This window comes from Gorilla gorilla, chromosome 8 (genome assembly GCF_029281585.2).
Source record: "Gorilla gorilla gorilla isolate KB3781 chromosome 8, NHGRI_mGorGor1-v2.1_pri, whole genome shotgun sequence".
Lineage (NCBI taxonomy): Eukaryota > Metazoa > Chordata > Mammalia > Primates > Hominidae > Gorilla > Gorilla gorilla.
Genome location: NC_073232.2, coordinates 134847462 through 134949910, shown reverse-complemented (window position 1 = coordinate 134949910; position 102449 = coordinate 134847462). Strand labels below are relative to the sequence as shown.

The 102449-nt window shown below is 49.0% G+C and overlaps 1 protein-coding gene across 1 annotated transcript; it reads right to left on the bottom strand.

Annotated features, from left to right (window-relative positions):
• Window positions 1-25161: 25161 nt before the first annotated feature.
• On the bottom strand, window positions 25162-99919 carry DMBT1 (deleted in malignant brain tumors 1). Its single transcript, XM_063710555.1, has 52 exons — window positions 99859-99919; window positions 94700-94729; window positions 90507-90554; window positions 89778-89825; window positions 88354-88401; window positions 86951-86998; window positions 83982-84305; window positions 82865-82894; window positions 81943-81984; window positions 80801-81124; window positions 79804-79833; window positions 78875-78907; window positions 77777-78100; window positions 76783-76812; window positions 75854-75886; window positions 74756-75079; window positions 73763-73792; window positions 72832-72864; window positions 71735-72058; window positions 70302-70331; window positions 69344-69382; window positions 68268-68591; window positions 63959-63988; window positions 63135-63173; window positions 62056-62379; window positions 61051-61080; window positions 60122-60154; window positions 59025-59348; window positions 57585-57632; window positions 56637-56675; window positions 55561-55884; window positions 54564-54593; window positions 53635-53667; window positions 52537-52860; window positions 51532-51561; window positions 49580-49612; window positions 48500-48823; window positions 47503-47532; window positions 46549-46587; window positions 45456-45779; window positions 41533-41559; window positions 40870-40902; window positions 36835-36988; window positions 36338-36540; window positions 35547-35867; window positions 34953-34973; window positions 33937-33966; window positions 33486-33636; window positions 32699-32907; window positions 31586-31770; window positions 28440-28849; window positions 25162-25772 (listed from the first exon to the last, which is right to left on the bottom strand). The coding sequence occupies exons 1-52, from the start codon at window positions 99917-99919 to the stop codon at window positions 25496-25498; spliced, it is 6936 nt and encodes a 2311-aa protein (XP_063566625.1). The 3' UTR covers window positions 25162-25495.
• Window positions 99920-102449: the final 2530 nt, after the last annotated feature.

Genomic DNA, 102449 nt, shown 5'->3' with positions numbered 1-102449 from the left:
CTCCTTAATGACTAAAAGTTAAGGCTGATAACCAGCTGGTCTTAATTTCTCCTTACCATTAGAGCGTTCAGTGGGGCTGGTGGTGACACAGAAACCTTCAAGTTCCCTTTGACTAAATGCTGACTATGTCAACTTCTCAGAGGCCCTGAGGAACATGTACATATTGGCTCCTTCAGTTTACTTACTACCTCAACAAAATCTCCAAATAGCCATCCTCAGCCATCCAAAAAATACAACTATATGAATAAGAAGAATAAGCATATTGTTTGGCTTTTTGCTGTTTTTTTTTTCAGTCTTTCTCCCATTGGATTTGACCAACTGTACTGGACTTGGTCAAATCCAGATAAGAATTCCAAATTATGGAGGCCTCTGAATTGGCTAAAATCCCCCACAGCTGCAAAAAGAAAAACAAAAAGGTGCTTGGCTTCTCAGTTCACTTCCTTTCTTAAAAACTGTTGTTTCACTTACTTCCACCCTGTTGCCATCTTCAGTACCAAGTGAAAAAAATATCTAGAAAGGCTTCTAATAATTTGGGTCCCTTAAAGAGCTCAGGATAAAGGCACCGCTCACTCCTTTTAGGGGTGTTCTTTCTTTGTGGAGTTTCAACAGTCGTGGGCAGATTGTTCTCAGGTCTAAAGCTCTTCTGTCTTGTATTGCGTTACCTGGTTTCTTTGGCTTTGGGGGGTACCAGAGATTACCTTGTACTGTGAGAGGATCTGACTTTAGTGTGTGTAATGGCAGAAGATAGCTACAATTTTAGGGGTAGCTGAGGACAGTTGGCAGGAAATGGTCATTACTACAGGGAGATACTCTTTTCTTCACACATTTGGATAAGAACATTGTGGTTTAGTCCTTAAAAAATGCATGCATTCTTGGCCCCATTCCCCAAAGAGCTTTACCCTAAAGCCGATGATCTAATCAAGCTAAGTTAAAAGACCACCTATCATTAGCTGGGCGTGGTGGCGGGCCCCTGTACTCCCAGCTACTCAGGAGGCTGAGGCAGGAGAATGGCGTGAACCCAGGAGGCGGAGGTTGCAGTGAGCCGAGATTGCGCCACTGCACTCTAGCCTGGGCAACAGGGCGAGACTCTGTCTCAAAAACAAACAAACAAACAAATAAAAACACCTATCAAATTAAGTCACTTTAATAAAAACATTGTGTAAAGAAAACTTACATCATTAAAGGAAATCTCCGTTTTGTAAGAGCATCTCTGTCTCTGCATCTGTACCACCAGGAACCTTAACTAGGGGGAAGACAATGGCTTAAAGTTTACATAACAGACCTTGACTTTGTTTAGGTCTAAGTCTGTGCCTTTGAGATGTACATTTTCTACCCTGTTTCACCAAAGTCATGTCTTTGGAGTTGTACATTTAGAGTTGCTTAGTTAACAATTATTTTGGACATGGAACAGATCATCAGGAGACTAATAATCTGAAGTAGGGGACAGAAAAATTTTGAAAACACACAAATGAAAAATCTAAAGTGTTTAAGATCTGCCTCTGTCGGTGTCCATCTATAGAACTGTATGTGTCATGTGGAAGTGATATTTCACGACCAAGTTATATGAAACAGCGCTAATTAATTGTCTTAAAGAAAAGTCTGAAGAACTCTAATTAATTGTCTTAAAGAAAAGTCTAAGTGTTTATTGGACTAACAGAAACTAGTTCAGAGGCTTTTCAGTTCACATGACTTTGGTAATCTTTGGTAAGTTTAATTTGGTAAACTTAATTTTCTCTATTGATTTGAAATCTTAAAGTCATGTTATGTTAAATTAAGTAATCCTAGAATTTTCACTGGGAATTAGAGTTACTAAGAGTCAGAGAAGTAGGAGAATAAGATGTGTGTTTGGTGAAACAAAAACATAAGGATATGGTTTTTGCTTAAGAAAATGTATTTTTTCTAGTTTAGGGGACCATTCTACTGGTATTAAGATAAAAACTACTGCTCATATCCAACCATTTTTTAATAAGCTGGTGAGTTTGTGTTGATATCTCTTGGCTAGAGTTCCAAAGTTAAAGCTATAGGATCTTTGTATGAGTGTGTATGTGTGCTCAGATGTATTTATGTGTGGATACATCTGTTTTGTTATGTGTTGTGGCCAGAAGGTACTAAATTGGCTTAAAAATAAAGGAGTACTCATAAATTAAGGAAATATGCCCAAACGTGTGAGAAGGCCCCATGCACTGGAGCCCTTTCAGCACTTTCTTGAAGAAAACTACAAAACAAAATAGAGGACCAGTGACTTAGAAGCCCACCTGAGCAGATAACACCAACCCCTCACCCATGGCCACAGTTACGGGAGAGCAAGTTGTTGTTAGGGCAGCTCCACAGGAGCAGCCCTGTTCTGAGCAGAGCGTGTCCTCCAGGAAGAGGGCCTGCAGCCCTGGCCAGACCAGGCACTTTTCAAGGCCAACACTTCAGCCTGATCCACCACCCCTCGTCTTCACTTAGCCCCCAGTGTATCTCCTGCTCCCAGGCGGGAGCCCAGAGGCTCTGTAGGATAAGAAGATAAGAGGGGCACATCCCAGAACAGCAGAAATACGGGGACCTTCTGTACGAGTTTTCCTACTGGCTGAACCTTGAGCCTCTTGGTGACAGGGACAGTCAGAACCAAAAAACCTTTGAAAAAGGGAAGGGTCCTTAGGAAAATGTTCCAAACATCTCACTCTTCTGACCCCTGGAGAAATAGCCACACAAGAAATGCCTGGCTCATTCAGCCCTGTCCTCCCCTCAAGCTCCTTCTCTCTGTTCCCTGAATCATGACCTTCATGAACATACCATTATTTGCTGCCTTATGAAAACAAAGTTTTGTAGAGGGTTGTAGCACTGCTCGTGTAACAGCCATTTCCCAGGTGTCCTTCATCCTAGAAAGCCCCGAGAAACTTAGTGGGGGTCCTGACATCACTCCACCTCTGGAGGGGGAGGAGCCCTTAGTCACTCAGATTTCATCACGTGTCTCATCCATTACTGTGGCCTGCCCTTGGCTTTGTCTGGAGCTGATGGAAATGTGACTCCCACGTTAAAATCCATGATGATGGCCCTGGGATAGCAGGGCAGTAACTTACTGCTATGTTGCTAATGCCTTCCGTGATCTTATCACACTAGTCACAAATTCATTCATTTAGGAAATATGGCTTGAACCCAAAGTTAGAGTTTCCATAGTGGCAGACAAAAATAAAAATGCAAATAACATTTTATGCTAAAATCCACTATAGATTTTCATGGGGTGACTGATGAGGCAAAAGGAGAGAGAGACGTAGTCACCTGAGGAGTTAAAAAAGAAGTGGCGTGGAAGAGGTGTTCTAGGATCCAATATGTTCCTATTTTAAAAGGTTTGTTCTGTACCTGGCAAGTCCTCTGTCCTTGGTAAAAAATAAATTAATAAGCTGCCTGCATCACAAGGAAACTGCTCCTGCCCCCAGCCCGCATCCTCCATGCTGCGGTTCTTCCCTTTTCCTTCACAGCTCTCACTTTTGAATCTGAAGTTGGAGCAGCCCGTCTGCTCTCCAGACTCTGGGTGATTAGAGGAGGCTCCTGTCCCCCCTGGGACACAGGCTCTGTGGAGAGGCAGCTCCTTTCCCTGCCCAGTGAGGCTTCCCAGATGGGAGGGCAGAGGGGCCCCCCATGCTGGAGACGAGTTGACAGAGCTGGGGGGATGTTCCAGGAAGGAGACCCCTAAGAGGTCCAGCCTCATGTCTGAGCCTCTCAAATGCTCCCCCCAGCCGTCCTGCCCCAACCCACCCCAGTGCACACATCTCTGCACCAGCAATGCCCACAGGGCCCATGAGGAAGTGCCTCTCTCTCCTTGTCCTTCAGTTCGCCCCACTCAGGTGACTCCACTCCTGGTCATGGAACCTGCCCAGCACGTCCTTTGCAGTCTTCCCAGACCTCCCCATGCCAGAGGCCAGGCCTGAGCTCCACCTCACTGGGAAGCCTGGTGTGATCAGCGCAGGTGGGGCCGACCTCAGACCTCACAGTGTCTGCAGCTTCCACCCATTGCCTGGTGGACGTGTCGGGGGCCATTGCTTCTTGTGCTGCCACTTGACTCTGTGTGAGCTGGTTTCAGTCCTCAACTGAATACAAGCCTCTGGGGATACAGACTGGGCATTATTCTACTTGTGTGTCAACATGAGTTGCTCCAGGCTATAATCGTATGTCCCAATGCATGTTTTGTACTACCTGTACTCAATACTTGGCCACTGGAAGGCGGTCTCACCTTTTTTTCTGGCAGTCACAGAAACATCTGTATATGCAGCATGTCACTCAGCTGGCTTCCACAGAGAAGGGGAGAATCAGCAGGTTTTCCCCTTCCCCACCTACCTTCTGAGTCACTATGGTAATATGCATCTCACAAAGAATGTGGATGGTTGGCTGAAAGTTCTGTTATATGTGATGGTCATAATATTGGAAGAGGATTGGTAGGTCAGGGACATATCTTTACACATTTTGCTCAGGGATCTGGACCCCAGAGATCCATCCAAGACTTCTACCTGTTCACTCCCATAGGTGAGGCTGTGGGGCAGAGAACTGACAGGTGTCAGCATTTGGAATCACCCTAACTCCAGCAGGCAGCTTCCTCCCCAGCAAGTGGCACCAGCTCTCATTAGCTTCACTTCTCAGAAGTGCAAGGCCTGGGGCGAGCAAGGAATGGAAAGTCTAACAGCTCTTCTGCACACAGATTAGTCTCTTTCCATAACCTCTGAATAAAATAAATGTTTTCTTCACCAGGACTGCAGGCGTCTTCCGAGTCCCCTTGGAAGCCCTGCCTGTGGATGGGAATACCACTCAGGAATTTTAATTCCAGCCACCAGCTGTGTTTCAGGCCCCACAAGCTACAAAATCTGCATCTCAGGGACATGTGTTTTCAGCCACAGCCTCTGTGTCAGGATGAGATGCTCCAGACATGAGTGTGTGGATGCCACTCTGTGATTCCTGCCCTTGGCAAATAGAGGGGCAACAAGGGTCCCCAGCCCAAGCTTGGCTTCCCTGACTCAAGGCAGGGAGGGGCCTCCATTTCTTACCTACAGTGAGATATTGTGGACATGGAATGTCGCCCTCCTGAGGGGTCTCTCCACTCCTCTCACCCCCTTCAGTCTTCAAACCTGACCTCTCATCCTCAATTAGCCCCCAGCAAGCTGTATGTACACGGGAGAGTGTTTACAGCTTATTTGAAGTATGAGAAGACAGTTAAGACATATCCCATTAGGACACACACAGGGTTGACTTTATACTAGTTTTGCTTTTGGCCCAGCCTCAGTGCTTCCTTGATGCCAAGGACAGTGAGATCTAAAACCAATCTTTGAAAAGGGCAAAAGGACAATACAGGAAAATGTTCAGAGCTGCCAATCCTTCTGAGCCCGGAAAAATGGTGGCACAGGGAATTCCCAACTCCAACCTCCTTCTCTCCTTGTTTCTCCATCTTGGTCTCCTGTGCTGCAAGTCCTTTTTCAGAATCACTGGAGCCCGTGTTGGGCAAATGGTCTAAGTTCTGTATCTGAGTCAGCCATCCAAAAGATGTCCTTCATCACACAGAGCACCTGCATAACCTTGAGGTCCCAGCCCAAAAGCCAGTATGGAGGGAAAGGGGGACCTTAGTCACATATATTCCATCATCTTTCTCATCCACATCCTGGGTTGTGTTTGGCTTTGTCTGGAATTGATGGAAGTGTGGCTGCCATGCTCAATCAAAACAGACTGTCTTGGGTATAAGTGCTACAGGGTTTTCTGCCTTCTGGGATCTTATCACTGCTTTCATTCATTCAATCATTCATTCATGTATTCATTCATTAACAATTTTGCCTTGAACCCCAAAAGAGAGCTTTCATTGCAGTGGCGTCAAAGAATGAAACAAGTGTCAGTGTACATTGAAAAGACAACTCGGCCTTTTCTGAAGGTATCTAGTAGGGTGCAAAAGAAAGAGGTCTGCCCATCTGGGAAGGAGTCACGCAGACACTATGGAAGAGCTGGGCCTCCAGCTGAACCATGAAATCCTCGTAGAGGACCCTAAGGATAGGGCGGATGAGTCTGACAGGGGTAGAAGGAGGCGTTCTCATCAGAGCCCAGTGTGAGCAATGGCATGGAGCTGCTTCACAGGTGGTGCCAGGAACCCCAGTGTGGAGGGGGCCGAGGGCAGGAGTGGGTGGAGGGGAGGAGAGGTCCAGGAGCCACAATGGGAAGTATTTTGCAATGCAGGCTAAGGAGAGAGCACCTGACCTGGAAGACAGGGAGGCACTAAATGCATTTGCAGCAGGAGTGGAAGCCTCCAATTCTATTTAGAGGCCTCTGGGTTGGGTGGGGGTAAACTGGCAAGATGCCATGTGGATTTCATCCCAGCAAACTGCACCATCAACAAAGGAAATCACATCCTGAGCACTCACTTGAGGAGAGGAAATAACAGATAGATTTTTTTTAGTTTCACCTGGATGGCCCAGACAGATTCTGTTTTGTTCCTGAGTTGAAAACCTTCCCAGAGAATGCGTGAGGACACCCCCGACACTGAGGACACCCCCCACACTGAGGACACCCCCCACACCGAGGACACACCCCACACCGAGGACGCCCCATGCCGAGGACACCCCCACACCGAGGACACCCCCACACTGAGGACACCCCTACACTGAGGACACCCCTACACTAAGGACACTCCTACACTGAGCAGGTCCTACAACCAGAGAATCAGGAACCACTGTGGCTCCAGGGCATCTCCTGAGCTGAGGGACTTTGCTATTTCTGGGGCAAATGGTTGTTGATACTCACAACTTTCAGGTGTTCTCAGAAAAATTGGTGATCAGGCCAGGTGCGGTGGCTCATGCTTGCAATCCCAGAACTTTGAGAGGCCGAGGCGGGCAGATCACTTGAGATCAGAAGTTTGAGACCAGCGTAGCCAACATGGCGAAAACCCGTCTCTACTAAAAAGTACAAAAATTAGCTGGGTGTGGTTGTGTACGCCTGTAATCCCAGCTACTCAGGAGGCTGAGGCACAAGAATCACTTGAATCCAGGAGGTGGAGGTTGTAGTGAGCCAAGATAGCGCCACTGCCCTCCAGCCTGGGTGACAGAGCCAGACTTGGTCTCAAAAAAACAAACAACAATAACAAACAAAACAAAACAAAAACAAAAAAAGAAAATTGGTGACCAGATAGCCATTCCCCCAAAACTAATGTGGCTTCTGTTTCATACACTCAGAGATTTTGAGTTCTCACACCCATTTGTAGTATAATTTCTTTTAGATCACTGGGAAATAGAAGAAATTTAGCACCCCTCACCAAATTTTCTTTATCATCTACCCCACTGCCACAGTGGAAAACAGAAAGTCAGCACGAACACCTCCTTTCTACCACTCTGATTGTCCTTTCCTAAGGAGGCCAGAAAAAATAGCAAATAGGCAGTGTTCCTGCCCCCAGAGAGGCCTAACCCCCCATACATGAGAATCCATGTCACTGTAAGACCTGAGGGTGCGGTTCCAGAACACTGTTCAGTGAGGATGAAAGTAGCACCTCGCATAAGGGGGCAAATGTGTTCGGGTGTGTAAACTGCCCAGCAGGTACCCAGCAACTGGCTAAGCACTAAGTAAATGAATCCATCCATCAACAGGCTGCTTGCAGCAGGAGGAAACCTCTCCTCCCTCCGACCCACCCTCTCCACGCTGCAGTTCTTCCCTGTTCCTTCAAGGCTTTCATCTCTGACTCCAAGGATGGAGCAGCCCCTCAGCTCTCCAGGACTCCAGGTGTTTAGAAGAGGCTCCCATTCTCCTGGGACACAGCTCTGTGGAGAGGTGGCTCCTTTCTCTGCACAGTGAGGCTACAGAGAAGGCAGGAAAAGAGAGGGGCTCCATGGGGCTGGAAGGAGTTGAGGGACACACAGAGGAAGAGCATGTGTGGAGAGAGAAGTTTCAGGATTGAGCTGAAGTTGTATCAGTGCTGAAGCTGATATTCAGATACATGTACCACATTCTTTTGGCCCAGAAAAAGGCTCAGGTCCTACACTTCCTGTCAAGACATATGGTGTCCAACTCAGAAATACATAGTCCTTGTGTGAGGAGAGGGAAAGGGTGAATGTATATTGCTCATGTTTACTTCTTGTCATTGTTGGTAAATGGATTATTCCTGAATAATCATGAAAACAGAAAAGCAAAATGAAAAGCCGAAGTTACCAATGAGTCAAGGGAGAAGAATGGAAAATGACCACACTATGAAGAGGAGCTTGAGTGCAAAGGGACAGAGCTGGGCAGGGAGAGGAGGGGACATCGCTGTCCCCATCTCTGGAGCAGCCCTGTGTCCCAAGGAAAGAAGGAATGGCTCTCAGCACTCACGGCCCAGCTCACTCACTGCTTTCTCCTTGCTCGGTTCGACTCAAAGTCCACATTCTGACACCACAGTCTGAAAAACTGCTCTGATCAAGGGGACTGTCTTGTCCTAGTTTTGATGATTTTTGTTGCTTTAGCGTGGAAGATCACTTGTCCATGAAACCTTTCATCCTGGGCAAAACTGGAGAGTTTTCCACACTAAACCTTTTCTAAACATTTGTTATTGTAAATTTCATAATAAAATCAATAATCAACTTGAATAACATTGTTAAGTGAAGGGAAATGACACATTTATTTATGGAAGGCTCACCATTTCAGGGACGTGTCACGGACTTGGATGCAGGAGCTCTGGGCGCAGTCACAGGGCCTCCCTCAGGAGACATGGCTCTGTGGTTCACACTCGTGACAGACATGGTGGCAGGAGCCCAGCCTCTGCATCAGAACGGCCCTCATCACAGTCCTAGCTAGCATGACAGCATGTGCCTCTAGGGAAGCTGTTTGCAACTTATTTACTTTCTCAAACCCTAAAGATTTTGGGAAAATTATTACTATTCAAAAAGTTCCAATCATGGTGAAATTAGACAACCTGTATGAAATTATTGATGTAGTACCTACAGAATGTTGAGTGTTGAATAAGTGTTTAATGGTCTTCACCATTATTATTTCTTTGTTACCTGTTTCTATCTCCAATTCATAAATGAGAAAATCGTGGTTGACAGAGGTGAAAGGTCTGACCTGGAGCCGCATGTCAGTCAGCAGGAGAATGGACATAGGCACCTTGTTATTTTTATTTCTTTGGCTCCTTTTTGGCCAGGGTTTCCCTAGACCCTTTCCAGCCAAAGACATCAGTGTGCTAAGCAGAAGCTAGGACTCAGCTGGTCCCATCGTATTATTCTACTCCAGGGTGCTCTGGGATCATCAAAGACCTGGATCTGCTCTCACTAAATCCCAGGGGACCATGTGCTGCATGCCAGAGCTAGAGGACAAGGCCTGCCTGCAGCACCTCTGTATCTGTTAATTTAGAAAAACCAGAAAGGGCAAATAAAAGTAGGATTTGTTTTTCTTCTCCAAACGTGTCAGTGAGTTTCAGGCGATCCTTCAAGCTCCAGGACAAACATTCAGAACAACTTAGATGACACGACAGAGATGCTCGCTTCATGTGAGGTTTACAGGATCCAAACACTCCTTCCAGCTTCAGGAGTGGAGGGAAATTCTGCAAGGTCAGTTCTGGAAGGTCCGTGACCCTGTGTCCTCCTCTCCCCAAATCACATTCATGGAGGACTCTGGGCCTCCCCAAGGCCCACCAAGTGTCTTGGAAAAAGCCCAGACCTATCTAGAACCAAGACCAGGAGCCAAGCCCTCTTCTGTCCCCAGAGAGACCTCACGCATCGTGAAGCAAGAAGCGGCCACTTCAGCAATGTGCCTGAAATGCACTTGAACATGCTCAAATGTGCCTAACCCAGGCCCCAGGGTGAGCTTTGCCCTTCCTGAAACACTCGGACTAAGGAGGGAGCACCTTTCTCTGTGTTCTCTTTGTTCCTAAATTCACCCCACTCGGGTGACTCCACCTCTGCTCACGGCACCTGCTCAGCACATCCTACTCTGGTCTCATCAGACCTCCCCATGCTGGAGGCCAGGCCTGAGCTCCACCTCACTGGGAAGCCTGGTTTGATCAGCACAGCTGGGTGAACCCCAGACCTCACAGTGTCTGCAGCTGCCACTGCTGTCTGGTGGGGGTGTCGGAGGCCATTGCTTCTTGTGCTGCTATTTGACTGTGTGAGCTGGTTTCAGTCCTCAATTGAATACAAGCCTTTTAGGGATGGGGAATGTGTGCTGTGTGTTTCAATACAGAGAGTAATTCATAGGGCACCAACTATCATCACATTCCATGAGTTATGAGTTTCTTTATTTTATATATTTTTTCCAGGATTATATATCTTATATAGACATTGGGTATTATACATCCTTGATATTATAAAGTTCATATGCTACTCATTTCGCATAAATACATTGGGAAATGCCATAGGGCTTATAATAAGATCAACAAAGAGGAAGAAGATAGAGTCTAACAGACACATGCTCCAATATCAAAAGGACGGGAATGGTAGAATAGTTTTCACATCTGACCTACTGACCCCAAAGAAGTAGGTGTACAGAAATCCTGGAACAGAATCCATGTATGTTTCTGGAAGGGTTACTGGGTCATACTCCTTCTCCCTCACCCAAGGCTGATGCAGGAAAACTGTGGCTCAATCTTATTTCTGCAGTCACAGGTGCAGCCTCTGCCCAACATGTGCAGAGCCAGGCTTGCATGGGCCAGGGGAGCATTGGCAGATGCTCACACCACCTGGAACGCCTCCAGAGCAAGACCATGTCTCATTCTCTCAGCCACTTCTGGCTGGCCCCCCGTAGAATCTCAGCATAAGTTGCTTAAGGCAAGGAAGAGGCCCATAGATCCAAGAGCTGAGAAATGTTCAAAATCGTGCTGACATCAGCCTAGTGACCAGAACAATCCCTGTCTGTCCCTTCCTCCTCCAGTACTAAGGGGAAAGTGACACATTTTGTATGGAGGAGAGTATCTCACAGCCAATCAGCCACAAGCTTCTTCCTATGCAAAAAGCAAACTACAACACCCTCAGAGTGGAACAGGAAAGCAAAGAGAAGCCCAGGACAGAGGGCTCAGGGGCCACACATTACCTGTACTGCACAGCAGTGCCCAAGCGAAGGCTCTGGACAGCCTCATCCTGAGCAGAGCCTGGCACCAGCCTCAGGAGTGAGCACAGCTCTGGTGGCTTGGAGCTATATAGAGCCGCTCCTGAAATCTGATCTCCTCCCTCTCACCTGGAGCCAAGGCTGTCCAAGCTGCAGGATCTGAGTGTGCTGCAGGATCACCTGCAGCACTGGGTGGTCTAGAGAGGGAGGCGTGAGGTGTGGCTAGCTGCTAATGAACACTGTTCCTTCTCAGTCTGGTTCAGAGTCCTCCGTCACCTAGAATGAGATATAATGATCAGGTTCTCCTCTTTTCCTCTCTGGGTGGTCTCAGAGGAAGAATCACAAGTTGATCACAGACCATCATGACCTCCTGATTGGGCAGCCCACCTGCCTTAGGTTTAGCTCATAGCACTTTCACCTGTGTTACATTGAAAAAGCCTCATAACACCTGAGAGGTGAGGCAGGCCAGGAGTCCTTGGACAAGCAAGGAACCAAGACCCACAAAGAGCAGGAGACTTACCCAAAGTCACAGGGCATCAGGGGTGGCACTAGGGCGAGGTCCCAACCTCCTGACTGCCTGTGGCTCCCACGGCCCTTTCTGTGTCTGTGGAGGACAAAGGCACAGAATCAGGCCCTTGAGCTGCTCGAGGTGTGAGTGGGTCATGGTGGGGCCACTGCAGGGGCAGGTCCACTTGTGTGCGAATGTCCAGGTGGATGGCATGAGTACCTGCGTCTGTATTTATTATACACGGGTCATGCTAGGACCTACACGGCTCAGTCCCAGGGCAGAGTTGTGATTAAAATAACACAGCACAAGCCTCTGTGGAAACAGGTTGGCAGTTTTCCTTAAGGTTACACAGAGAGTTCCCTTATGGCCCATAAATTCCATCAGATATATACTTCAGAGAAATGAAAACATAAGCCCACACAAAAATTGGTACATGCATTTCCATAGCAGCATTGCTCATAATAGCCAGCATGTGGAAGCAACCCAAGCGTCCACCAGCTGATGAGTAAGCGAATAAAACGTGGTATGGACTTACGATGGACTCTTCCTCTACCATGAATAGGAATGTGAGCTGCAGTGCCTACCAAGGACTGTTGCCAATTTATACAACAACCAAGACAACAGGAGTATCCACTTTTCTGAACTATTTACCAAATCTTTTAATGTGTCTTGCTGATCAAATATGCTGGAAACAATACCTAACTTTATTAAATGTGTGTTTTCCCGAATTCCAGTGGGACTGGCATCTTTTCAGTGTCTCTGCTCCAGCTGAGGCCCTTTTGGAAATGCCAGTCCATGCCTTCAGAACAGTTTTCTCTTGCATTGCTCTTCTTCTTCTTATGAATCATAGAGGCCACACTTGTCCTTTCCTTCCCATAATTATTTGCACAGGCCCTGATGGGTTCACAGTGTGAAGGAGCTTTCCAACTCAAGTAGAACAGGACGACGCTTCTGGGCTAGGAGCCATCTAGCCACTCATAGCATCCCAACTGAGGAAGGGAGGCAGAAGCAAAGTTGGTAAGTTTCCTCTCTGCTCAGAATTCAGTGCTAAGGCCATTTTAGTGTTAAGCTCCCAGGTATTACCAAAGTAAACTGCAATGCTTCCTCACAATTCTCCTTCCTCCTTTTACTCCAGATACCCTGTCCCATTACCCCTCATTCATCTTTCTTCTGGCCCTGGGCTGGGGAAGGACAAAGCTCCTCACCACTGGATGTGAATACCCACATGGAACAAATGTGGGAGCCCATGGAGAGGATATGTCCTTCCTCTTGTAGTCCAGGCTGAGGATGCTACCATGGGCTCCAATGTGTCAGGGCAGCTGTGCTCCCCACCAGCAGCATCCCAGCAAGGCTGCGGCTGCCTGGGAAGAAGAAGCAGTTAATCTCTTACTATCTAACTTGTTTTCGGGGGGACCCCACATATCAATGTCTTAGGTACCCCAAGCAGTGTCCTCTTGGAGGAAAGATCTGGGTTCACACCAGCTTTTGAGGAGTTATGTCCCTTGGATCTTTGTTCCTTCAGGTAATTCCTAGTTTCCAAATGGTCCTAGGCAGACCGGCATTTCTCCCCTTTGTATGTTCCTTCCTCATGGCCTTCTGCACTGCAGTTTTTCTCTCTGCTTCTCCAGGAGAGTTTAGTAATTCTCCATGTCTTGTTCAAAGACCCCCTCTGACTGTCTGTCCCCCACAGATTCAGAACTGTCGCACTGGTCTCGCCACTGCCCCAGCGTCTGTCATCATTCACCTCCCTAGCACCGTTGCTTTTATTTTACCAGGAAGAGTTTAAGGATCTGGTGGGCATTTCATAAGTTTCTTCTCCAGCATAGTTTCTCTCCTTTTTTTATAGAACCCCAATTTTGTCTATGTATCTATTCTCACCCCATGCGCCCAATGTGCCCAGGGGGCAACTGACCTCATACTCAGGTCTGAGAACTGGCCTGAGTTGCCACTTCCCACCTGCCCATTATTCACTTAGAAGCCATCTGGGTTACCAGATTGAGTGTGTTGGATAGCAGTGCTTGCATCCAAATAACTTTTATTTTATTTAAAATTGGCCTTAGGGTGCAGGACATGGAATCACGGCAATCCGGATATGCCATAGGGAAGTCATGAAGTGGTTTCTTTAAGTGAAAATGTGAATCTTCTCGGCTTAATAAGGAAAAAAGATGTGTATGTGAAGTTGCTAAGATCTACAGTACAATAAGATGTTTTGAGAGACAAAGGCAGACCACACTTACATAACTTTTATTATAGCATATTTTTATAATTGTTCTATTTTATTATCATTGTTGTTCATTTCTTACCATCTAATTTATGAAATAAAGTTTGTCATAGGTATGTATGAATAGGAAAAAACACTATCTGCAATTTCAGATATTCATTAGGGTCTTGAAATGTATACTTTGTGGATAAGGGGGAACTACTGTATTTGTCCTTGTTGTTTAAGCCAACTTGAGTGGGTTTCTTTTATATGAAGCTGAAAATATCCTAACCCCTACAATGTCCCATGAATACCAGAAAATAAAACACTTGCCCCTTAAGAAAATCTTTCAACAATAAGAACAACACTCCATCACCTGTTAGTCACGCCCCTTCCAAAACTAACCAGACATGCTCTGCCTGTTCACTTTTAGAGACACCAAACTCCCTGGACAGATGGTTATAAAGAAATCTTCCAGGTCCCTCTGACAAATGTTAACTTCACCTTCTTAGAGGGATATGTGCATATCTGCGACTTTGGTTCAGTGCTTCACCCCAATCTCCAAAAGTCTGTCAAAGCTGTTCTAGAATACAACCAAATAAATATCAAAAATAATCAGATAGAAATATGAAAAATACTATGCTTGGAAAACACCTATCCTGACAGCTTACACAGAATGATTCTTAATGACTTTCCTAATCTTAAAATATATTGACAGGGCTTGCAAAAATTAAACCATGGAAAACCAGGACATAGCTAGAACCAGTGGACTATATATTGCTAACTACCACTACAATTCCATATTCACAATGCAACAGATAACCCCAGTACCCTTGTGAGCAATTATTGCTCATCTTTGGTACAGACTCAGAATACTTTAAATTAAACAGACCCAGAAATTTCAAAAGACTTCATTTCAATGAAAATATCCAAATTCCTATATAGATTAATTGATGCTTTCGTTTAACCTCTCTCTCTCTTTTTTTAATTCTGTGGTAATAGCCATCAGAGAGATGAAGCACTTAAGACTTAAAGTCTACAAAAATACCAAATGCATCTCTGAATTTCACTCCATTCCAAATTGGCCTATCACTTGTCATTCGGTAACTGCTCTTATTAAAGAGTTGTATAGCTTTTAGCTTTCAAGTCAGCCATTATCTTGAAATCCTTTTCATTCACTGCTTTTGACCATCCAATTCATCTCACATATCAGAGGTTGTTTCAGCCATTTTTGACATGGAGAGCATAAAATATTCTTTCCTGCTTATAGGGGAGTTTTTTCTATTTAAACATGAAATGCTTTCAAAGAGAAATACCATGGCTTTTGAAGAGTTAAAAAGCATTCCTGTCACAGTAGTATTTATTGCTTGTAAGGTGGGGGTTAAATGTTAGCCAGTTATATTTACATCCTAATGAGTAACTGGTTCATAGCTACCAAACGATAAACATTATGACCTTAGTAACTATGTCTCCAATAGAAAAAAGAAAGAAAGAAAGAAAGGAAAGAAAAGAAAAGAAAAGAAAAGAAAGAAAAGAAAGGAAGAAAGGAAGGAAAGAAGGAAGGATCAACATCAACCTACTTTCACCTTGCTCCTTATATCGAAGGTGATTGTGTGCACCCACAAATGTAGGCCTAAGAAACTTTTATTACAATTATACAGGCTTATACAGTTCAAGGCTATATGCCAACTGATGAATTTATTTGGTTAAAGAAAAAATGTCCAAGGCAGAGGGAAGGGTAATGTGAGCAAGATGGCAGAATAGGAATCCCCAGCTCTCACTTCTCCACAAAACAACAATTTGGCAACCATCCACAGACACATATACCTTTATGGAAGCTTCAGGACCCAGGTAGGAGGTTGTGACACACCACTGAAACATAAGAGCATAGAAATCTGCTTCTAGAAGGTATGCCTGTGTCCCAGGAACAGGTCAGCTACCATAGACTCAGCCCCAGACTGAAAACCAGCCTGCATAGCCAACTCTAGCCCTGCTTTCTGTAGTGTTAAAGGCAGTCTCTTTTCTCTGGGGACCCCACAGAAACTATACTCACCCACACCCAGGATAACAGGACTGCCAACCATGGACCCAACTGAAGACATGAAAGAAGCCCCATGACCAAGGGCCATCCCAGCTTGACTGCAGTCCCAGAGGCAGCATATCTGTCTTGAGACCCAGTAGATCTTTTCCTACCAAATCCAGTCTTTAAAGATCAGAAGAGACGACTGCTCCTTCAGATGCACAGACACCATTGCAAGATTACAAGAACCATGAAGAATCAGGCAAACATGATTCCATCAAAGGAAACTAATAAGGCTCCAGTAATCAGCTCTAAAGAAGTGGAAATCCATTAACTACTTGACAAATAATTCAAATAATTGTCTTGAAGTTCATTGAAAAGAACAGATTTAGTACTACATGAAATCTATGAAACAACAATGAAAAAAACTATAAGTTCATTTAAAAAATAGAAACCATAAAAAAGAAACAAGCAGAAATCCTACAGCTGAAGAATACAATGACTGAGCTGAAAAACTCAAGAGATCTTCAATAGTAAGCTTGATTAGCAGAAGAAAGAATCAGTGAACTCAAACAGGTTATTTGAAATCATCTGGTTAGATAAACAAAAAGAAGAAAGATGAAAAAGAGGGGGAAAAGACTGTGGGATTTATATGATACCATCAAGTAAACCAATGTACATATTATGAGAATTCCAGATGCAGAAAAGAGACAGAAAAGGGAGAAAAACATATTTAAGAAAATCATAATTGAAAATTTCTGATATCTAGGCAGAGAAATGGACATCCAGATTCATGAAGATCAAAGGTTCCCAATAGGTTGAATCCTAAAAGGTTTACAATGAGACACAATATAATTAAATTTTCAGTAGTCGAAGAGAGAATTTTGAGAGCAACAAGAAAAGCAACTTATCATATACAAAGGAGCTCCCCTTAAGTCTATGAGTTAACTTCTCAGCGGAAACTTTGCAGGCCAGGAGAGACTGGAATAATGATATATTCAAAATACTAAAAGACAAAAAGTCAGTCAACCAAGAATACTTTAGACAGGAAAACTGTCCTTTGTAAACGAAGGAAATATAAAGACTTTCCCAGACTAACCATAACCAAGGGAGTTCATCAGTTCATCACCACTAGACCTTCCCTACAAGAAATGCTAAAAGGAATTATTCAAATTGAATTGAAAAGAGACTAAAAAAGTGAAAGTCTAAATTTCATTGCTAAAGGTTTTCCAGTCTTCTGTGTCTGATGATTGTTATAGCATCTGGACCTCCTCTTCCCTATAGCCTTGTCCAGAAGCTCTAGAGTGACCAGCCATTCTGGCTTGTCTGGGATTGAAGGGTTCCAGAACTTGAGATTTTCAGTGCTAAAACTGGAAAAGTCCCAGGAAAATAGTACTGAATTGGTTCCCCTACCAAAGTTCTGGGTGTAATTTAAAGGAAAATCCAGTGATCAGAGGAAGGGAGAAGAGACAGAGATTTTATTAACCAAAGTCCCAGGAAAATAGTACTGAATTGTTTCCCCTACCAAAATTCTGCATGTAATTTAAAGGAAAATCTGGTGATCAGAGAAAGGAAGAAGAGACAGCAATTTTATTAACTAGGCAGCCATCCTGACACAATGGGAGCCAACCACATCCTGACCAAACTTAACCAGTGAGGCTTCCACAAAGATTTAAGAGTTCCAGTAGCTTCCTGATACCCCCTCCCCAACTCTTCTGCTCTCCTCACAGCACACAGAAGGCATCCCTCTGGGAGAAGGTGACAAGCTGGGACAGTCACTGTGGGTCTCTATCCTGAGAAGTTACTGATCCTGTGTTCCCTGTGAGTTTCTTCATAATCTTCCACCGCCACCCACCCCTCCAATACAAAAGTCTGCGCTTGGCACTATGCCTAGGCACCCCAGGCCAACACTCAACCCTCCAGTATTTACATACTTGGGAGAAGACAGGTATCAAGAAGCAGACACCCCATCTTTGCCACCTGTAGTCCCATATGTAGAAATCTGCAGTGGTGCATGGGGTGGAGGTGGGTTGGTTGAGGAGAGATTCTAACTCATCAGAACACAGGAAAGCCTGGGTGGCTGTGCACCCATTCCAAGCCTCCTTGACCATAGAGAGCTCCCCAGCAGGCTGTGAATGAGGATGGAGCAGATTTTGAAAGCGTTCACTCCTCTATGTTCCCTGCTAGCTCTGTACAAATCTTAGATCTCACTCAGATGAGTCATAACCCAGCATGGTGGCCTCACTCTGCCTTGGCTTCTCCTTTGTGCTGAGCAGTTGTCCCAGGCCAAGCCCTTGGAGTCATCAGTGCCCCCACATGGCTCCATCACTTAATCTTGGAGCTTAAGCCTCTTGGAAGATGCTGTTGCAGAAACAAATCTTTGTCTCTGATTCAGCAGGGATGCTGTTCCTCATTTCGAAGCTTGGACAAACCATATGAGCTCCCAGGCACTTATAGGTATAGAGTTCCAGGGAAAACAGAACTGTCACCTGAAGGTTGGCTCAGGCCAGATATCCGAAGATGGAGCTGAGGGATATCAGACTTCCTCATGGCTAAGAGGAGCAGGAGAGGGAATTTGGTGCTGGACTCAGGCAGAGGGAGATGAGGCAGGACTCTGACGTGTGCCATCCCATAGCCTCCATCACCTGGCTCCCCGTCTTTGGCCTGCCCCTAACCTGCAACCTGGACAGCTTTCCCTTCCCCAGGGGCCCAGAGTAGGCCAGGTGCCACAACCACTGCTTTCATCAGAGCCTGTGGGAGCTTCCCAAGGCATCTCCCTGCCGAGGTAGCTTTGGATTCCACACTTGCTAAAATACAGATGCTTTCCAAAAAAATGTAATGCCAATGAAGGAAACTTGAACATGGTGGCAGGCCAATGAAGCCTTTTTCCAAGCTCTCCTAGTGTATTTGCCCCTTTCTGGGTGAGCTGTAGGCAGTGGGGCGTTGTGAAATCTTTAACAACAGGCTCTGGGAAGGTGGAAGCTTCCTTTGTAGCGTGATTTCCATGGTGTGAATCCTCCCCCCATGGCCATTTTATGCCAGCAATAAGACGCCACTGCACGTGGAGCTGCGAGAGCTGGGCAGTCACTCCGCAGGGGACAGTATTTCCAGCAGACAGACACAATGTGATGTAAATATCCTTGGGCACAGGTAATAGTAAAATGGAGTCAACCAGAAAGTGCTGAGTTTTGGTATTTAATATTTTTGTTTTTAATATAATTTATTTAATTGTAAGACTCTACAATTTAATTTTTAATAATGGCCACATAACATCCAGCTTGTATGATTTCTGAAAATGCAGCATTTCACAGACACAGGTTTCCCAAGAGGACCTTCTCCCTCCAGTCAGTGCACACCTGAGTGGCCTTGCCAAGCACTCGGGACACTAAGTACTCCAGCCAACACAGGCAATGGGGAGAGATGCTGAGGTCAAAGTTTCATCCCCTACAGGAAACGACCGTTGGCTGGGGCTGTCCCTGATTCCCACACACCAGAAGCCATTCAGGTGCCATCAAACCTGCAGAGGATAGAGCCCCTGCCCAGGGCAGAACCCCTTACTAGCCACTGCAGGGATTTGGATGCCAGGAACAGGGCTGGAGGGGACAAGATCTCAAGGGGCTGCTGGATGCCACCTTCAGCCTGTGGTAGGGACCAGGCAGGAAGGGGAGCTACCATCCACTCTGTTGTCAGACAGTAGATCGGATTCTGTCCCCTTAAAGTAATGGAAAGGAGCCAGGACAGGCTTTCACAAGAGTCCTTTATTAGAGCTGAAAACTGTGGAACCCCTTCCTGTAATGGACAACCACTGGCTCTCACAGTAAACACAGTAACAAGTTCTTCAGGAATAGAATAGCTCCAAGGTTGTTCTGCAGCGCCCTCTGGCACTGGCAGGTGGGATAACAGAAGGGTGGTGAGATGCTGTGGTTCGAAGGGGCTGGAGGGCAGCCTCTGTCCCTACAAGGTCACAGGAGACAGCTTAAAACAGGTGCCATGTGGCCCGGCCTTGTGTTCTCTTGGCCCCTGGTTGTCAGTCACTCTGCTGAAGGTGGAGCCTGGAGCAGGATCACCGGGCTATGAGCAGGTACTGGAGGTGCGGAGAACTTGGGGGAGCCACCACAGGTCAAGTGAGTAGTCCCGTGGGGCCAGCTGGGGTGTGGGTGTGGTGTAGACACCACAACCCTCCTTTAAGCCCTCCTTTTGCACCTGGTACCACATCTTACACAGGAGCTGCAGACAGGAGTGTGTCTGATGCAGTTCTCTGTGCAAACTCAATGTGAGGCCAGGCCTCCTGGGCTCCTGGGATCCTGGTGCCTTGGGGATGATGGAACAGGGAGGAGGGAACCTAGGACCAGAAGTCAGTGACCCTGACTCAGACCCCAGCTCTGCCACTCGCTACCTGAATCCTGTGCAGTTCTGTGCTGACTTGCCTCTCTCAGACTCAGTTTCCATCCCTGCCAGGTGAGAATAATACCTGGCCACACAGAGGATTACAGGATTATGTCCAAGGTGCCAGGCTGGCAGGAGATGCTTAATCAGTGTTTCCTCCATGGCATGTTCTTATGGATGGCAGAGGCTGGGGCAAATATGAATCAGCAGAAATGAGGCACTTTAGGTCAGTGGGATTTTGATATGATCTTTTGGGACTTGGAAAGTAGATCTTTCAGGAACACTCAGGGCAAGCCTGCTGAGAACCCGGCACCAGGGTCCCCCTCATCCTCACAGCAGGGACCCATAGTCTCCACTGCTCCTTCTTAAGTCCAGGGCACAACCTGGACTCTCTCAGAGGGATTTAAGGAGTCCTAAACCAGCAGCTCTCAATCTTGGAACAACCTGAGTCTGGTGGGTCACCAATGTCCAGGCCTACCCTCTGATTAGATTCTGATCTAACTGGCTTTGGTGCAGCCTGGCAGCAGCAGGTTCAAAAGCCCCTGGGCCATTCTCACGTGCAGTAGAGTTGAGCACCCTTGCCTCAAACCACAGTCTCAGTTGCTGGAAATCACAACCACTTGGTGTCAGCCCAATCCTCCCTGAGTGTGGAGACGTGGTATGGATGGGGGTCCCTGCTCCCAAGCAAGCCCACTTCTCTGTGTCCCCTGTGACTGGACCCTCAGTCACACTCTGACAGCTTTAGTCCAGAGCCCCTGTCACCAGTGGCCCTGTCTTCTGCTCTACCTTTCACCTGGACCTCACTGCCTCTTGCTACCAAACTCATCTGTCCCTACTAGCCACTCTTCTGGCTGGGCCCTGCTGATAAAGGGGCCATTACCTCCTTCCTTGAGAGGCTGCCAAGTGGCTAACACTGTGGTGGTTATCTGTGAAGAAGCACTGGCTACTGGGGCTATTTTTAAGGAGAGGGGACACTTCAGGAGGTGGAAATGTTTCCTGTGGAAATAAATTTCCCCTTATAATGGTGACCCCTGCATGACCCCTCTTTGTATCCACAGGTTCAAGTACAGAGCCTGGCTTGGGGCTGGCACTCATGAGGACCACTCAGGGCAAGCCTGCTGAGCCCCCAGCCCCAGGGTCCCCCTCATCCTCACAGCAGGGACCCACAGCCTCCACTGCTCCTTCTCAAGCACAGGGTACAACTTAGACATTCATGAATGAGTGAATGAATGAATGAATGAATGAATGAATGGAGTTGGGATTCCATGTTGGGTTCCCAGCCTCTGAACTTTTTTGAATTCTCGGGTGTCTGACTTGCCACTTTGTTACTCTGATTGATGTGTACCTCAAACCCGCACACCACTCCAGCTTCCTGCTGCTTCTCCATCTGCTCAGATCCAGTCCTGGGCTGGTGCCTGCATTCCACTGCATTGACATTGCTTTTCAGGGCAGACTCATGGTCACAGGGGAACCCTTAAGGCTTTCCTTAACTGCACCAGCCTGGGAGGTTAAGGGTGAGTGTTGGGGGTGATGGCAAGGAGAATGAAAACCAACAAGAGACAGCCCCTGGGGCCCCCTAGCTCCTCTGACTCCTGGTAGGGCTCAGGACGCACTCTGCATCCCACGGAGGCTCACGGCCTCTCACCACAGCTGCCGGTGGTGGGCAGCTCTTGGGCAGCCCTAGTCAGAGCTGGCAGCTATGGTCAAGTCTCTGCTGGAATTCTCTGTCCCCTTGTCCTGGGGTTTCCCCTGTAGCCATTGCCCTGCTGGGGTCTCATGCAGCTCAACTCACACATCCAGAGTTAGGCTGTCTTAGCTGTCCCCTCTTGGGACAGGGGTCCTGAGATTGGCTTCATGGGGCAAACACTGGCATTGCCATTGTGCCAATGGGAGCACAAAAGCTCCCATTCCTGCCAAGCCTGACCTAGGAGCCCTGAGCCTGATTTCTCTCTGATTTTCTAGGCAAATTTACTGCTTCCTTGGAACCCAGCTTATCCCTTTGTTTCTTCTGAGCTCCTTGGGTCACCTGTCAATCTCCTTCTCTCTGGAGACCTCATGCAAACAGGACTCCCTTCCTAAGAGCCCTAAGGAGTTTGCTTCTTTCCCTGAACCGCCCCAGCCCACAGTTCTGGAGATGAAGTGTCAAAAACCAAAAGAGGCAGATCCCTAGAGAAATGGAGGCAATCATCTTTAATTTTCAATCACAGCCACTGAAACTTACAATGCATTTAGCATTCTTGTCTTTCTCCAGGCTGCATCCTGCATATCCTGCTTTGGGAAGAACCAACACTCCAAGGACACTGGGAAGACACACGAGCTGCCCCTTCTCATTCTGTATGACAACCACCCCACCTGTCTGCTTAATTTGAAGGGATCTAGTTCTTAGGGGAAACAAAGGAAACAGTGGCCAAACTGACACTTACTCTGAAAAAGGTTCTTTATTCAGCTGGTTTTACCCTAAGGAAAGGCTGAGATTTATGCTACAGGCCTAAGAAGCGAGCTTATAAAAGGTCAGAAAAGAGGCCGGGTGCAGTGGCTCACACCTGTAATCCCAGCACTTTGGGAGGCCTAGGCAGGCAGATCACTTTAAGTCAGGAGTTTGAGACCAGCCTGGCCAACATGATGAAACCCCGTCTCTACTAAAAATACAAAACTTAGCTGGGCATGGTCTAGCCTGCCTGTAATCCTAGCTACTAGGGAGGCTGAGGCAGAAGAATCGCTTGAACCCGGGAGACGGAGGTTGCAGTGAGTTGAGATTGTGCCACTGTACTCAAGCCTGGGCGACAAAGCAAGACTCTGTCTCAAAACAAAACAAAACAAAACAAAAAGGCTCAGAAATTCCACCTAGAGAAAGCTCTGCTGTTACTAATGTTTGACTTAGAGTTGCAGGTGAGGCTTTAGACGTTAGCACCTGTTTACCTTTGACATTCTGACCCAGCACTGAGCCTTTGGATCTGGGGAAAACCACACTCCACCTTTCTTCACCCCACCTCCACCCACCCCACCAAACACCTGTGCCAAGCCAAATGGAGTTCAGGTGCTGCTGGGCACCAAGCTCTGCACCCTTGTTTCTTCCATCCTTTCTCGGGTGCCTGGGCTGGCAGAGCCAATATCTAAACACCTTCTCTGGGCTTCATATCTTGGAGTTCAGAGGCCGGCCACTGGTGCTGTGTGCCTTCCTCCCCAGGGTGAAGGCTGCCACAGCCAGGACCACAGCCAGGAAGACCCCAGCAGAGATGGCAGTGCTGTGATACTTCCCCTGGGAGCTGGCTGTCTCCTCCACATCAGCCACCAACATGTCTGGGAAGGGGAGGAGACCACGATAACAGACAGGGCACCAGGACAGAGCCTGGCAGAGGAGGAGAGGAAGACAAGTAAAGGCCATGGCCCCCTGGGCATAGTAAAGGCAATCAGAACTGTTTGGTGGGAAAGGATAAAAAACTTGGAGAAGGAAGTGCTGAATGGGAAACTGAGGCCAGACCCCAATGGGCAGCTGACTGTCAGACTAGAGAGGTTTCATGTTTATCAGCCAAGGAGAGTCAGGGAAGTTTTTCTTAGCAGGAACTGGGAACTGGGCTTTGGGAGAACAAATCTGGCCTGAGGCTCCAGATGAATGGGAGGGGAGAGAGTTGGGCATTTTAGACCAGCTGGGAAATGATTACAAGAGTCTCAGGTAAGAGGCCCCCAGGACGTGAGCTACTATGGCAGCTGCAGGGAACAGGAGGGAGAGGAGGGAAGTGAGCCTGTGCCCGCAGGCACCTTCGCCCTGCCCTGATGTCCTTTGCTCCTCACTGTGACCCCATTGCATGCACCATTCATGAGACTTATTCTGAATTGCATCTTTTCCTCGAAGACTTTATCTGCCTCCTGGTGCATAACAGTCCTTCATTAAACATGCATTGAATGAATGAACAAGTGAGGAAAGAGTCTGGAATCAGCTGGACATAAAAACGGCCTGAATAGAAATCAAGAGGAGAGAGCTGTCAAAGATGCCCCATGGGCAGCGCCCTGACCAAGGAGAGGGCTTGTGACAACTACTGCTGCCCCACCCACCCCCAACACCACGGCCACCACATCTGTTGAGCTGGCCCCAGACTGAGCCAGAAATCCTGGGCATCACTCTGCAAACATTCATTCCCTCGTCCATGCCCACAACATAGCAACACAGCAGCACAGCAGCACAGCAGCACAGCAACACAGCAGCACAGCAGCACAGCAGCACAGCATCACAGCATCACAGCAACACAGCAGCACAGCAACACAGCATCACAGCAGCACAGCAGCACAGCATCACAGCATCACAGCAGCACAGCAACACAGCATCACAGCAACACAGCAGCACAGCAACACAGCAGCACAGCAACACAGCATCACAGCAGCACAGCAGCACAGCAGCACAGCAACACAGCAGCAGAGCAACACAGCAACACAGCAACACAGCAACACAGCATCACAGCAACACAGCATCACAGCAACACAGCAGCACAGCATCACAGCATCACAGCAACACGGCAACACGGCAGCACAGCAGCACAGCATCACAGCAGCACAGCAGCACAGCATCACAGCATCACAGCCGCACAGCCGCACAGCAACACAGCAACACAGCCGCACAGCCGCACAGCTGCACAGCAACATAGCAGCAGAGCAACACAGCAACACAGCAACACAGCATCACAGCAGCACAGCATCACAGCAGCACAGCCGCACAGCAACACAGCATCACAGCAGCAGACCAACACAGCAGCACAGCCGCACAGCAACACAGCAGCAGATGCACTCCCTGTTCTGGAGAAGAAAAGTGACATAGCTTGTGCCCAGTAGAGCCTGCCAGCGATCAGGACAAATCCATGCAGTTGGCGTCCCCATGGCCCTGTCTAGACCCTGATGTCAACACGTCTGCTGTTATAGTTCTTATCGTTGTGAGGAATACTGTCATCATTGGTGCTGTTAACATGGGTGACAACAACAGGAGTAACAAAAACTACCATTTACCAAGCACTCAATGACTTGCACCAGGAACAGGCTGAGGCAGTTTCACCAAAATTCCTTTATGTAACCCTCTCAACAGTGCTAAGAAGTAAGTATTGACATTTTCATTTTGCAGATGAGAAGCATGGATTCTGGGACGTCAGGTCTATGGGCCATCCAGGTCAGAACTCTCTTGACCTCGCCCTGCAACGGGTCCTCCAAGGACCATGAGCCTTGGGGGAGGCGGGAACCAGGTCTGATTCAACTCCGTATGACCAGGTGCAGCACAATGTAGGGCTCAATTTGAGTTGGAATATGACACCAAGAGGAACATCCCAAGTCCCCGAGTCAGGGGTCTGCGCCCCGGTGGGCAGTGGGGTCTGAGAGCGACCACCTACCGAGGCTCCTCTTCTCGGCGTGGGGGGGTCTGCAGCTGGATGGGACCCAGGACGACGTCCACCTTTTCCTGGTAGGAGCCCGCATCCCTCTTGGACCTCAACACACAGCCTCGGTAGCAGCGGGAAGAGGGGTCATACGCTCTGCACACCACCATTTTACAACGCAGGTACACGGAGGGGAAGCGGTTCAGGAAGTGAAAGGCCCTGAACCGGAAGCGGGCAATGCGAAGAGACGGCGAGGAGTAGGGTCCGTAGGTGTCATCCCTCACGCATCTGGAAGAGAACAGTAGCCCCTTAGCTCTCACCAAGGCCCGATTCTTCCTTCATGACTCAGTTGTACCAGGTGAGGAACTCCACAGCCTGTCCTCACTGCCCCTGCCTCCTGCACACCTCACCTTCCTTCTGTCAGAACGTGTGGATCAGACACTCACTGAGGGGCCTGCAGACAAATCCTGGCAGCTCCGGTACCTCACTGCCATCCTTAGGCAGCAAAGCCTGCGAGGGCTTTCCCGATAGACAAGCAGGTCCCATACTGCACAGTGGGTTGAGGCCTAATCCCACAATGACCACATGCTCCATGCACCCAGGTAAACCAGATGAGTCAGGGAAGTAGCTGGAGTTTGGAGCCCAGGAGCGGGACCCAGAGACAGGGCAGAAAAGTAAATGACCTTCCCTTCTCTCTCCTGGTGTCAGGGCCAGGCAAGGTCTCATTCGGCTGCACTCTGAGTACAGTGCCCTGGCCCTCCCTCTCCCAGGGCCTCTCTCTCCTGACCCTCCTCAGCCTGCCCTGAGCCCCATGCAGCTGTACGTTCCACACTGGCCTGCGAACACTCCAGGAGCCCCTATACCGATATAAACCCCCTCCTCATTCCCTGGGGCACCTCCTCTCAGCAGGGGTCAGAGGGAAAATAACCTAAGGATATGCTTACAGGAATTTTCCTAAGATGGAAGAAGCAGCTCACACTAACCCAGTTATTATAGATTGGTGGGATTTTGAAGGGCATGGCAAAGAGAAGAGCCAGGAAAACTGGCCCACTGGCCTAGGATGGGCATTTCTCATGGGTGGTGGATGTGGTCTCCAGGGCAGTCTGGCTCAGCCTGGGAACCTGGCCAGGATCTGCTCCCCTCCTTCTGTCTTCTAGAGCCTCCTTCCTTCCTCCATAGGCAACCCAGATTATCTCAAACACCAAGTTTTGTTTTTTGTTTTTTGTTTTCACTGTAGCTCCCTTAGTGGCAAAGGAGGAAGCAAAAATAGCCAGAGGCTTGTTCAGAGGTGGGACACTTGGGAAAAAGGTCAGGGTCACTTAGAAGCCCCCGGGCAGTCATTGCATTTGCCATAAAACCCTGCCATTCAGGGCTCCACGCAGACCAGAATGCCACAGCGAAGCCACAGCCATGACTCCACCTCAGAATCACTCAAGATTTTTTAAATGTAACATGCCCAAGCCCCACCAGGCCAAACAGAGAATGTATGGGTGGGGCCTGGGCAGGGTGTGTTTGGAGCCCCAGGTCATTCTAATGGACTTCCAGGTGGATGATCTTGTTGATGGCCAGGTGTAGCCAATAAGTCCCTGTGCTCCAGGTATAGCCAGGCTACATCTACCCCTGCACACACATCCCCGTCTTCCCAGCAAATTGCATTGTCATATAGAAATGGCAGGATTTGACCAGAAAGAATCCTTTGGCAAGGAAGAACTAAGGTCACCCACTCGTTTTCGTTAATGTCAATCAATTCACACAAATTCAAAAGTCACCTTATGACTATTTGTACAAAGGGAATCTGGTTAAGCTTTCTCCCCTCCTCTCAGCCACCAAGGGGGCTGCTGTGAATTGAGCAAGCTGCATAGACTGTAAACAAGGTGAGCCTCAACACCTGCCTACTGAACTGACATATGTTCACACTGTGCCTGGAAAGAGGTGCTATGTTTAGCATATCAAGAGGGTGTCGAATTGAATCTGCCCACCTCTAATTCCTAGTAGAACTCTTTATCCTATTGGTATAAATTCTCTTGGAAGGCAATGGCTACTGAAGTGTCCAGGTCTATATTGTAAGCCAAGAAGTGTGGTACACACTCATCAACAGAGACTTCAGAGGGGGCTGGAGTTGCACATCATGGTGTTGTCATAAGTGCAGAAGAGTCAAACCCCACTTCACCCACATGCAGTCATCCAGGGAAGCTGGGCTATGGTAGAGCAGCCCAGCCTGCACACCCTCTGGCCCCAGCCTGACATCTCTGGCCTGACCTCTGCACCTCCTGAGCTTGACTGGAACCCGTGGACTCCCAGAGCTTCTATTCCCAGGCTGAAGGAGGGCAGCAGGGCTCCTGCCATCTTCAGTGCACATTCCTGGTGGACCACCTGCCGCACACTGTCTGTGCTCAGTGCCACATCCACTCTCTCTCATCCCATCCTCCCAACAGCCTTACAATGTGCGTGTCATTATCCCCACTTGACAGGCGAGCAACTGGTCCATAGAGGTGCTTTCACTGGCCCAGAATCATGCAACTGGCACGTGGCAGAGCTGGCATTTCAACCTTGGTCTGCTCCAAATCAATGCTTTTCCCACTATACGCAGGTCTTTTTAACCGTATGGCTGGAGTTCAGTCACCTAGAGTCTGATCCCAGTTTACAGCTAACCTGCTGAGTGAACACTGCTGAGCTGTTCTATTCTCCAGACACCCATCTCCCCAGATGTTAACTGGAGATGACACACGGTCGTCCTACCTGATGAGAAATCAGGGATGTGATACAGAACACAGAGTAAAAGCACCTCAAAGGTAAAAGCTACAGGACATCACTACATGTAGAAAGGGATCCAGTTAAGCTGGAAGTACTGGGAACTGCAGTTCATCAAAATTTGCATTCTTCAAGCCTTTGGGGCTACTCATGTTTGAGTTATCAAGTAAAGGTTTAAGGCCATCGCATAAAGACACTCCTTACCCACTCCGGATTAGATCATAAGTCAAAGACGTGAAGTCATTGGAGTATGGTGATGCCACACAGGTGTCCACAAACAAGGTCAGTGCAGCATCAGAATGGAGGATTTCAGCCTGAACGTACAAGTCCTGGTTCAGGTCCACGTAGTAAGGGTGGCTGGTCACAGGATACAAGAAAGAGGAGGAAGTATAAAAGGAAATGTTCACGTCAAAATTGCCATACTGGACTTCCTCGACCTGGATGGTGTCATTAGCAATGTGGATGGTGTCATTAGCAATGTACATGGTGTCGACCCAGGTGTTCTGAAGCATCCTGCAGCTGACGTGAATACGGAGGTCTGTCCTCCTCTTGATGATGCCACCTGAGGCAGCTGCTGTGAGGAAGTTGGAATAGTCGATGGTGTCATTGTCTGCCTAGGAGAGGCAGGCAAGAGAGCAGAGTCAGGCACATGTCACCTGCTAAGGGAATCCCATAGCTGATTTGGGTGTGAATGAGAGGGACATGACTCAACAAGACTTCCACCCCTCCCAGAACCACTCAGAGATGGCCATGGCACGTGCCTATCCTTTGGCTATGAGCCAGCACAGGGTGCCAGAGCTTACACTCTGGGTCCAGGTCTGGGGAAGACCCACAGGACGGGGTTCTACCTTGTCCACCTGCTCTTAGCATACATTTTCTGACTTTAAACTGTCTTAAAAATTTTTTTTTGCCTTATATTTCAGTGCCAACAGTTGTCACAATAAACCATAGGACTTAAACCATATGATGCAATAAACCTTTTTGTCAGGCCTCTGAGCCCAAGCCTGCACATATACATCCAGATGGCCTGAAGTAACTGAAGAATCACAAAACAAGTAAAAATGGCTGGTTCCTGCCTTAACTGATGACGTTACCTTGTGAAATTCCTTCTCCTGGCTCAGAAGCTCCCCCACTGAGCACCTTGTGACCCCCGCCCCTGCCCGCCAGAGAACAACCCCCTTTGACTGTAATTTTCCACTACCTACCCAAATCCTATAAAACGGCCCCACCCCTATCTCTCTTCGCTGACTCTCTTTTCGGACTCAGCCCACCTGCATCCAGGTGATTAAAAAGCTTTATTGCTCACACAAAACTTGTTTGGTGGTCTTTTCACACGGACGCACATGACAGTATGACCCTTCTTACTCTTTCAAAGATGCTCTCAAGTGCTTTCCATTGAACCCTGTACATTAACATGATCATTTGCATGGATGTCACATTTGCCTGTGGTGCCTACGATGGAGGTAAATTCTGAATCCACTCCAAATAATGAACATGGAGTGCAGATTTATTTCTTGGTCAGAAGAAGCAGTTCTAATTTTAGATTAAAATTCACTATCACAGGCCAGCCTGGTGGAGCTGTGGGAAGCTCCAGCCACGGATGGCACAGCCCTGCTTCTGTGTCTTAGATCCGCAGCTCATGGCCATATGGTTCTGGGCAAGTGGCTTACCTTCTGCAAGCCTCCGTTGCCTCATAATTAAGTGGGAATAAAGTTGTCCTGAGAATTTTAAAAGTTATATAGCACACTGAGTTCAGTGTCTGATATCTGTATGAGCTGTTAATAATACTATATCAACTCTTAGGCTCAGGACCGGGGGCACTGGGGGTTGCAAAGATGAACAAAACATTGGCCCTGCCCCTGAGGCACTCAGTGTGATAGGCAATATGGTTATTTAAAGAAATAGAGGAGGCCAGGAGCAGTGGTTCATGCCCGTAATCCCAGCATTTGGGAGGCCAAGGCAGGAGGATCACTTGAGCTCAGGAGTTCGAGATCAGCCTGGGACACATAGCAAGATCCCACCTCTACAAAAAAAATTTTTTTAATTAGCTGGGTGTGGTGGTGCATGCCTATAGTCCCAGCTACTCTGGAGGCTGAGGCTGGAAGATCGCTTAAGCCCAGTAGTTCAAGTCTGCTGTGAGCTATGATGCACCCCTGCCTGGGCATCCAGCCTGGGCAACAGAATGAGAACCTGTCATTAAAAAATTAAAATAAAATAAAAATAAATAAATGAGTGGAGGAATAAGAATGTGGCATGTGCTGTGCGTGATCAGCCAAGTTAGAAGAAACAGGGCTGACAGAGTTGTCTGGCCACTCCAAACGGGTGTGAATGGGTGTGAACGAGTGTGAATGGGTGTGAACGGGTGTGAATGGGTGTGAAGGGCCCTCAGCAGGGCCGCTCAGGCAGTCTCCAGGCTGCGCACTTGGCATAGGAACAATGGTCACCTTCAGTGGACTGACTTCCACTGACCAAACTCACAGCAAGCCAGAACCCAACACAATTAAGGCCAGGCCTTCACTGGGGGAGTATGACAAGGACCAATCACAGCATCTGCCACTTGTAGGGTGACTAACCGTCCTCATTTGCCTGGGAGTGAGGGGTTTCCTGGAACGTGTGACTTTCTATGCTAAAATCTGCAAAGTCCCAGGCAAACCACAGAAATCTGTGGTAGGGGCTGTTGAAAACTTCAGTATAATCACAGTTGCAGCCACCTTCAAGCCTGTAGAGAAGGGACACACCATATTGGCTTCACTTTCACCCAAAATTGGATGCAGGGGGCCATCTTAGATGGTGATAGCTCAACAAATGGTAGCTGCAGAGGCCAGCTGACTGTGGAGCTAATGAAGCTGAAGCTTTTGGGCCCCCTCTTCCCCGCTTAGTGCAATGTGCAGGCCTCCTCCAAGGCCTAGCAATGTGTTTGCACAGCCATAAGTTTTTGCAAAGTTTATAAAAGTTCATAGATATTGCATTCTTTGACTTAATTAGACCCCTGCCCATCTCAACACCTGACCCTCACCCCCAACCCTAACTGTATAAGCTTCAGGCCCTGCAAAATCTGGAGCTGCTCCAGGAGCTGCTGTTGTTATTGCTGATGGGAGTGGCGGTCTGCCAGAAGCCCTCTTTGCTGGACACAGCTGGAGATACTCTGCCTGCTCAGCTTCCTTCTTCCTATTTGGAAGTAGCTGCAGCCATATCATAGCACCAAAGGTTTTTTATCTTCCTTTATTCCAATTATGTCCTGATTATGCCAAAATCATAATTTCTTCATCCCCAGAATTCAAGAAGCACAGGACATACCACTCTAAGAAAGCTTGTGCACTGGGAAATGGAATGGGAAGCCCCAGGCTTACCTGCTTGAAGGTGCCGCAGCCTGAGTAGGGAATTGTGAATATCACCAGGTTCGGCGTTATCTGGGGCCGACACTCGTAGTATCCATTCCAGGTGGAAATGACAAGGTCACTGGCAGAAAAGCCCAAGGATTGGAGATAGCTCCTGCTCACGCTGGCTTGCATGTGATTTGGCAGACAGAGCAGGTCTGATAGACAAGGACAGATAAGGCACTCAGTCACTGCCCCAGACTCCACAAGTCCTATGGGGCCAGAGGCTGTTTCCACTTAAAAAGTGCACAGACCAGGGTGGCTGACAGGGAGGGTCGGCACTTAGGATGTGGGCATAGACCTCACTGCAATCCCCCAAGGACCCGAGGGTCAAGTCAGCCCCATCCTTATGAAAGCCCAAGGAGAGCACGTGGACTCAGGATTTCTCTGATGGAGAATTGGAGGCAGGATTTTTAAATAAGTGGAATGTTTGGCCAAGTTACCATTTATCTATAAAGTAAAGTAACTGTATTATCAAATTGTGGGAATGTCATGAAACAAGGTCTTTTAGCCATGAAGCAAGTCAGTCTTTAATCCTGACTGCATGAGAGACCCTGGATGTCACCTTGCCTGGCCCTTGGCCAATCTACACAACAGTCCATACAGCAACTCAAATCATGGCCATACAGGCTCTGCTGGAAGTGTCTGAGTGACCTTATCTCAGCCACTTTCAGCCACCCAGCTCAGTCCATCTTCAGATAGAAACCAAATGTGTTAGGTCTCAGGCCATGGCCACAGTGTCCCACACTCTGAGAAGGTCACAAGGTTTCAAGCCAAGAGGTCACCTCTGCCTTTCGCACTGACTCATCACTCTCAACTAAGAGCATCATCTGGGACCCTCTACTTAGTCTCTGCTGACCACAGTAAGACCAATCATCACCCATCAGCCAGTTCTAGCCCTGACTTTATTTCTGGGCAGCCAGAGTCCCGAGGCCCACTGCTCCTGGTCCCTTTCAGCTGAAAATCAAGCCCTGGTGACCTGAAAGGGTTCCTTCATTTCTTATTTCACAACGACAAGACAGTTGAGCCACAGATGCTCTCAGGATGTCCCCAGTCCCAACAGAGCATTTCCACAAGAGGACTTACTGGTGCTGTCATTGGAGGGACTGGAGTAGTACTCAGCCCGGAACCCTCTCCTCGTGATGCTGTGGTCACTGATGAAGCGAATGGACATGAAGTTGGAGGAAGAAGTGAAGGAGCCTCTGGCCCCATCACAAACTCGAGCAATGAGAGGGGAACTGTGGTAGGGGCCATCGAAAACTTCAATATAATCATAGTTGCAGCCACCTTCAAGCCTGCAGAGAGAGGACACACCATTTGGCTTCATTTCCTCCCAGAATTTGACACAGGCTGGTCTTGAACTCCTGTGTTCAGGTGATCCTCCTGCCTCGGCCTCCTAAAGTGTTGGGATTACAAGCCTGAGGCAGCATACCTGGCCAGTGTGGTTGTTAATAGGATTATTTGTGCTATTATTGCCCCTAAGTCTATCATTACTACTTAACAACCATCTTTTCCACTGGACAACATTTTGTAAATATTTTCACATCTCTCTCCCTCTCTCTCCTCTCTGTTTCTCATGACCTTCCCAGTAACCAGTGAGGTGAGGAAAGCAGGTATTTTATTCCCCTCTTTTGACTGAGGCTCAGGAAAGTTGAGTGACTTCCTGTGGTCACACAGCAAATTGGTGGCAGACCTAGGACTTGAAACCAGAGCTTTTGTCCACTCTCGTGCCCCCTCCCCAACTCTCCACGGGATGCCTCGGGCTAGGTCAAAAATGTCTCTCAGCAAACTTCTCTCCTGACGTTCTAAGCACCATTTATTCCCTCTTGAAAGGTCTGTGGGGCCCCAAGGCAGTCTTCCGGCGCACACTTACTGGACATCTCTGAAGATCACAGTCACACGGTAGTTGTTTTGCACCTCAATGTCCCACACACACTTGGCATTGTTTGGATAGTTCCCGGGATAGAATGGGCTGGAAAAGTCCCCTGATGGTTGGGATAGGAAGCCTCCGCAGGAATAATCTGCTGTCAGGACAAAAAGTGGGAATGTCGGTGACCCCCAGAGCACACTGCACAGTCTACCTGCGGACTATTTTAAATTTAAATTACTTTAAAAGTTTAAAAAATAATTCCCAAGACAGAAACCAAGTAAGAGCAAGAGGTGGCCTAGATCTGGACCGTCCACTGAGGGCTGGCAGGGCATTCTTGCAGGGAGACCACTTTGGGGGAAGCCATCTCCTCCCCAGCCCCATTGTCACTGAGGAAATGGGAAGGGGAATTTCCAGGCCACTCTGCCACAGACTTGTCACGGAGCTCAGAACTTACTGTTTGGACGGGTGATGTTGAGAAAAGGAGCTGTTGACAAAAAGAAAAGATCAGGATCAGTTTTCTGGCATCCCTGACACAGCTGTTGACTGCTCGTGAGCTGTGCAGATGCTGTGCCAAGCCCGAGTCCACAGGGAGGAGCTGGACACAGGCCTTGCCCTTGGGGAGCTCACTTGCCCTTGCGGAGGTCTGGAGGAGAGCGAATCCCAGCACACTGGGAAAAGGATGAGATTGACCAAAGCCTGGGGAAGGAGAGGAGCCTGGAAGTCTGGCCCCTGCCCCAGATGGGGTGGGGAAAAAAGGGCAGTAATTAGAGGGCAGGCAAAGAGGTAGAAACGGGGTGTCCCAGGCAGAGGAACAGCAGGTGCAACTGCACCTGGGTGGAATAGATTTGGGAACCTCCGTGTAGATGGAGCAGGCAGAGGATGGGGAGAGGGCACCAAGCATAGGGAGCAGATCATGGGGAGCCCTGGCAGTCATGCTGTGCTGAGGAGAGGGGTCATCACCAGAAGACTCTGAGGAATCACTTGAAAGGGCTGCACAGTGGAGAATGGATGGGAGGGGACAGGCCTGAAGCTGCTGCTATGGGAGGCCAGGAGGGGATGACAAAGCAAGCAGGGGGTGGGGCGGGGGGGTGGTGTTGGAGAAGTGCCAGGGCCATGCTGGGAACACTCAGAGCAGCTCAGGGGCAGGCAGGGAGGAGCTCTGCGATGCAGTGGGCCCCATTTGGCCAACACTGGTCAGGGTCTGGTGTCTGTGAGGACAGTCAAATCTGACAGGTGGTGGGCCTCGCCTTGGAACTGACTGGAGATCCTAATCTTAGGTGGGTCAGGCCACTGAAGCACAGAGAGGGGCACACTATCCTGGCGGCCGGCAGGGGAGGGGACAGGGGCTGTAGAGGATGGCACCACAGATGAACTCCTTGTAGAGGGAGCAACATGCCCTGCACAGTCTAGGCATCAGTAATGGAGAGACCTGGAGACCAGGGAAGTGCAATGGAAATCGGGGAGACTTACCAGATGTCGATAGCTGGTTTCCTGAAAAAGGAATAGAAAAAAAGCATAGGTCACAGACATGTGGCTTGGAGGAGGGGCCGGAATGAGGCAGAGATACACTTACATGGCCCATAACCTGACCCCCCTCGGCGAGGGTCCCCAGGTCCACCCAGCAATTTCTATTGAGAAGCCTTCCCAGCTTCCCCAGATGCTCCCTAAGTCCCGTCATACTTGTGGTCATCAGGATTACAGCTGAGGTCATAACACCCATCACTCTCTCCTTGACCATGATTGTTCTAAAACCATCCCAATTGTCACCAGTAGCAAGTACTATCATAGCCACCCCGACTCAACAGTCAAGGAAACTGAAGCATAAAGAAGTAAAATCATTGCTGGAGGTCCTTTAGTCAGATGAGTGTTCAGCATAACGGCCCTGGGTCCAGAAACTGGCCAAAGATAAAGCAGCCCCCTGCATGCTCTTCTGGAGTGCGCAGGCCACGAGGACGCAATGACCAGCTCCTGCCTGGGCCACAGACACCATCAGCCACTGGCCTTAAGCTCTTGCTTTATAGCAAGTTACAGGTGAAATGGGCCTTCCATGGCATTGGGCCATACCTGAGCAGATGACACCAGCATCTTCACGGTGATTACAGTTGTGGGAGAACCAGCCTCGGTTCCGGCACTGCCAGAGAGTGGATTCCGTCCCTGAGCACTCTACATCGTCCAGGGTGATGGGGCCAGAGCCAGAGCCAAAATACGCATTTCCAAGGGCTGAAACTGCACGTCCACACCCTAGCTGTCTGCAGACCACCTCGGCTTCCTGAATGGTCCAGGAGTCATCACAAACTGTCCCCCAGGTGCCACCATGGTAAATTTCTACACGCCCGGCACATAGACCATAGGATGAATTTAAATTGACCAACCTCAAGGTGGCATCTGAAAGACACATTAACTGAGAGATCATGGCCATGTCCCACAACAAATGTCCCACAACAAACCTCAAAGGCCAAGCATCCCACAGGCCTTTTCCCACCTCCAAAGTCACCAAATAGAAATGTGGAAAAGCTGGGGTGGAGGTACTGGACCACTCCATGCAGAGCTGAAAGGCGCTCTAGACATCGCCAAGCTCAGATCCCCTCACCTCCAGACGGAGAGGGGTGGCTCTGAAGGAGAGTCACCAGGTCCCCCGGAGAGTTGGTGGCAGACCCAAGGCCAGGTGTGACCCCCAGTCTGCACCCTTTGCTGCCTTCCCAAGGGCCTGCCCACACAGTCAGTGCCAAGAGAAAGAGAATGGGCCGTGCATCGCTGAGGCCCTTCTTTGATTTCCTTGGGGAACCATGGTGCCCCCAAAGAGGCAGCTGGGTAAATCCACCAAGCCTCATAGGCATGGTCTAGTGTGCACTTACCGCTTGGGAAGGAGTTATACCAAGCCAAAAAGCCAGTGTTTTGGAAACTGATGTCACTTCGAAAGTGAACAGTCATTCGGTTGTAAGAAGATGTAAATATTTGCCTGGTATCATTACAGATTTTCCCCAGCAGGAGACTGCTATTCAATGATCCATCAAAGATTTCAACATAATCAAAACTGCAGTTATGGTGTGCCTCCAACCTGTATGGAGAAAATGTATTCAAGTCAACATTGAAATTCCTATTGCCCCTCCATTTTATAAATAGTTTGCACTTTACGAGGGATGCCATTGAATACAGATTTTTCTTCTAGCTCTTCCTCGATTAAGTCAAAGGACATCAGTGTTCCCTGACGCTTTATGATAGGAATCAAAGCCACCAAAAGCTTGTCCATGGCACATGAGAGTGAAAAGCATCCCAGCCCAGGACACAGTCTAAACCAGTGGGTGTGCTGCAGAGGAACTCACCCCTCACCAGATGACCAGGCATTACTTACTTCAGATTACTGAAGCCCAGGTTTATGCGATAACCAGAATTCACTTCTATTTCCCAAACACACTTCGCATTGTTGGGGTAGTATGCAGGGTAGGATGGGCTGGAGAATGTCCCACTGGCATAGAATAAAAAGCCACCACAATTTGAAGAGGGTCCTAGAGAGAAGAGAGGGGACATCTCCATTGTACCAGGTCTTCAGGTATTTTGTGACAAGCAATCATCTGTGTAAGTATCATCCAGTTTCATCTTCTGCATTTTATAACATGACTTAACTTTCCCTGTAAACAGATCCCCTCTCTTGGGCCTGGTTCTAGGTGGCCCAACATTAGAAGCTTTGATTCAAGTCCCTGCTTTCCCTGTTAGGCCTGGACAGCAACCCTCTGGGAGGAGGTGACCCAAGCTTCAGAGGGAGCATGTGTCACCTCTAGCAAAAATGCCAAGAAAGCAACAAAGTGACAGCTATCATTGTTCAATCAGCTACAGATATGGACGTGGGATAGTCCTGGCTGAACACAGTGCTGACCCGTGGAGAGCACTCCATAACACAGTGTGTTCCCTAGCGTCTTCCATGAGCACAGGAGTCTGCCAGTTCACAAGTAGCACAACGTTGGGTTAGGAGCAGGGTTTCTGCAACAAGAAGCCTGGGTTTGCATCTTGGCTCTGCCTCTATCAGCTCCATGATTTGGAGCCAGTTACTTAACCTCTCTGCCTTAGTTTCCTCATCAGAAAAATGAGAGTGGTAATGGCATCTGCCTCATCTGTCTGATGAGGGTATTAAATAAGATATGTATATATGAACATTTATACATAAACATAAGATAGGTTTCTATGTCTATATAAACTCTTAGAGAGTGCCAGGCACATAAGCACCCAGCGATATTAGCTATTGTTATTTATCAGAAAAGGATAAATACTAAGCGGTCAAACATTTTGTTGGTTGGTTTATAGTAATAAAAACTTTTTAAAAACATGTGCACACTCAGTGATAGAAATTAGAACGTCTTCTTTTTTTTTCTTTTTCATAACTCTTTGTTTACTTTTTCTAAGGGGATAAGTCCATGGTTTTTAGCATACTGAGAGCTCTGAAATCACCACAGTCAATTTTAGATTATTTTCATCACCCCAAAAAGAAACCCTGTACTCATTAGCAATCACTCCCCATTTCTTCTCAACACCCTCCATTCCTGGCACCCACTGATCTACTTTTCTGTCTCTATAGATTTGCCTGTTGTAGACATTTCATATAAAACAAATTGTACAATATGGTAGTCTTTTTTGACTGACTTCTCAATGTGTTTTCAAAGTTCATCATGTTGTAGCATAAATCAATATTAAATTCTTTTTTTTTGTTTTGTTTTGTTTTGAGATGGAGTTTCGCTCTTGTCACCCAGACTGGAGTGCAGTGGCACCATCTCAGCTTACTGCAACCTCCGCTTCCCGGGTTCAAGCGATTCTCCTGCCCCAGCTTCCCAAGTAGCTGGGATTACAGCCACCCACCACTACGCCCAGCTAATTTTTGTATTTTTAGTAGAGACAGGGTTTCACCATGTTGGCCAGGCTGGTCTTGAAGTCCTGACCTCAGCCGATCCGCCCATCTTGGCCTCCCAAAATGCTGGTATTACAGGTGTGAGCCACCGCGCCCGGCCACTATTAAATTCATTTTTATTGCCAAATAATACTCCACTGCATGGACATATCATATTTGTTTCTCGATTCACCATGATGGACATTTGCATTGCATTCACATTTGGCTACTATGAATAAAGCTGTCCTGAACATTCACATACAAGTTTCTCTATGGACATATGTTTTCATTTCTCCTGGGTATATGCCTAGGAATACAACTGGTGGGTCATATGGTGACTCCAGGTCTAATCTTTCGAGGAGCCACCAAACTGCTTCTCAAAGTGGCTGTACCATTTTATATTCCCTGCAGCCGTGCATAAGGTTTCCAATTTCTCCACATCCTCATCAACACTTGCTATTATTTGGCTTTTTGACTACAGCCCACCTACTGGGTGTTTCATTTGCATGTCCCTGACGGCTAATGACATTGAGCATCTTTCCAATGCCTTCTCTGCTATCTGTGAATCTTCTGTAGAGAAATATCTTTCAGGTCTTTTGCTCATTGTTCAGTTGGGTTACCTGACTTTTTATCATTGACTACAAGAGTCACTTATATATCCTAGGTACAAGTCCCTTATGAGATAGAAATACGTTCTCCCATTTGGTGGGAAGACAGTGTTTCTTGAAGATCATGTGGCCTGCCCTCCCTTTCTATTTCTACACTGGGAAATAATTAAGGATAAAGTCAAACTTTCAGAGACAAGGATACGAGTTACATATTTCTAATCATTAAATATAAATGGTTATAAAATATGCTATTGTATATAGTCACTTAACATTATAAAATATAATTGGAAACAATGTTTTTGCCCCACAATTAGTAACCGTTTAACTAAATGATGATATATCTATACAGTGGAAAATCATATAGTCATTAAACCTTCTTCTATACAAATAATTTCAATGCTATAAAAATGCTAATTTTAAGGTCATGAAAAAAGTATTATATACACTTAAATGAAAATGATGGGTTATCCAATGGGATATAAAGCATGCCATACTGTGTGTGTGTGTGTGTTTGTGTGTGTGTATATACAGTGTATGGAATGTATGCCAAAATGCCAACAGTAATTATGTATTTGTTCATTAATTTATCCATTCATTCATTCACTCATTTATTCCTTCAATAAACAGTTCTTGAAAGGCAGACACAATGCTAGATAATAAGGATACATTATGAAAAAGGCAGACGTGTCCCCTGCCTTCAGGAAATGCAGTTTGGCAGAAAAGATAAACATGATCTTTTGCAAATATATTTCCAATTAGCTAATTCTCAAGATTAAAATCTTTCTGCAGCCTCCCTACCTTTAGGATAAAGATGGGAGTCTTAACCCACCCGCAAGGCCCTGAATGATCTGGCCTCACCCGACAGATTTCCTGCAGTCCCTCCTTGCCCCCACCCCACCCTCCTTCAAAGAGCCAAGCTCCTTCCCACCCTAGGGCCTTCAAGGCATTCCTTCTGGTTAGAAGACACTTCAGCAAATGAACCTGCTCCTCTATTAACTCCCAGCTTAAATGTCACTTCCATAAGGAACTTCCCCTAACTCCCCAATCAAGGAAGATCTCTACTAATACTTCCTCTTTGCACACTGAACTTTTCCTTGGAAACAGTTGTCACAACTGTAATTTTCTAGTTGGTTGTGTATTAAATAATATTGTGAGCTCTGAGGAAGAAGATCAGTTTGTCTCTTACATCATTCCTTAATTTTACAACCATTCTTGATGGTAGTTTGACCATACACACAGCAAGATCTTAAAATACCGAACACAGTAAAAGTTAATATGCATGAAGTACATTCTATGTACCAGGCACTACAATGACATTGACTTTGGTCCAGTAAACCCATTTATATCCTAAACGAAAAATTAGTGAGGTATGCAAAAAAATTGTCTATAAAAATATTCTTCATCACAAAATCATTTATTGTAATGAAGAAATACAAACAAATATCTAGCATCTGAGCATTTGTCAAATAATTCATGGCATATGTGTATAATAGAATACAATACAGGGACTTAAAATGATTGTGAGAAAAGATTTAATAACACAGAAAAGTAGCCCCATTATTTTTTAAAAGCAATGAAAATCTATTGAAACATAGCCATATAGTGAAATAAAAATGACATGGAAAAGCATAATTTGTAGTAAAATTATCCATTTACTATTTATCTCCCTTCTTCCTCCTAAAGCTTTGGAGATACCCCCCAAAATAAAAGCCTTTAAGTCTATTATTTTAAGAATACTTATCTCATTGATTCAAATGAAGAGGTGAAGGGTGTCGTGGGACAGGCCAGGGCTATGTGCAGATTGAGGAAGGCTGGGGTGGGGCAGAGCATTCGCTCATGGATAGCCAAGCTTGGGGATAAGAAATGTATGACCTATGGTTCAGGTAGAAAATGTGATACCTACTTGCAGTGGTTGTAGTTGTTGGATGCCACCAATCTAGAAAAAAAATGAAGCTGTTTAGGATTTTAGTAGATAATTTTTCCATTCCATAGTCATTTGTTTGACTGACAAAGTTAAATCCTTTTCCTTAGTACAGGACTTCTCAGAGCCTTGACCATTCCAGTTTACACTGTTCATGGCCAGTAAGGTCTAGAGTATGTAGCACCTCCCAACATATTTGGCCCAGGATATTTTCACTGTGGCACAAAAACACTTTGCGGATGGCTCCCTCAAAGTGAAAGAATTCTTTATTTGACAAATACATGCAGAAGTATTACTTGGCTATGTTTCTAAAATGAAGGTCCTAATTTCCCATGGGTTAATTTAGACAGTTATTTTCATCTGAAATAATGGGAGGACCAAAGCCTCCTTCCACAGCAGCATCTCTGCCAGCACTTAGCACTATCAGCAGGGAATAGCAGGAGGCCACAGGGGCCCTCCACGGTGAACCAGACATGAGAGTGATGGCAGTGGGAACTCAGCTCGTCACCCTAACAAAGATCAGAGTCCTCAGAGAGAAATTACCCCCCCCCAGGGGGAGCCTACCCTACTCCTCCTACTTCTGGAAACAAGAGAGGGTGGAATTCCCAAGAGAAATATTGCTGGGCTGGGGTGGAGCAGACTCACCTGTCGTAGTAGAATTTATTTGGGTGGCTGCAAGGAAAAGAAGAAATCATGAGTCAGTCCCAGTGCCCAGGATGATGAGCGAGAGAAATGCTGAGTGCCTGTCCCCATCTTATCACTTAGAAATATTCCCCAAGAGTCATCCAGGAGAGTGGAATAGTAAATATAAACCTTAATGGTTAGTCTCAAAAAAAGATGTTGGAAGAATTTATTCTTACAGCCTGAAAGTAGATTGAACCCTTGTTTGCTATAGGAACCTACATAAGAAAGAAGCTAGTGCCTACCCATAAAATTCAAAGACACCAAAAACATTTGCTGAGGTTATTGCCCTGTTGAGGTATCAGAGAAACTGGCCATCTTGAAGACAAGCTCAGGCTGGGAGGAGGCCAGTGCAAAGAGAAGCCTTGTCATGGAGAAAACCACAACTAAAATAGAGGCCCAAGGTCTTGGAGGCCCATCTGAACAGATGACACAGCATCTTCACTGTGCTGACAGCTGTGGGAGAGCCAGCCATTGTGGGGGCAGCTCTACAGGTAGGACTCATTCCCTGAGCAGCACACATCATCCAGGACAACGGGTCCTGAGCCCTGATCAAATCAGGCATTTCATGGGGCTGCCATGGCCCAGCCACAGCCCAGCTGCCTGCAGACCACATTGGCGTCATTGGTGTCCCAGCTGTCATCACACACGGTGCCCCAGGAGACTTGGTACAGGACCTCCACCTGGCCCTGACACTGGTCACCTCCATTCACCAGCCTCAGGGCCAAACCAGAATTGGATTCTAGAAAAGACAGGAAAATTAACTCTCTCCTGTATCTCCTAAAGGAAGAGGATCTGAGGTCAAGTGAAGTTCAGAATTCTTCCAGAAGGCCAAGGTTTCTGGGTCTCCAGTTAATGTTCTCCAGCAGCATAGACATTGACGGAAGCCTGTTCTTCATCATGTTATCCTTAAGGGTTGTTTTCTAGAATCCTTGGGTGTGGACTGAGCTGTGCATGTTCTCTGATGGAGTTACCCCAGTGCCCAGCAATTCAAGTGCTGAGCCAGGCCTTCAGATTCAGAGGTTAAAGTGCAGGAGCCATCAGCACAGATCTACAGGGACCACTGGGCTCAAGCGCCCCTGCAGCAGGATGCAACCGAGACCAGCTCCCAGCTGCCTGGCAAGGTGCAGCCCTAGGACCTGGTTCTTGGGAGAGTCCACCTCTCCACCTCTGGCTGACTCACTCTGCTCACGGGGACCACCCCATCAGGCCCGAGGCTTGTTCCTGAGTCACTTTCAAACCCACAGCTTGCCTTCAATCTGAAACAAAACCTGGACCTACTGAATACCATGAGCTACAGGGACAGTGGGCAGAAGCAACTATGAGGACACTTAGTTGTGCATACCTAGCAGTGCCTATGCCTGAGAATGGAGAAAAAATGGCAGAGTTAGGCCTCCATGAAGGAATGTCACATGCTAGACACAACACTGGGCCAGGCATCCTGATCCCTCTGTGTACCTGAACCCTGTCCTGTGAGCCTGGGAGCTGGGCTAAGATACTGACATTAGTCTAGTTCCTCTGGCCTTCAGCTTAGTATCTATAAAATGAAGCCCCTGTTCTCCCAAGAATATATACAAAGGGCCCACCAACACATGAAAAGATGCTCAACATCATTAGTCATCAGGGAAATGCAAATCAAAACACCATGAAATACCACCTCACACCCACTAGGATGGCCATGATGAAAAAGACATCATAACAAGTGTTGGTGAGGATATGGAGGAATCAGAATTCTCAGGCATTGCTGGGGGGAATGCAAATTTGGTGCAGTGGCTGTGGCAACTGTTCAGTGTTTCCACAATAAATTAAACATAATTACCCTATTACCGAGCAATCCCACTCCTAGGTATATATCTCCCAAAATTGGAAACACAAGTGCAAACAAAAAACCGTACACTAATGCTCATAGCAGACTTATTCACAACAACCAAAAGATGGAAGCAACCCATATGTTCATAAGCTGATAAATGGATAGACAAAGATGGCGTAGCCATACAATGGAATATTAGTTGGCAGTTAAAAGTAGTGGAGTTCTGACACATGCTAAAATATGAATGAACCTTGAAAACATTATGTTAAGTGAATGAAGCCAGACAGAAAAGGCTATGATTCCATTCATAGAAAATGACCACAATTCTTAGTAAAATCTGTATACAGAGACAGAAAGCAGATTAGTGGTTGCCAGGGGCTGAGGGAAAGAGAAATGGATTATGAATGGTTAAGGGGTAAGAGCTTTCAGTTGGGGATAATGAAAAAGTCCTGGAACTAGATAGAGATGATGGTAATGAACATGGGCAACAGCCAGGGAGAGGGAAAGTTCCATCTCGGGATAGAGGGGTAACGTCAACCAGCAAAGAGCAGAGAGTATCAAAGGAAAGGAAGGGTCCAACTGAGGGACTGCTATCTCTGTCACAAACATCCTGCCTATTTTTTTATTCTAATAGAAACAGTCATTCCTATTTTAAAAAGTAGCATCCTACAAGATTCAAGTAGAGCCTAGTGCCCCCATCCTTCCCGTCGCCCCAAAGGAACACAAAGATGGGTATAGAACTCTGGCTGAGCCGTCAGAGCTAATAGAGATGGTTTGGAAGAAAGCACCTGTTTACAAGCAGGTCAATCAAAGTCCTCCCAGGCCTTGTCAGCCAGAGGTACTGGGACAGACTGACTCCTTCTCCTGGTGGGATATAGACTTGGGGCTGCCCATTGCTGTCTCTCAGCCATATGCAAAAAGCAAGTTGATAGTGAAGCCCACACAGATAAAAGAGTAGATGTAAGCAAAGCATGGGGAAAAAAGACTTGGAACTTCTGGAACCAGCTATACCTGAAGCTCCAGATCCACCACTAAACATTCTGGATACCTGAGCCAATGAATTCCTTTCTAGCTTAAGAGTGTTTGAGTTGAGTTCCTGCCATGTGCAAACAAAAGCATCCCTAATAATAGATCCTCTTTAAAGATCAATTGACAACTGGTAGATACCACATTGATTGAGGTAGGGAGCAGCCAGAGGCTTCAAGCAAGACCCAGGAGTTTCACCCAGACCTGCTGAATGCCAGTGCTTTGGCTAGACTCAAAGATGATCCTTATAAGGGATCCAAGCAGATTCTGTCCACCATTTCCAGCTCCAAGGCGATTAACTCTGTGTCTGGATGTGATGTCCAAGTTGAACCAAAACCAACCCTTTCCCTTGCAGGTTTTAGCAATTCACCAAGTCAGCAAGTCTCAGGATACCACTCCAGCAAAAATCACCTGTGTGATCTTCCATCCCAAGCCACAGGTAATAACAAGGCTTTGCCTGGCAGATCTCGTGGGAGCTGCCCTCCCAACACCATGCTTGCTAGACACACAATGCACTGCAGTTCTTTGGAAGGAGCTGAAACTGACCAAGACCCAGGTCACACATGCACAGATACCCGTTTGCACTCCTAGCCCATATGCCTCCAATCCAAATGCTCCTTATTGGGGCCTCAAGTGAGAATTCCCTACCCCAACATATGTCCTTTCCTTACCATGAGCTTCCTCCTAAGGAGAGGATCCCTCCTCTGCCCCGCTGTCTGTGCTGTGTCCACCATATCCTCACCCAGTGCTACTCAGTAAGGGAGAAACGGAGCCCTGGGGAGCCAGAACTTTTTTCTTCTGCCTCTTCCTTGCACTGCCTCAGGAAGGGGATAAAGTCTGGGTTGTTGTTTCAGTTTGGTCCCCTGTCCTAAGTGACCACAGGAACACTAGGCAGTGAATTCACATGGATTCTTAGCAGAGAGCTAACAAGTCTTCAAAAACACAGGAAACATAGGAGAAGCTTTGAGTGAGGAGATCAGAATGTAATTAGGAGTTTCTTCTGGAGCAAACTCCACCCCAAGAGAGGGAGCCCAAGGTCTTGAAGGCCCACCTGAGCAGATGACACCAGCGTCTTCACTATGGCCACAGTTGTGGGTGAGCCAGCCATTGTGGGGGCAGCTCCACAGGTAGGACTCGTGTCCTGAGCAGCGCACATCATCCAGGACAATGGGTCCTGAGCCCTGGCCAAACCGGGCATTTCCTGGGGCTGACATGGCCCAGCCACAGCCCAGCTGCCTGCAGACCACATTGGCATCATTGGTGTCCCAGCTGTCATCACACACGGTGCCCCAGGAGCCTCGGTATAGGACCTCCACTCGGCCCTGACACCTGTCGCCTCCATTCACCAGCCTCAGGGCCAGACTGGATTCAGATCCTACAGGGGAACACAAGAACCCTTCATCCATCCCTATCATGAGGTCAAGGATTTAAGGAATGTTCCACACTCAGGGCACTTCCTAATGGCCAAAGTCACATGTGCAGGTAATCACCTTTGAATACGAATACAGACAGAGGTTCAGCTTCATCACAGTGGAAGAAGCAGTGATGTGCTACTCCACCCAAGTCTATGGAAGCTCAAGTATTGGGGAAGCACCTGTGACCCCACTGGAGGTGACAGGAATGGACGCCTCACTCCTCATTCTGAGCTCCATTTTCACACAGGATGAAGCTGCACAGCTCCAGATAGGAGGCCAAGACCCGCCTCACGTTCAGGAGTTTGGTGGCACCCACATGATCCTCTCTGGCTTCTAGCAAAGTGCCAGGAATGGTAGGACATTGGCCAGACAGCTATGGGGACAGGCACTTTCCCCACTATTCGCAGGTCTGCAGCCTGTGTCCTGAGGGCCAGGAACAAGGTCCCAGTAGGATTAGGGAGCCCTCCAGGGCTTGTCCTGAGCACCTGGCTGAGGATCTTTCCTGACTACATAAAGCAGAATCCCAGGGGAGACAGGTCACCAGCACCCTCCAGCCTCCAACATCAGACCCAGGACTAGGTTCCCAGGGAGTCTACCTTCCTCCCCAGGCAACTCGTGGAAACGTGAAAAACAGAGGCGCCAGCTTGAGCCTCATTCTTTCATTTTCAAAAGAAACATTTGTCCAGAGGTAGAGAGTGAGCCCTAGGGAAGGGTGAGAGGATGATTTACCTATTGGCGGTGCCGGTAAGTTGGTGGTCAGCCAAGTATCTGTAAATTGCAACAAAGAGAAAGGACAAAATTAGACTTGAGGGAGAAAAGCTACAAAAAAAAATCTCTGGACCAGGCAAGCATCATGAAAACTATTCAATTTCTGGTTCCTGCCACTTGCTCCAAGTGCTACCCAAGTCTTCAGCTCAGTGAGCACAGCCAGGAACAAAGGCCTTGCTGGAGACCAGTTCGATCCCTCCTACCTCTGAAGTGTGAGATGTCCTCTTCTCGGCTACGAAGGGTTAGCCTGCCCCATCCAGTGACACATGTACTGATGGGCACATGTGACACCATTGCTGAGCCTCTGACAGTTCCAGCTAAAATGTTAGGGGAACCAAGGACCCGCCCAAAGGGGTATCAAGTTTCCTGGTAAGTGGAGGCACCAGAAATATTTATTATCCCTCTCCCTGCCCGAGCATGGCCTCTGCCTTTTCTGGATGCAGATATGGCCTTGCAAAATCTGGGGTGTTTGAAGGAGTGAGGGACGGAGGTATCAGGCCTGCACTGACATTGCTTGCCCATGGCAGAAGTCATGTTTAAGGCTTGAACTGACATTGCCTTCCCAGGTGACTTTGGCAGTCACTCTCAATTCTCAGAAAGGTTGTATCAGCTCTGAATATAAAGGAGCTAAAGCTCATTAAACATGAGGCCACTTCCTGAACCTGTAAGGCTTGTCCATTGTACAGTATGAAACTGCTTCATGAAACCTGAAATAAATTGAACAGAAGACAGAAGCCTCCTGAACCCTATGTCTGTTGAAGCACTATGCTGGGGTCTCAGTTACAGAGTGGTGGGAGGAAAAATAATATGCCCCACAGTATCCGCACAGAAAAGCAGGAGAGCTCTGTGGCGTGGGGAAGAGGTAACTGGGCAGAAAGAGAAGGGACATCCCGATGAAGGATGCTGGGGACTCACCTGGCCTGGGCGTTGACTGGGACTGAGCAGCTGTGAGAAAGAGAAGAGAAGGTCAGATCAGATGCACTATACAGAAAATGGCAAAACTGGAACAAAGATAGAAGGAACTGGGCAAGCCTGACACTCAGTCCATCCTAGTCCCTATCACAGAGGGAGGGGCATTGCCATGTAAATTCCCACAGAGATGCACCATATAAGGGGTGCAGGCAGATCCTGGCCACTATTGTCAGCTCCGAGGTGAGTAACTTTGTGTCTGCCCAGGGTGACCAGGTTGACCCAAAACCAACACTCTCCCTTGGATGTTTTGGCAGTTCCTGAGTCAGCAAGGCTGAGGAGGCCACTCCAGCCCAAATGCCTTGTGTGATCTTACAGCCCCGACCACAGGCAATAACAAGGCCATGCCTGGCCAGCCTCATGGGGGCTGCCCTCCCCACACCAGACCTGGGGCCCAGGCAGTGCTCTGCAGCATTCTGAGAGGACCTGAGGTCAAGGACTCCAAGCAGGCCTGACACAAACAGACATGCATTTGCACTCCTAACCCTTGAGCCTCTATTTCCAGACCTCCTCACTGGGTCTCAGCTGAGAACCCACTTCCAGACAAGCATCTTTAGTTCAGAGTTCCTTGTAGTGAGAGGATCCCTCCCTGCCCCTGCTATCTGTGCTGTGTCCACGATACCCTCACCCAGTGCTACTCAGCAGGGGAGAAATGGAGCCCTGGGGAGCCAGCACTTTTCTCTTCTGCCTCTTCCTTGCACTGCCTCAGGATGGGGATAAAGTCTGGGTTGTTGTTTCAGTTTGGAGCCCTGGCCTAAGTGGCCACAGCTGCACCAGGTACTGTAGCAAAATTCATAAAGATTCTTAGCAGAGAGCTAACAAGACTTCAGAAATATAGAAAACATAGAAAAAGCTTTGAGTGAGGAGATCAGAATGTAATTAGGATTTTCTTCCTGAGCAAACTTCAACTTGAGAGAGGGAGCCCAAGGTCTTGAAAGCCCACCTGAGCAGATGACACCAGCGTCTTCATGATGGCCACAGTTGTGGGAGAGCCAGCCATTGTGGGGGCAGCTCCACAGGTAGGACTCCTGTCCTGAGCAGCGCACATCATCCAGAACAATGGGTCCTGAGCCCTGGCCAAACCGGGCATTTCCTGGGGCTGACGTGGCCCAGCCACAGCCCAACTGCCTGCAGACCACGTTGGCATCATTGGTGTCCCAGTAGTCATCACACACGGTGCCCCAGGAGCCTCGGTATAGGACCTCCACTCGGCCCTGACACCTGTCACCTCCATTCACCAGTCTCAGGGCCAAACTGGATTCAGATCCTACAGGGGAACACAAGAACCCTTCATCCATCCCCACCAGGAGGTCAACAATCTAAGGCAAGTTCCACACTCAGGGTACTTCCTAATGGCCAGAGTCACCTGGGCAAGCAGTCACGATTGCATACAACTGCTACCAGAGGTTCAGCTTTATCATAGGGGAAGGAGAGGTGATACACTATGCTGCCTGGGTTTATGGAGGCTCAGATTTTGGGGAAGCACCTGTGACCCCACTGGAAGTGACAGGAATGAATGCCCCACTCCCTACTCTGGGCACACACAGGGTGGAGCTCCACAGCTCCAGAGGGCAGGCCCACACTGGCCCCATGTTTAAGAGTTTGGTGGCATCCACATGGTCCTCTCTGGTTTCTGGCAAATTTCCAGGGATGGCAAGGACTTGGCCAGACAGCTGCAGGGACAGAAATTTTCACCCACCCTTGCAGGTCTGCAGTGCATGGTCAGAGGGCCAGGAAAGAGGTCCCAGCAGGATTAGGGAGCCCTCCAGTGCTCGTCCTGAGCACCTGGATGAGGATCATTCCTGAACACTTGGAACAGGGTTCCATGAGAGACAGTCACCAGCACCCTCCGTCCTCAAACATCAAACCCAGGGCTGACTCCCTAGAAACTCCACCTTCCTCCCACACAACCCACAGGGACATGAAAAGAGAGGGGCCCACCTTGAGCCTCATCCTATCAGTTTCAAACACAAAATATGTCCAGAGATAGTGAGCCCTAGGGAGGGGTGAGAGGATTATTTACCTGCTGTTGATGCACGTGAGGTCGGCCAAGTGTCTGTAAATAGCAACAAAGAAAAAAGACAGAATTAGACTTGAAGGGAAAAGGCCTAGAACAAAAGGATCTCTGGGAGGGGGAATCAACCTGGCAACAATTCCACTTCCTGTTCCTGCCACTCGCTTCCCATGTGTCTTCCCAGGTCTCCTTTGCTGTAAACTCATCCATGGACAAAGGTCTTGCTGGAGACCAGACTGAGCCCTCCATTTCTCTAATCCTGGGGTATCTTTCTATCTCTTAGAGGATGCCCCCACCATGCCATCCCATATCTGCTGATGCATGGACTGACTAGGACATCAGATGCCATTGCTGAGGCTCAGACACTGGCAGCTAAAATGTTAGGGGAACCAGGGGCTGCCCAGGGGACAACCAGGAATCAGGTTTCTGGTTAAGCAGAGACACTACAAACCTTTATTATCCCTTTCCCTGCACAAGCACAAACCCTGCCTCTTCTGGATACAAATGTGGCCCATCATAATCTCAGAATTTTTCCAGCAGTGATGGATGGGGGTATCGAGCCTGCCCTGACAATGCCTTGAACAGGTCAGAGGGTGACACCCTCAATTTTCAAAACTATATGTGAGTCCTGAATATAAAAGGACCAAAGCTCATTAAACATGGGCCACTTCCTGAACCTGTAAGGGCTGTCCACTGGGACAGTATGAAACTGTTTCATGAAAGCTGAGAGGGGTTGAAAAGAAGACAGAGGCCTCCTGAATCCTATGTGTGTTTTAAAAGCACTGTGCTGTGTTGCGGGAAGTCAGGGACCCCAAACAGAGGGACCGGCTGAGGCCATGGCACAAGAACATAAATTTGAAGATTTCATGGACATGTATTAGTTCCCCAAATTAATATTTTTATAATTTCTTATGCCTGTCTTTACTGCAGTCTCTGAACATAAATTGTGAAGATTTCATGGACACTTATCACTTCCCCAATCAATACTCTTGTGATTTCCTATGCCTGTCTTTACTTTAATCTCTTAATCCCATCTTCTTCGTAAACTGAGGATGAATGTCACCTCAGGACCCTGTGATGATTGCGTTAACTGCAGAAATTGTTTAAACAATATGAAATCTGGGCACTGTGAAAAAAGAACAGGATAACAGCGATGTTCAGGGAACAAGGGAGATAACCTTCAAGGCTGGCTGCCTGTGGGCCAGGCAGAACAGAGCCATATTTCTCTTCTTTCAAAAGCAAATAGGAGAAATATCGCTGAATTCTTTTTCTCAGCAAGGAACATCCCTGAGAAAGAGAATGTGTTCCTAAGGGGAGGCCTCTGAAATGCCTGCTTTGGGAATGTCTGTCTTTTACGCTTACAGATAAGGGATGAAATAAGCCCTGGTCCCCTGTAGCGCTTCCAGGCTTATTAGGATGAGGAAATTGCCTCCTAATAAATTTTGGTCAGACCAGTTGTCTGCTCTCAAACCCTGTCTCTTGATAAAATGTTATCAATGACAATGCGTGCCCAAAACTTCATTAGCAATTTTAATTTCACCCCAGACCTGTGATCTTGCCCTGCCTCCATTTGCCTTGTGATATTTTATTACCTTGTGAAGCATGTGATCTCTGTGACCCACACCCTATTTGTGCACTCCCTCCCCTTTTGAAAATCACCAATAAAAACTTCCTGGTTTTGCTACTCAGGAGGGATCACGGAACCTGCTGACACGTGATGTCTCCCCCCAACACCAAGCTTTAAAATTTTGCTCTTTTGTATGCCTTCCCTTTATTTCTCAGACCGGCCGACATTTAGGGAAAATAGAAAAGGACCCATGTGAAATACAGCCGGTGGTGGCGTTAGAAATAATATGCCCCACAGTATCCACACAGAGAAACAGGAGAGCTCTGTGGAGTGGGGAAGGGGTGATTGGGCAGAAAGAGAAGGGACATTTTGAGGAAGGACACTGGGAACTTACCTGGGCTGGGTGTCGGCCAGGACTGGGAAGCTGTGAGAAAGAGAAGAGAAGGTCAGATCAGGAATGTTACACAGAAGTCAACAAAACTGGAATGAGGAGAGAAAGAAATGGGCGAGTCTGACACTCAGTCCATCCTAGTTCCTATCACACAGGGAGGGACATTGCCATGCACATCCTCACAGAGATGCACCATGTAAGGGGTTGAGGCAGATCCTGTCCACTATTGCCAGCTCTGAGGTGATCAAATTGTGTCTCCCCAGGGTAACCCGGTTGGCCTAAACCAACCCACACCCTTGCACATCTTAGGTGTTCCTGAGTCAGCAAGGCTGAGGAAGCCACTCCAGCCAAAATCCCTTGTGTGATCTTCAAGCCCTGACCACAGGCAATAACGAGGCCAAGGCTGGCCAGTCTCATGGGGGCTGCCCTCCCCACACCAGACCTAGGGCAAGGCAGTGCTCTGCAGCGTTCTAAGAGGACCTGAGGTCAAGGACTCCAACCTCACACAACCCAGGCCTGATAGAACCAGACACCCATTTGCACTCCTAACCCTTGAGCCTCTATTTCCAGACCTCCTCACTGGGTCTCAGCTGAGAACCCACTTCCAGACAAGCATCTTTGGTTCAGAGTTCCTCACAGTGAGAGGATCCCTCCTCTGCCCCACTGTCTGTCCTATGTCCATGATACCCTCAACCACTGCTACTCAGCAGGGAAGAAATGGAGCCCTGGGGAGCCAGCAGTTTTCTCTTCTGCCTCTTCCTTGCACTGCCTCAGGAAGGGGATAAAGTCTGGGTTGTTGTTTGACTTTGGTCCCCTGTCCTAAGTGACCACATGAACACCAACCACTGCAGCAAAATTCATACAGATTCTTAGCAGAGAGCTAACAAGACTGCATAAATACAAGAAACATAGAAGAATCTGTGAGTGAGGAGATCAGAATGTAATTAGGATTTTCTTCCTGAGCAAACTCCAACCTAGGAGAGGGAGCCCAAGGTCTTGGAGGCCCACCTGAGCAGATGACACCAGCGTCTTCATAATGGCCACAGTTGTGGGAGAGCCAGCCATTGTGGGGGCAGCTCCACAGGTAGGACTCGTGTCCTGAGCAGCGCACATCATCCAGAACAATGGGTCCTGAGCCCTGGCCAAACCAGGCATTTCCTGGGGCTGACGTGGCCCAGCCACAGCCCAGCTGCCTGCAGACCACATTGGCATCATTGGTGTCCCAGTAGTCATCACACACGGTGCCCCAGGAGCCTCGGTATAGGACCTCCACTCGGCCCTGACACCTGTCACCTCCATTCACCAGTCTCAGGGCCAAACTGGATTCAGATCCTACAGGGGAACACAAGAATCCTTCATCCATCTCAAATATGAGGTCAAGGATAAGGCATGGACAACAGTCAGGGCAGTGGGCAAAGTAGTCAAGTTTGAATACGAATGCAGAAGTCACCAGGGCATGCAGTCACGATGGAAGATGGCTGCACCCAGAGGTTAAGCTTTGTCATAGTGGAAAAAGTGATGCCCTATTCTACTCAAGTCTATAAAAGCTCAAGCTATGGGTAAGCATGTATGACCCCAGAGGAGGGGACAGGAATGGACACCCCACTCCCCACTCTGGGTGAACACAGGATGGAGATACACAGCTACAAATGACAAGCCCAGACCCCCTCCGTATTCAGGAGCTCATTGGCACCTGCATGGGCCTCTCTGCCTTCTGGCAAATTGCCAGTGATGGCAAGACCTTGGACACACAAGTGCAGGGACTGGCACTTTCACCCGCTCTTCAGAGATCTGGATCCCATGGCCTGAGGGCCAGGAACGAGGTCCCCGCAGCATTAAGGAGCCCTCCAGTGCTCGTCCTGAGCACCTGGATGAGGATCTTTCCTGACCACTTGGATCAGGATTCCATGGGAGACAGGTCACCAGCACCCTCCATCCTCAAACATCAGACCCAGCACTGGCTCCTCAGAGATTCCACCTTCCTCCCATGCAACCCACAGGGACATGAAAACAGAGAAGCCCACGTTGAGCCTCATCCTACCAGTTTCAAACACAAAATATGTCCAGAGACAGTGAGTCCTAGGGAGGGGTAAGAGGATTATTTACCTGCTGTTGGTGCATGTGAGGTTGGCCAAGTATCTGTAAATTGCAACAAAGGAAAAGACAGAATTAGACTTGAAGGGAAAAGGCACAGAACAAAAGGTTCTCTGGGAGGGGGAATCTACCTGGCAACAATTCCACTTCCTGTTCCTGCCACTCGCTTCCCATGTGTCTTCCCAGGTCTCCTCTGCTGTGAACTCATCCAGGGACAAAGGTCCTGCTGGAGACCAGACTAAGCCCTCCATTTCTCTAATCCTGGGGTATCTTTCTATCTCTTAGAGGATGCCCCCACCATGCCATCCCACATCTGCTGATGCATGGACTGACTAGGACATCAGACGCCATTGCTGAGGCTCGGACACTGGCAGCTAAAATGTTAGGGGAACCAGGGGCTGCCCAGGGGACAATCAGGAATCAGGTTTCTGGTTAAGCAGTGACACCACAAACCTTTATTATCCCTCTCCCTGCCCAAGCACAAACTGCCTTTTCTGGTTACAAATGTGGCCCATCATAATCTCGGAATGTTTCCAGCAGTGAAGGATGGGGGTATCGAGCCTGCCCTGATGATGCCTAGAACAGGTCAGAGGGTGACACCCACAATTTTGAGAAAATATATGTGAGTCCTGAATATAAAAGGACCAAAGCTCATTAAACATGGGGCCACTTCCTGAACCTGTAAGGGTTGTCCACTGGGACAGTATGAAACCGTTTCATGAAAGCTGAGAGGGGTTGAAAAGAAGACAGAGGCCTCCTGAATCCTGTGTGTGTTTAAAAAGCGCTGTGCTGGGGTCTCAGTTACACAGCCGGTGTTGGGGGTAGAAATAATATGCCCCACAATATCCACACAGAGAAACAGGAGAGCTCTGTGGAGTGGGGAAGGGGTGATTGGGCAGAAAGAGAAGGGACATTTTGAGGAAGGACACTGGGGGACCTACCTGGACTAGGTGTCGGCCGGGACTGGGAAGCTGTGAGAAAGAGAAGAGAAGGTCAGATCAGGAACATTACACAGAAGTCGGCAAAGTGGAACGAGGAGGGAAAGAAATGGGCGAGTCTGACACTCAGTCCATCCTAGTTCCTATCACACAGGGAGGGACATGGCCATGCACATCCCCACAGAGGTGCACCGTGTAAGGGGTCGAGGCAGATCCTGTCCACTATTGCCAGCTCTGAGGTGATCAACTTTGTGTCTGCCCAGGGTAACCTGGTTGGCCTAAACCAACCCTCTCCCTTGCACGTCTTAGGCATTCTTGAGTCAGCAAGGCTGAAGAAGCCACTCCAGCCAAAATCCCTTGTGCGATCTTCAAGCCCTGATCACTGGCAATGACAAGGCCATGCCTGGCCGGCCTCATGGGGGCTGCCCTCCCCACACCAGACCTAGGGCACAGGCAGTGCTCAGCAGTGATCTGAGAGGACCTGAGGTCAAGAACTCCAACCTCACACAACCCAGCCCTGATACAAACAGACACCCATTTACACTCCTAACTCTTGAGCCTCTATTTCCAGATCTCCTCATTGGGTCTCAGCTGAGAACCCACATTCAGACAAGCATCTTTAGTTCAGAGTTCCTCGCAGTGAGAGGATCCCTCCCCCGCCTTGCTCTCTATCCTGCGTCCATGATACCCTCACGCCGTGCTACTCAGCAGGGGAGAAATGGAGCCCTGGAGAGCCAGCAGTTTCCTCTTCTGCCTCTTCCTTGCCTTACCTCAGGAAGGGGAAAAACTCTGGGTTGTTTGAGTTTGCTCCCCTGTCCTAAGTGACCACAGGAACACCAGGCAGTGAGTACATATGGATTCTTAGCAGAGAGCTAACAAGTCTTCAGAAATATAGAAAACATAGAAGAAGCTTTCAGTGAGGAGATCAGAATGTAATCAGGAGTTTCTTTTGGAGCAAACTTCACCCCAAGAGAGTGAGCCCAAGTTCTTGAAGGCTCACCTGAGCAGATGACACCAGCGTCTTCACCATGGCCACAGTTGTGGGAGAGCCAGCCATTGTGGGGGCAGCTCCACAGGTAAGACTCATGTCCTGAGCAGCGCACATCATCCAGGACAATGGGTCCTGAGCCCTGACCAAACCGGGCATTTCCTGGGGCTGACATGGCCCAGCCACAGCCCAGCTGCCTGCAGACCACATTGGCATCATTGGTGTCCCAGCTGTCATCACACACGGTGCCCCAGGAGCCTCGGTATAGGACCTCCACTCGGCCCTGACACCTGTCACCTCCATTCACCAGCCTCAGGGCCAAACTGGATTCAGATCCTACAGGGGAACACAAGAACCCTTCATCCATCCCTATCATGAGGTCAAGAATCTAAGGAGTGTTCCACACTCAAGGCAAGTCCTAATGGCTAAAGTCACCTGGGCAGGCAGTCACCTTTCAATATGAATAAAACCAGAGATTCAGCTTCATCAAAGTCAAAGAAGCAGTTCTACCTGGGTTTATGAAGGCTCAAGTTTGGGGAAGCACCTGTGACCCTACTGGAGTTAACAGGAATGGAAACCCCATTCCCTAACCTGGGCACACACAGGACAGAGCTACACAGCTACAGTAGGCAGGCCAGACTCTCCCCATACTCAGGAGCTTGGTGGCAATCCTATGGTCTTGTCTGACTTCTGAAAATTTCACAGGTATGACAAGGCCTTGGCCAGACGGGTGTGGGGAGAGTCACTTCCACCAACTCTTCACACCTCTGCAGCCCATGGGCTGAGGGACAGGAATGAGGTCTTAGGAGGATTAGGGAAGCTTCCAGGGCTTTTCCTCGGCACCTGGATGAGGATGTTTCCTGACCACTTGGAACAGGATTCCACGGGAGACAAGTCACCAGCACCCTCCAGCCTCCAACATCAGACCCAGAGCTGGGTCCCCAGAGACGCTACCTTCCTCCCATGCAACCCACAGGGACATGAAAAACAGAGGGGCCCACCTTGACCCTCATCCTATCATTTTCAGAAAAAAACATTTGTCCAGAGGTAGAGAGTGAGCCCTAGAGAGGGGCGAGAGGATTATTTACCTACTGTCGATGCAGGTAAGGTGATGGTCGGCAACGTGTCTGTAATTAAAACAGAGACAAAGGCTAGAATTAAAGTTGATGGTGAAAATCTCCAAAAGGAAAGGTCTCCGGAGAAGGCGAGCATCATGAAAACTACCCCACTTCTGGTTCCTGCCACTTGCTCCCCATGTGTCTGCCCAAGTCTGCAGCTCAGCAAGCTCAGCAAGGGTCACAGGCCTTGCTGGAGACCAGTTCGATCCCTCCTGCCTCTGAAGTGTGGGATGTCCTCTTCTCAGTCACAAAGGGTTAGCCTGTTCCATGCACTGACACATGCACTGACGGGTACATCTCACACCATTGCTGACACTCTACTAGCTCGAGCTAAAACGTTAGGGAAACCAAGGATCTGACCAAAGGGGTGTCAAGTTTCCCAGTAACTGGAGGCACCAGAAATATTTATTATCCCTCTCCCTGCCCGAGCATGGCCTATGCCTCTTCTGGATGCAGATGTAGCCCTGCAGAATCTGGCGTGCTGGAAGGAGTGAGGAAGGGAGGTGTCAAGCCTGCACTGACATTGCTTGCCCATGGCGGCAGCCATGTTTAAGGCTTTAGCTGACATTGGCTACCCAGGAGACTTTGGCAATCACTCTCAATTCTCAGGAAGGTGATATCAGCTCTGAACAGAAAAGTGCCAAAGGTAATTAAATATGAGGTCACTTCCTAAACCTCTAAGGGTTGGCCATTGGGACAGTATGAAACTGCTTCATGAAAGCTGAGATAAATGGAACAGAAGACAGAAGCCTCCTGAACCCTATGTCAGGTTCAGAAGCGCCATTCCAGGGTCTCAGTTACAGAGCAGGGGAAAATTGTATGCCATGTAGTATTCACTCAGAGAAGAACGAGGGCTCTGTGGAGTGCAGAAAGGGTAATTGTGCAGAAAGAGAAGGGACATCCCAAGGAAGGACTCACCTGGCCTGGGCGTCTCACCTGGCCTGGGCGTCGACCAAGAGTGGGCAGCTGTGAGAAAGAGGAGGTCAGATCAGATGCACTATACAGAAGCTGGCAAAATCAGAACAAAGGTGGAAGGAACTAAACAGGTCACGCCTTCAGTCCACCCTAGGTCCCCCTCACAGAGGGAGGGCATTGCCATGCATGTCCCCACAGAGATGCTCCTTGGAGGGTGTCTGGGCAGATCCTGTCCACTATTGCCAACTCCAAAGTGATTAACCTTGTGTCTGCCCATAGTAATCAGGTTGACACAAAACCTACCCTCTCCCTTGCATGTCTTAGCAGTCCCTGAGTCAGCAAATGTGAGGAGGCTACTCCAGCCAAAGTCCTGCCTGTGACGTTCCAGTCCAGCCCACAGGTGTTCATAACAATGCTTTGCCTAGCAGACCTCATGGGGGCTGCATACTCCAGACCAGACCGGTGCACAGGCAAGACACTGCAGTGCTCTGGAGGGAGTTGTGGTCAAGGACTCACAGCCCCCAAATCTCAGGCCAGAGAGGGACAGACACAGATCTGCACTCCTAATCTTGTGTCTCTATTAAGACATGACCTTATTGGGCCTCAGCAGAAGACCGCGCTTCCTAGCAGGAGCCTGTGGTTCTGGGCTCCTCCCAGGGAGACAGTCCCTCCCCCATCTTCTATACATGCTTCATCCATGTAACCCTTATGCAAAATCTTTCAGTAGGGGAAAGATGGAACCCTGCAGAGCCAGGGTGCTGTACTTTGGAGGCTTGTCCCGTCCAAGTGTTACGTTGCAATTGAATCCCCAAGTTTAGAGGTGAGGCCTGATGCACCAGGTCTGGGTCATGGAGACCAACCCTGCATGAATAACTTAGTGCCCTCCCTGGTCAGGGGTGAGTTCTTCTATTAGTTCCCAGCAAGAGCTGGTGGTTGAAGAGTCTGAGCCCTCCCTCTTGCTCTCTCTTGCTTCCTCCCTCACCTTGTGACCTCTGCCCAGGCCACCTCCCCAACCCTTTCTGCCAGGAGTACAAGCAGCCCGAGGCCCTCATCAGAAGCTGAGCAGACGCCTGCATCATGCTCCTATGCAGCCTGCAGAGCCAAGACCCAAATCAGCCTCTTTCCTCATGAACAAACCAGCCCCAGCTATTCCTTTGCTATGCCAGGCAAAGACCTGGCACTTTCCTCTTCTCCCTCTGCTTGCGCTGCCTCGGTAGGAGAAAAAAGGCGTGACCCTTATTTCACTTTGGCCCATTGTCCTACCTGACCTCCTCAAAACCTGGCAATGAAGACTCATGCAGTTTCCTAGGAGAGAGCTAAGGAGATATCAGATATATGGGAAAGGTTGAAAAGCTCTGAGTGAGGAGATCAGAACATAATAAGACCTCGCTTCCTGAGCAAAATCTACCCCAAGAGAGGTAGCCCAAGGTCTTGGAGGCCCACCTGAGCAGATGACACCAGCGTCTTCACTGTGCTGACAGTTATGGGAGAGCCAGCCATTGTGGGGGCAGCTCCACAGGTAGGACTCATAGCCTGAGCAGCGCACGTCATCCAGGACAATGGGTCCTGAGCCCTGGCCAAACCGGGCATTTCCTGGGGCTGACGTGGCCCAGCCACAGCCCAGCTGCCTGCAGACCACATTGGCGTCACTGGTATCCCAGCTGTCATCACACACGGTGCCCCAGGAGCCTCGGTATAGGACCTCCACTCGGCCCTGACACCTGTCACCTCCATTCACCAGCCTCAGGGCCAAACTGGATTCAGATCCTACAGGGGAACACAAGAATCCTTCATCCATCTCCATTATGAGGTGAAGGAAAAGGCATGGACAACACTCAGGGCAATGGGAAAAGTAGTCAAGTTTGAATACAAATGCCAAAGTCACCAGGGCACACAGTCACAATGGCAGATGGCTGCACCCAGAGGTTAAGCTTTGTCATAGTGGAAAAAGTGATGCCCTATTCTACTCAAGTCTATAAAAGCTCAAGCTATGGGTAAGCATGTATGACCCCAGAGGAGGGGACAGGAATGGACACCCCACTCCCCACTCTGGGTGAACACAGGATGGAGATACACAGCTACAAATGGCAGGCCTAGACCCCCTCCATATTCAGGAGCTTATTGGCACCTGCATGGGCCTCTCTGCCTTCTGGCAAATTCCCAGTGATGGCAAGGCCTTGGCCACACAGGTGCAGGGACCAGCACTTTCACCCGCTCTTCAGAGGTCTGGATCCCATGGCCCGAGGGCCAGGAACGAGGTCCCCGCAGCATTAAGGAGCCCTCCAGTGCTCGTCCTGAGCACCTGGATGAGGATCTTTCCTGACCACTTGGAACAGGATTCCATGGGAGACAGTCACCAGCACCCTCCGTCCTCAAACATCAGACCCAGCACTGGCTCCTCAGAGATTCCACCTTCCTCCCATGCAACCCACAGGGACATGAAAACAGAGAAGCCCACGTTGAGCCTCATCCTATCAGTTTCAAACACAAAATATGTCCAGAGATAGTGAGTCCTAGGGAGGGGTGAGAGGGTTATTTACCTGCTGTTGGTGCATGTGAGGTCGGCCAAGTATCTGTAAATTGCAACAAAGGAAAAGACAGAATTAGACTTGAAGGGAAAAGGCGCAGAACAAAAGGATCTCTGGGAGGAGGAATCAACCTGGCAACAATTCCACTTCCTGTTCCTGCCACTCGCTTCCCATGTGTCTCCCCAGGTCTCCTCTGCTGTGAACTCATCCAGGGACAAAGGTCCTCCTGGAGACCAGACTGAGCCCTCCATTTCTCTAATCCTGGGGTATCTTTCTATCTCTTAGAGGATGCCCCCACCATGCCATCCCACATCTGCTGATGCATGGACTGACTAGGACATCAGACGCCATTGCTGAGGCTCGGACACTGGCAGCTAAAATGTTAGGGGAACCAGGGGCTGCCCAGGGGACAATCAGGAATCAGGTTTCTGGCTAAGCAGTGACACCACAAACCTTTATTATCCCTCTCCCTGCCTGAGCACAAACTCTGCCTCTTCCGGATACAAATCTCGGAATCATAATCTCGGAATGTTTCCAGCAGTGATGGATGGGGGTATCGAGCCTGCCCTGACAATGCCTTGAACGGGTCAGAGGGTGACACCCTCAATTTTCAGAAACTATATGTGAGTCCGGAATATAAAAGGACCAAAGCTCATTAAACATGGGGCCACTTCCTGAACCTGTAAGGGTTGTCCACTGGGACAGTATGAAACTGTTTCATGAAAACTGAGAGGGGTTGAAAAGAAGACAGAGGCCTCTTGAATCCTGTGTGTGTTTAAAAAGCGCTGTGCTGGGGTCTCAGTTACACAGCCGGTGTTGGGGGTAGAAATAATATGCCCCACAATATCCACACAGAGAAACAGGAGAGCTCTGTGGAGTGGGGAAGGGGTGATTGGGCAGAAAGAGAAGGGACATTTTGAGGAAGGACACTGGGGACCTACCTGGACTGGGTGTCGGCCGGGACTGGGAAACTGTGAGAAAGAGAAGAGAAGGTCAGATCAGGAACATTACACAGAAGTCAGCAAAACTGGAACGAGGAGGGAAAGAAATGAGCGAGTCTGACACTCAGTCCATCCTAGTTCCTATCACACAGGGAGGGACATTGCCATGCACATCCCCACAGATACGCACCGTGTAAGGGGTCGAGGCAGATCCTGTCCACTATTGCCAGCTCTGAGGTGATCAAATTGTGTCTCCCCAGGGTAACCCGGTTGACCTAAACCAACCCACTCCCTTGCACATCTTAGGTGTTCCTGAGTCAGCAAGGCTGAGGAAGCCACTCCAGCCAAAATCCCTTGTGTGATCTTCAAACCCCGAACACAGGCAATAACAAGGCCATGCCTGGCCGGTCTCATGGGGGCTGCCCTCCCCACACCAGATCTGGGGCACAGGCAACGCTCAGCAGTGTTCTGAGAGGTCCTGAGGTCAAGGACTCCAACCTCACACAACCCAGGCCTGACATGAATAGACACCCATTTGCACTCCTAACCCTTGAGCCTCTATTTCCAGACCTCCTCACTGGGTCTCAGCTGAGAACTCACTTTCAGACAAGCATCTGTAGTTCAGAGTTCCTCTCAGTGAGAGGATTCCTCCCCTACCTTGCTGTCTGTCCTATGTCCATGATACCCTCACCCAGTGCTACTCAGCTGAGGAGAAATGGAGCCCTGGGGAGCCAGCAGTTTTCTCTTCTGCCTCTTCCTTGCACTGCCTCAGGAAGGGGATAAAGTCTGGGTTGTTGTTTCAGTTTGGGGCCTGTCCTAAGTGACCACAGGAACACCAGGCCCTGTAGCAAAATTCATACAGATCCTTAGCAGAGAGCTAACAAGACTACATAAATATAGGAAACATAGAAGAATCTTTGAGCAAGGAGATCAGAATGTAATTAGGATTTTCTTCCTGAGCAAACTCCAACCTAGGAGAGGGAGCCCAAGGTCTTGGAGGCCCACCTGAGCAGATGACACCAGCGTCTTCATGATGGCCACAGTTGTGGGAGAGCCAGCCATTGTGGGGGCAGCTCCACAGGTAGGACTCCTGTCCTGAGCAGCGCACGTCATCCAGAACAATGGGTCCTGAGCCCTGGCCAAACCAGGCATTTCCTGGGGCTGACGTGGCCCGGCCACAGCCCAGCTGCCTGCAGACCACATTGGCGTCACTGGTGTCCCAGCTGTCATCACACACGGTGCCCCAGGAGCCTCGGTATAGGACCTCCACTCGGCCCTGACACCTGTCACTTCCATTCACCAGCCTCAGGGCCAAACTGGATTCAGATCCTACAGGGGAACACAAGAACCCTTTATCCATCCCTGCCATGAGGTCAAGGATCTAAGGCACGTTCCACACTCAGGGTACTTCCTAATGGCCAAGGTCACCTGGACAAGCAGTCACGATTGAATACGACTGCAACCAGAGGTGCAGCTTCATCATACTGGAAAGAGAGGTGATACCCTATTCTGCCTGGGTTTATGGAGGCTCAGATTTTGGGGAAGCGCCTGTGACCCCAGTGGAGGTGACAGGAATGGACACCCCACTCCCTACTCTGAGCACACACAGGATGGAGCTCCACAGCTCCAGAGGGCAGGCCCATGCTATCCCCATGTTGAAGAGTTTGGTGGCACCCACGTGGTCCTCTCTGGCTTCTGGCAAATTGCCAGGGATGGCAAGGCATTGGCCAGATAGCTGCAGGGACAGAAATTTTCACCTTCCCTTGCAGGTCTGCAATGCATGGCCAGAAGGCCAGGAATGAGGTCCCAGGAGTAGGGAGCCCTCCAGGGTTTGTCCAGCACCTGAATGAGGATCTTTACTGATACTTGGAACACGGTCCCACAGGAGATAGGTCACCAACACCCTCCACCCTTTAACACACGACCGAGGACTGGTTCCCCAGAGACTCAACTTCCTCCCACTCAGCGCACAGGGACATGAAAAACAGAGGGGCCCACCTTGACCCTCATCCTATCATTTTCAGAAAAAGCATTTGTCCAGAGGTGGAGAGTGAGCCCTAGGGAGGGGTGAGAGGATTATTTACCTACTGTCGATGGAGGTAAGGTGATGGTCGACAACGTGTCTGTAAATTGCAACAAAGACAAAGGCTAGAATTAAAGTTGAGGGAGAAAAGCTCCAAAAGGAAAGGTCTCTGGACAAGGCAAGCATCATGAACATTCCTCCATTTCTAGTTCCTGCCACTTGCTCGCCATGTGTCTGCCCAAGTCTGTAGCTCAGGGAGCACATCCAGGGACATAGGCCTTGCTGGAGACCAGTCCGATCCCTCCTGCCTCTGAAGTGTGGAATACCCTCTTCTCAGCTACGAAGGGTTTACCTGCCCCATCCACTGATACATGGACTGATGCGCACATCTGACACCAATGCTGAGCCTCTCACACTTGAAACTAAAATGTTAGAAGGATCAGGGAGCTGCCTAAAGGAGTATAAAGTCTCCTGGCAAGTGGAGGCAACAGAAATATCTAATATCGCTCTCCCTGCCTGAGCACGGCCTCTGCCTGTCTGGAGGTATATGGGGCCCTGCCGCATCTGGGGGTGTTTGAAGGAGTGAGGAATGGAGGTGTCAGGCCTGCACTGACATTGCTTGCCCATGGACAGGCATGTTTAAGGCTTTAGCTGAAATTGCCTTCCCAGGAGACTTTGGCAATCACTGTCAATTCTTAGAAAGATCATACCTTCTTAACCATGTCTGGTTAAGAAGCTCCATGCTAGGGTCTCAGTTACAGAGCAGGGAAAATAGTATGACCCACAGTATCCACACAGGTAAGAAGGAGGGCTCTGCGGAATGGGAAAAAGGATAATTGTGCAGAAAGAAAAGGGACATCCCAAGGAAGGACACTGGGGACTCACCTGGCCTGGGCGTCGACTGGGACTGGGCAGCTGTGAGAAAGAGGAGGTCAGATCAGATGCACTATACAGAAGCTGGCAAAACCAGAACAAAGGTAGAAGGAACTAAACAGGTAGCGCCTTCAGTCCACCCTAGGTCCCCATCACAGAGGGAGGGGCATTGCCATGCACGTCCCCACAAGGATGCTCCTTGAAAGGCATCTGGGCAGACCTTGTCCACTACTGCCAGCTCCAAAGTGATGAAGTTTGTGTCTACCCATAGTAATTAGGTTGACACAAAACCAGCCCTCTCCCTTGCACGTCTTAGCAGTCCCTGAGTCAGCAAGTATGAAGAAGCCACTCCAGCAAAAATCCAGCCTGTGATCTTCTAGCCCAGCCCACAGGCATTCATAACAAGGCTTTGCTCAGCAGCCCTAATGGGCACTGCCCGCCCCACACCTGACTGGTGTACAGGCAAGATGCTGCAGTGCTCTGCAGGGAATTGCAGTCAAGCACTCACACCCCCAAAACCCAGGCCAGACACAGACAGACACAGATCTGCACTCCCAGCCTTGTGTTTCCAGTCTGATGCCTCCTTACTGGGCCTCAGCAGAAGACCCTCCCTTCCCAGCATGAGCCTTTGGTTCTGGACTCCTCCCGGTGAGATCGTCCGTCCCCCAACACCTATATGTGCTGCATCCACCTCACCCTCACCTAAACTTTTCAGTGGGGGAAAGATGGAACCCTGGAGAGCCAGCATGCTATAGATTGGATGTTTGTCCCATCCAAGACTCATGTTGGGATTGGATCCCCAAGTATAGAGGTGAGGCCTGATGTGCCATGTCTGGGTCATGGAAGCCAACCCTTCATGAACAACTTAGTGCCCTTCCTGATCAGGGGTGAGTTCTTCTCTTAGTTTCTAGCAAGAACTGGTGGTTGAAAAGAGCCTGGGCCTTCCTTCTTGCCCTCTCTTGCTTCCTCCCTTGCCACATGACCTCTGCTCAGGCCACCTCCCCATCTCCTTCTGCCAGGAGCACAAGCAGCCTGAGGCTGTCAGCAGAAGCCAAGCAGATACCATGCTCCTATGCAGCCTGCAAAGCCAAGACCCAAATCTGCCTCTTTCTTCATGAATAACCTGGCCCCAGCCATTCCTTTCCAGGCACACTAAAATGCAAAGACCCAGCCCTTTCCTCTTTTCCCTCTGCTTGCGCTGCCTTGGTAGGGGAACAAAGGTGTGACCCTTATTTCACTTTGGCCCATTGTCCTCTCTGACCTCCTTAAAACCTGGCAATGTGGTGAAGACTCATGCAGTTTCCTAGAAGAGAGCTAAGGAGATATCAGAAATATAGGAAAGGTTGAAAAAGCTCTGAGTGAGGAGATTAGAACATAAGACCTCGCTTCCTGGGCAAAATCTACCACAAGAGAGGAAACTCAAATTGCTGGAGGCCCACGTGAGCAGACGACACCAGCGTCTTCATGATGGCCACAGTTGTGGGAGAGCCAGCCATTGTTGGGGCAGCTCCACAGGTAGGACTCGTGTCCTGAGCAGCGCACATCATCCAGGACAATGGGTCCTGAGCCCTGACCAAACCGGGCATTTCCTGGGGCTGACGTGGCCCAGCCACAGCCCAGCTGCCTGCAGACCACATTGGCATCATTGGTGTCCCAGCTGTCATCACACACGGTGCCCCAGGAGCCTCGGTATAGGACCTCCACTCGGCTCTGACACCTGTCACCTCCATTCACCAGCCTCAGGGCCAAACTGGATTCAGGTCCTACAGGGGAACACAAGAACTCTTCATGAATCCCTATCAGGAGGTCAAGGATCTAAGGCACATTCCACACTCAGGGCACTTCCTAATGGCCAAAGTCACCTGGGCAGGCAGTCACGATTAAAGATGACTGCAACCAGAGGTTCAGCTTCATCACAGTAGAAGGAGAGGTGATACACTATTCTGCTCGGGTTTATGAAGGCTCAAGTTTTGGGGAAGCACCTGTGACTCCAGTGCAGGTGATAGGAATAGACACCCGACTCCCTACTCTGGGCACACACAGGATGGAGCTCCACAGCTCCAGAGGGCAGGACCATGCTGTCCCCATGTTCAAGAGTTAGGTGGCACCCCCGTGGTCCTCCCTGGCTTCTGGCAAATTGCCAAGGATGGCAAGGCTTTGGCCAGACAGCTGCAGGGACAGAAACTGTCACCCACCCTTGCAGGTCTGCAGTGCATGGCTGGAGGGCCAGGAACGAGGTTGAGTAGGAGTACGGAGCCCTCCAGGGCTTGTTCTCAGCACCTGGATGAGGATCTTTTTTTTTTTTTCTTTATTATTTCCTGATACTTGGAAGAGGATCCCAAGGGAGATAGGTCACCAGCCCCCTCTACCCTCCAACACCAGAAGCAGGACTGGCTCCCCAGAGACTCCAACTTCCTCCCACTCAATGCACAGGGATATGAAAAAGACAGGGGCCCACCCTGACCCTCATCCTCTCATTTTCAGAAAAAAACATTTGTCCAGAGGTAAAGAGTGAGCCCTAGGGGGGGGGTGAGAAGATTATGTACCTACTGTTGATGCAGGTAAGTTGGTGGTGGGCAACGTGTCTTTAATTGCAACAAAGACAAAGGCTAGAATTAAACTTGAGGGTGAAAAGCTCCAAAAGGAAAAGTCCCCAGATAGGGCAAGCATCATGAAAACTACTCGATTTCTGGTTTTTGCCACTTGCTCCCCACGTGTCTGCCCAAGTCTTCAGCCCAGTAAGCTCAGGAAGGGCACAGGCCTTGCTGGAGACCAGTCCAATCCCTCCTACCTCTGAAGTGTGGGATATCCTCTTCTCAGCTACAGAGGGTTTGCCTGCCCCATCCACTGACACATGGACTAATGGACACATCTGACACCATTGCTGAGCCTCTGATTGTTACAGCTAAAATGTTAGAAGGATCAGGGAGCTGCCCAAAGGAGTATAAAGTCTCCTGGCAAGTGGAGGTACCAGAAATATCTAATATCTCTCTCCCTGCCTGAGCACGGCCTCTGCCTTTCTGCATGTAGATGGGGCCCTGCTGCATCTGGGGGTGTTTGAAGGACTTTGTGTCTGCCCATAGTAATCAGGTTGACACAAAACCAACCCTCTCCCTTGCACATCTTAGCAGTCCCTGAGTCAGCAAGTATGAAGAGGCCACTCCTGCAAAAAAAATATCCAGCCTGTGATCTTCTAAGCCCAGCCCACAGGCATTCATAACAAGGCTTTGCTCAGCAGGCCTCATGGGCATTGCCCGCCCCACAGCTGACCAGTGCACAGGCAAGACACTGCAGTGCTCTGGAGGCAACGGCAGTCAAGCACTCACACCCCCAAAACCCAGGTCAGACATGGACAGTCATAAATCTGCACTCCCAGCCTTGTGTTTCCGGTCTGATGCCTCCTTATTAGTCCTCAGCAGAAAACCCTCCCTTCCCAGCATGAGCCTTTGGTTCTGGGCTCCTCCCAGTCAGACCATCCCTCCTCCAATGCCTATATGTGCTGCATCCAACTCACCCTCACCTAAACCTTTCAGTAGGGGAAAGGTGGAACCCTAGAGGGCCAGCGTGCTATAGTTTGGATGTTTGTCCCATCCAAGACTCATGTTGGGATTGGATCCTCAAGTACAGAGGTGAGGCTTGATGTGCCATGTCCGGGTCATGGAGGCCAACCCTTCATGAATAACTTAGTGTCCTCCCTGGTCAGGGGCAAGTTCTTCTCTTAGTTCCTAGAAAGAGCTGGTGGTTGAAAAAAGTCTGGGCCCTCCCTCTTGCTCTTTCTTGCTTCCTCCCTCACCATGTGACCTCTGTCCAGGCCACCTCCCCATCTCCTTCTGCCATCTTGCTTCGTCCCTCGCCATGTGACCTCTGCCCAGGCCAGCTCCCCATCCCCTCTGCCAGGAGTACAAGCAGCCTGAGGTCCTCAGCAGAAGCCGAGCAGATGCCTGCACCATGCTCCTATGCAGCCTGCAAAGCCGCGACCCAAAACAACCTCTATCTTCATGAACAACCTGGCCCCAGCTATTCCTTTCCAGCCACATTAAAGGCAAAGACCTGGCGCTTTCATCTTCTCCCTCTGTTTGTGCAGCCTCGGTAGGGGAACAAAGGTGTGACCCTTATTTCACTTTGGCCCATTGTCCTCTCTGACCTCCTCAAAACCTGGCAATGTGGTGAAGACTCATGCAGTTTCCTAGGAGAGAGCTAAGGAGGTATCAGAAATATAGGAAAAGTTGAAAAAGCTCTAAGTGAGGAGATTAGAACATAATAAAACCTTCCTGAGCAAAATCTACCCCAAGAGAGGAAACCAAAAGTCTTGGAGACCCACCTGAGCAGATGACACCAGCGTCTTCACCATGGCCACAGTTGTGGGAGAGCCAGCCATTGTGGGGGCAGCTCCACAAGTAGGACTCATTCCCTGAGCAGCGCACGTCATCCAGGACAATGGGTCCTGAGCCCTGACCAAACCGGGCATTTCCTGGGGCTGACATGGCCCAGCCACAGCCCAGCTGCCTGCAGACCACATTGGCATCATTGGTGTCCCAGCTGTCATCACACACGGTGCCCCAGGAGCCTCGGTATAGGACCTCCACTCGGCCCTGACACCTGTCACCTCCATTCACCAGCCTCAGGGCCAAACTGGATTCAGATCCTACAGGGGAAAACAAGAACGCTTCATCCATCCCTATCATGAGGTCAAGAATCAAAGGAATGTTCCACACTCAAGGCACGTCCTAATGGCTAAAGTCACCTGGGCAGGCAGTCACCTTTCAATATGAATAAAACCAGAGATTCAGCTTCATCAAAGTCAAAGAAGCAGTTCTACCTGGGTTTATGAAGGCTCAAGTTTGGGGAAGCACCTATGACCCTACTGGAGTTAACAGGAATGGAAACCCCATTCCCTAACCTGGGCACACACAGGACGGAGCTACACAGCTACAGTAGGCAGGCCAGACTCTCCCCATACTCAGGGGCTTGGTGGCAATCCTATGGTCCTGTCTGGCTTCTGAAAATTTCACAGGTATGACAAGGCCTTGGCCAGACGGGTGTGGGGACAGTCACTTTCACCAACTCTTCACACCTCTGCAGCCCATGGGCTGAGGGACAGGAATGAGGTCTTAGGAGGATTAGGGAAGCTTCCAGGGCTTTTCCTCGGCACCTGGATGAGGATGTTTCCTGACCACTTGGAACAGGATTCCACGGGAGACAAGTCACCAGCACCCTCCAGCCTCTAACATCAGACCCAGAGCTGGGTCCCCAGAGACGCTACCTTCCTCCCATGCAACCCACAGGGACATGAAAAACAGAGGGGCCCACCTTGACCCTCATCCTATCATTTTCAGAAAAAAACATTTGTCCAGAGGTAGAGAGTGAGCCCTAGGGAGGGGTGAGAGGACTATTTACCTACTGTCGATGCAGGTAAGGTGATGGTCGGCAACGTGTCTGTAATTAAAACAGAGACAAAGGCTAGAATTAAAGTTGATGGTGACAATCTCCAAAAGGAAAGGTCTCTGGATAAGGCAAACATCATGAAAACTACCCCACTTCTGATTCCTGCCACTTTGCTCCCCATGTGTCTGCCCAAGTCTGCAGCTCAGCAAGCTCAGCAAGGGACATAAGCCTTGCTGGAGACCAGTTCGATCCCTCCTGCCTCTGAAGTGTGGGATGTCCTCTTCTCAGTCACAAAGGGTTAGCCTGTTCCATGCACTGACACATGCACTGACGGGTACATCTAACACCATTGCTGACACTCTACTAGCTCGAGCTAAAATGTTAGGGAAACCAAGGAGCTGACCAAAGGGGTATCAAGTTTCCCAGTAACTGGAGGCACCAGAAATATTTATTATCCCTCTCCCTGCCTGAGCATGGCCTATGCCTCTTCTGGATGCAGATGTAGCCCTGCAGAATCTGGGTGTTGGAAGGAGTGAGGAAGGGAGGTGTCAGGCCTGCACTGACATTGCTTGCCCATGGCGGCAGCCATGTTTAAGGCTTTAGCTGACATTGGCTTCCCAGGAGACTTTGGCAATCACTCTCAATTCTCAGGAAGGTCATATCAGCTCTGAACAGAAAAGGGCCAAAGCTATTTAAATATGAGGCCACTTCCTAAACCTCTAAGGGTTGGCCACTGGGACAGTATGAAACTGCTTCATGAAAGCTGAGATAAATGGAACAGAAGACAGAAGCCTCCTGAACTCTATGTCTGGTTCAGAAGCGCCATTCCAGGGTCTCAGTTACAGAGCAGGGGAAAATTTTAGGCCATGCATTATCCACTCTGAGGAGAACGAGGGCTCTGTGGAGTGCAGAAAGGGATAATTGTGCAGAAAGAGAAGGGACATCCCAAGGAAGGACACTGGTGACTCACCTGGCCCGGGCGTCGACCAGGAATGGGCAGCTGTGAGAAAGAGGAGGTCAGATCAGATACACTATACAGAAGCTGGCAAAATCGGAACAAAGGTGGAAGGAACTAAACAGGTCACGCCTTCAGTCCACCCTAGGTCCCCCTCACAGAGGGAGGGCATTGCCATGCATGTCCCCACAGAGATGCTCCTTGGAGGGTGTCTGGTCTGGGCAGATCCTGTCCACTATTGCCAACTCCAAGGTGATTAACTTCATGTCTGCCCATAGTAATCAGGCTGACACAAAACCTACCCTCTCCCTTGCATGTCTTAGCAGTCCCTGAGTCAGCAAATGTGAGGAGGCCACTCCAGCCAAAGTCCTGCCTGTGATGTTCCAGTCCAGCCCACAGGCGTTCATAACAATGCTTTTCCTAGCAGACCTCATGGGGGCTGCATACTCCACACCAGACCGGAGCACAGGCAAGACACTGCAGTGCTCTGGAGGGAGTTGTGGTCAAGGACTCACAGCCCCCAAATCTCAGGCCAGAGAGGGACAGACACACATCTGCACTCCTAGCCTTGGGTCTCTATTAAGACATCACCTTATTGGGCCTCAGCAGAAGACCGCGCTTCCTAGCAGGAGCCTTTGGTTCTGGGCTCCTCCCAGTGAGACAGTCCCTCCCCCATCCCCTATACATGCTTCATCCATGTAACCCTTATGCAAAATCTTTCAGTAGGGGAAAGATGGAACCCTGGAGAGCCAGGGTACTATACTTTAGAGGCTTGTCACATCCAAGTGTTATATTGCAACTGAATCCCCAAGTTTAGAGGTGAGGCCTGATGCACCAGGTCTGGGTCATGGAGACCAACCCTGCATGAATAACTTAGTGCCCTCCCTGGTCAGGGGTGAGTTCTTCTCTTAGTTCCTAGCAAGAGCTGGTGGTTGAAGAGTCTGAGCCCTCCCTCTTGCTCTCTCTTGCTTCCTCCCTCACCATGTGACCTCTGCCCAGGCCACCTCCCCATCCCTTTGTGCCAGGAGTACAAGCAGCCCGAGGCCCTCATCAGAAGCTGAGCAGACGCCTGCATCATGCTCCTATGCAGCCTGCAAAGCCAAGACCCAAATCAGCCTCTTTCTTCATGAACAAACCAACCCCAGCTATTCCTTTCCAGCCACACTAAAAGGCAAAGACCTGGCACTTTCCTCTTCTCCCTCTGCTTGCGCTGCCTCGGTAGGTGAACAAAGGTATAACCCTTATTTCCCTTTGGCCCGTTGTCCTACCTGACCTCTTCAAAACCTGGCAATGAAGACTCATGCAGTTTCCTAGGAGAGAGCTAAGGAGATATCAGATACATGGGAAAGGTTGAAAAGCTCTGAGTGAGGAGATCAGAACATAATGAGACCTCGCTTCCTGAGCAAAATCTACCCCAAGAGAGGTAGCCCAAGGTCTTGGAGGCCCACCTGAGCAGATGACACCAGCGTCTTCACTGTGCTGACAGTTATGGGAGAGCCAGCCATTGTGGGGGCAGCTCCACAGGTAGGACTCATAGCCTGAGCAGCGCACGTCATCCAGGACAATGGGTCCTGAGCCCTGGCCAAACCGGGCATTTCCTGGGGCTGACGTGGCCCAGCCACAGCCCAGCTGCCTGCAGACCACATTGGCGTCACTGGTATCCCAGCTGTCATCACACACGGTGCCCCAGGAGCCTCGGTATAGGACCTCCACTCGGCCCTGACACCTGTCACCTCCATTCACCAGCCTCAGGGCCAAACTGGATTCAGATCCTACAGGGGAACACAAGAATCCTTCATCCATCTCCATTATGAGGTGAAGGAAAAGGCATGGACAACACTCAGGGCAATGGGAAAAGTAGTCAAGTTTGAATACAAATGCCAAAGTCACCAGGGCACACAGTCACAATGGCAGATGGCTGCACCCAGAGGTTAAGCTTTGTCATAGTGGAAAAAGTGATGCCCTATTCTACTCAAGTCTATAAAAGCTCAAGCTATGGGTAAGCATGTATGACCCCAGAGGAGGGGACAGGAATGGACACCCCACTCCCCACTCTGGGTGAACACAGGATGGAGATACACAGCTACGAATGACAGGCCTAGACCCCCTCCATATTCAGGAGCTTACTGGCACCTGCATGGGCCTCTCTGCCTTCTGGCAAATTGCCAGTGATGGCAAGACCTTGGACACACAAGTGCAGGGACCGGCACTTTCACCCGCTCTTCAGAGATCTGGATCCCATGGCCTGAGGGCCAGGAACGAGGTCCCAGCAGCATTAAGGAGCCCTCCAGTGCTCGTCCTGAGCACCTGGATGAGGATCTTTCCTGACCACTTGGAACAGGATTCCATGGGAGACAGTCACCAGCACCCTCCGTCCTCAAACATCAGACCCAGCACTGGCTCCTCAGAGATTCCACCTTCCTCCCATGCAACCCACAGGGACATGAAAACAGAGAAGCCCACGTTGAGCCTCATCCTATCAGTTTCAAACACAAAATATGTCCAGAGATAGTGAGTCCTAGGGAGGGGTGAGAGGATTATTTACCTGCTGTTGGTGCATGTGAGGTCGGCCAAGTATCTGTAAATAGCAACAAAAGGAAAAGACAGAATTAGACTTGAAGGGAAAAGGCGCAGAACAAAAGGATCTCTGGGAGGAGGAATCCACCTGGCAACAATTCCACTTCCTGTTCCTGCCATTTGTTTCCCATGTGTCTCCCCAGGTCTCCTCTGCTGTGAACTCATCCAGCGACAAAGGTCCTCCTGGAGACCAGACTGAGCCCTCCATTTCTCTAATCCTGGGGTATCTTTCTATCTGTTAGAGGATGCCCCCACCATGCCATCCCACATCTGCTGATGCATGGACTGACTAGGACATCAGACGCCATTGCTGAGGCTCGGACACTGGCAGCTAAAATGTTAGGGGAACCAGGGGCTGCCCAGGGGACAATCAGGAATCAGGTTTCTGGCTAAGCAGTGACACCACAAACCTTTATTATCCCTCTCCCTGCCCGAGCACAAACTCTGCCTCTTCTGGATACAAATCTCGGAATCATAATCTCGGAATGTTTCCAGCAGTGATGGATGGGGGTATCGAGCCTGCCCTGACAATGCCTTGAATGGGTCAGAGGGTGACACCCTCAATTTTCAGAAACTATATGTGAGTCCGGAATATAAAAGGACCAAAGCTCATTAAACATGGGGCCACTTCCTGAACCTGTAAGGGTTGTCCACTGGGACAGTATGAAACTGTTTCATGAAAACTGAGAGGGGTTGAAAAGAAGACAGAGGCCTCTTGAATCCTGTGTGTGTTTAAAAAGCGCTGTGCTGGGGTCTCAGTTACACAGCCGGTGTTGGGGGTAGAAATAATATGCCCCACAATATCCACACAGAGAAACAGGAGAGCTCTGTGGAGTGGGGAAGGGGTGATTGGGCAGAAAGAGAAGGGACATTTTGAGGAAGGACACTGGGGGACCTACCTGGACTGGGTGTCGGCCGGGACTGGGAAACTGTGAGAAAGAGAAGAGAAGGTCAGATCAGGAACATTACACAGAAGTCAGCAAAACTGGAACGAGGAGGGAAAGAAATGAGCGAGTCTGACACTCAGTCCATCCTAGTTCCTATCACACAGGGAGGGACATGGCCATGCACATCCCCACAGAGGTGCACCGTGTAAGGGGTCGAGGCAGATCCTGTCCACTATTGCCAGCTCTGAGGTGATCAAATTGTGTCTGCCCAGAGTAACCTGGTTGACCTAAACCAACCCACTCCCTTGCATGTCTTAGGCATTCCTGAGTCAGCAAGGCTGAGGAAGCCACTCCAGCCAAAATCCCTTGTGCGATCTTCAAGCCCCGATCACAGGCAATGACAAGGCCATGTCTGGCTGGCTTCATGGGGGCTGCCCTCCCCTCACCGGACCTAGGACACAGGCAATGCTCAGCAGCGTTCTGAGAGGAGCTGAGGTCAAGAACTCCAACCCCACGCAACCCAGGCCTGATACAAACAGACACCCGTTTGCACTCCTAACCCTTGAACTTCTATTTCCAGACCTCCTCACTGGGTCTCAGCTGAGAACCCACTTTTAGACAAGCATCTTTAGTTCAGAGTTCTCGCAGTGACAGGATCCCTCCCCCGCCTTGCTGTCTGTCCTGCATCCATGATACCCTCACCCCGTGCTACTCATCAGGGGAGAAATGGAGCCCTGGGGAGCCAGCACTTTTCTCTTCTGCCTCTTCCTTGCATTACCTCAGGAAGGAGATAAAGTCTGGGTTGTTTGAGTTTGGTCCCCTGTCCTAAGTGACCACAGGAACACTAGGCAGTGAATACATATGGATTCTTAGCAGAGAGCTAACAAGTCTTCAGAAACATAGAAAACATAGAAGCTTTGAGTGAGGAGATCAGAATGTAATTAGGAGTTTCTTTTGGAGCAAACTCCACCCCAAGAGAGTGAGCCCAAGTTCTTGAAGGCCCACCTGAGCAGATGACACCAGCGTCTTCACTATGGCCACAGTTGTGGGTGAGCCAGCCATTGTGGGGGCAGCTCCACAGGTAGGACTCGTGTCCTGAGCAGCGCACATCATCCAGGACAATGGGTCCTGAGCCCTGGCCAAACTGGGCATTTCCTGGGGCTGACATGGCCCAGCCACAGCCCAGCTGCCTGCAGACCACATTGGCATCATTGGTGTCCCAGTAGTCATCGCACACGGTTCCCCAGGAGCCTCGGTATAGGACCTCCACTCGGCCCTGACACCTGTCACCTCCATTCACCAGCCTCAGGGCCAAACTGGATTCAGATCCTACAGGGGAACACAAGAATCCTTCATCCATCTCCATTCTGAGGTGAAGGAAAAGGCGTGGACAACACTCAGGGCAGTGGGAAAAGTAGTCAAGCTTGAATACAAATGCCAAAGTCACCAGGGCACACAGTCACGATTGAAGATGGCTGTACCCAGAGGTTAAGCTTTGTCAAAGTGGAAAAAGTGATGCCCTATTCTACTCAAGTCTATAAAAGCTCAAGCTATGGGTAAGCATGTATGACCCCCGAGGAGGGGACAGGAATGGACACCCCACTCCCCACTCTGGGTGAACACAGGATGGAGATACACAGCTACAAATGGCAGGCCTAGACCCCCTCCGTATTCAGCAGCTCATTGGCACCTGCATGGGTTTCTCTGCCTTCTGGCAAATTGCCAGTGATGGCAAGACCTTGGACACACAAGTGCAGGGACCAGCACTCTCACCCGCTCTTCAGAGATCTGGATCCCATGGCCTGAGGGCCAGGAACGAGGTCCCCGCAGCATTAAGGAGCCCTCCAGTGCTCGTCCTGAGCACCTGGATGAGGATCTTTCCTGACCACTTGGATCAGGATTCCATGGGAGACAGGTCACCAGCACCCTCCATCCTCAAACATCAGACCCAGCACTGGCTCCTCAGAGATTCCACCTTCCTCCCATGCAACCCACAGGGACATGAAAACAGAGAAGCCCACGTTGAGCCTCATCCTACCAGTTTCAAACACAAAATATGTCCAGAGACAGTGAGTCCTAGGGAGGGGTGAGAGGATTATTTACCTGCTGTTGATGCATGTGAGGTTGGCCAAGTATCTGTAAATTGCAACAAAGGAAAAGACAGAATTAGACTTGAAGGGAAAAGGCACAGAACAAAAGGTTCTCTGGGAGGGGGAATCCACCTGGCAACAATTCCACTTCCTGTTCCTGCCACTCGCTTCCCATGTGTCTTCCCAGGTCTCCTCTGCTGTGAACTCATCCAGGGACAAAGGTCCTGCTGGAGACCAGACTAAGCCCTCCATTTCTCTAATCCTGGGGTATCTTTCTATCTCTTAGAGGATGCCCCCACCATGCCATCCCACATCTGCTGATGCATGGACTGACTAGGACATCAGACGCCATTGCTGAGGCTCGGACACTGGCAGATAAAATGTTAGGGGAACCAGGGGCTGCCCAGGGGACAATCAGGAATCAGGTTTCTGGTTAAGCAGTGACACCACAAACCTTTATTATCCCTCTCCCTGCCCAAGCACAAACTGCCTTTTCTGGTTACAAATGTGGCCCATCATAATCTCGGAATGTTTCCAGCAGTGAAGGATGGGGGTATCAAGCCTGCCCTGATGATGCCTAGAACAGGTCAGAGGGTGACACCCACAATTTTCAGAAACTATATGTGAGTCCTGAATATAAAAGGACCAAAGCTCATTAAACATGGGGCCACTTCCTGAACCTGTAAGGGTTGTCCACTGGGACAGTATGAAACTGTTTCATGAAAGCTGAGAGGGGTTGAAAAGAAGACAGAGGCCTCTTGAATCCTGTGTGTGTTTAAAAAGCGCTGTGCTGGGGTCTCAGTTACACAGCCGGTGTTGGGGGTAGAAATAATATGCCCCAAAGTATCCACACAGAGAAACAGGAGAGCTCTGTGGAGTGTGGAAGGGGTGATTGGGCAGAAAGAGAAGGGACATTTTGAGGAAGGACACTGGGGGACCTACCTGGACTAGGTGTCGGCCGGGACTGGGAAGCTGTGAGAAAGAGAAGAGAAGGTCAGATCAGGAACATTACACAGAAGTCGGCAAAGTGGAACGAGGAGGGAAAGAAATGGGCGAGTCTGACACTCAGTCCATCCTAGTTCCTATCACACAGGGAGGGACATGGCCATGCACATCCCCACAGAGGTGCACCGTGTAAGGGGTCGAGGCAGATCCTGTCCACTATTGCCAGCTCTGAGGTGATCAACTTTGTGTCTGCCCAGGGTAACCCGGTTGGCCTAAACCAACCCTCTCCCTTGCACGTCTTAGGCATTCTTGAGTCAGCAAGGCTGAAGAAGCCACTCCAGCCAAAATCCCTTGTGCAATCTTCAAGCCCTGATCACAGGCAATGACAAGGCCATGCCTGGCCGCCCTCATGGGGGCTGCCCTCCCCACACCAGACCTAGGGCACAGGCAGTGCTCAGCAGTGATCTGAGAGGACCTGAGGTCAAGAACTCCAACCTCACACAACCCAGGCCTGATACAAATAGACACCCATTTACACTCCTAACTCTTGAGCCTCTATTTCCAGATCTCCTCACTGGGTCTCAGCTGAGAACCCACATTCAGACAAGCATCTTTAGCTCAGAGTTCCTCGCAGTGAGAGGATCCCTCCCCCGCCTTGCTCTCTGTCCTGCGTCCATGATACCCTCACGCCGTGCTACTCAGCAGGGGAGAAATGGAGCCCTGGAGAGCCAGCAGTTTCCTCTTCTGCCTCTTCCTTGCCTTACCTCAGGAAGGAGATAAAGTCTGGGTTGTTTGAGTTTGGTCCCCTGTCCTAAGTGACCACAGGAACACTAGGCAGTGAATACATATGGATTCTTAGCAGAGAGCTAACAAGTCTTCAGAAACATAGAAAACATAGAAGCTTTGAGTGAGGAGATCAGAATGTAATTAGGAGTTTCTTTTGGAGCAAACTCCACCCCAAGAGAGTGAGCCCAAGTTCTTGAAGGCCCACCTGAGCAGATGACACCAGCGTCTTCACTATGGCCACAGTTGTGGGTGAGCCAGCCATTGTGGGGGCAGCTCCACAGGTAGGACTCGTGTCCTGAGCAGCGCACATCATCCAGGACAATGGGTCCTGAGCCCTGGCCAAACTGGGCATTTCCTGGGGCTGACATGGCCCAGCCACAGCCCAGCTGCCTGCAGACCACATTGGCATCATTGGTGTCCCAGTAGTCATCGCACACGGTTCCCCAGGAGCCTCGGTATAGGACCTCCACTCGGCCCTGACACCTGTCACCTCCATTCACCAGCCTCAGGGCCAAACTGGATTCAGATCCTACAGGGGAACACAAGAATCCTTCATCCATCTCCATTCTGAGGTGAAGGAAAAGGCGTGGACAACACTCAGGGCAGTGGGAAAAGTAGTCAAGCTTGAATACAAATGCCAAAGTCACCAGGGCACACAGTCACGATTGAAGATGGCTGTACCCAGAGGTTAAGCTTTGTCAAAGTGGAAAAAGTGATGCCCTATTCTACTCAAGTCTATAAAAGCTCAAGCTATGGGTAAGCATGTATGACCCCCGAGGAGGGGACAGGAATGGACACCCCACTCCCCACTCTGGGTGAACACAGGATGGAGATACACAGCTACAAATGGCAGGCCTAGACCCCCTCCGTATTCAGCAGCTCATTGGCACCTGCATGGGTTTCTCTGCCTTCTGGCAAATTGCCAGTGATGGCAAGACCTTGGACACACAAGTGCAGGGACCAGCACTCTCACCCGCTCTTCAGAGATCTGGATCCCATGGCCTGAGGGCCAGGAACGAGGTCCCCGCAGCATTAAGGAGCCCTCCAGTGCTCGTCCTGAGCACCTGGATGAGGATCTTTCCTGACCACTTGGATCAGGATTCCATGGGAGACAGGTCACCAGCACCCTCCATCCTCAAACATCAGACCCAGCACTGGCTCCTCAGAGATTCCACCTTCCTCCCATGCAACCCACAGGGACATGAAAACAGAGAAGCCCACGTTGAGCCTCATCCTACCAGTTTCAAACACAAAATATGTCCAGAGACAGTGAGTCCTAGGGAGGGGTGAGAGGATTATTTACCTGCTGTTGATGCATGTGAGGTTGGCCAAGTATCTGTAAATTGCAACAAAGGAAAAGACAGAATTAGACTTGAAGGGAAAAGGCACAGAACAAAAGGTTCTCTGGGAGGGGGAATCCACCTGGCAACAATTCCACTTCCTGTTCCTGCCACTCGCTTCCCATGTGTCTTCCCAGGTCTCCTCTGCTGTGAACTCATCCAGGGACAAAGGTCCTGCTGGAGACCAGACTAAGCCCTCCATTTCTCTAATCCTGGGGTATCTTTCTATCTCTTAGAGGATGCCCCCACCATGCCATCCCACATCTGCTGATGCATGGACTGACTAGGACATCAGACGCCATTGCTGAGGCTCGGACACTGGCAGATAAAATGTTAGGGGAACCAGGGGCTGCCCAGGGGACAATCAGGAATCAGGTTTCTGGTTAAGCAGTGACACCACAAACCTTTATTATCCCTCTCCCTGCCCAAGCACAAACTGCCTTTTCTGGTTACAAATGTGGCCCATCATAATCTCGGAATGTTTCCAGCAGTGAAGGATGGGGGTATCAAGCCTGCCCTGATGATGCCTAGAACAGGTCAGAGGGTGACACCCACAATTTTCAGAAACTATATGTGAGTCCTGAATATAAAAGGACCAAAGCTCATTAAACATGGGGCCACTTCCTGAACCTGTAAGGGTTGTCCACTGGGACAGTATGAAACTGTTTCATGAAAGCTGAGAGGGGTTGAAAAGAAGACAGAGGCCTCTTGAATCCTGTGTGTGTTTAAAAAGCGCTGTGCTGGGGTCTCAGTTACACAGCCGGTGTTGGGGGTAGAAATAATATGCCCCAAAGTATCCACACAGAGAAACAGGAGAGCTCTGTGGAGTGTGGAAGGGGTGATTGGGCAGAAAGAGAAGGGACATTTTGAGGAAGGACACTGGGGGACCTACCTGGACTAGGTGTCGGCCGGGACTGGGAAGCTGTGAGAAAGAGAAGAGAAGGTCAGATCAGGAACATTACACAGAAGTCGGCAAAGTGGAACGAGGAGGGAAAGAAATGGGCGAGTCTGACACTCAGTCCATCCTAGTTCCTATCACACAGGGAGGGACATGGCCATGCACATCCCCACAGAGGTGCACCGTGTAAGGGGTCGAGGCAGATCCTGTCCACTATTGCCAGCTCTGAGGTGATCAACTTTGTGTCTGCCCAGGGTAACCCGGTTGGCCTAAACCAACCCTCTCCCTTGCACGTCTTAGGCATTCTTGAGTCAGCAAGGCTGAAGAAGCCACTCCAGCCAAAATCCCTTGTGCAATCTTCAAGCCCTGATCACAGGCAATGACAAGGCCATGCCTGGCCGCCCTCATGGGGGCTGCCCTCCCCACACCAGACCTAGGGCACAGGCAGTGCTCAGCAGTGATCTGAGAGGACCTGAGGTCAAGAACTCCAACCTCACACAACCCAGGCCTGATACAAATAGACACCCATTTACACTCCTAACTCTTGAGCCTCTATTTCCAGATCTCCTCACTGGGTCTCAGCTGAGAACCCACATTCAGACAAGCATCTTTAGCTCAGAGTTCCTCGCAGTGAGAGGATCCCTCCCCCGCCTTGCTCTCTGTCCTGCGTCCATGATACCCTCACGCCGTGCTACTCAGCAGGGGAGAAATGGAGCCCTGGAGAGCCAGCAGTTTCCTCTTCTGCCTCTTCCTTGCCTTACCTCAGGAAGGGGAAAAACTCTGGGTTGTTTGAGTTTGGTCCCCTGTCCTAAGTGACCACAGGAACACCAGGCAGTGAGTACATATGGATTCTTAGCAGAGAGCTAACAAGTCTTCAGAAATATAGAAAACATAGAAGAAGCTTTCAGTGAGGAGATCAGAATGTAATTAGGAGTTTCTTTTGGAGCAAACTTCACCCCAAGAGAGTGAGCCCAAGTTCTTGAAGGCCCACCTGAGCAGATGACACCAGCGTCTTCACCATGGCCACAGTTGTGGGAGAGCCAGCCATTGTGGGGGCAGCTCCACAGGTAAGACTCATGTCCTGAGCAGCGCACATCATCCAGGACAATGGGTCCTGAGCCCTGACCAAACCGGGCATTTCCTGGGGCTGACGTGGCCCAGCCACAGCCCAGCTGCCTGCAGACCACATTGGCATCATTGGTGTCCCAGTAGTCATCGCACACGGTTCCCCAGGAGCCTCGGTATAGGACCTCCACTCGGCCCTGACACCTGTCGCCTCCATTCACCAGCCTCAGGGCCAAACTGGATTCAGATCCTACAGGGGAACACAAGAACCCTTCATCCATCCCTATCATGAGGTCAAGAATCTAAGGTAAGTTCCACACTCAGGGTACTTCCTAATGAACTAAGTCACCTAGGCAGGCAGTCACCTTTGCATATGACCACAGACTAGGCTTCATCACAGTGAAAGTATCACTGATGACCTACTCTGCCCAGGTCTATGGATGCTCAACTTTTGGGGAAGCACCTGTGACCCCAGTGGATGTGATGGGAATGGATGCCCCACTCCCCAGTTGGGTACACAGAGGATGGAGCTGCTCAGCTCCAGATGGCAGGCCCAGACCCCTCCCTTATTCAGGAGCATGGTCCTATCTGGGATCTGACTGGCAGAGTACCAGAGATGGCAGGGATGAGGTCCCCATAGGATTAGGGAGACCCCCAGGGCTTGTTCTGAGCACATAGATAAGGATCTTTTCTGACCACTTGGAACAGGATCCCACAGGAGACAGGTCACCAGCACCCTCCACCCTCCAATATCACATCTCATTCTGGGTTTTCAGAGACTCCAGCTTCCTTCCTACCCAACCCACAGAAACATGAAAAAGCAAGGGGTGCACCTTGAGCCTCATCCTATCATGAGCCTCATGATTCCTAATGATCTTCTGGGAGGTCCTGCTCTTGTTCCCAGTGCCGAGCTGACTCTTGAGCCAACTGTTTATCACCTGCTGCCACCCTCCCATGCTTAGCCCACTTCCCCACCTCTCTTCATGGCAATCATAAGTGAACTATGAAATCCAAAGTGTATCCAGAGGTAGAAAGTGAGCCCCAGGGAGTGTTGAGAGGATTCTTTACCTTCTGTGGGTACAGGTGGTGATATCCTGACAGGCCAACTTTCTGTAAACAGCAACAAAGAGAAAGGATACAATTGGACTTGAAGGGAAAAAGGTAAAAAACAAGCGGTTCTCTGGACCAGGCAAGCACTGTGAAAACAATTCCACTCGAAGGTCTGGCCACTTGCTCCCCATGTGTCTGCCCCGGTCTCCTGCCCAGGAAACTCATTCAGGGACAAAGGACACCATGCAGGCCCTTCCATCTCTCTCTGAGACAGGGATGACCTATTCTCAGTTAGGAAACCTTCACCACCCCCATCCCCAACCATCCACTGACGCGTGGACTGACTGGCTCATCTGACACCACTGCCAAGACTTGACACTTGCAGCTAAAATGTTTGGGATACTAGGGGTCCGCCCTGGGGGAAATCAGGTTTCCTGGTAAGTGAAGGCACCAGAAACATTTCTTAGCCTCTCTCTCCCCTCAGCATGGCCTCTGCCTCTTCTGAATGCAGATGTGGCCCTGCAGAATCTGGGGGTCTTTCAAGTAGTGAGAGATGGGGGTATCAAGCCTGTACTGACCTTGCCTTCAGCAGAACATTAGAGGGTCTCACCCTCAATTCTCAGAAAGGTTGTGTCAGCCCTGAATATAAAGAGGCCAAAGTTCATTAAACAGCAGGCTTCTTTCTGAACTTCTAAGAGTTGTTCATTGGGACAGCATGGAACTGTGTGATGAAAGCTGAGATGGACTGAAGAGAAGGCAGAAGCTGAATCCCATGTGTGGTTAAGAAGCCCCATGCTAGGGTCTCAGTTACAGAGGTGGGGGGGGGGGGAATAATATGCCCCAGAGTATCTGCAGAGAAGCAGGAGGGCTCTGTGGAGTAGGGAAGGGGTAACTGAGCAGAAAGAGAAGGGTATCCCGAGGAAGGATTCTGGCGACTCACCTGGCCTGAGTGTTGACTGAGGCTGGGCAGCTGTGAGAAAAAAATAGCAACATTAGACACCAAACACTCAGTGACTCCAAGTAGAGTTAAGGCTGAAGTGACTTGGGGTATCTACACCCTGAGCTGATGCCCATCACACGCCCACCAAGTGGGCCCTGCCAGTGCCCACCGTGAAGCCCTCGGTCCCTCAGGGACCCCACAGCCCCTGGCATTGCCTTCTCTGTGCCTGTGGCTCACTCTCCAGGGATATGAAGGTCACTTCGGTGCCTGGGACCGGCCACAACAACCTCGGATCAACACCCAGGGAGCAGCAAACAGCCACCCTAAGCAATGAGTAGATGAAGACCCTAACTCTCCACCCTTGAGCTGCGATGAGTCTGAGGTTTGACGTGGATTCCTGGTGATACTCTAGGAGGTCCCCCTGCTCCCTATGCTGAGCTCACTCGTGAGCCCACCATTTGCGACTCACTGCCATCCTCCCACCCTTACCCCACTTCCCTGCCTCTCTTCACAGCAATCATAAGTGAACTATTTACAATTGCATCCTTCCCTTTGGGTCAGCGGCTGACAGCACTCATGGTAATACAGTGTTCAAGGGGAGGGGAGGCTTCACCAACCAGATCCCCAAAATGTGCTGTCCCTGAGAAGGAGCCTCGAGGAAAATGAGGGTATGAGTTATGCGGATGTTCCTGGAGCAGAATAAAAAGCTCATCGTTTCTGATGTCAGCATGCTGGACCCTGTGTCTGAACACTGGTGCCTCAGTCACCTCCAAACCAATGTTGCGGCACTGCTCGCAGCTTGGGGATTTGTGCTGACCGTGGCATTGTACCCACAGGCCAGGTGCCCTAACTGAACTCCAGAGCCACCAGATAACCAGGAAAGACTTGGGCGGGGACCCTGGAGTGAGAAACCTGTTACTATATTCTCTGAATACAGTCTGTCCCCAGAATGGGCCCAAGTGATTTTCTTTTTTTAATAGAGATGGGGTTTGCCATCTTGCCTAGAGCTGGTCTTGAACACCTGAGCTCAAGCAATCTGCCTACCTCATCCTCCCAAAGTGTGGGGATTAAAAGCATGAGCCACCACACCCAACCCTCCAGAGATTTGGATGCCTACCTGAGCAGATAACACCAGCATCTTCACCATGGCCACAGTTATGGGAGAGCCAGCCATTGTGGGGGCAGCTCCACAGGTAGGATTCGTGTCCTGAGCAGCGCACATCATCCAGAACAATGGGTCCTGAGCCCTGGCCAAACCAGGCATTTCCTGGAGCTGACATGGCCCAGCCACAACCCAGCTGCCTACAGACCACGTTGGCATCATTGGTGTCCCAGCTGTCATCACACACGGTGCCCCAGGAGCCTTGGTATAGGATCTCCACTCGGCCCTGACACCTGCCATCTCCATTCACCAGCCTCAGGGCCAAACCAGAATCAGATCCTAGAGGAAGGCACAGAATTTCTCTTGCACATTCCTACTGAGGCACAAGGTCTCAGGGCCTGCAGGGCATTCAGGGTCTTCCCCATAGGCAGATATCTTTGAGAGAATCTCTAATTGGGCTGGGCTCTAACAGGCCTTAAGGTTAGAGTTCTTCATGGGGAAGAGGACAGTGACTGCTTGGCCCAAACCCAAGCCTTAGAGCTTCAGCTGAAGCAGAATAAAAGGCTCCTCCTGATCTGCATCCTGGAGGGGACTTAGAGATACACATGACCCTTCTCTAAGCAGACCATGGGCTCTGCCTGATTCCCTCAGACAGGGGACACACAACACCCCACACTGAAGAGCAGCACGATAACATCAAGATGTCCCGGGAGGAGCTCTGATGTGTATCTGCAGCTCTAAGGTTGGTTTGGAGCACATTTGTCACGTGATATTCCTGGCCTTATAGCCTTCCTCAGGGCCAGGATTGTTGGGGTCAGCACAGAGCTGTGGAGATGGGGGAGCTGGGCTGTCACTCTGGACTGGAGACTGATCCCACTGGTCTCTGCTTCCAAAGCACACAGGCTCTTGGAGACACCATATTCTGACTGATTTCTCCCTACCTCCAGGAACATGGGCAATGAAGGAAGCTTCACTCTAGCTGACCTCTGGGATCCAGAAGGTCACTGTGTACTCACAACATTCCCTCCCATCCCATTCCCTAAAATTTTTCCTGAGTAACAGTAAACTATGATGCCCATGGATATATTTGGCATCATGACCTACAGAAAGGGATTCAAAGTTACTCATTACCTGTCACAACAGTAGACTCAGTATTTGTAGTGGTAGTCTCTGCTTTTGCCAATTGTAGAAGATGAAAAACAAACCCCACCCCACCCCACCCCCCAAAAAAAACAGAAAATATAAAGTTAGGTCTCCTCTGAAGACACTCATGGGCTGAAAGTAAACTAGGATCTGCTGAGGAGCCATCACTCCTGATCTGGATATTGTCTTGCTGTGTAAATTTGGGAAAGTCAAGAAACCTGTCTAGCATTGAGTTCTTTGATTCTAAAGGGCTGCTTGGGGAGGAAATATTTCTGTACCAACATACTCACTCTGATTCCGATGTGCCTACATGTAACCTATACAGAACTCCAGAAGAGGGATGCAAAAATAACTTTTCCCATTCTGAGGCCTCTAATTGATTTCTCTTCTCTCATTGCATTGGCTACTACCTCCAGTACAACATTGAACAGCAGTGGAGATGGAGGGCATACTTGCCTTGTTTTTCACATTAGCGGAAATGCTTCTAATATTCCCCTTTAAGTAAGATACTGGCTTGGAATCTCTGTTTTTGAATTGCTCCAGAGCCCTGGAATTTGTCCAGGGCACCTACAGGAGCTGGCTGAGTGCTGGGGCTTGGAGAGGAAGTGATCTGAGAGTTACCCTTAACCCACTGCAGCCACAGCACTCAGCTTCTGTCTGAGCTCTCCACTGGGCTGCTACATGATGTCTCCAGATCTAGAAGAAATGTGACTCCCAGCTGACACTAGAGTTCCTGATAAGAGCAACTCCAGGTAAGTCCTATCTGCAGTCCTGTGTGACAGGCAGATCAGCCAAATACCTCTGCCCCCTCACTCCCATCCCTGGCTGGACCAGTTATACCAAAGGGCTTGTCACACCAAGGTGTGGTCCTTAACATGTAACAGGGACCTCACGGGAAACCACTCAAGAGGAAGGAACAGATTCTCCTCTTACAGCTGCTGCAAATAAGAAAATGTGGGAATCTTGGGAAGGGACATGGCTAAGTCAGAATAAAACCAGTCTCACCCTCACTTCTAGTGTATTCTGTGTCCTTCATCACAGGAAAGAGGAAGAGGTTAAGTCAGACCTCACCCCATGGGCCAGAGGGAGAAGGGAGAAGAAAGAAGACGACCTGAGGAACAGGAGGGCCCGATGCATGTACCATCAGCATTCCCAACTGCATGCCAACCCTGGGCAGTGCAGAGGCCTTGGTGAGAATGTTGTCCTTGAGCTTCTCCTAGGGCCAAGATTTCCCATGGGAAATGGGAAGTGACTTCCCTTCCCAAAGCCCAGGCTGCCAGAATCCCAGGATGTATTGACTATGTCTCCCAGATTTCTCAATGGAGATACCCAAGGGGGAAGTACATGAGCTATGATGCCCATGAGCTAAAGGACTGTGACTTCTCTCTGTTAAGAAGAAACAAGGGTGGCATAATATAGGCTTAAAGAAAGGGCAAGGGCAAGGATGCTGTCCTAGCAATTTGGCTACGTTAGCAGGTAGGCACCTGACCCTCAAGGCCCTGTAGCCAGAGATCCAGAACCCTAGGCTGGCCACAGATGAGCACAGCTGGGTGAGGAACACAGGAGTGAGCAACAAGCAAAGATAACAGAATCTCTAGAGACAGAACAAAAGGCTCCACTGAGAACTCCTTGGAGATGCATTTTCAAGTTGATTCCTCCTCAGTCTCAGACATGATTAATGCAAGATATACCTGTTCAGACTTGAGGCCTTTTGTGGAAGGGCCCCTTGTGGGAGCTAAGCACCCTACTTTCTATGCCCTCTGCACCTCATCTGAATCAGAGATTAACCTAGGGGTGCAGGGGGTAATGAGCCTACAGGGATCCCCCACAGTAGACGTTACCTTCTGCTACAGTTGACTCCAGGGTTGACCCTGAGGGAATCAGAGAACCTGCAGGGTGGAGAAAGGAAGAGCTCATTGAGCGTAGCCCTCGCTTAGGGAGGGTTGGTCCAGGGCTTGCTCAGCTCTGAAGCAACGGCTGGAAGCACAGGTCCTAAGGGCACCATCCATTGCTAAAAGCCAACCACGTGCCAATCGCTTTGTCATTGTACTGGCCCCAGACTGGGCTAGGATGCCACATGAGCATCCTTTACTCTTATTACCCTACCCCCATCTCCTCTGCTGCCACAGCCTCTATTCAAAAAGTCACCCAGTCCATTCACAACCCCATGCTAGTCACAAGATTGAATGTCAAAAGACATCTGGCGGTTTCTATGGCTCAAACACACCCTCAAATGACAAATATTCACCATCACTGAAATATTTCTGAGAAGGTGGTTCAACCAGAAAAAAAGGTGGTTTCGAAAGAAAACCAACCTTTCCAGAATGCAAAACTAAACCACTCACAAAGTGGCTGCATGGAGGACGATGCCCCCTTGGGGAGCCCAGTCCCACTTGGTGGTTGGATTACCAAGGACACACCCCAGGCATGGTGGCATGGGCTCAGTCCAGCCCACACTCCAAATGACAGAGTTGCTCTAGAAGTAGACAGTTTAACCAGAAACTCGTCTTTGGGGATCACGCCATGGGACAGTGTCCTTGTAGGTTTCTTTGTGAATTAAAAAAACCTCCTGGTGTCTGCACACATCCTGGCACTATGTGAACAAAGGAAATCAGCACTGGGACTTGCTGGGTTAGGTCCAGGAGAAGTTCTCTTTTCCATTGAGCATGTTAAGTATCTTTTATTTGTCACTTAATTTCCAGTAAAGAGAATGCCTGGGTTCCCTCCTCAATTTGATGTTGATATACATTTATGTCTTAAGTCCCAAGAGTTCTCCCACCCTCCTCAAATTTTAAAAAGGGAGAAACTGCCACTTAGGAAGATATATATTTGGTATGCCAGGCCAGGTCGTGATGCTGCTGAAGTGATTGCATCAGCAGGCTCTGAGGGGCTGAGACTGAAGCCTACCTCCACCACATCCAACTTCAGAAGGATATGTAGATGATCCCTTGGCCTTCATTGTCTATGAAAAGGGGTGGTACCACTCACACTCCAACATCAATTAAGACATCACTTACAGCAAAGCAAGTAAACTACAGAGCACACACACGTGTACAAACGTGCTCATGTGTGGTGATATGGACTCAGAGTTGCACATACACAGCACAAGGTGATATCCACACTACCTGAGCACCTGACGCCAGCACACTACTTTCTATTCCTCTGCACCTCATCTGGATCAGAGATGGATCTAGGAGTACAGAGGGGTAATGAGCCCATAGAGCTCCCCCATAGTAGATGTTACCTTCTGCTACAGTTGACTCCAGGGTTGACTCCAAGGAAATCGGAGAACCTGCAGGGTGGAGAAAGGAAGAGCTCATTGATGGTAGCCCTTGCTTGAAGAGGGTTGGTCCATGGCTTCCTCAGGTCTGAAGCAAGGGCTGGAAACACAGGTCCTAAGGGCAACCTCCATTGCTAAAAGCCAACCATGTGCCAATCACTCTGTCACTGTACTGGTCCCACGCTGGGCCAAGGTGCCGCACAAGCATCCTTTGTTCTCCTTACCCTCCCCCAACCTCTTCTGCTGCCACAGCCTCTATTCAACAAGTCACACAGTCTATTCACAGCCCCATCCTAGTCACAAGAATGGACGTCAAATGACATCTGGCTGTTTCTATAGCTCAAACACACCCTCAAATGACAAATATTCACCATCACTGAAATATTCCTGAGAAGGTGGTACAACAAGAAAGGTGGTTTCCAAAGAAAACCAACCATTTCAGAATGCAAAACTAAACCACTCAAAAAGGTGGCTGCATGGAGGACGATGCCCCCTTGGGGAGCCCAGTTCCACTTGGTGATTGGATTATCAAGGGCACACCCCAGGCATGGTAGCCTGGGTTCAGTCCAGCCCAAACACTGAATGCCAGAGTTGCTCTAGAAGTAGACAGTTTCACCAGAAACTCCTCTTTGGGGAGCACACCATGGGACAGTGTCCTTGCAGGTTTCCTCATGAATTAAAGAAATCTCTTGGTGTCTGCACACATCCTGGCACTATGTGAACAAAGGAAATCAGAACTGGGATTTGCTGGGTTGGGTCCAGGAGAAGTTCTCTTTTCCATTGAGGATGTTAAGTATCTTATTTGTCATTTAATTCCCAGTAAAGAGAATGCCTTGGTTCGCTCCTCAATTTGATGTTGGGATACCTTTATGTCTTAAGAACCAGCAGTTCCCCCATCCTCCAAAGCCTTTAAAAAAGGAGAAACTGCCACTTAGGAAGATAAATATTTGGCACCCCAGGACAGGGGTTGTCGTGATGCTGCTCATCAGAACCAGTCCACAAGGTGATTCCATCAGCAGATTCTGAGGGGCTGAGACTGAAGCCTGCCTCCACCACGTCCAGCTTCAGAAGGACAGGAAGATAACCGCTTGACCTTCATTGTCTATGAAAAGGGGCAGTACTACTTACCCTCCAAACATCAATTCAGACATCACTTACAGCAAAGCAAGTAAAATGCAGAGCACACACACGTGTACAAACACGTGCTCATGTGTGGTGATATTGACTCTGAGTTGCACATACACAGAGCAAGGTGATATCCACACTACCTGAGAACATGACACCAGCACCCTACCTTCTACACCCTCTGCACCTTGTCTGAATCAGAGATGAACCTAGGGGTGCAGTGGGGTAATGAGCCCACAGGGATCCCCCATAGTAGACATTACCTTCTGCTACAGTTGACTCCAGGGTCAACTCCGAGGGAAATGGAGAACCTGCAGGGTGGAGAAAGGAAGAGCTCATTGATGGTAGCCCTTGTTTGGGGAGGGTTGGTCCATGGTTTCGTCAGCTCTGAAGCAAGGGCTGGAAACACAGATCCTAAGGGCAACCTCCATTGCTAAAAGCCAACCATGTACCAATCACTGTGTCACCGTACTGGCCCAAGGCTGGGCTAAGATGCCGCACAAGCATCCTTTGCTCTACTTACCCTCCCCCAACCTCTTCTGCTGCCACAGCCTCTATTCAACAAGTCACCCAGTCTATTCACAGCCCCATCCTAGTCACAAGATTGAATGTCAAAAGACATCTGGCTGTTTCTATAGCTCAAACACACCCTCAAATGACAAATATTCACCATCACTGAAATATTCCTGAGAAGGTGGTTCAACAAGAAAGAAAGATGGTTTTGAAAGAAAACCAACCATTCCAGAATGCAAAACTAAACCATCACAAAGTGGCTGCATGGACGACCGTGCCCCCTTGGGGAGCCCAGTCTCACTTGGTAGTTGGATTATCAAGGGCACACCCCAGGCATGGTAGCCTGGGTTCAGTCCAGCCCAAACACTGAATGCCAGAGTTGCTAGAAGTATGGCTTCTGCATCTCTTCTGGATCAGAGATGAACCTAGGGGTGCAGTGGGGTAATGAGCCCACAGGGATCTCCCATAATAGACCTTACCTTCTGCTACAGTTGTATCCAAGGGCACCTCCGAGGGAATCAGTGAAGCTGCAGGGTGGAAAAGGAAGAGCCCATTGATGGTAGCCCTTGCTTGGGGAGGGCTGGTCCCTGGCTTCCTCAGCTCTCAAGCAAGAACTGGAAGCCAGGGCCTAAGGGCACCCTCCATTGCTAAAAGCCAACTATGTGCCAATCGCTCCATCACTGAAATGGCCCCAGGCTGGGCTAGGATGCCACACCAGCATCCTTTGCTCCTGTTACCCTCCCCCCACCTCCTCTGCTGCCACGACCTGTATTCAAAAAATCACCAAGTCCACTCATAGCCCCATCCTAGTCACAAGATCCGATGTCAATGACAACTGGCTGTATCTATAGCTAAAACACACCCTCAAATGACAAACATTCACCATCACTGAAATACTCCTGATAAGATGGTTCAACTAGAAAGAAAGGTGGTTTCGAAAGAATACCAACCTTTTCAGAATGCCGAAATAAATCACTCACAAAGTGGCTGCATGGAGAACCATGTCCCCTTGGGGAGTCCAGTCCCACTTGCTGGTTGGATTATCAAGGGTACATCCCATGCATGGTGGCATGGGCTCAGTCCAGTCTATACGGCAAATGCCAGAGTTGCTCTAGAAGTGAACATTCTAACCACAAACTCCTCTTTGGGGAACACGCCATGGGACAGTGTCCTTGAAGGTTTCTTTGGGAACTAAAGGATCCCTTGGTGTCCACACACTTCCTGGCACTACGCGAACAAAGGAAATCAACACTGGGATTTGCTGGGTTGGGTCCAGGAGAAGTTCTCTTTTCCATTGAGGATATTAAGTAGCTTTTATTTGTCATTTAATTCCAAATAAAGAGAATGCTTTGGTTCACTCCTCAATTTGATGTTGGTATACATTTATGTTTTAAGGACCAGCAGTTCCTCCATCCTCATCGGCTTTTAAAGGAGGAGAAACTGCCACTTAGGAAGATATATATTTGGTATCCCAGGCCGGGGGTGGTCGTGATGCTGCTCATCAAAACCAGTCCATGAGGTGATTGCATCAGCAGGCTCTGGGGGGCTGAGACTGAAGCCTGCCTCCACTATGTCCAGCTTTAGAAGGACAGGCCGATGATCCCCTGATCTTCATTGTCTATGAAAAGGGCCAGTACCACCTGCCCTCCAATATCAATTAAGACATGACTTACTGCAAAGCAGGTAAGCTGTAGAGCACACACATATGTACACACAGATACTTATGTGTGGTAATATTGACTCAGAGTTGCAGATACACAGAGCAAGGTGATATCCACACTACCTGAGCACATGACACCAGCATCTTCCCTGTGGCCACATTCGTGGTTGTACCATCCGCTGTGGAGACAGCTTGACAGGTAGGACTCCCTTCCCAAGCAATGCAAGTCACCCAAGGGAATGTTTCCCAAGCCCTGACCAAAGTGGGCCCCGCCCAGGGCTGACATGGAATAGCCACAGCCGAGCTGCCTGCAGACAACATCTGCATCCTGGGCGTCCCAGCTGTCATCACACATAGTGCCCCATTAGCCTTGGTACAGGACCTCCACCCGGCCCTGACACCGGTCACCTCCATTCACCAGCCTCAGAGGCAGACCTGAAGTGACACAGCCAGAAGCTTTTATCTTGGTGCTCTCGGCCCCCTTGACTTGCATCCCTACCCTCCTCACTCCTCCTTCTTCCTCTCACCACCCTGCCTATTTACAATCTTTCTCCCAGCAGGATCTTAAGTATCCCTGTTCTTCCATGTTCTCTCTTTGCCCTCTTCTCATTCTGTATTTTCCCCCTGGAGAACCTCATGTACTCTGAGAACTTTCCAGAAGACCCCCAAATCCACCTCTCTGGTTCTGACTCAGCCCTGACAGCCCAGCCCTGAGCTCTAGACCAGCATTTTCAGTGGCCTCCTGGCCATCCTACCCCCCACATCATCCCAAACTCAACACAGCCTCTTCCCTCCATTTGAATTAAGGATGTCATCATGCTCCATATTAACCATGCTGGGAATAAGAGCATCATATTCGACTCCTCCTTCTCCTCACATCCTACATCTAACATCACCAAGGTCATTCCTTCCATGTCGTTCCCACTGCCATTTCACTGGGATAAGCCTTCATCCCCTTGAACCTGGCCTCCTCCCAGCTGAATCCTCAATGTCTGCTCTTCCTTTCTCTAGTCCATCCACATTCATTGATTCAATCAGCATTGATGGAGTGCTTACTCTGCACCCATTTCTACGCTAAGAGATTCATTGGTCTCCAGGTGGTTTTCAAGTTTTATCTTTAGAAAGTACAAATATTCCTTGCTCAAAATGCTTCAGTACACTCTCCAGTCCCATCAGGATCAAGTCCAAGAGCAAGCCTTGACCTACTTTTCCAGCCTCCTCTCCTGGGAGGGGCTGATTGAGCCTGCTTCCCACTGTGGAGCTGGCCATGCTGGGAAGTCAATAAGCACCATGTTCCTGCCCGACGTGATGCCACTAGACCACCCACTGGGGTAAGCTGTATTGATGGTGTGAGGAAAACAGGCACAGGTCCTGAGGGGTGCAGCCCACCGTCCTCACAGTAGGAGCCAGATCCTGGGTGTGGCTTTTCAATGGTGAGTTTGAGATTATGAGAAACTTGTGGTCACAGAGTGAGAGGCTGGAATGGGATGCAAAGGGAGGGGGCAGGTTGCTTTTCCTCCCAGAGGGAGGAAAGGCCAGCTGGACCATCTTCAGGGTATCCCCAAAGTACATTCTGGACTTCCCATGCTCTGTCCCTCCCCAGTCTCAGGGACATAATCCATGGAGATGCCTGTTCACCTGAGGCCTTATTCGGAAGGGCCCCTCTTACGAGCGAAACACCCTACCTTCTATGCCATCTGCACCTCTTCTGGATCAGAGATGAACCTAGAGGTGCGGCGGGGCAATGCGCCCCCTCCTGGTCACCCTGTGAATGGTCCCTCCAGGAGAGTGCTCGGTCTCCCTGCCTCAGCCTCTCTCTTGCTCTGTGTTGGTCAGAAAGCTGCCTTTCCCAGACCATTTCTGGATCTCTCAAGTCATGTCCTGGAAGGGGAGGGACTGACCTCAACAAGGCCAAGGGCCCAGGAGCAGATGAACACATAGAAGGCCCTGAAAAATCAAACTTGGGCACAAAGTTCTGCACATTCTCACTGGAGAGGCAGGGACATTTAGCCAAAGTCAAAGACCAGGGCAGGGGTAGGAAGAGGCGCCCATCCTAGGCTCAAATCTCTGCCCTGCTACTCACCAGACTCATGCTCTTAGACATAGAAATATTGACAAATTAGCTAACTGTGCCCTGGTTTTCCCATCTGCAAAATGGGTATAATGGTATTACTTACCTCAAAGTGTTCTTGGGAAGATTTCATGATAATAGCACTCACTATGTGCATTAGTTGAGCACTTATTATGTGCCAGGTGGTAATTTAAGTATTTTTTAAAATATGTCAATTCATTTCATACATGAAAATCATTTTATGCAGGGTATATAACAAGTGCTTGGTAGATGTTAGTTATCTTCAAGATACCTGTCATTATTAGTGAAAAGAAAAGGTAGGCCGGGCGCAGTGGCTCATGCCTGTAATCCCAGCACTTTGGGAGGCCGAGGTGGGTGGATCACGAGGTCAAGAGATCAAGACCATCCTGGCCAACACGGTGAAACCCCATCTCTACTGATAATACAAAAATTAGCTGGGCGTGGTGGCGCGCGCCTGTAGTCCCAGCTACTCTGGAGGCTGAGGCAACAGAATTGCTTGAACCCAGGAGGCGGAGGCTGCAGTGAGCTGAGATTGCACCACTGCACTCCAGTCTGGTGACAGAGCGAGACTCCGTCTCAAAAAAAAAAAGAAAAAAGAAAAAGAAAAAGAAAAAGAAAACGTACTGACCTTTATTTTCAACTATCTCTCCTCACACCAAACTGAAACTAACCTCATCTGATAAATGACTGAGAGTCAGAGAGCAAGAGGAAGGAGAATGACAGCTGGGATTGGTCGAGTGTGCACTTGAGACACGCCCCAGGTCTTGGCACCCACGTCTCCTGTCCCCCCCGCATTCCTGCGTTCGACAAGGCAGGCGTTTGCTCTGTGACCTCAGCTGTGCTCAGCCTCAACTAGCCAACAGCAGCAGAGGAGAACTGGCCAACCCCAGCAGGGAAGAGGAGTGAAGAAAAGGTCTTACCGTAGTCTGTAGTCCTTGGGATCCACCCACCTGGAAAGAACGCAAATTCGTCTTAGAAACACTGTTTAGAAATGATTTCCTACAAGTCACAGAAATTGGCTTTCGCTTCACCGTACAATCACACCAGAGGGCGCTGTGGCTCAATCTCGGGTTTGTGTGTCCCCGACGTTCTTGCTAAATGAATTCTGCAATAGCGGATTAAAGCAAGTGGATTGGATATGAGGAGCTCAGTCATTTTAGATGTAATGAAGCATATGTCTCTTTACTAGGCCCCTAACACTACAGCTTATGGTGACAGGAAGTAATCTATGCTTGGAAAGAAGGGCTGGACAAGAGAAGACAGCTTAAGCTGGTTGTCCAGTCTGAAATTTGAGTATAGCTGGCATTGACAACAGCCACTCAGATGACCCCTAAAGAAGAAAATATGTTAATGGCAGACATTCTGTTCCTTCTGACTCATAACCTGAAAACATTTTATTCCATCTTGAAGCAAATGGAAATCTAGAGACCCCTGGATCTTTATATTCAGTGAGGCCAGACAATGTCCATCAGACTCAACTGTAGCTTTTGAGTTTCTTTTTGAGCAGTTCTAACTATACTCGTGAGTGTTGATATTTCACAACTTTTATATATTTTAGAGGTCTTTCAAAGATCAGAGAGAGTATTTATTCATTTAAAAAAAAGGATAAAACTCATCCTATCTTGTAATCACCATATGGATCCATTAGATCCTTTTGTAAATCCAAGATTCGTTATTGGCTTCTGATTTTATTTTTCCTATGTCTTGAAGCATTTCACTATTTCATCATCCAAGAAAGTATTGCATCATTATTCATCAATTATTAAATAGTAAGAAAATGGTAGAATGGTGAAGTTGCCTAGAAGGAAGATGAACTAGTGAAATAAGTCATAATTCTTCCATGCCCAAAGTATTGTATTATCTTTCAAGAAGATTTTTTTTTAAGACTGGAGACACTTTCTTCATAGTCTGTTTTTAGCTTTCATTGAATGCAGTTAAGAATTCAATTTTTTTCATTTTCTACTTGTGATGGCAAAGAGAAGAAAACTGACAAGGGAAGATGTTTTTGCAATAATTAGATGAACCAGAAGAGGAATATAGAGACAAGATATAGCACTCCAGATACTAATAATGGTAGAATTGATTGTACAACAGAAATCTCAGACTATGAGTCTTCAGATGATGATATCCTAGATGAATTTCTCAAATTCAAGAATCCAGGGTCAATGATACAATTCTAAGGACAAAAATAAAATACGGTACTCTTACACACTTCGATAGGGATTTCATCACATGGTATTTTGCAACAAGAACTTCAACCATCTTACTTTGCTAAAAAACAAAAAATACCTGTGATAGTATTCTTTTGTCTTTTATGATGTTTATATACCAAAATGTATGTGATACAAAAAGGTCTGCTATGTTTAAATTCTTATTAACAATTCCAGCATACTTTCTTTCATTATTCCTTTTCTTTTTACTTCCTGGTAAAAGGAGGATTAAGGCATTTGACAAAATTATCAGATTATTATTTTATTTTTAGAGATAGAGTCTTGCTCTATTGCCCAGGCTAGATTCAAATTCCTGGGTTCAAGCGAGCCTCCTGCCTCCAGCCCTAGAGTAGCTGGAACTACAGGCATGTGCCACCATGCCCGGCTCTTCAGATTCTTTGTAAATGTGGGTCCTGAGAGCAGTGACAGTCACAGTTCAGAGATTTGAATTTCTTTAATGGAACCAACAGGCCAGTGACAGGACTTGCCATATGTCAGAGAACATCTTCACCTGCCTCAACAGCCTGAATATGAGCTCCACGATGGGCTCCCCCAGCTGCCCTGCTTCATATTGATGGCTTAGGAAGGGGGCCACTGAAACCATGTGGCTATGCATCCCTGAAAATGAAGAAGAAACTCGCAATAGAAACCACAACATTCTTTCAACAGAGATAGCAAACTAGGGAACTCTGTACCAGAACATCCCCACCTCTTTTCTGACATGCCATCCCTGCTCCCACACTCAAGAACGAGCTGATAGATGTGCCTAAGAGAGCCTTCCATTCAAAACTCGGCCATTTAAACACAGTCTACATGACACCATGCAATTCCCACTGCCAGGTCCCAGGTATCCTGCCTAATCCCATGGCAGTCGAACTCATCCAGCCAGAGCCTTGACAAGGCTCATCCACAGCATGGAACACAACATTGAAGTTGTTCCTTGTTCTGCTGTGTCCACACATTTTGAATAGACCCTTCTGCATATACTGAGACCAATTTGTAGTCTTCCAAGAATCAACCACATAGCTGTAGGTTACTCCAGCTGCCATTGTGGGAATGGTGGTAAATTGCCTGAAGGGAGAAGAATCACTTCTGGAAAATGATTTATTAATTTTTTTTTTTTTTGAGACAGAGTCTCACTCTGTCACCCAGGCTGGAGTGCAGTGGCACAATCTCGGCTCACGGCAACCTCTGCCTCCTGAGTTCAAGTGATTCTCATGCTAACAAACAAACACTGGTACCTTCCTACTAAGTTTACTCCAGGCTTTATCTGGATTTCACCAGTTTTTCATTTTCTGTTGCAGGATCCAATCCAAGAGCTCACATTACTTTTAGGAAGCTGCTTTTGGATAAAACATGAGGAAAATGTCTAGAGTAGTAACACTAAATGGTTCTGAGGCTCTGTCCATGTGCCAGATACTGCGTGGGTTGGAACATAACCTCCATTTATAAATGAGTAAACTGAGGGTCACAGAGGGTCCACAGCAGGCAAGTGGCAGAGGAGGGGCATTGCTGGGGCTAGCAGTGGGTACCACAGCCTTTCCCGCCCAGCACAAACCTGGGCATACTGAGTTTTTCTCAAGAGTTTGCATGAAGACCAGAGCTGACAGGTGCCTGCCACCTCGGTACTTCCAGCGCAAAGCTCTGTGGTCAGGCTCCAAGCACTGAGTTAGACGCCACGGTTCAGTTCATCACCTCAGTTCCCTGCAAGGAGCAGCAAGGGCCAGTGGGCCAGAGCTGTCATCTGAATGCTAGTGAATTTGATCCAGATTCAAGCCCTAACCCAGCCACTCACCAGTGCTGTCTTTGGACAAGCCAATAACCTTTCTGAGCCTCAGTTTCCCTATCTGAAATGTGGAAATAATTGTTCCTAACTTCAGGAATGTTAGAAGATTTAAATAAGAGAATACGGGTCCACTTCAGAGAGCATGAATTCCCACCTCTGAATGGCAAACACAGGCATGCATGCACATGTGTGCATGTCTGTCCATATGCATGCACATAACATCATGGGAAAACTACAAATGTCCTCAATCCAAGAGCACTGCTGCCTGTTGTTTCTTTGTAGATAAAGACAAGGCAATTTACTCCCTGTCTACGGTGGCTGATGTGAATTCCATGTCATGGTTCAGAGACAATCTGGAGGGTGAACTCGATACTGACAAGAGCTGGGGCTGAGGACGCAGCCTCCCAGGTTCAGATGCTTCTGATGGAGGCAGGATGAGGATGCCCAGTCTCCACTCCCCTGAGGTCCTGGGCCTGATGGCCCCCAGGCCCTCCACACGCTCATCACAGGGGGTGGGCCTGCTCCCTACCACCCGGGTGTGAGGGCTGGGTTTGGGGGTGCTGCTTTCATGAAAGCAACCAACCAGATGAACCTTAATCTTCAAAGCTTCCCCCACTGAGCCTAGGGGGAGAGTGAGAGTTCCGGAAGTTACCTGAAAATTAGGTGATTTTTACCCTGTATCCTGAAATTCATAAATCTAGCAAAAGGTGACATAAAAGAAAAAAAAAAGGCAGTAGGAAAGATAAAAGAGAAGAAGGAAGAAAGAAATGAATAAAGAGAGGGAGAGAAAGAAAAAGGGATGGAAGGAAGGTAGAAAGAAGATAGAAACAAAGGGGGAGAGAGAGAGAGAGAAATAGGGAGGAAAAGTGATAAGAGCTGCCCAATAGATCATGAGAAAGAGTGAGAGAGAAAAAGAGAGGGGGAGGGAAGGTGATAATAGCTGCCTGACAGATGAAGAGAAACAGATAGAGAGAGAGAGGAAAGGTGATAATAGTTGCCCAATAGTTGAAGAGAAAGAGAGACAGAGGCAGAGAGAAAGGTGATAATAGCTGCCCAATAAAGAGAAAGAGAGATGGAGAGAGAAACAGAGAAGGGGGAGGAGGGAGGGAGGAAAGGTAATAACTGCCTGATAGATGAGAAAGACAGGAAGATAAAGTGAGGGGGGTGGGGAGAGAAAGGCAGAGACAGAAACAGAGGGAGGAGGAGGAAGAAAAGGTGATATATGCCCAAAAGATGGGAAAGAGAGACAGATACAGACAGAGAGAGAAACACAGACAGACAGACAGAAACAGAGGGAGAGAGAGGGGAGAGAAAAGATGATAATAACTACACAATAGATAAGAGAGAAAGATAGAGAGAGAGAGAGAGAGAGAGAGGAAGAGAGAGACAGAATAGGCAAACTGAGAATCACTTGTTCCTCTAGTATCTCTGCAAAATGCCATTGAGATGCAGCAATCAGAGTGCTCTACCGACGGCTCTCTCATGTTTATCATCTGACTCTCTAAGAACATACAGCTATGTTTGAGTGACTGGGCTTCAAGTGTTTGTTTAAAGCTGTGCATGACAGACAAACTTGGAATCTTAATGATCTTGTCTGCGCTCAATTACTTGACCTGATTTTGCTCGGCAAATATTAGCCATCAAGCCAGACACACCTGTAGAAAGAAGCCACATAAAGGGCATTTACAGTGGGAATCCTTTCTGCCCGTTTTCATAGCACACAAATTGTGTGTTTAACCAATTGCTGCAAAGTTTAAGGGCCTCTTAATAATACACATCCACCTTTCCTAAACTTCAGGGATTTTTCTAAGACAAATCAATCATTCCTTTAGTTGAATGACTTACTGAAAACATTGACTTAATGACTGGCTTTTTCTAACTACAACCATTTATATTTCTCAGCCAGAAACAAAACAAAAAAGAGCCATTCCTCCTGAATACCTGCAAACAATTACAATTATCAGCAAAGTGCTACCCACTCTTTGATATAAAACTTCCCTTGTAATGGAAAGTAGTAGATATAATTTGCCATGATTGGGTCTGCAGGAGAGAAATCAATGAATATAATAATTAAACGTAATACCTGTAGATAGAACTTGTCCCCATAAAAGACACATTTCAAGGATGACTGTGGAGATCCCCATTTTGCTGGGTTCTTCTCAATTGAATAGAAAATCCCGGACATTTATAGGTACCTAGCTAAAAGGAGGTGTGTCCTCTAGGGTGGTATATTTCTACTGCTGCTATAAATCAATATAAAGGAAGTGAGGGCTTTTGCTAACAGTCGATGGCTAATATGTGGAAAAACTTAGGTGTGTTTGATTGATTGCCATATGAACAATCTGGCTGTTGCCCAACTGCAAACGCACTGACATAAGTGAACAATTTCCAACTTCCTTCTAGGTGAACCTCGAGGACTCCCAAGTGTTTCCTGAATACTGGCTTGATTTTAATCTTGGGGGGTTCAAATTAACCTGTGGGAAGTCTGACCCAAGGTTTGGGGCAGAACAGGATGTGGGCTGCTGAGCAAATACAGGACACAGTGCCAAGGGGGAAAGCATCTCTTTGGGATGGTTTTTCCTGGCAGGACATGCTCTCATCGGCCCCTGTGCAGTGCTAGTAACCTCGCCTTGGAAGAACGAGGATGACATGAGTGTGGATGTGATCAGACAGCAGAAGGCATGAGGGATGATTCCACAGAGACCATGGGTCCATAATGGCTTTGGCCACAGTCTTCTGGGTCTCACACTAATTCCGCAACAGGAGCTGAGAAACACATGACCTCACACTGAACCACCTCCAACCATTTCACACGGCTTTGATTTCTTGTCCTTGACATGCACATTGTATGACCCTTGGAGCTTGGCAAACCCACAAAACCTGCCCCCAACCTCCACCTATATTGCACACAATCCCCCTCCTTGGATTTGCTATGTAAATATCACTTCACTCTTTGGGACCCTCAGAAGTCATTACCAGACTCTGATAATCCCCCCCACACACTCTACCGAGAAGGTTGCCTGACACTTATTTCTTAACCAAGACACTTGATGGCCAGTAACTCTTGGTTAAAAGCAGACAGCTTTCCAGGACTTGCCTCTGTTTTCCTAGCCTGGGTGAGCTGTGCCCTGCTTCTCAGCTGAGAGGCTGAGGCCATGAAATGACACTTGGCTTCTTTGCCATGCACTGTTCATCAGTAGTCTGTGCTGCATTCTAGAAGGGTACCATGAACCCATGTCCTGTGTCAGCCACCAGTCAGAATTTAGGGCTGGAAGTCTGCCTTTGGCTTCATCCAGATGAAAGTTACATTCAATCTTGGGTGTCCTTTTTAATCCTACAACTCTTCCTGTTGTTTCCAGGTGCCTCTTCACCCCTTGAGTAGAACAGGAACACAGAATAGGCTCACTGTGTTTCATCCTCCTACTGCCAGATCAGCAACTGATAAGCATTGGGTGACGAGAGAACAGGGTTACTCACCTACCAGGGAATGCCCAAGACCAGGCACATGCTGGATTCCTCTTAGAAGGGCATTGTGATCCCTTGGTTCCTGGAGTGTTGGACTGAGAATGATAATGCAGCTGGGTCTGGGATCATCAGAGTATCATGACAGATTAGAATTGTCTGCCGGGAGCACAGCAGGGAAAGATGATGGTAAGAATACTAAACACCTGTGAACAGGAAGGGGTAATAAGTGTCCTTCCAAGACAAAAGCAGACTGTCTGGTCTTAGAGACAGACCTGCCTGGTGACAATTTCAACAGGGGGTAGCAAGTATTAGTACAAGCTGCTATGAGAAGGTAAAGAAAAGCATCTATATCAGATGACAGAGGCCATCTCTCCGAGAGGGTGGCACCAAACAGTCTTGAAATACCAGCAGAGGTCAGCCCAGCAAATGAGAGTGAGAAGATGGAATGAGGAACAGGAGCGACTCTTCCGGCTGTGCAGGAATGGGGGCAGGGAGCCTTCCCCTCCAGGAAAGCATGATGTCCCAGGTATCTCTCAGCTTGCCAGGGACACCCTTCTTGAGAATGTGTGGGATTTTCTGAACTGCATAACCTCCCCGTTTTTGTTGTTTTGACTGCATCTTTTGCCCATGGTGGTTAACAGAAAAGATCCTGAGAAAATAAGGGTTTGTGAGCTTTTTGTTCAGGGACACCAGGAAGAAGGAAGTGGTGAAGCCTAGCTGTCATTTCAAAGCCAGCCCAGGTAGGCATCCCAGGTGGGAAATGGGTGACGTCAGTGGAACAGGAAGGATGTGGCAGTCCTGGGCATGCGGGCAGAAGACAATGGGCTTGAGGGCCACCTGCCAACACCGTGTGGGACCTCAGCCTTCACCGTCAGGTGCCTCATCTTGTCCCAAGGCCATTTTGTGGCTCATAAGACACCATTTAGGGAGGTCTTTCCTTGGATGAAGAGAAGGGTTCAGGGGGACAACCTCCTCCAGCAGCAGCCCCTGCCAGAGGACCCTCATCTTCCCCTTCCTACTGGTTAGAAGCATCTGCTTAAACAGCACGGGTTGGAAGACCACAACCACAAAGTTCCATTTTATTCACCCCAGAACTGCCATGAAGAACAACAGGAAGCAAGAGAAGCCCATTAAAGCTCAGAGACTCGGCGCCCGGGCCCCATTTGCAAAGCACCTTCCCCAGGCAATTAAGCCAGCGGCACCCTCACA

Excerpts from the sequence above, each read along its gene's own strand:
- DMBT1 (XM_063710555.1), bottom strand. The coding sequence starts at position 99,919 with ATGGGGATCTCCACAGTCATCCTTGAAATGTGTCTTTTATGGGGACAA. Across the intron at positions 75,080-75,853 it reads CTCACATGCATCAACAGCAG|GATCTGAATCCAGTTTGGCC; the intron begins GTAAATAATCCT and ends GTTCCCCTGTAG. Across the intron at positions 59,349-60,121 it reads CTCACATGCACCAACAGCAG|GATCTGAATCCAGTTTGGCC; the intron begins GTAAATAACCCT and ends GTTCCCCTGTAG.